The sequence below is a fragment of the Archocentrus centrarchus genome, chromosome 6, assembly GCF_007364275.1.
Source record: "Archocentrus centrarchus isolate MPI-CPG fArcCen1 chromosome 6, fArcCen1, whole genome shotgun sequence".
Classification (NCBI taxonomy): domain Eukaryota; kingdom Metazoa; phylum Chordata; class Actinopteri; order Cichliformes; family Cichlidae; genus Archocentrus; species Archocentrus centrarchus.
In genome coordinates, this window is record NC_044351.1 from 34,371,108 (window position 1) to 34,492,602 (window position 121,495).

The window sequence follows — 121,495 nt, forward strand, 5'->3', positions numbered from 1 at the left end:
CCAGTGGAAATGACCAGAGCCAACAGGTAATGGGGTCCTTGATGAGCGGTATTGTGTTTGTAGGTGTCTCAGGTTTAGTCCTGCTGTGGGAAAAAAAAACGTGTTAAAAATTTCCATTCAAACAAAAACAGCACGTGTCACCGACCCTTTCTGATCCTCTGCAGCTGTCTGACCAGCGCCGGCTACTACCCCCGAGGACAGGTTGTTTATTTGTGGATCAGTGAAGTCCTCCGACCCCGCCGCCCCGTTTATGCCTCCAAGCTTCCCGGACCTCTTCACAACACAGCGAGGAGCGTGCCAAGCGGCCCTGTGGCCGGAGCCAGCACAAACACATCATCTTTCAGTGCCGCATTACTGATTTCCTCAAGCGATTTGAACATTTCAGCACAGGCGCTCTGCGGACTGAATAACAAACTAAAGTGAAACCAGCTCTGAGAAAGGCCGAGTGTGACTGATGAGGCTGAATGTGAGAGAGCTGCATCTCAAAATACTGAAAACAAACAATTAAAGTTAATTTTAGGCACATTTTCTAAAGTTTGTGAACTTCAGAAGCATTTGGACTAAACTAGAGCAGCTTTGCATAACTCACAGCTCAAAATAATCCTTACTTCACTCACACGGGCCTTCGTGCCCCCCCAGTTCTACCTGAAACATGCAGTTTTAGCCCCTCGCCCTTTTAAAGTGTAAGAAATAAATGTGTCCAAACTGTCCTGTCATTATGAAAAATAATGTCCCATTTTTTCTACTATGAACTCGTTCCATAAAACTGGAATTTCTATAGTAAATAGTGAAAGAACAGGAAGTTTTCTGTCATTTAATTGTTTAACTATTATTTAATAACTTTGGTGCAGTTTGAATATCAGTAGGAGAAACTGTGAAAATGATCAAAATACAGTTAAAAGTTCAAACTTTATGTCCTGAACATTTCCAAAGCAGTCCAATTCTGAGTCTTCTTTTCTGAGACGGCTGTATCGGAGACATCCGCTCTCTGTGACATCACACAGAGCTAAGAGTAGGGAAAGAAAATGAAATCTGAGCTTTTGGCTCACAGGGATGAAGCAGAACAAAAGCAACAGATTTACATTAAGAGCATCTTTTTCTGAGTTCCTCCTTCCCTGAAATAAAACTCCAGAGTGTGGATATCTGTCACCACCGGCTCATTTTTCAGATTTTAATAATATTCCATCAACACCACCTCCCCCCATCCAGGGTCCATGTGGGCGTAACGTTCTCCGTGATGGTTCGATGCAGATGCACATACCCAGAAAACAGGCTGGACTTCTTCTGATTCTCTGATGAGCTGTGAGACGACTGGTGGCTGATGTGTAATGTTTATGAGCTACAGCCAAAACCACTTTTTAATACTTCACAACCATGTCTGACAGCAGGAACATAAAGATATGTAAATGAGGACGACTGTACTGTGAACATGGATACTGTAGAGCAGTGGTCCCCAACCTTTTTTGAGCCGCGGACCGGTTTAGTGTTAGAAAATATTTCCACGGACCGGCTTTTAAGGTGTGGCGAATAAATACGTCAAAATAAATGATACGAGTGTGATATTTTCTACGTATAATAATAAAAAACGGGAATCCACTTTGTATTCGTATGCAACTCTATCAGCAGCGTTCTCGTAACATCCCGCCTCAACATGAATAACAGGCTCTCTGCCCACAGCGCTCCCTGGTCAGCTGTTAGAGCCATGGTAAAACATGCCTTCAAAATAAGATACACCGCAAAAACAAATACAGTAGAAATCACCTCAGTCGGATTCAAATGGCCCAGTTTGGGGTCTATTATCGAATTTCGCTGCAATGGCTTCTGCTTCATCTATGAATTTGCTTCTGCAAATTTTATAATCTGAAATTTTACTCGTAAGTGCAAGTTTGTAGCTTACACTTGCCACGATTGTCCCCGGTGAAATGAACTGATATAAACACTAAAACAATTTCCAGGCGTTGTTAGTGTGTGTGTAGTTGTGCATGAACGAGCCGATGCATGGAAGTGGGCGGACAGGAGCTGAGGAGGGTTTTAGCGCTAAACGATCACATTTAACTGGAAATTTATTACAATGGGACCAGATTTTTCATCCGAGGTAGGTGAATATCCGACGGATTTATGTGATGATTTTATTGGAATTAATGTTAGGAAAAATCAGGACCTGCAGATGCCATCCAACTAGAGCGAAAACCCGATTTGTGCGACTTCGACTTAGGTGATTTTTACTGTATAAAGCGCATGAAAAATACAACTCACCATAACACTGAATCAGTGTAAGCCCCCTGAGCTTGTTTCTCTGATACTCATTTTTGCTGGCTTCTGGTTTGACTGGGTTCGGCCGATTTCACATGGAGCGTGGCTGCAGAGCCGCGGTGTCAAGCGCTGGAGAGTCAGTTTGATGGCTGGGTCTACCTCACTGCTATCCCCGGTGTTGATAAATAAAAATGGTAAATGGACTAGTTCTTACATAGCGCTTTTCTACTCTTGTTGAGCACTCAAAAATTTAAAGAAGCGTTATGTAGGTCAACCAACCGATTTCGTTAGACAGGCCTGAAGCTTCTGGGTTTAATTTTAGCGGTGACGTATCATGTGAGCAGAAACGTCTTGACACGTCAAGAGGAAGTCATGGAGGGAAGTAACGGAGCGAATCCGCCCATTTTTCAAAATAAAATATAGTTTAGGCGCAGATAACAAGTAAAACGGAAATAATTTAAGTTATTTATTCTTTATGTGCGGCCCGGTACCAAATGTCCCACGGCCCGGTACCGGTCCACGGCCCGGGGGTTGGGGACCTCTGCTGTAGAGCACACATTAGCCTGTACATAAATGATGGAAAACACTTCCGGGCCTGAAACGTGAAATCAGCGTGAAAAAAAACTTTAAATCTGAATTATCTGTGATGCCCAGCAGAGGGCAGCAAATCTGGGTGCAAAAAAAGCTCTGAGAGCTTGTTTGCTTTTTAACCTCAAGTTTCAAGTCTTTTTTTTAATAAATATGATCTTCAATTAGTAAATGATGGTCAGTTAAAATCACAAAAGAGCAGGATATGTAGTACTAAGATGTCAGCTAGCTAGTTTGGTTACCAGGCTGCATCCACAAACTGCACAAGTGCAACACACAGACACTTTAATGCTAATTAGTACTAAAGAACGAAGAATACACAGACAATATAATTTTACTCACAATAACTGAAGTGAGGACAATATGTTCCTCACAGGAGGACATATCCTCGTCAGCCAGCTCCACTAAAAATCCTCCAAACACAGTGGAGCAGTCCGGATGAGTCCACCTACCTTTAAGCCTTCCCAGTATCCAAATGGATGATGTTATGAAATAAGTCACCAACTGTACAGTTAATATGAAGCAGTGAAAGTATCTGTAGGCTGTAAACATTTCAAATGCTGCAAACTTGGGTGTTTTAGCGCGGGTGTCTCTGAGGACTGATTAGCTTTTGGAGCCGGTCCAGGAAGTTGCAGCTTGTTTGTGCACCACCTGATCAGCTTATATTACTGCTTTATAAGCAACAAGCAACAAATAAGCTACAATAAACTGAAAGATGCTGAAGTATCTATAGAGGTGAAGGAAACTGCAAACTTAAATAATTTTGTTACAATTATTTGATCTGATATCATAAAACATAAAATGTAGCACCTTAAAAATAGTTAAATTATTGTTTTATGTAAGAAAGCACGTGGATAGAGTAAAAAAAGGAAGAATACTGATATCGGTATGAGCTTAATTTTGTGTCTTACTTCACCTACGCCGGTCAGACCAGCCTGGGCAGGATCACCTCCCGTATCTTTGCCACAGTTTCCTTCAGTCATGTAAGGAACAGAGGGTGACGCACCAGGATGTTGTGCAGAATGTATTCCTGTCAGGGTGGGACAACATTGATAAGGACAACAAGGCCGCTGACCTGACTTTCCCTGGTCCTGTCACACTGACAGCCAGGCTCACTGCAGTCCAGTGGTTCCTCCCTCTGCTGCACATCCAACAGTCTTATATGCACTCGCAGCGGCCCTGCAGGACGAAATCAGACATTACTACTGAAACCTTTGCACCTCGAGCTAGTCAGCCTACTGGAGGACAATATGTCACCATCTCCTGGCTGTACAGTGACATAGTGCTGCCCTGAACATGTTTCAGGTATACGGCTCCAGTTAAAGAATGCATGTGCTCCGATGGTGACAGAGTTGGACTTTTGTTCTGAATTAAATGCTTAACCAGCATGGCTACCTGGTTTAAGCAGAGGGACCACCATTACATTTTCAGCAGCATAATGAGTCTAACAGCACTTGCGGAGCTGCATCAGATCACTGAACCCAGCGGAGATGGTGTGGGAGTTTAAAGCACAGCTATATTTAACTTTATGTGCAACAAAATCCATGTTTTTCAGTAGCGACAAACAATTTAGAAAAGCTTCAAATGTAAAGAAAAAGTGTGACAGTACCCAAATCAAACTTTAGGCTGATACTGTAAATCTTGTTCATCCATCCTCTTCTTCTTCATCCATTGATCTGATCAACTTTAAACTTGCTGGGCTTGTTGCTGGGCAGATGAGTAAGCGTTGTGCAGTTTGAGGGGTTTGGAGGAGCAGTTTTCATTCTTTTGGTTAAACGTTGTTCTCAGTTTCTTCTCCAGTGACTGCTGCTTGCTCCACACTGAAGTTTAACCATCACAACTCGGTGCCAAACCTGATTCTAACTTTAATCCTGAAACCAAGGCTGAACCCTCAAACAGGCCTTTGAAGGGGTGTGAAATAATAAGCCAGGATAAACTAAATTTTAATCACTTTTCTAAAACACAAAGTGGTTCTCACAAAGAGAGCTGGACATGTTTTATTTCCTTATTTGTCTTTGGTTTCCTGCCATGAACGACTTCAATCATTTGTTGATGTTCAGATGAGATGTTCTTATAACTACAGAAAAGAGAAAAATCCCAGTTACACTCTAATTTTCCCAGTAAGTTCACATAACTGTATAGTGAACTGGCCTCCATGTGTTATGATCGAATAGGCTAATTCTGAATTTCTGCCCCACGATCCATCAAAGCTGCGGAAGGCGTAATGTCCCGCCGCCCAGCACCCAGAGTATAAGGCTGTGGACACAGCTGTATGGGTGTCCTGAAAGCAGAACCACGTGCTCCCCTCCCCTTGTCGTTGTCATCACCTTGAGCGCAGTAACACCCAGTGGCGCCTCCACCCAGAGCAGCCACGGAACGAACAGGAAGTCTAATTCTAGACCACTTCCTGCATGGCATTCCTGACCTGAGCCGCCTTCCTGCCAGACTCTTAAGCTCCACACATATATCAGGTTTATGTCTGCAGCAGCCACTTTTGCATGTTAATGAATACATACAGGATTTTTTGCATTAGGAGGAAAATGTAAATATTAACTTGTATTATTTAATGTAAATAATTAGAACTTCAGCATCCCCGGGCAGGTCTATGCCAGCGTGCTGAGTTTGTCCATTAGTTGAACCTCAGACTCAGAATCCTCTCGAGGATATTCGAGAGTGTGTGTGTGTGTAGGGGCCTATAGGAGTATGAGGTGTGTGGCCCGTTGTTAGGGGCCATTCAGTCCCTGTACAACCACAGTGAGGGCAATAAGTCACTAGTTTCCTGTGGGTGTTGGACTCCATCAGGGCCGCCCTTTGTCACCAATTCTGTTCATAAATTTTATGGACAGAATTTCTGGGTGTAGTCAGGTGGTGGGAGGCTTCCACCTTGGTGGTCTCAGAATCTCATCTCTGTTTTCTGTGGATGATGTCATTCTGTTGGCTTCATCAGGTGGTGGCCTCCAGGTTGCAGTGGAGCAGTTTGCAGCCCAGTGTGAAGGCTGGTATTAGCACCTCTCAGTCTGAGGCCACGGTCCTCAGCCGTCTGTCATGATGAAGAAAGAGCTGAGCATAAAAGTGAAGTGTTTGATTGACGTCCCCACCCTCACCTGTGATCACGATCTTTGGGTAAATACAGAAAGAACGAGACTGTTGTGGACACAAGCTGAGCTCCCTCTGAAGGGTGCTGGTCTCTCCCTTAGAAACACCCAGTCATTCAGGAGGGGCTCAAAGTAGAGCCGCTGCACCACCACATCAAAATGAGCCAGTTAAGGTGGTTCGGTGTTCTGGGCATGTCCTACTGAGACAAGTACCCAGGCCAGCTAAGAGGTTACATCTCTCAGCTGGCCTGGGAACACCTCGTGAATAAGCTGGAAGAGGGAGGTCTGGGTTTCTCCGGTTGGGCTGCTGCCCCTGCGACCTCGCCCCAGATAGCAGAAGAAAATGGATGGATGAAATAATTATAAGTTAGAGATCATTAGATTGAAAATCTCTGTCTAGTTTGGTTAAATCCATCAGTCGGAACACTTTTTGTAGCAGTTATACTTCATTTATTTTACTGGTTGGCTTCCATTAAGTGCATAGAATGAGAGTTCACATCATCAACATTCAGAACAAAGTGACAGACGGATACGAACAGAACATCAGGCAGACCACAGTCACTGTAAGCAGCACGACAGCTGAAATACGAGTTTATGTATTTGCACTAATAACGCAGACGGATGACACTGGCATTCAAATTTATGGCTGATAACTACATTCACTTTGCAAATACAATCCTGGTGATACTCTGCAGCAGTCCTCAAATAAATGGGAATACTTCCATTTATTATCCGAGGAGCCACCAAAAAGCTTATGTCAGCACAGGGGCCCGAGAGTCTGCCCAGAACAGATTTTGTATTTACTCCCATTCAACACGAGCCAAAACTCCTCCTACATCTTTAACATTAGTGTTTCAGGCCTTTTGCTCCCATCCTAGATTAGTACAGTTAAACATTTATATCTGATATCTGTATATTTATTAGTTTCTCTATATAATTTTAGCCTTCACGTTTAAATGATACAAAAATACAATCTGAATGCAAATATGTAAATTACAGCAGAATATATATATATATATATATATATATATATATATATATATATATATATATATATATATATATATATATATATATATATATATATATATATATATATATATGAGGCTATAAGAGAAGATTCACCTCAGCTGCTGAAAGTGACCCAATATTAATGCCAACAGAGGCAAAAGCAGCTGATTGCCACACAAAAAAGGTCAAATATAAGCAGATGTCTAAAAAAAAGTAAATATTCATTTGACATCTGTGACTCAGGAAAAAAAAAACAATAGAAACCAAATAAAAGTGTTTGGTTTCAGGTTAAAAAGAAACAGACACACAAACAGATCTCCCAAAGATAAATCAGGCTGAGATATGTTGAATCATTCTGACAGTAAAGCAGAGCCTCTGATGGAGAATCTAAACCCTGACATCACATCTCAGCAGGTGCGCTACAGTATACTCTCCCTCAGGTTCCCGCTGCTCGACGTGTTTGACTGCTGACTCTCTGTTTGGGTTCGACTCCACGTGTGAAAGTCCAGCAGAGCCTGGTTGAGCTTCTCCATCCAGTCCAGCCTCTCCTGCTTGCTGTCGGCTGAAAACAAACACCTGAAAACAGCAGCAGCGCTCGTCAGTTTGTGCGCAGCTACGAGCGTCCGGCCTCCACCCGGCGAGCGGTGTCACAAAAGGTGTTTCCCATCAGCTGTCAAAAGTACAACGCCCACTGTGACATCGCCAGCTGGGTGCAGCCAGAAGAGCAGCGTCGTGCGTCATGCTCACTGTAAACAAGTGTGGAATATATTGGCCTAAATGTGCAAACCAGTCAAACAAAATTTATCACAGTGAGAAATGTAGATGAGGTAAAATTCTGTGAGCAGCAGACCATGAAAATGAGCCAACATGCCCAGAAAAGAGATCCTGATAAATTAACCTGAGCTTGTCCTGCTGGAAGTGAAAAAGGTCTGTTTGCAGCTGAGATTCACACACTGAAAGTAGGCTGGCTCCAACACACAAACACATCTAACACTTTATTACAACATTTTTGTCAACTTGTGCAAACTTAAAGACCTCATTTTCAGGGAGTCAGAGTTTTTGTTTCCTATTTACCTGGCTACAGCCTCCTGGCTGAGGTCATCCTCCTGCTGCGATGTGCTGCTCACCAGCTCAAAGGTGAAAGGTCGAGCACACGACGCCCTTTCGACAGGCCTGACGTACTGACTCGGTGGGCCGGCGAGAGAAACGCTGCCTTCTGCCTCCTTGGAAGTTAAACACAAAAGATTTAAACCATGAGTGTCTGCAGCTGGTCAGCTACATGTTTAAATGCTGTTGTTAGCACCAGACACAGATGTCACTTAAGCTGCTTATTCATATTTTATTAATGTGCAACAACAGTTTCTTAGATCTGAGATGTCAGGATGTTACCCACTGCTAGTTGGACCCAATGACCTCCACAGACTGAAAGTAAATTAAACAGTTTTGACACAGCATCACTGTGAGACCCCACCCCCCCACCCAAAGAAGATGCTCAGACATGCACAAGAAGATGACACTGAAGGGGAGATGGCCAGATTTAAATCAAGTATGTTTTTATGTTCCTGGAACTTTAAACCTGCTTCTTGGTACATTCATACCTTGGTCTCTCGGTCATTCGGGTAGTTCCAGTACTGCAGGCTGCATCCCTCCAGGACAAAAAAGCGGCGATGCCAGACCCCATATCCACTGACCAACTCAAACATCGTCTGGAAGCACAAAAAACAACAATGCAATGAAAACAGGTGTTTATAGTTTAAGGAAAATACTATAAATTTTTACATTCCCACCAGAGTGTGGTCTGCTTTTATATACGTGACTTTCAGAAACCGAGACGCGTCTGTTAATGTTGTTTTTGTGTGTCTGGTTTGATGTCTTTGGCTTAACTGTTGGGTCCAAGTTGTCTGTAATGATGGCTTAAAGCTTCCACATCACACTTGTGATTAGTCAGAGGATCTGCCTTATAAACTAACTGTCTGTAGGAGATGCAGCTGCCATCAACAGCAGTGGTTCGAGACAGAAGGGTGTGTTAGCATTATTTTATACTGAGAACCATCACAACAGCAGCCTGGCCAGTAAGTCAGCACCAGAGGTAGCTGGCTGAACTTTCAAAATAAGAGTGAGGGAATTGTTCAGCAGTAAATCAGCTGCTGATGACATCGCTCCAGCAGATGGTTAAATAAATGAAAATCAAAGCTAATATGAGTCATCATATAGAGTCTGTATGGAGTGTCCCATCCCACTCAAGTAAAGCTAAGGGTGGGAAACACTGCATTTTACTGTGAATGTAGCACCCAGCTTTTTAAGCCTCACACTCCGCACTGAGACACTCAAACATTCAAAAGAATAAACATTTCAAGTGCAGCAAAAAACCCCAAAAACAAAAGAAACATCCTGCAAAGATAAACCCGACTGTAACATAAATAAATAAATTCCTGACCAGGAAGCCTTGGTGCTGGACGTCAGAGTGGCTCTTGCTCTCCAGTTGCAGGTAGATGTTGCCCTCTAGAGGAGAGAGAAAAGGCACCTAAAGCCGGGGGAAGAACGGAGGGGGGAGGGGGGCATGGACAGACTCATTTAGAACAGAAGAAATTTGTTCCAACATGGTTTCTACTCAACAGCTACCTGCCGTGGCCACTACATCATTTTTTAGATTAGCTCAAGCTCTCTCTCATCTAATGACGGGAAAGTTGTTTTCTGTGAGCAAATAAGCCTCAAAGGTTTTTAACGTGCATGCATGAAACCATCAGACGGGTTAGTTTTCAGAGGGGTGAAGGTGGTGAAACCTTTTCCTGAAATTCATCTCCCAGCAGCCTCTTGACTTTGCCATCCAGTTTCATCTGAGTGGAAGAAGCGAGAGAGAGGAGGAGGGAGAGACGTGTTACATCACCAGTGAGCCCGTGTGAACATGTGTGGTGTAACAACACAAATCACAGGGGGAAAGCATGCAGAGGGGTGTCTACAGCACTGTGCAAAACCCAGAGACAGTTCAGCTGCATCATTACACCAACAATAATTCATATTTACATCAACAAAAGAATCTTTTATCTGTATTCGTCTTATTTCCTACTTGTCAAACTTATAAAGACAAACGAGCTGCTGTTTCATTACCAAAACGCACCGATTTCCATCAGGCTCCAGTGGTAACAGAAATTAATCCTACTTTCATCAATCCTCAGCGTACATCTCAGCAGCAGACACAATCTCACCTTATCCAGAGGGAATTTGCTGTGTCCCAGCGAGGCCAGCGTGATCTTATGGGAGCCCACCAGACTGAAGTTACTGGAGCGCCGGGAGCTGAGAGGAGGAGCGGCAGCTGAAGGAGCAAAAACACCACAGAATGAAAACGTGACTTATGTGGAGCGGCTGAGGCTGGTGTTGTGCTGTGTGACAGCGTTACGACCATCTTTGTCCATCAGAGTTCAGTAAAACTGGACGAACCGAAGCCTCAGAGAGTCTACAGGTAAAAACCAAGTGGAAATACACATGCAAGGGGGAAACTACACTTCAACACACTGATGCCAATTTAAAACATTTTATGTTTTATAAACATGTAACCATCCAGCTCTTTGAGAATTAAAATAAATTACTGACCAAAATAAAAAGACTTACATGTTGAGCTGACGCTGGATCTCTGCAGGAAAATAAGAAACGGTAAGAAGTGGGTAAAAGACTCACACCAGAACTAATGAGAATAAAACTGAGCACTCACTGTGAGAGTACTCAGAAGCTTCCTCGGAGTGACCTGTACATGCAGAGACAACATTCATGTATTTAAACGTTTTTATCTAAGCGTGCAGAGAGCTCACCACCTGTGAGGAAAACGACCCGCTTACCCGAGGCTTGGTGGAGGTCCGCTCCACGCTGCAGGTACCAGCTGAAGTTTGGTTCTAGATAGCAGCAAAAAACCCAAAATCAAGATATTAAAAAAGTATGTTTTAGATACAATAATGCTCTTCATTTAAATAAACACAAATACTAAATAATGTGTTTTACAGGTTTGGTATAATGAGCAGTAAGGAGGAGACTCAGGTCTATCTCTGACTAAAGTACAAATGAGTCCAAAGAACAGCTTAGAAAACAGACAATAAAAGGTGCAAAAAGTTGCACGAGTGTTTGAATAAATGAATGAATGATTGACAGGTGTTCTTGTTAACTGACAGCAGTTCCATCATTAGGCCTGATACAGCAATCCTTAAACCCGCCCAAGCAAAGAGCAGAAACTGAGCCGCCCAACCGGAGCCATACATGCTAACCATTCACCTCTGTTCAGCTCCACTGATATTACCAATGGCCATTAAATAACAGTTATAGAAAGTGTGACTGCATTTAGGAAACACTGATTATGATCTGTCACTGACGCGTCTGGAATCTGCGTTTCTATATTCAGGAACAGCTGCAAATGTAAACGTCTTCTCTCACCAGGCTGTAGACTTCCACATCAATTTCAAAGGATGGGCGAATATCCTCCCTGAAACATTAAGACAGATCAGCTTTAAGCTATTCAGCATATTCCCTGTTTCAGAGCCTCAACATGAAACGTCACAAAGTCAAGAGTGGCTGATGAAAACGCAGCTTACAGCGTGACGGACGTGGGGAAGGAGATGGTGTCTCCGTTCTGAGCGTCTGCAGCCGTGGCCAGAGGGGTGGCGACGATGTTGTAGGGCCCGTAGCGGATAAGAACAAAGAAGTAGTGACTCGGCCGACCTGAACGGCAAACAAAACATTTCTGTGGAGTTAAACTTGAGTTTTACATCATGAACGTTAAAAGCGAGGCCATTAAAATCTGCATAACTGCAGAAATGTCTCCCTGCTGTGGTACCTGCACGGTTGTGTGAGGAGCACACATATTCCACCTTGAGAGGCAGCTGGATGTTCGTGATGCTGACAGTCCCTCTGCAGGGCTGCTGGGAAACACATCCGCTGTTCCCTCCTGCTGCCTCTCCAGACTCGGAGCTCCTCTCCTCCTTCAGCCTGGTCACCTCAGCCAGCAGCGCAGAGCGCTTCTCACCTGAAACACAAACAGAAAAGTCCCTTAGAACGGGCTGAACGTGATTATTACAGCACTGGAAGTTGCAGATATCACAATCTCAAACTGTCATTCCTAATCCCAACAAAATGTTCGTTCCAGATCGCTCATCCAGAGACGAGCATCTGCGGTCATCCAGAGACCGGCGCTACCGTTAGGCAATGTGGTTTAAGTGTCTTTCCCAAGGACACAACACAGCGCAGGGACAGGTGCTCGAACCTGCAACCTTCCGGCTGCAAGGCGAGCACCTACCCACTGCGCCACTGCCACCCAGAGTACTTTGAGTACAGGAATAACAGTGACCATTTAGGAAACATTGGCAGTTAAAAGTCATGTGGTCTACATACAGGAGACCAGCAGCAGCTTCTCAGCTTCAGCCTCCTCCAGTGAGCCTCTTCCGTGCTCCTCATCCGTGCAGCAGCTCAGAGCTTGCAGCGTCTGGTTAATCACAGTCTGCAGTTTCCCTGCTTCTTCATTAAGAGCCTGGGCAAAGTCAGCCAAACACAGAGCATCACGGATAAAGGAACAGTTCTCTGACATGTAATACATTCATGTAGTTTAATTCCAGGTATAATTAAAGCTACATAAGGGTGGTACAACAGGAGACTCTGTTAGTCCCTGCGTGCATAACAGGATGTGCAAGTTGCTGAATATCAGCACAGTTTAGCTTTCAGTAACGCTGCTGTTTCTGAATAATAACTGATCTGCTGCTCAACTAAACAAACAGTAACACACACACACACACACACACACACACACACACACACCGTTATTTTCTCCTTGATGCTGACAGACGGTTGGGGCTTGGACGTCTGCTGAGCCTGCCTCTGAACTCCTGGAGTGACGCTCTGGATGGCGGGAGGCTTGTTCTGCCTTTGTGTGCGGTAGGCATCGATGCTGAAAACCAGAGAACAAAAAAAAAAACATTAACAATGTTTGAGAAACAAATGTGTGAATGTTAGCACAATGCAAATTATCACAGAATAATATGTAAAGTGTGACGAACAAACAAACCCTGTAGATTCAGTTTCCCGTCAGGTGAATTTAATAATAATTAGTAATAATCCCGTCAGACTGCAGAGAACAACCATCACCTGCTGATGCTGAAGCCTTTGGTGGGGAACCCTGTTTATGTATAGGAAGGTTTTCACTAACAGACCTCAGCGCGTGAGAGTGATTACAACGTGAGGTTTGTAGACGATATTATTGTACACTGACGTCCAGGATCCTGAAGAGGAACTTTTCCATAGTTTTATTAACTTATGGAGGAAATCCCATTTTATGTGTGTGCACTGCAGAAACTGTGGATGATCAAAGTTCCCACAAAAACAAACAAGAAACGAGAGCTTGTACTTCAGGACAAATGTTCTCCAGGAGAACCTGAGTGCATCACCTGCTGCTTGGTTAGAAATCACTCTATGAGCATCCTTTAAAATAACTCAAAGCTCTGTGCAGGTCGTTTGGATTTTACATCGTTTTAACACAAAGCTAAAGCTTCGCTACAGTTTAGACTGAATTCAGCCGGGCTTTATTATGAGCCGCTGAGACGGCTGTGATTACCTGTACAGGGGAGCAGAGTCAGCAGGGGGGGTGCTGGTTTCGTCTGGGGTCAGGACCAAAGGAGGGTTGGGCTTCTGGCTCGCTGCCAGTCGCTGTTGTTGGAACATTAGCACATAACATACACTCATTAATGCGGTCCACACATTAGTGTAACCCGAAGGCACATTTTTAGTGTGGCTCCCCGACATGACTCAGTGTATCAGTGACTACAATGAATAAATCTTACCAGAGGGGTAACCACAGCCTCTACTGACTTGCTGAGAGGAGAGAGGATGCCACTGGGAGGAAAGGTGAGCAGCTCATCTCCGATGCTTTCAAGCTTATCGCTCTCATCACGCTCTCCCTCTTTGGCCTGCCCTTCTTCACTTTTCTCCTTCTCTGTCTCTGTCTCCATCTTGTTCTTTTCTATGGAGCAAGCGGCAATACCACTGTCATGGTCCTCAGGGTCTTCCATCCTTTCAGCATATTCAAGTACCTCCTCAAACATCTGCTCAATCATTTCCCCAGAGTTGGTCTCATCATGAAAACTCACTTCAGCATCTGAAAATATCACAAATGTATGAAATCAGTGTGAAGCAGTTTATCCTCAACTGATACGTCTGATATTTGAAGTGCTTCTGTGTAATCCAAGCGTGTGCTTCAGACACCAACACAACAGTTCTGCAGAGGCAGAAATCTATACAAACACCACCTGTGCATTTGTGCAGCATGTATTAACAACTTTACTTATCAAAGCATGCATCCTCTGTCTGACCAACTCCTTCACCTGTGTCCCCCTCCCTCCTAACGTGTCCTCAGGCAGCCCAGGTGCTCACACCGCCCTCACCTGACAGGGCGGTCTCTGTAGAGGTATTGTTATCAGACACCCCTGAGCTGTAGATGAACTCAGGCTCCAGAATAAAGGTGACTTTCTTTGAGCTTTCTCCTCGCTCTGCCTTACGAGCTTCTTCTGTCATACTGGTGTCTAAATTCAGCCTTTCACCTTCTGCATCCTGCCCCGTCTCTGGCTGATCGGACGCCTGCATCTCTGCTGAGGCCTGAGCTGCATCAGTGTCCATTAATGCAGTCTCAGAGTTTACTACAGGTCGTGCTTCATCTTCTGTTTTTCTGTCGAGGCCTTCGTGCTCGTTTTGTTCATCTCTCAGAGCCTGAGTGACATCTTGAAAAGCAGCAGCCTTTGTTTGTCTGACTCCATGTGTTTCTCTGCTGTGGTCTCCTTTTAAACACACCATGTGGCTCCCCTCTGACTGCTCAGCTGCATCATCACTGCGAGTGCATACTTCCTCATCTTTCTGCTCTTGTTTTATTGTAAGATCATCACCATCTGTGGTCAGCAGTTCCTCATAATTTCCATCACACGACTCCATGCTCTCTCTGTCTCTGTCCAAAGTAGAGCGGTCTCTCTCAGAGATATCTGAACAGCTTCCTGGTTTGGTTTTGAGATCTTCTGCTTTGGATTTCTCGTCTTCCTGCGTTTCAGAACAGCCAGCAATCTGAGTAGAGACATCAGAGGGTGGATCACCATCCTGATTTATATCAGGTTTATTCATTTGTGATGATTCTCCTTCCACTTCTTTAACACACACCTCCTGTACTTCATCTACGACTGATTCTTCCTCCACACTCATCACGCTTCGAGGATATCGCCACATCCTTAACTCCTCATCTGTCGATGGTTCGATCTCCCCCTCACTAAAGCAGGAACTATCCATCTTTTCATCTTCCTCAAAGGTTAACATGTCAGAGCTACCCTGTTCGCTTACTGTGGAGTCCTCCACCGTCTCTTTAACGTTCGACTCACGAGTTGATTCGAAGAAGCTTTGCTCATTAGGTGCAGTTAACTCGGATAAATCTTGATCCTCGCCGAAAGGGACTTTGGAGAAACTGTGATCCTCGTTAAAAGACAACTTTAACACAGTCTGGGCCTCTGGTTGTTGGGAGCCTGGCTGCTCTTCTTCATTCCCAGCAGAAGCCTCCACCTCTTCTTCCTGTCTAGGTTCTTCACTGAGAACGTGTCGCTCCTGCTTTCCACCCGTCTCTAAAAAAGCTCCCGGAGCTTCAGAGAGGCCGGACGCCCTCTCACCTGCTGAAACAGGAGTCTCGCATCTCATCACTAGATACCCTTTACAGGTTTACACTAACTGCTCTGAGCTTTGTGAGCATGCAAGTCATTATTTAAAGAGTAACAAAAACCATTTAAAATCTGTACTGATACAAACTACCAGTTTAGAAGTGTGTGCTAACTCTATGTCGCCATTTCTGACACACATTTAAAAGACAGATGCATCAACCATACAGAGTCTGTATCTGTGGCACTGATGGGCATTATTACTCTGAAATAAGTAAAACCAGGCTCTAAAAGTAGTTCCTAATTAGACATGTACATGTACTTAATGTGGAACAATCACAAATCAGTCACAGTGTCAGGATTGGTGTGTGTGTGTGTGTGTGTGTGTGTCTGGGCTGCAGGGATCTTAAAATCCTGGTGGACTGAACTTGTAGATACACCTGAGCTTTCTATTCATTAATTAAATCAAACAGATGTAATTAAATGGGCTCTATTAGCCTTGTTATTATTAACAGACACGAGTTTGCAGCATATCGAATCGTTTCCAGCCTGCTGTTGGTTTATTCTGAAATGATGTCGATGAGAACAGCTGAAGCCTTACCCGTCATACTCAGAGAGCGATTCTGCGCACTTATCGTTGGAGATTCAGCGAAGCTGCCGTCTTTCACATCACCGACACCCTGATCCTGCCAGAAGATCGAGAACATCAGCAGCAGGATTTAAGAATAAGTTAAGCTGACTAGATTAAAATAAAAATAAACTGCAGGCAAATAAAAATTACTTAATTTAATCAAGGGACACTAAAAACTGAAAATCATTATGAAATTAATTATTGTAGGGTCTTTACCTTACACTATAAAGCACCTTGAGGTGACTGTTTGTTGTGATTTGGTGCTATATAAATAAAACTGAATTGAAAATATAAAAAACAAAAAACAAAAATCAAACATTTAAAATTTATGGAAAAACCAACAACCACCAAACAGCCTCTAAAAGAAGTGAACCAAAACGTTAGTGACATGTGGAATAATAATAAAAAAGGCCTCCAAGGTGATGCCACTCATGTGTTATACTGTAAGGACAGTGTCCAAACCTTTAACTGGTACCTGTACGTATGATCTTAAAAACATACAAGAACTGCACGAATCCACCAAGAAGCTGAACGACCCCTCAGTGAACGTCCAACCTCCCCAAACCCAGAGCAGACTAAAGGTGCACAGTAATGAGTGAACTTCGGTTGTCTAAAGTTCTCACTGCCCAAGTCAATGTGGCCCATTAAATCGTGTGACTGAGTCATGTGACCGTGCAGGGTTTCCATCACTGACTCACATCCCAGGGGCACGTGGGAGGCCACTGCACTCTCCTGTTTGCTCTAGGAACGCTGAAGGAGGCACACGAGGGGCCGGGAGTCCTCTCCTGTTTATATAAACTGACATGTTAAAAAAAAAAAATCTACAAAAACGAAAACAGAAAAAAAATAAATAAAAAATCTCACTGCGGCTCAAAAACTGTAATCCACAAAAACAAGTTAAACGTGAACAGTTTTGATTAAAGTAGGACAGGCTGACGACACATATATATATCACCTCCTATTTATAGTATCATAGCTGTGATACTAATCTACACTACATCACTTAATGGCAATCCAAGCATGAAACTATCCAAGACAACTGTAGCACCAGACCAACGCTGCAAACAGCTTCACCTGAAATCATTTAGATTTGAATTTACCACAGAGCGCCGCCAATAAGCTTTGATTATCTGAGTGTTGGACAGGTAGAAGTCAGGATCACAAACTCACCTCTGCTAAAGACGAATCTGAGCTGCTCCTCTTCAGCCAGGCGTTCTCAGTGATTGGCTGAAAGGGCAGCTGGCTCAGTTCATGCTCCCGCTCCTGACCCGGGAAACCACATCACACACAGTTTCCACAAAAATAATCAAATTAATTCATTCTTTGAATATAAAGATCTGCTCATTCTTTTTTTAATGACAGATTTAAATAATAAACATAAATAATCTCTCTTTTTTTTAACCCCTAAGAACAAGCAGGACCGTCTCTAAGGTGCATTTCAGTGATTAAAGCTGCTAAACCAACCTGGCGAATACGAGAAACCTGCTTGGAGCTGGGTGTTGTGGAGCCCTGCAGTTTTTGTTGAATGACAGATACGAAGTTGGAGCGCGTCCGGGGGCACGGGTTGGCGGGGGTCAGGGTCTGGGTGGGGCTACTCTGGAAAGAGGGCTCTCTGAATCGCTCCATCCGCTGATTAAATTCTGCCTCACCTGGAGAAATTTTCAGACACTGTTTAAGTGGAGGTGGGCGACAGACAGGTGATACTGTGTTTATCATTAATGCCTGAAATAACCAACTAAGATTTTGTTGGTCCAGGTTTAGCTTCTCCTGCACAGCCTCCCATAACACTGCATATAAATCATGGCAGGAGGAGTAATGCTCCCAACCTCAAACAAAATCCTGACAATAGAACAAAGAGTCAAAAACTGAAATCTGAGCAGATGATTTGAAATCAGCCACAGACTTCACATTAACACATTAGTTAATGTGAAGATATGGAGATAAGATGATAAGCTATGGAGCTCCAGACAAGTTAGATAACTGTAATAAAAGTACAGCAGACATATGTGACTAAAATAACACCGTTTCAGTGTTTTCAGATGGAAATATTTTGGGAAGTCGGTGATGTGAGGAAAAAAATAATTTAGACAAATAAAAAAATCTGCTGCGTTCTGCTGGTCTCAGATTATTTCTGTTGGTTCGTTTGCATCCAGAAAACTACAACCCTACTAAAAATGAACAAAGAAAGAAATCTTGGGGTGTGTTTTGAAAAAGCTGGCAGTGATTTGAGACAGACGACAACTGAGATCAAATGTTACACACTGATAACTGAAAAGCTCGACACCGGTTTTACCACGCAGTCTGTCAGTTGTAGCTTTTGACTCTTTTTGACAATGTGGACTGCCATGCTTCAATCTGGTTCTTCTTTTAGCTTCCTTGTTTTTTTTTTTGGGTAGGGGTGGGTGTTTGTTTTGTTTTATCTTTAAATTTTTATCTTGTTTCTTTTTTAGTTATTAAAGTTTATAAAAAATAAATATATTGTTTCTTTACATAAAATATAAAAAACGAATTTGGAAAATGATTCAGTTTGAGGGAGTTTTGTAACGAGGTGTCCACAGTCTTACTAGAAATCTACAAGTGGGCATAAATTCCATCCTCCTCTTCTTTGCTCCCTTCTGGGGTCACCACAGTGGATCATCTGCCTCCATCTCCCCCTATCCCGGCATCCTCCTCTGTCACACCAGCCCTCTGCATGACCTCCTTCAGTACATCCGTGAACCTCCTTTTCCTCCTGCCTGGCAGCTCCATATTCAGTATATCCACTCTCCCTCTGCACATGTCTAATCCATCTCAGCCTTTTCTCTCTAACTTTGTCACCAAACTGCTAAACCTGAGCTGTCCCTCTGATGGACTCATTTCTAATCTTGTCCATCCTGGTAGCTCCCAATGAAGATCTCAACATCTTCAGCGCCACCTCCTGTCTTTTCATTAGTGCCACTGTCTACAAACCATCCATCACAGCAGGTCTCACTATCATATTGCTGCTCTGTAAAGTGGCCATAAATTACATAATGTGTTTTATTTATGACATCTATCTGACAGATCAATTAAATATCACACAGCACTTGTAAAAGTGGACATACAGATTCATGTTAGCCTGATGCAACATATCGCCATGATCACGTTTAGATCCCCCTGCTTTTAGAAAACAACCAAAAACTATTTTCTGCCTCTTCACCAGACTGATAACAACTCACATTCAAACGAGCCTCTCTGTACAAGTTGTGTTACTTTAAATGAGGACTTAGCAGCTGGTGCTGCACAGTGTGGGATGGGCAGTAAGGTCAGTGTCAGGTCTGAACTTTAGTCTGTGTAACACAGTCTACTGAACAGAGTCATTACAGTTAGGAAGCTATTTATTTTTCATGGTCTCTAAAAGACTAATGCTGCTTGTAGGTTTTTAGTAACACATGATGCCGATACAGATGTTTTTGAAGGTGTGTGTGTTTATAAGTAATCTCACCGAGGAGAGGCTCTCTGAAGCCCCTGCTGTCACCACCAGGATCCGAGAGGCACCGCTGGGCCAGAGGAGCGCCTCCTAAAATACAACACACATGTTAGAGACTACAGGAATGATCCAACTCCCACACTGTCACTCTGGCTCCACACAGATTGCTCAACACTTGACAGCAGCTCTTATCTTGCATATGAATAATCTAGTTGACTTTTGATCAACCATCTTAAGCAGGACCAGAAATGCTGCCAAAATACAGAGAAGTCTGTTAGCTAAAGGCAGTGGTGCAATAAATTCCACCTTCCTGAAGGTCCTGTCACGACTGTACTGTATAGCTCAAAGTGTTCAGTGTGTATGAACAGAAAGGATCCGTTACCATCTCTTCTCTGGGTGAGCTGCTGAACTCGTGACCGGACTGAGGGAACTATCGGCGTGTCAGGTTTGGTTTCCAGCTCTGCTTGGCGTCCAGAGGAGGACGGTTCAGGACAGCGGTTCTCCTGACCAGCTGCTTCCAGACGCCGCCTCTTCTGACTGTCGTTTGTCTCTGAGACACACAGAGGACACCCGTAAGGGACTTTTTATAAATGTGCACATTTTTTAATTATAAAGAATGAAGCTTCACATCTGTTTAAATGCAGCCACAACCAAACCTGGTGCTGAGCAGCTATTGTCCTCTGAATCAGACAGCGGTGCTCTCGGTCTCTTCAAGCTCACGTCACTGCAATTTTCCTCGCCGGCTTCCATATCGAGCTGAAAAGACATTTCACACTGAATGAGTATTTCAGGAGACAGTTTTCACTGTTTTGAAGAGAAAACTCAAAGTACAAGAGCAGAGTTACTGACGAGTAGGCTGAGAGCACAACAAACCCCAGCAGAAGGTCTGCTGAGCAAAACCATGTGGAATAACTATAACTCCCAAATATCCATCATCTGTTCTCTGTTTGTCCTGACCTAAAGCTCCCCTTCTGGCGAGGTCACTTTGAAAATCAGGTCGCTAAACTCAGTGACAGTTACCTGCTTAAAACAAAGTTAAATAAATATTTAAAATGATCAATTTTCTCCCGGCCATGACTTAAATACAATACTTACAAATCTCAGAGCAGCCTTCCTAACACACTGAGGGTGTGTCATACAGACGGGGCAGGTTTATAAAACTGTGCCACTAAAAAAAAAAAAAACCACTGAGCTAAAATTACCAATACTAGTTTGCAGACACTTTATGTAGACACATAAAAGCACTGATGTTACGCACATTTTAATCTCAGATAAGATTAAACGTGACAACGTCCAGATTAAGTTTAGTTTAGGCTCAGCTCGTTTCAAATAAGTTAGCTTGTCAGCTAAATACAAAGCATTTACTTAACATAGCGGCAAACGTCTGCCTATCTCCCACCAACCTGTCACCTGACAACTCATATATGTCCTACATTAGTATTCTGGTAGCATCCATACTCTGGGTCCGCTCTGGCTAGCTCTTTGCAAGCTAACGTATCTAAAATTAACGCTAGTTTAGCTTCGAGTTTGCGCTACCAGCTAACCTGAGCAACAAAAAACTAGCCTGTTAGCTCGAATTCGTCTCCATATGTTTCTAAGTGGCTCTTGTTTTACCTGAGAAGGTGTCCGTAGGAAACTACAGGTGCTGCACGGATGAACGCTAACTGACAGAAACCACGAACAGCCTCCTTGTTGTTTCTTCTTCTAACTTTGAATTTCAGCGGGTCTTCGACGTCAGAGGACCACGTGACTACTGTGCCGTAAATATTCATAAAGAGCGCCAATCTGATCTTTGCTCTGCTGCTCGTGCAGGACGTTAAAATCTGATCCGACGTCTGTTCACAGTATTTATTCACATTAAATAGTAGATAGCCTTTTTAATTTAAGTACACAGCAATTATTAGGAACATCTTTGTTTTTCTACCAGCAATGTAAAAATGGCTTTTGTTTATATTAATGTTTTTTTGTTTTGTTTTTACCGTAGAAACAGAGTAAACGCGCAGGTGAAATTTCCTCCAGCTGCGTCATCAGCAAAGTCTGTCTCAAAGCAATTCGCCACTAGTCAACCGGGCACTTATTTGGGAAGTTAGTTTGAAGTATTTAAATATAAATTGGCTGTAATTGTAATTGTTTCAGGATATAAAAAGATGTACAGAATCACCTGTCAAAACTGAAAAAAAATAATCACTTAAAAAGTTGTTGACTATAATAAGCTTTATCCCGCTTTATTTAACCCTTTTACACCTATTCATCAAATTGTCCGCCTGGACTTTTTTTAAACTTATTGTACTATAAAAAGGCCTTAAAATCCAACCTCAGGAAAGAAGTGATATTTTTCACTGGCTGTTCTTTTTTATATGATCTCCATGAAACAACATGATACACATCATGTTTAGTAGTCCATCTTCTGGGTATTGTAGTTTCAACACAGCAGAACTCTCCACCATCACATTATTGAACAGTCTGGTGTAAGCAGCTGGAGTTTTCTGGACCTCATCAATTTTTCATTGACAGCCATGGTTCAGCGATAAGAGAGGTAGCCTGAATTACCTGATGATGTTCGCCACAGGGCGGAGCCTTCAGCAATAAAAGCTGTCAGTAATAAACACCGTGAAGAAACTCCACACAGACATATTCAGTCTGCTGGCCTGTGGCACAGAGGGGAGCTTCACTCAAGCTGCTAGACTGGGTTAATTAAGGTGGTGGCTCTAAGTGAAAATATAGCAATGGCTGAATATCTTTTTTACAGTCTATTTTAGGGATACTTTAGTACTTTAGGGGCAATCTAAACTGATTTTTCCAGCAAGCTCACTTGTGAAAGGGCCTATTTTAAATCACACCCAAACCGTTCCTTGACCTAACTGAGCTGTTTGAGTGTAACACAATTAAACAGTGAATGTAAACAAAATGTAAGAAATAAAATTAAAAATGAAAGAAATAATGGTGAGATCTGAACCCCAGTTTCTGTGCTAAAAATCTTGTGAGTCAGAATCAGAATCAGAATCAGAATCAGAAGGTTTTTATTGCCATATGGGTGAACAGGTTCACAGCATTAGGAAATTGCTGCGGTACTTCGTGCTTACAGAAAGAAACAAATAAGTATAAAAACTATAAGACAATATACAAGTATACAAATTGCAAATATATATATAGTCACTCAAATAGTCACTCATTAAATCACAAGATAACCATCCATTCAGCAGCTGTTCATTTAAATTTGTGACTGTTACACAAAAACAGACCATTTTGGGTGATCAGGTGTGTTCATACAAACTGTGCACCTATCAGTGACCTCAATCTGCACGTGCAGAGTAGTGAAAATCACTACTTTCTGCTGATCCACTGTCAACTGTCAGTGCGGAGGTCTGTTGTAATAATCATATATTATAAAACAAATATAATAACATTCAGCAGAAACAACCTAACTTATGGTCATGCCATCATCTGCCAGGACACATCACTCTTAAAAGAGGTTTTTAGTTTTTGGCCACACCAACGTAATCTTTGCTCATCACCTGCCTCGCTCAGTGGACGAGCCTCCATTCAGAGCTGAAGGGATGTCATTCTGTACACTTTAGAAGAAGAAGAAGAAGAAGAAACAGCCTTTATTGTCCCACAGAGGGGAAATTTGGGTGTAACAGCAGCCGCAGTTATTATAAATATAAATAAAGATATAATAATTCACACTATTAAGAAAAGAATATATATAAAATCAACAAACAATATTAACCTTAATACTACTAATAATAACACTATATACAATGTACATGATGTGCCTGTGTGTTGAACCTTAACAGGCCGGACTATTTACAGTATATTATATATTATCCTACATTGTGTAGGTTATTGTGGTTTTTGTTGGGAGCAGTGATGATTATAAAGTCTTACAGCTGCTGGGAGGAAGGATCTGCGGTAACGCTCCTTTGTGCATTTAGGATGCAGCAGTCTGTCACTGAAGGAGCTCTCCAGCTCAGCAACAGTTTCATGCATGGGATGGGAGACCTTGTCCATCAGTGATGTTATTTTGGTCAGAGTCCTTCTGTCTCCCACCACCTGCACTGAGTCGAGAGGACATCCTAGGACAGAGCTGGCTTTCTTTTTATCTGTCTCTATTGAATCAGGTTACAAAAGTGAACAGCGTTTAATGATTGTGTAACTTCTCTGTTTGATGTCCTGCAGATGACGAAAATCTTAATCTTAATACAAAGCTGTGACACAGAAACACGCCATGAGTAGTTACAAAGAATGACCAGCAGGTGTCATCGTTCAGATTACTTTCAAAGGTGAGGACCGCTCACCCAGAGAAATGCAATAAACTGGAAGTTTAAAGCTTACATCTCCAGATTCATGTCAGATTTTAATTGCACCGTGGCTCTGCACATGTGCTGCTGAAGGTATCTGCTTATTTCATATAGAGACATTTCTTTTAAAACGAACTCAAAGGTAACACTTCCATGTTGTTCAAAGGTTATACTGGACAGTAGGTGCAGGTTAACATGAACAGGAACCCGGCACTGAAAGAGCTCTCATCTGCTTATTTACTGCAGAATTTATTTGGCCACAAAGAGCAGTAAACCTCAGAGCAGCTGACCGCAGCCTGTCCACAGAGAAAATCCACTGGAGCTCTCAGTAGAGATGATGTGACTTATTTCTAATGGAGCCTTTTCCCCACACTGCCCTGCTACACCAGAACTCGGGGTTCCTCCACCTGCCAAATTCCACTTGACCCCGTAGGTTTAAGCAGCAAATGCTGAAGATGGATCTTGTTAAGATGATAATAATCTAATCTGGTTGCAGTTGCTAAACAAATTTTCTATTTCTGTTCAGTTTTTTTTTTGTTTTTTAAAATCAGTGGATTTAAAAAAAAATTTTTTTTCCCCAGTCTCCTTCCTGTACGTGGGTGCAGTCACTTTGATGACCCCGCATAACGTCCATCCATTTTCTACCGCTTATCCGGGACTGGGTTCCAGGGGCAGTGGCCCAGACCTCACCTCACACCTGGCCCAGGAGGCGTCCTAATCAGATGTCTGAACCACCTCAGCTGACTCCTTTTGATGTGGAGGAGTGGCGGCTCTGAGTCCCCACTAATCTCTAAAGGAGAGGTCGGCCATCCTTCAGAGGAAGCTCGTTTCTGCAGTGTAACAGTGAAGTGAATATTTTCCCTGATTTTATCTCAAATAACGCTGTAATAACCAACAGGAGGATGTGTGAAGTGATTTTGGTGACACTGCCTTAACTGTGTGTTTGTACTGTCATTTTTTCCATTGTTGCACTTTGTAGACAGTCCACGCACACTCATCTCAGCGCACGATTCCAACCATACACAGCGAGTTGCAGCCATTCCCCTGACGTCACCGTAGATACACTTTTAAGCAATTTATGTTTTTGTAAATTAAATTTCTGAACGTAGTGTGTTGGACTGTTACAAATGTCCTCCTCTGTCCCCGATGTCCGCAGCATAAACTCAGGGGTCTGACACCGAGCGTGAAGACAGGAGGAACAGAAATAGTTTGAAGCTGCATTAAGGTTTTTTTTTTAACTTCTCCTTCTATCAAAGATTTTGTTTTTTCGTTTTAATCTAATGGATGATGCAATAGTAGAAAAGCTTCAAAGGTGAGCTGGACAGGAAGTCCAAAATAACAATAAACACTAATCCAAAAACAGAGGGAAGAACAGGAAGCTGAACTGATGCTGTGACAAGAGGAGCATTTATCCACAGAGGGCTGATGAGGGACTGGACAACAGGACAGCACAGACACAACCACACAGCAAAACTAACAGGACAAAAAAGAAGGTAAAAAGATGAAGTAACCAAAGCAGATGCACACGGCACAAATCTAACGAGTCGAGGAAACAACAATGATGCCGGTGTTGCAACTTTTTGGCACAACACCTATTGTGGCACGCACTCGCTAAACGTGAGGGCAGACACGAGAGCGCGGCGGAGGACTCTGACACAGAAAGATGAGACCAAAAGAAAAAGATAACCCAGAATCAGCTCCTCAGACACATGGAGGAAAACCTCAGCTGAAGCTCGAACTCAAATATGTTCACCAAGCATTCAGCAACCTGCAGGATGAAGATATTAATGCTGAAATTCTGCATATCAGTCATTAGATGTGACAAACGTAATTATTATTGGTCATAGGATGAAATTAAAGTAAAATAAAATTATTCAACTAAACACCAAATTGTATCAAAGTTCTGTCAAACGTTTGTCTTTCTTTGCATATTTGTTACATTTTGTTCTTTTTGTGCTGACACTGTGTTAAGGTCAAAAGGTGAAGGTAGAAGCGCACCGAGCAAAAGTGACTCAGTGAGAACGAAAAAGAAGAAATCAGCTGAAAATCTGTTTTTTTTTTTTTTTGCTTTTTTGTTTTTTTGTTGTTTTTGCACCAAAAAATTAATAAATGGGAAATTTGCGGTTTCTGTGTGTTTTGTGTGCATAAACCTTCACTATCTTAAACCTGCTGTCGGTTTAACCAGGCCGTCTGGTTAAAGTGGGATGTGGACCCTGAGACTGAAGCAGTGCAGCGTGGGAAAAAGAATAACCAAGAAATAAGTCACATTTTATGAACTTATCTTTGTGTGCAGGCTGTGATCAGCTGAGTAGAAACAGCTGCTGGACTCAGCTGAATTCATCAAGACATGAGCAACAACTATTCACCGGCTCACATCCAATCAGCATCATCGCCTTCAATGTAAAACGATGTCTGTGACCCAGCAGTGACCGTGAACGCCAAAGCAGTGCAGCAAAAACTGCACAGCAGTCCCACAAACCAACTGCAGACTGCAGCGTTTTCATGCAACCTTTCAATTATACAAAATTAGTGTCCTTCACTTTGTTTTGCAAGACTTTTCACAAAAACATAATTCAGGAACACATCATGTATTAATATCTGCTTAAAACAAACCCTTTAAAATAATTCAGCTCATAACCTGTAAGATCTCCTCTCCTCTCCTCATGATTTTCCTCCCCGGGAAACACAACAATTACACATTCAGCTCACAGACACATTTTGTGAGTTTGCTGATATTTGCTGAGCTGTTTAAAAAGCTTCATTTGAAATGACCTGCCACTTAAAAAATGTTACATGTGTGCTCGCTCTCCTTCTGTCCAGCTACCAACATGTTGAAGTCATTTTATTTACATCTGCTCCTCGAGCTCATCACAGGGATGAGAGGAAAAAGGGGGGGTGTGTTGAGGGTCTGTATCGGCTCATTCAACAGTAATGATCATGTAATTACTCATTCACTGACGGTGCCTCTGCTGCAGCGATGTTAAAGACAGTACAGGGTCACCATCTCTGTCACAGGCTGTCACAGTGCGTGTTTAATATGCAAAACTCTTGTTGAACTTGTTGTACTTTCCACATTTAGATATAAATCTTTTAGCAGAATTACCCTTTATTACCCTATCTTTAGAAGCTTGTTTTCCAGGGGAAGAAAACACACACCCAGACTTTCAGAATGGGGAACACCCACTACATTTACACTTTCAGATGTATTTTTGGATGTGTGTGTCACTGCATTGGAGTAACTTTACTCAGCCATGCTCCACTTTTCAGCAGCTGGAGTCACTCTGAGAATCCTTTTTCTTTTTTCCAGTTAGCACAAGTGATGCAGCGATCTGTGATCTCAAAGAACAAACCAAAGACGACCCTCTGCTGCAAACAGGGGACACAGTAATTTAAACCTGCTGATGGAGATGATTAAAATGATTATGATTTAATTAAAAGTCATTTTTCTTTTTCAGACTTCAGTGTCACATGCATGTGTTTAAGCGTAACACGTGTTTCTTAGGCCTTGCTGTGAAAGTGCAAACATGCATAAAAGGCACGTAAATAGGTTACTGGTGCATTTGTAAACCTGGGTTTTTGCACACATCTAAAAGCAGCCGTGATAAGATCTCGTGAACATCATTGTGACATCTCCATCGGTTCGGGCTGCACCACAGTGATTTGCATGAAGATGAGAACTGAGTCATGCTGTTCTTGTAACGTAGTTCACGCTGGAGGAAACTTTTGATTCTTTCTTTATAAAGCTCGTGGAATAAAGACGTTTTTTTTTTTAGAAACGAAACCAAAAACTTTGGCTTTCTATGCATGAACCAAAAAATTTTTAAAAAGCAGTCAGACTGGTTAGAGTGACTCTTTTAAAAAGGCTAGTATACCAAAGCACTCAGTGATTAAACCTTTAAACTTCTCTGTCTATGAATTTCTGCAGGCAGCAGAGGAACTGACACTACAATGGTGCTTTTGCCAGATCTGCTATAAAAGTTGAAACTAAAATGAAACTAAATATTTCGTTACTTTCTTACTAAATATTTTTGTTAGTTAAAAAAGGACCTGGACAGTTTAATGCACATTTACAGTATATTCAGCTTCCAGGAGACAGAGATCAGGCCTCTGAAGCCTCGTTCATGGCTCGCTGTTCTGCAGGGAGACTACTCAACATGAAGCCAGTGCTGCAGACTGCAGTGCCTTTAATAACCACATAAGGCTGGCCTTGTGAGTCAGACCCCACAGACTTCCATATGAAAATAAATAACATTACAGCAGAAATGATAACGTTTAAAGTACAGCAAACATTTTGGCTTCTCTTCTTTCTTCATAACAACTGTACATAAAGTGAATGCTTACATAACTATCCCATTTAGCATTCAGAAGGGCATAAAGATATTTTTATTATGGGCTTTGACTGACAGCTGAATGTGGACTCAGGCTGTTATCCAGGCTTCTCCTCAGCAAATTCAAGTAACTGAAAAACACCTTTTGACATCTGAACCATAAAAGCATGGTTGCTCAGCCTGTTTTACATGGTTATTTCATAAAATCTCCTCACCCTTGAGCTTCCTCCCCAGGCCTGGCTCCAGGGTGGGGCCCTGGTAACCCTGTCCCGGGCAGGGTAAACAGTTCCCTTGATGACTCTTCCATCAGGGTCTATGGAATCGTTCTTTGTCTGGCCCTCACCCAGGACCAGGGAGACAAGCCCCTGGAAAACACAGCTCCTGGGATCACTGGGACACACAAACCCTTCAAGGTGGCGATTCATGGAGGCCATGGTCCTCAGCTGGAAAAAGAGTAGAGTGCCCACTCCGGCTCAGGCACGAGTTACTGCCCCAGGTGGAGGAGTTTAAGTATCTCTGACTCTTGTTCACAAGTGGTGGGAGAAGGGAGCGGGAGATCGACAGACTGATCGGGGCTGAGTCTGCAGTGATGTGGATGCTGCACTGGTCTGTCATGGTGAAGAGGAAGCTGAGTGTGAAAGCGAAGCTGTCGATTTACCGGTCAATCCACGTCCCTATCCTCACCTATGGTCACGAGCTTTGACCGAAAGAGTGAGATCGCAAATAAAAGCGGCAAAAATGAGCTTCCTCTGAAGGGTGGCTGGCCTCTCCCTTAGAGACAGGGTGAGGAGCACAGCTATTTGGAAGGGGCTCAGAGTAGAGCCGCTGCTCCTCCACATCGATAGGAGCCAGTTGAGGTGGCTCGGGCATCTGATTAGGATGCCTCCTGGCCACCTCTTGGGTGAGGTGTTCCAGGCATGTCCCACCGTGAAGAGGCCCTGTGGTAGACCCAGGACATGCTGGGGAGATTATATCTCTTGGCTGGCCTGGAAATGCCTTGGGGTCCCTCTCCCCCAGATAAGCTGAAGGGGGTAGCTGGGGAGAAGGAGGCCTGGGCTTCTCTGTTTAGGCTGCTGCAACCCAGCCCCGGATAAGCAGAAGAAAAAGGATGGATGGATGGATGGATGGATGGATGGATGGATGGATGGATGGATGGATGGATGGATGGATGACTTGTTTGTTGTATAAATCCTGTAACTTGTCATCACTACAAGTGCCCAGATTGGTTTGTGTCAAGGTTTGCTGTGTAGGTGATGGGGGTAGGACCCAAAATGAAGGACTACAGATGGAACTTAGTTCAGCTGAGCTGGATAGGGCTGGCCGACTGACTGACTGACTGACTGACTGACTGAGAGCAGACTGCTGGAGGAAAACCAACGATGCAACGAAGGCCAAGGGAAACACAGACAATACGTAAACATGAAGTAACGAGGAGAGAGTGGAAACATCCGGGTAGACCAGGTGAACAGACTTAGACTAATGAGACAAAGGGAAGCAATACTAAACACAACACACACAGAAGAGGGCAAAATAAAACAGGAAGAAACCTCGTGAAATATAAACAAGACCACGCAGAGGACTTGACAAAGGAGGCCGACATACGGAGGGAATCCAGAACTAAATACCAATAACTAATAGACACAAGCAAAGATATAACAAAAACAGAACTACTGGGCCACCAGCCGAGGACCAGGACAGTTTGTTCTTCTGTCTTCACACACAAAAACCTACAAAACATGTTGCACTAATTGGGCGTAGGTGATAACTTAGCACCCCGCCTTCATATCCTAATACAATCGCTTCTGTGTAGGAGAAAACTGACACGTTGATATGGAGGTGTCGAATATGTTAAAATCAAGAAAGGGAGGCTTCACAAGTGGTGTCTATTTTCCTCTTTGTACAGTCTGTGGTCTGTGCCTGCACACGACACGAGTGTTAATTTCACTTGTGATTTCACTGTAAGTTGACTTTGGTTGGTTTCTGGCTGCCACACTGCTGAATGCACCCACCTACCCACAGTGGGGAAATAATCACTGGATCCCCTGCAGAGTTTCTAAGTTTGCTGACTAACAAAGAAATGAACAGACTCTGATTTTCATGGTAGTTTCATTTTAAAGGAGAGAGACAGAATATCAGAGCCAGAAATCCAGAAAAATAAAACCGACCGACCGACCGATCAATCAATCAATCAATCAATTGATCGATCAATCAATCAATTACTCTGAGATATGTATAAAGCACACCTGTCCACAGAATCAGCTTCTTCACTTCCAGCCTCTCCTCCATCACTGTGCTGTGGTCAGATGAAACCAAAATCAAGCTCGTTGGCTTCAACATAGACCTGCTGTTGAGACCCCAAAGAACAGCATCCCCACAGTCCAACACTGGGGCTGTTTTTCTGCTAAAGGTGCAGTTCAGTGCAGTTCAGTACAGTTCAGTGCAGTTCAGTACAGTTCAGTACAGTTCAGTACAGTTCAGCACAGTTCAGTACAGTTCAGCACAGTTCAGTACAGTTCAGTGCAGTTCAGCACAGTTCAGCACAGTTCAGCACGGTTTAGTACAAAGCTGCTGTAAAGTCTCGGAGGAGAACCTCCTTCCCTCAGCCAGAACATTGAAGATGGATGGTCGGTTCTCCCTGCATGACAATGACCTAAAACATATAAGGCAACAAAGGAGCGGCTAACGAAGAAGCACATTAAGGTTGTGGAGTGGCCTCAGTCTCCAGACCTCAGTCCTACTGAAAATCTGTGGTGGGGAGCTGAAGCTTCGAGTTTCCAAGCAGCAGCCAAGAAACCTGAAGGATTTGGAGAGTTTCTGTAAAGATGAATGATCCAAAATTCCTCCTGAGATGTCTGCAAACAGGTCTCACTGCTGTGCTCACCAACAAGGGTTTCTCCAGCAAGTACTCCGCCATGTTTTGCTCGGGGATCAAATACTTACTTCCCTCAATGACAGGCAAATCAATTCATAACGTTTATGTCTGTGTGTGTTTTTTCTGGCTCTCTGGCTGATTTTCTCTCTCCTTTAAAATAAAACTACCATAACAATTAGAGACTGTTCACTTCTGTGTGAGTAAATTCAGCAGAGGCTCAAATAATCATTTCCTGCTGCTTGTTTGTTTCTTCTCGTGATTTCTGTGGAATAATCTGTTTGAAGCAGGTCCAAAAATCAGATGCTGTCCATTCTCGGGATTCGGACATATTGAATGAAGAGTCCTAGCTCTGGTCCCGCTGTGATTTAAATGGATGAAGGGCTTCATTTGCTTACAGAGTTTCAGTTTTTAGCATGTTCAGTGCCTGCTGACTGAGTGTGATGAGGATAGCATAACTCATAGCTTTCATTTGTTTGGAGCCACAGAAACAGAAACAGCTTATTTATTTTTTCCCCATCTGCTCAGGAAAATGTTAAAACAAGTAATTTAGTGAAAACCCCAGAGAAAATGTCAGATGTGATTGTGATCAGTTTCCCACTGCTAATAAAAAAGTCTAAATGAACCTGAAAACTGGAGATAACCATTTCACAGCAGAGATAACCTCTCAGATTAGACTCTTCCCTTTTCTGCTGATTGTAATCTGTCAAATGTCCCATCGCTGTGACTTCCTTCCCCAGTCACACGAGCAGTGTGTTTCGCAGGGGAAAGACGAGGAGGTGTCGGGGATTTCTGAATTAATTTTGGATGGAAAGGCTGACATCACCGACATTTAAGTTCCATAAAGGACAGAATTTATATTGGATGCAGAGCTGGTCCAAATCACAGACAAGCGAGGCGAAGAACATCATCATCATCATCATCATCATCTCTGCACTGACAGCATCATGAAGACTCTCTGCTTCTCTCTGGGACTGCTGCTCCTCACACTCTGCTGCTGTGACGCCATCCGTGAGTGTTTGTTTCTCAGTGCATTTGTTCAAAGACTCATAACTGACGTATTGACACTAACTTCAGTCTTTTTCCTTCCTCACAGCTAAAGGTGTGAAGTTCAGCACAGCTCCTCAAACCTGCTGCTTCAGCTTTAAAACGAGCGCCACACCGTTGAAGTTTGTGTCCTCCGTCGCCCAGACGCACAGCTCCTGCCCGAAGAAGGCATTCATGTAAGTTTGCACTTTAGAGATTTTTAAATGGAACGGATCATGAAAGATGGATGAATCAGGATATGTGACCTCTAGGCAGGCCTGAGGAAATCCAATCAAAGCAGAGTGAATAAAATGCTGTTTGTGTGCTTTGCAGAGTCCACACTGTCAAAGGAAGACAGATCTGCTACAGTCAGACCTTCAAGTGGGCTCAGGACCTCTATCGGCTCCACAACACTGAAGGCAGCAGCTAGCTGCCACGAAGAGCTTTTATTGTATTATTTTATAATACTTCAATTTATTATTGCCTGTTTTTTTCAGGCCTGAAGGCTCAGCTTCATCTTTGTATCTTAATAAAACTGGCTTAAAAATAACTACATGTGAGTTCTCTGAGATGTGTAGGTGAATGATCAGATGGTGGTTAGATGCAGTTTTTAGTGCAGGAAAAAAACTGTGATTGAAAGTGTGATGAAAGGAAATTAATACAATAGTGCGTTTTATTTTGCTGCTTTTATGTGGAAACTTTGAAAAAGCTCTATAAAAGTTTTAAAAGGTTAAGCCAGCGGTTTTCAGTCTCCTGTTTTCATTTGAAGAAGTTTGAATCTGTGAAAATATAAATTATTCAGAGATAATAATCTGAGAAACAACAAAACGTGAAACATCCGCTCAGCCAGCGCGACCATCTCTGATTGGTGCGTTCAGGAAACAAACCCACGTTTCATCAGGTTTGAGTGAGCAGCAGGAACTGGACTCATCCACGGAGGAGAGGATCTGAGGGGTCATCTGTCAATCATTAGCGAATTTGATGCCATAGCTCCTCCCACAGCCGGTGATGTCAGTGAGACGAAACTCCTCGGCTGCATCAAAGGATGATCAAAACTGGCGCCCCCTGGAGGAGCAAAGTAAAATGGTACTTCTGAATCAATGAACACAGAATTTTCTCAGGATATTTCAGCAGTATTTTAGATTAAAAAACATTAAGTTTTACACACTGAAGTGTTTTTAGTTTCGTTATCAAATAAAAGATGTAAAACTGCTGAGTTAAAAACAGCTGGGAAAGATTAAAAGATCCCAGCAGAGACTTCTGCAGTGCTGCCGCAGACCTCATGACCTCTTATTGAAGTGTAATATTCCATTTTTACTGTCTGCCGTGACGCATGCATAATTCTCAGTTATTCTGTTCTGAAATTTATAAATACATAAGAAAGTATGTCGGGGCATTTAAAGTGAACAGACCTGCACCGGTTCCCTCGGCGTTTATCGGAACATCGTTACACCACAAGCTGATCTGTCACCGTGATAACATCTGTGAGGTTTTAGCTCTCGTACTTGTTTCCGTATTAAAGTCTACTGATCTGAAGTCATCAGTTGTTTCTGTTTGTGTGCCCACCACCCCGACGTCAGCCAGACCTCGATCTGCGCTGATAGCATCGAGAAAGGCTGCAGCGCTGTGGTGCAGCATGCAGCTCACCAGTTACCAGATTTACGGCAAGCAGCTGGGCAACAACAACACCCACCACCCCAATCTAGGTCACTTACAAAAGAAAATGTTACTGTTATGTAAATTAAAAATTCCATATATCACAGACAGAGGGTTCAGGGTCACCTGATCCAGCCCTAACTATAAGCTTGATCATAAAGGAAGGTTTTAAGCCTAATCTTAAAAATAGAGAGGGTGTCTGTCTCCTGAATCCAAGCTGGGAGCTGGTTCCACAGAAGAGGGGCCTAACCTCACTGACTGTATGTCTATGGACTGTGGGAGGAAACTGGAGAACCTGAGGAGAACCCATGCAGTCATGGGGAGAACATGCAAACTCCACACAGAAAGGCCAGATGGTGGATCTGAATCCAGGACCTGCTTGTTGCCCTTCAGAAAAGCAGTCCTACATATTTGTTTAATATGAGCACTGAAGGACATATCCCAGTCAAAAATGACTCCAAGCTTCCTCTCAGAGGACGTATCTGCTTAGACACCATGTCTGTAAAATTCAAAATAAGACACTAATACCTGACATGAAACACTGTGCTGCGTACCAGTAATCTAAAGATTAAAATTAAAACTTCATTACACATAATTTGAACCCCCTTTGCCTTCAGAACTTCCTCAGTTATTTGTGTCACAGATTCAAGAAGGGGCTGAAAACTCCTCAGAGTTTGGTCCATGTTGGCAGGACAGCATCACACAGCTGCTGCAGATTTGTTGCCTGCATGTTGATGAGAATCTCTCGTTCCACCACACACCAAAGGTGCTCCGCAGGACTGAGACGCGGTGACTGTTTGAGATGATTAGAGCTTTGTGACGTGTGGTCTTATCCTGCTATAAGCAGCCATCAGGATGGACATGGTCAGCACCAATACTGAGGTAGGCTGTGGTGTTTAAATGCACTAAGTGTTCCAAGAAAATATCCACCAGCAGCAACCTGAGCCCAAACATGACCCCAGTGACCCAGAAAATGGAGAAGCCTCAAACACGGTAACATAGTGGAAGGGTCTATTTGAATCCAAACTATGATCTTTTCACAATGAACCACAGAGGAAGAACCTGAATGCAGGCCAAGGTCATCTGCAGTCAATCCAGGCTAAAGGGTCAAAGGGCAGGGGAAACTTGTGAATTGTGAACACAATGAAACCCTCAAAGCCAACGGGGGGGCTGACATTTTGGTTAAATATCAGCACATTTAATACTGTGTCATTTTTGTATTAAAGACACCACAATCATGCCTAACCTTAACGAGAGAGCTTTTGTTGCTTTGAAATAACAGGTGACATTGTGGTCCAACTATAACTCAGTGCAGCTCAGAAAGTTTTTATATTTTGTGTGCAGCAAACGGTCTGAAGTCAGATAAACACATTAGCATGTGATTTAAATGCTTCACTCAAACCTGAATAAAGGGAAGGTGTGCAGAAAGCGATGAGTCAGGATGACTGGTAGCAAGTATGAAATGACAGGAGCAGTTTAATGGGGGAAAGAGCATGAGTCTGTGATGTAAAGACAATGCATGTGTACATCGTAATAACTGTAGAACATCGAGCGGTTTGTCTGACCTTGTTTATCAGATAATCAGAGCAGCGGTGATCCCCTCAAACTTCCTGTTGCCTCATGTTGCAGCTAAACCCACTCTATTAACCATGGGTGGTGGTGTTGATCATTTTTCCAGCTTTCTTAGAACTGCTTTAAATATGCAAATGAGAACCTGTGAACAGTCTTAAGCTGAGCTAATTAAGGACAGAGCACTTCAGATTTAATCTGTAGCATCAGCATCATCAGGTCTGCAGCCAAGGCACCATGAAGACTCTGAGCATCACGGTGGGACTGCTGCTCGTGCTGCTCGCTGTTCACTGCTGCGACGCCTCACGTAAGTCTGTGCGCCTGCTTTCTGCTCCAGACTGGAGGGAGATTCTACTGTGAGCATTAAATTCTGCATTTTTCTCTATTTTACTGATTTAAACAAAAACAAACTGTAAGATTAGAAAAAAAAAAACCTGCCTCATGACCTCAGCCACAGATTAGCTGCAGGAAATGCCTGGATGATGGATGGATGGATGATGGATGGATGATGGATGGATGGATGATGGATGGATGGATGGATGATGATGGATGGATGGATGGATGGATGAGGATTATGAAAGACTGCTTGAGCTGAACTACCTTCAGAAGAATATTTTAAAAAGTGATGATTTCATAAGTTACAGTTTAATCTTTCAGATTCATGATGCAGCAATAATGAGAATTAACATTTATTAAAATAATACAAATCTTTATCTTAAGTTCTCCTCTTACTTGTTTGAAGAGTTTTCCCGGGTGTGCCGGTTTTCACACATTCAAAATATGAATTATTTTAAACATTTAAACTTGTCATAAGAAATATTTTGGGGTTTTTTTTGTGATGTATCAGTGATTTTGAGAGGTGCAAAGATGCAATCACCTTTCTTTAACTTTAAAAAACCCAAAGAAAGGTGTGCAGCTTTTTTCTCTGCCCTAAAATATTTGCATATTTTTTCACGTGTGTACAGGCAGTGTAAAATAAATATAATCAGTTTGTACCATCATGCCAAATGCAAATTGTTCTTCCACATAAATAAAAACATCTAAATCTTAAATCCTAAACTGCCGCTAAAGGCCCGGTGTGGTATGTACTGCTATCCTAGGGTAGCAGTTCCTCTTCAGCCTTATTCCAAGTACTTAAATGTACATAATTTTTTTTCATGACTCAGTTAATTAGTTCAGTTGGACTAAAAGGATGAAGGAAGCTGTCAGCAGCAGCTGTTCAGTTTTTCGCTGCGTTTTTTCCAGAGCGACGCTCAAACTCTCGTTTCTGACCGACGCTGAGCGATACGATAACACCTCTGAATGTATCAAAGCAGGTGATTCAGGAAGATATTTGCACTTTCAGCAACTACATCTGCTGTCAGCACACGTGCATCTTATATTTATCCATCTCAGCGGACCCACAAAACTACAGTATTTTAGTGTCTCATGAAATACTTTAAGTTCTGTATATTTTCCTGTGCTGGCTTCAGCAGGAAAATCAGTGTCTCACTGCAGTTTTCACACTGTGCACATCCAGAATTTTACTTTCCTGTGATCCAAACAGCTGGAGATCTGGAAAAACTTTAAATTCTTTATATGTTTTCACTCCTGTGTAGTTTCTGCACAGGAGTGAAAACCAGCAAATCCTGTCTTATGTGCGCTGTTTTTAGTGCACGTTTGAGCCAGTTTTTCCTCCTTAAATGAGGTTTTACCTCTCAGATCTTTCTTTAATTATCTGACATGAAGACATAACTGTATGTTTTATTTAGCTATAACTGTATTTGTTGCCTGCTGTCTGAGCCTAAATGATTTAAACATGGGGAAGCATTTGTTGGATGTAGATGTCAGTACGACAGCACTGATCCCTGTGTGTCCTCTCACAGCCTCGGGGATGGGTTTAGTGCCGCCGGATCATTGCTGTTTCAAATTCTTTGACAAAAGGATCCCGAAGCCGCACGTCCTCTCCATCAAAAAAACTCACAGCAAATGTTTGTCAGAGGCATTTGTGTAAGTTTGTCTCTTTTTATATGATCACTCATATTTACCAACGTAATGCATTTTCCTGCACACTGAAAATCTGTGAACATGAGACCAAAATAATGATGCCGACTTTTCTGCAGGATCAAGACACCCAGAGGGGATTACTGTGTGCGACAGTCTGAGGAGTGGGCAATGGAAGAATTTGTCAAACGCCACAATTAACACCCGAGGAATCCACCGTGACCTCTGACCCAACGCATCCGTCGCTCTCTGTAAACCAGAAGTGTCGCTGAAGTTTTTACCTCTTCATACTTCAGTTTACCTGTTTAGTCCTGTCACTGATGTAAGAGCACAAATTTAGATCGCTTTGCTTTTTTTTTTTTTTAATTTAATATTTTTTTGCTCATCAGAAAAAAAAAATCACTATATCGGCTTCATAATTTCCTGCTACAGTTCAATAAGTCCTCCTGATGCAGTCTCATGTTTCTGTGTTCGAGTCCTCACCATCATAAAAAATGGCGGGCACAGAAATGTCACCATCTGATCCAGGCCGGTCTGAGCGCACTCTCATAATTTAATACCCCCTAAAACCAGGTGATCCCAACATGATGTGAAAATGTCCTAAAGAACCTGATGATGATGATGACTGTGGAGGAAAGTCCACAACAGTCAGCACCTCCAGGCGTTCTTTGTGCTTCGAGCAGTTCCTCAAAGCTTCGAGGTTTGTTTTCAGCCTCGTTATCCTGCTGCAGTCTGAATTCAGTATGTTGGAGAACATCTCTGAAGAACGGAGAGCTGCTTCCTCTCAGTCAGGGTGCAGCTCAGTCAGCTCAGGTGTTCATCTCCAGATCAGGAAAACACGTCTCTGAGGGTTGATCCACTGTGGTCTCACTCGCTGCTATTCATCTGATTACAGCCTTATTTCCCAGCATTAATCTCCAACTGTGACCATTAAAATTAATTTAAGTTTTTTTGATTCGTCAGACTTTCAGATTATTTCCAGGTTTGGATGAAATTAGTGCCCATAGTAGACGTGTTTTCAGACTTCTGGATCCAGCTGTATATATAACATGTATCAAATAATTTTATCATTTGCTTTCACTGTGCTGTGTAGCTACAATGTATCCAAAGCATTTATATATCACTCTGTATGGCTTCGCTTCATTCTTCATTAAAGTTTGATTTCACAAAACTCAGCGACTCTGACAGTGGATGTAAAAGTGTGTTTTCATGCTGTGATCGGCTTTTTGGAGTGCTGGTTATAACAGTGTAACAACAGGTGAACGTGCACGATGAGACCTAAGACGACTTTTTACAAATCGATTATCTTAAAGTGGAAACTTTCACTTTTGTTTATCTGCACAAAAAGTTTCTGATACAAACACAGTGTGAAAACTGAAAGTGTGCGTGGCAGAAACACACAACAGACTTTGGTTTTTAACCACAAGTTACATTTTTAAGGAATTATTTTCATATTCATGGAGTCTGGATTTTCCATGTGGGAGGAGGAGGAGTGGATAACACATCGAGGTTTTTAAAGAGAAAACCATGTTAGATGCTGCTATTGTAGCCACCCCACAGGGGTGAATGCTCTATTGTTTTTGGTATGTTTGATTTGTAACAATATTACAGCAAGACTACCATTCATACCAAATTTACATGAACCAGTGACACCTAGCCCACAGGTCAAGGGTCAAGTTTTTTTGAAAATCTTTTGAATGCGATAACTCGAGAATGACGTGAGGTAGGATTCACTTCACTTCAATTTTATTTATAGTGCTTAATCATAACAGCCATCACCTCAAGGCACTTTACACCGTAAGATAACGGCCGTTCAATAATTAGAGAGAAACCCAACAATCAAAACGGGGTTGTTTTGATTGTTGGGTTTCTCTCTATGAGCAAACACGGTGACGGTCACGCTACGGCAGCGTGGCAGGCAGGATGTGGACCACAGTAAAACACAGCTTTATTGTTTACTTTCTCATAACCTGGAGAGGAATTACAAGGAGAATACTCCGAGAATTAGGAGACTCGGGGAAACACGAAACTGGGGGACACACTGCTGGGTCGAGGGACGATGTGACAAAAAACAGAGGAAACCTGAGACAATATATACATACAAGGTAACGAGAGGAGAGTGGAACAGGTAAACTGAGCACACTAACGAGACCAGGGGAAGCAAAACTGAACACAAGCACACGATACAAAGGACTGCCAAAATAAAACAGGAAATAACTGACATGGAAACAGAGCACAGACTAACACAGGGAGGCAGGAAGACGGAGGGAAGGAAGTTTATACTGGAAAGACTCACAGAGGGAGAACTAAACTTGAAGGCCACTGGGAACTAAGTTTACTTGAAGAAAAAACACATGAAACAATATCAACAATGAATGAAAAAATAAAATCAATAACCAACAACTAAGAAGAACAAATCCACCAAAGAAGACACGAAGAGGAATAAACACTAAACAAACCAGGGATCACAAATGGAAACAACTACACAAATATCCTGTTAAAGGGAGTTTTTCCTTCCCACTGTTGCTTGTCATGGTCCTGGGTCTATGACAAGCAACAGTGTGAAGGAAAAACTCCCTTTAACATGAAGAAACCTCCAGCAGAACCAGGCTCAGGGAGGGGCAGTCATTTAACCCAACACTCAAACTCAACAGTAATAAAACAGGTCTGGGCTGTGGGCTCCAGAGTTGGACTCCAGAAGGTTGGAGATCTGCTCACTGACAGAGAGGATTCCTCCATCTCACCATCACCAGAAGTTCACAGCAAGTTCAAATCTGCCACCAAAGCAGCCTTTTTCCACCTGATGAACGTCTCTTCCCCATCACTCTCCGACTGCAGCAGAGACCCTTAGCGGAGATCCAGGTCAGGCTTCAGTATGTCCAGAACTCAGCTGCCAAGCTTCTAACAGACACTAAGCTCAACATACAGTATCACCCCCGCCCTTATAAACCTCCACTGGCTCCCATTAAGTCACACATCACTTACAAGATTCTTACTAATAAATCCATCAATGGCTCCTTATTATTTGGACACTTCGGTCCTCAGCCGCAGGTCTGCTCTCTGTCCCTCACACCCACCCACCCACCCACCCACCCACCTCCACACCTTTGGGGGCAGGGCCTTCAGTGTGGCAGCCCCCACCCTCTGACACTCTCTCCCTTCTGAGCTTCGCAGCATCCATCACTGGACTCTTTTCATAAGAAACTCACATGTTCAACAAGGACTTTAATCTGTAGCCTTTTTGTTTATTTCTGTTCTTTGTAAAGCATCACTGGGTTTCTTGAAAGGAGCATAGATCACGTTATTATTATTAATAATTTTTATGCTTTAATTGTTTTCTGCTGGTCTTTGGCTTGTTTTGTTATGTCTGGGAGCACACACAGTCTCTGTGGGAATGACAGGATGAGACAAGCTGCAGAGCTGCAACCCTGCTTTCTGGTCTCAACCCTGGGTGGTCACGTTTTGGGGGGTAAGTGTATAAAATAGTTTGCATCCATTCCTGAAACATTTAGACCCAACATAAGATAAGTTGGGACAAATGTCTCGTGACTCATTGTTTGTAATAAGATGTTTGTTCTTCTGCTTTTAATATTCAGTATAATATATCTGTGCTCTCTAACTGAGAGAACACTAACAGCCCCATTACTGGCTTCAATACTTGAAATGGCTTTGAGTCCTCAGCTTTAACAGCAGGCCTTTCTTCATATAAGCAGAGCCAATTTTAAATTCATCTCCATAGTGTTCCTGTAACAGAGACTTTGCTTTCTCATAACCTCAATCTGGACTCATGAGAAGACAACAAGTTCACTTTGGAGGCCACTCGATCAAGTACAATCTGTCTGCACTCAGTTCTTTTACATGCTCAGAGGCTCTGATGAATACTCTGAACAACCAGACGTCACCACATCAACACATTTATCTTTGTGGAGGATCACAGTCATTGATGCTTTACAAAAATGGACGTTATATCACATTGGAGGACACTGTTCACTTCATCCTGACTCTGAGCAGATTGACCAGAAGTCCTTTTAGTCGGACCTTTCTTTTTTTTAGGGTTGAAGGGCTGGTTGTCTGCACTGAATACATTAGACTGTGTAAGAACAGGCTGAAAATGGGTGAACAGTAAAGGTCTGCATGATGGAAAAGGCTTTCAAGGCTTTGTGTATGAAAAACGAATTTTCTATCACACCGCTTTTGTCATCTCTGCTAAGTAAGCATTCGTTACATCCTTCCCTTCACTTGGCTGAATTGTAGCAGGTTTTTACATATTGAACCTGCAGGCAGTGTAATTTAATTTAATTTAATTTGAGTTAAGAACATTTTTTTTTTAACTTCTTGCACACAATTCATCTTCCATAAGTTATGGAAGTTTTTCCGTTTAATTATTTGTTTAAGTTTTCCTTTTCTGACAGATTTCAGCTCCTGTGTTTGAGATGGAAGGTCTGACTTCCTCCTCCTCACTGTTTTCCTGTCAGCCATCTTTGCTAGCTTATCCATCCTCAGTTTCAGGTCAGTTTGCTTATGAGACGAGGTCTTCACCATGAGTCCTTTTCCAGCTCAAACCCGGTCTTTGTTGCTGGGGCTCTTCCTGTGTTTCTGTCCTTGTCTTGGTCGAAGAACACTTTGTTGTAATGGTTTAGTGTCCTTCTGAGTCTGCAGTGTCTGAGTGAGTGTCTGTCTCTTCACATCCAAAATAATCCACGGCCCGCTGAGCAGATCTGTTGCTGAGACAAAGCAGTATCTGTTTTATATAACAAGCACACACAGTTCCAGCAATTCAAACTAAAATCAAAATAAGGATTGAAAAGAGTAACTAAGGATTGCCTGAAATCAAGAGCAGTGCCTGTGGAGGTCTAGGATATGAGGATCTGAATTCAAACCCCTTCATATCAGGACCTCTCAGCTTTAAAACCCGTTTTTATTCTTTGGCTTTTAAATCAGAATGAGTCCTGGATACTTTATTGATATTGTTTTCTTTTAATTATGTTTTATCATTTTCTGTTTCCTGTCTTAAGTGTCTTCTTATCTTATGTTTGATGTTATTTTATTTATTTTAAATGTACAGCACTTTGGTCAGCTGCTGTTGTTTTTAAATGTGCTTTATGAATAAACATAACTAAGCCTGGGATGTTTCTCGGGTTCATGTGTGAAGGCAGATGAGTGAATACTTTTGGCACTATAATGTATCTTATATTGTGCGTAGTGATGTTTGGATCTTACAGAGCATTCTGTTGTTATTTATGAATGAAAGTGAAAGGTCTGTCCTATAGCAGATATTTTTGGGACACGATCAATCACACTGTGTTTTGTGTCCTGTTGAGGTCTCACACTTCAGACAGAGCTGAAAGTTGATGATTCATCTGGTGACTTTTACTGGGAGAGATTTTCACACAGTGCTGAAATTTAAATTTAAATTGCAGTTGTGTTGTTTGTTTACTTCACTGATGTCTGCACCAGGTTTATTTTTGCCACATCTGTGCTACACTGTGGATGTCATGGATGCTCAGATCAATTCAACATGTTATAAAAATGAGACGTGGCCGAGGAGAAGAAGCTTTGAAAGTACTTTTTTGGTTATGAAGTCTTAAACTTGAAGGTATCTTAAAAAGTGATGTTTAGGGAAATCATATTTCTTCTGTATTTGTTCAAAGGAATGCAAATCATATATTTTCTTTATCTTCTTAGAGAAAAAGCTGCTCTTTTTTTAACACGAAGAAACCCCAGACCCAGTCTCAGGGTGGGCGTCCAGAGCCTCAGCATTTCAAATCTTTTGTTGTGGCTCCTCGGTGAAGGTCAGGGACAGACTGTGGCTTTGGTTAAATGTCAGCACATTTAATGATGTGTCATTTTTGTATTTAACAGAACACAATCATGCCTAATCTTAACTAGAGGGCTTTTGTTGCTTCAACCCAGCGGTTCTCAAACCTTTTCCGTCCTTCCCCACAGCAAACAATGGCAGAACAGCCTGTGTGTAACTTTACTCACACGTCAGTAACTTTCACTTCAAACAACTATTAGTTGCATTTGTTGCTGGCCTGCTGCAGCCTCCTCTCTGCCTCACTGATCAACAGGTGCTGAGCCTAAAAGAGATGATTGGCTGTATTTAATGTGTTGGTAATACAAATGTACTTTTTCAAACACACCAGTGTACACACATCAGCAGATGATGCATGTGCTGCTGGTGGTTCTTCCTCAGGCCTTCAGAGCGTTCATGGAGGAAACATGATGACTGAATAAACCATAAACCACCAAAAAAAAATCCTTGTTAACTGAATTCCCCATCAAATAATACCTTGATATTTACAACCTGACCTACTAATATGAGTGTGTGTGATGTAAAGAAAATGCATGCATGCATTAGAACACCGAATGGTTTGTTTGGTGTTTATCAGATAATCAGACAATCATACCGAGTCCCTGAAACTTCCTGTTGCCTGATGCTGCAGCAAAAACCACTCTATTAACCACATTCTGACTGTTGTTGATCATTTTTCCAGTTTTCTTAGAATTGCTTTCAATATGCAGATGAGAACGAGCGAGCAGACTTTAAATTGGGGGGCTCGGACAGATCACTTCAGACATCATCTGTAGCATCAGCATCATCAGGTCTGCAGCAAAGTCACTATGAAGAGCATCACGGCGGGACTGCTGCTCGTGCTGCTGGCTGTTTACTGCTGCGACGCCTCACGTAAGTCTGCTTTCTGCTCCAGACTGGAGGGAGATTCTACTGGGAGCATTAAATTCATCATTTTTCTCTGTTTTACTGTTTAAATCAAAAACAAAAAAAACTTGTAAAGATGTAAAAAAAAAAATTTATTGCAAGTGATTGAATAAAATAGGTTTAAAAAAAAAAAAAAATATATATATATATATATATATATATATATATATATATATATATATATATATATATATATATATATACCTGTATAGAGAAAGAAATTAAATAATGCACAAAAATGTCAAATGTAACTAAAAAAAAACAGAAATATCATATATAAAAACTGATATATGAGATTTCTATTTTTTTGTTACATTTGGCATTTTTGTGCAATTTATTCATATTTTTCAGGAAAAAAAGTCTCAAAAAATCAAATATGTATCAAATATAATACAGTTGGTGTTACAGGGTTAAAGAAGCCTTTGCTAAAACTGACTTTTAAAATATTAAAAGTTCACAAATATATAGTTTAACCTCTCAGATTAATAACATAGAGATAATATGGTAATAACAATAATTAAAACGTAATGCAATACATTAATACAGACTGTTAATATATGAAAGGAGTCTAAATGCTCTGCTTATTCGGGGTGTATTATAATGCACAGGTGTCAAACTCAATATTCGCCCGAGATATAATTTAATATGCCTGTTATTAATGGCACGCCGGTAAATAGCACTCCCACCACTTATACTACAAATCCCACTATGCACTGCAGCACCTGCAGCAGGACCTGTGCACTAACCCATTTTCCCGCGTTGCCAATTCAATTCAGTTTAATTCAGAGATCTTTATTTTCCCCTAAGAGGAATTATTCCCACATCAATGACACATTGATCAGTTCACTATAAGTGAACTTTGAAAACAGGTGGAGGCAGAGCACCTGTTCGGTAAACTCGTGTGTCTCTGTTCCCTGACTGCCACATGCAGGGAAAAAAAGTGGTTCATAAAGGAAAGAAATGGAATAAGAGAGAAAACAAAATAACTTGTTTCTGGTTTCTGGACTTCTTGCTGATGTCACATCACAGTTTTTACCTGAAAAATGTGCAGCTTTTCATCAGCTGGAAGTCGGCTCATTTCCCCTGATGTTATTTTTGAAGAAAAATATAATTTTATATTTTTTAATGTGCTGAGGAGAAAGTTCCTTTATTCTCACCATTCAAATTCATATTGCTGATTAAAGTATTTTCAGTTTTACTAAAGGTTAATGCTGTTTGGCCCGTTCTGTGACTGAGTTTGACACCTCTGCCATAATGACTGACATGTTGGTTATTTGTGCAGTGAATCTGATTTTGAGAGGCACAAAAACTCAAACTTACTTTTAAGTTTAAAAATCTGATTTGATTTTGCTTCATTTTTCTTTGCCCTAAAAAAACCGTACATGCTAACTTAAAAGTAGCGCTAGCTAAAATACCGTAATTCAACCAGTTTGTACCAGCTCCCTGAATCTACAATGTTTTTTCAAATAAATAAAAAAACATCAAAATCTTAAATCATTAAAAAAAAAAAAAAAACATGTAACACAAAACTGCCTAAAAGCCAGCTAAGTTAGCTACCTTACTGTAGCGGTGCCTCTTTAGCCTCTGAGTAATTCAAAGGCCTGTGATTTGTTCAAATAAAAATACTAATGTATATAAAAATGTTTTCATGAGCCAGTTTATTAGTTCAACTGGACTGAAAGGATGAAGATGTGCTGTTAGCAGCAGCAGTTCAGTTTTTCTGTGTTTTTCCAGAGCGAGGCTCAAACTCATTTATGTTCAGACTGATGCTGGACTGTTACCAACTCCACAGTAAGGAAAGTAGCTATTGGCTGTCCTAAATGTCTAGAAGTCGCTATATGATGTCATCACCTAATTTGTATAATTGGTCATTTGCATGTAGTTGTAATCGAGGCTGTAAGAGAGAATAAATTCTTTGCAGAGACAAAAAGTTAAAACAGCTGAAATATGTTTAGAACTACAAATGATCTTTATTAAATAACTTCATGACTTTAATGTTTTGCCTAGACCCACATTAATCAGTTTTGTAAGAAAACTCAGCTGTGTCAAAAGTCACTTAAGGCCAAAGTGTACGAAGGGATGCAGTACGCAGGCTGTATGTACACAAAACACGGCCACAGTTTAAGGAAGAGACGGGTTTCTTCCTTAAACTGGGTTTCACCTTCGTTTAGTAATTTTGCTCTGAGGCTTAAACTACGACCCTTCAAACTGTAAGTTTTGTTTAGATATAACAAACGGTGTTCTTGTTGCCTGATGGGCCTTAAACATTTAAAACATGGGAAATAATTTGTGTGGTTGGACAAAGAAGACGTGACACTGAAAAGCCTGTTTTCCTTCCACAGCTCATGCAGTGAAATCAGGACCTGACCAATGCTGCTTCAGATTCTTTGACAAAAGGATCCCGAAGGCACAAATCTTCTCCATCGAGAAAACTCACATCAAATGCTCCACACCTGCATTTGTGTAAGTTTGCATTTCACTGTGTCTTTGATACAATAACTAATATTTATCACAGCAATGTTTTATCCTGCACACTGAAGCTGGGACTCTTCTGGTAACAGTAAAATCTGTGAACATGAGACCAAAATAATGATTCAGATTTTTCTGCAGGGTCAAGACACCCAAAGGGGATTTCTGTGTGAGACAGACTGAGCAGTGGGCAATGGGAGAATTTGTCAAACGCCACAATTAACACATCAGCAATCTGCTGTGACCCTGACGAACGCCACAAGCTGAATGCATCAGTCGCTCCATAACTTTGCTTTATAAACTTGAAGCGATGCACGTTAGACGTGTTCTCAGACTTTTGGATCAGCTGCATTTATAACATGTATCAAATCATTTTATCAGTTGCTTTTACTATGCCGTGTAGCTACAGTGTATCCAAAGCATTTATATATCACTCTGTATGGCTTCGCTTCATTCTTCATTAAAGTTTTATTTCACAAAACTCAACGACTCTGACAGTGGATGTGAAAGTGTTTTCATGCTGTGGTCGACTTTAAACGTGTGTTAACATTTAAATCCACCCGATTCATTTTAGAGGATTCTGACTCATCCTCACAGGTTAGATGCAAATATGTGAATATTGTCTCAATCTCACAATCATAAAGAATCCTTTTGCTAAATCGTGATCCGAATCAACACCAACATGTAATCAGTTATTCCCGGGACCACTCCCAACAACTCCAAGATTTTCATCAACATCTGTTCACAAATTTCTGAGTTATCCAGATAATAAACAGACCAACACAAACAAAAGCATCAGAGCGATGTCGAGTCCCTGAAACTTCCTGTTGCCTGATGTTGCAGCAAAACCCACTCAATTAACCACCTTGTGAGTGACTTTGATTATTTTTAGTTTTCTTAGAGTTGCTTTGTGTGACAAAGGCCTTTTAATTGGAGGCGGATCCATTATTTACTATGTCTGTCAGATTTGTCGTAAAGTAAGGGGCACGTTGAGGACAGGTGAGTATTTTTAGCACACTTCAGATAAACAGCTGGCAGTGTGTGACTGGGTTTCAGGTGGAAAATTAAAATTATGACCCAACACTGGCTGGACTTTCTCCCCAGGTTGTTTACAGCCCACCTGCCATGACCCCGAAACACTGCTTTGACCTATCAGGCGGGATTCTGGTGTAACCACGACTCCAGTGCAGCTCAGAGATGTGGCCCAGGTATTCAGCAAAACATGAAACATGTAAATATAATGCAGTCAACATGTTATTGTATGAAAAACTGCTTAGTAAATACAAATGTACTTCTTCAAACACACCAGTGTGCACATATCAGCAGATGATGTATGTGCTGCTGGTGGTTCTCCCTCAGGCAGCCTGGATAAAGGGAGGCTGTGCAGAGCGTTAATGGAGGAAACATGATGACTGCATGAACCTTAAACCACCAAAAAATCCTTGTTAACTGAATTCCCCATCAAATAATACCTTGATAGTTGACCTACTAATATGAGTGTGTGTGATGTCAGGACAATGCATGCATGCAGTAGAACACTGAGTGGTTTGTTTGAGCTAATTTTATCAGATAATCAGAGCGATGTTGAGTCCCTGAAACTTCCTGTTGTCTGATGCTGCAGCAAAACCCACTCTGTTAACCACCTTCTGAGTGGTTTTAATCATTTTTCCAGTTTTATTAGAATTGCTTCCAATATGCAGATGAGAACGAGCGAGCAGACTTTAAATTGGGGGGCTCGGACTGATCACTTCAGACATCATCTGTAACATCAGCATCATCAGGTCTGCAGCAAAGGCACCATGAAGACTCATCACTGCAGGACTGCTGCTCGTGCTGCTGGCTGTTCACTGCTGCGACGCCTCAGGTGAGTCTGTCAGCCTGCTTTCTGCTCCAGACTGGAGGTGTCACGGTCCTGGGTCTGCAACCCCTTCTTTATTAGTTTATGGTCTTTTGTAGTTTTTGGTACCTTTATTGTCACTGTTTTGCTTTGTTTTGGTTATATTGCATTTTTCCCGCTTCTAACATCAACTTTGAGGACAAAATGTTCACCTGCTCCCTGATAGATCCCACCCACTAACAGGTAATCAGTGTTATGCTTTTCACCTGTCAGTGAGCAAAAGCTTATATATATATATATATATATATATATATATATATATATATATATATATATATATATATATATATATATATATATATATATATATATATATATATAAACTCCTATATAAACTCCTATAACTCAGGGTCTTTTTTAAAGTGCTGATTTCATTCATAAATCAGTTTAACCATTCATATTGATAATATAGTAATAACAAAACAATTAACACAATACTTCATTAATGCAGACATTACATACATTAATATCACAGAGACTATAAATTTATTTTATTGTCTTTTCAAAACTGTAAAATATGATTTGATATTTTTATTTAAAACTGAGATCCACATGAACAGCTGATGGCATATACATGATTATATTATATTCAGTTTATGTATCCTAATAACATCCTCTACAAACTACACACAAAAATCACATTTACAGTTCATATCTCAGCAAATGTTTGTTTTTCTTTTTTCATTTACTTTTTGTTGTCACCTTTGTTTTATTATTTTTTAATTAAAAATAGAAAAACACAGTAAAGTTTCAACATTAATATTTTAGACTTTAGTTCCAAACTTCATGGATGAAAATTTCACTTAAATATGAATTATAAAATGTTGCCAGTGATGATTTTTCCAAAAATTGTGGTGACTTTGACCTTTGACCTTGAAAATGAAATCATGTGTTCTTTGGCCCAGAAGGAATATTTCCACAAAGTTTCATCAATTTTGTATCCAAATGTTTCGAGTTATACTGCTAACAAACAAACAAACAAACAAACAAACAAACAAACAAACAAACAAACAAACAAACAAGAAGGGCGCTCAGAGGAGCGCGTACCTCCCCCACCCCAAATCTTCTATATGTTGAACCTCCACTGCAGCCGACACCACCCAGTGCTGTCATCAGGTTCAGCTATACTTTGGTCACTGGTTTATCATTACTGGAATTCTGCTTCAATCATAAATAGCAGAACATATGGTCATATTGCACCCTAATTCATTTGACTGGATTCTGACACGTCCTCACAAGGTCAGATGCAAATATGTGAATATTGTTCCTGGTACCACTCCCAGCAACTCCAGAGATTTTCATATACTGTAAATCATAATTTTCTGAGTTATCCTGCTGACAGACAGACAGACAGACCAACACAAACAAAAACATCACCCCCATCACCTTTAATTGCTTTGCTGGGAATCTGGTGCAGCCATGACTAATGTGGCGCTCCATGCCATCACAAAAATATGAATCATGTAAACATATTATAAACATTTGTTAAAGTGTAACTAAATCGTTAATTAATGACAGAAAAACCACAAAAACTGAATTTAGCACCAAACTGTACCTTCATATTTGGAGCTGATTTTGAGAACGTGAGTGTGAGATGTGAACGATGCCTGAAGTAGGACAGATTTTTAGATCACTGAGTGGTTTGTTTGAGCTCGTTTATCAGATAATCACAAAGATATCGAGTCCCTGAAACTTCCTGTTGTCTGATGTTGCAACAAAACCCACTCTGTGATCAACACCACCTTCTGACTGTTGTTGATCATTTTCCCAGTTTTCTTGCTTTCAATATGCAGATGAGAACGAGCGAGCAGACTTAAATTGGGGGGGCTCAGACAGACCACTTCAGACATCATCTGTAGCATCAGCATCATCAGGTCTGCAGCCGAGGCACCATGAAGACTCTGAGCATCACGGCGGGACTGCTGCTCGTGCTGCTTGCTGTTCACTGCTGTGACGCCTCACGTAAGTCTGCTTTCTGCTCCAGACTGGAGGGAGATTCTACTGTGAGCATTAAATTCATCATTTTTCTCTGTTTTACTGATTAAAATAAAAGGAAACATGAGAATGGAAAATTGCAAATGACTGATTGATTATAAGGATTTAAAGATAAACCTGTATGTGGGAGTCTGAGCTTCTCTGCTGAGGTGAGCAGCAGTCTGTGTATACACAGTACACATCCATGCATCTACATTACAGCAAGAAAAAATTATGATTTATGAATTTCATAGATGAAATTTTAATCTTTCAGAGTCATATTATAGTGATAATAAAAACAATCAACACTTCATTAATTTGTTTAACTTTTATTTTACCAGGTAAAATGTTTGAGAACAAACATGACCAGGCTACACATACAAAATATAAATAATTTCCAACATCTTATCCTGCCATCAGAAATGATCTGCTGGTTGTTTTTGTAAAGTATTTGTGATTTTGAGTTATTTTTCTTACTTCGCCCTAAAAATGTGCCCATTTTCTTTGTTTCATTGTGTGTTTTAAAGGCAGCGTTGGCCTTGGCTAAAATAAATGTAACGAGTTTCTGTCATCTCCATCAATGCAAAATGTTTTTCCACATTAATAAAACAAAAATCTAAATCTTAAATCATGGAAAAAAGAAACAACACTGCTGCTAAACTCAGAGCGGCACAGTGAGCCGAGCAGGCTCCGCCTCTTCAGCCGCTTTAATTCAATTCAAATGAAAAGTCATTTGTTTTGATTCAGTGCCTTTAAATACAACATTAATGCACATATTTAAAGAATATTAATTTAATAAGCAGTTAATTAGCTCAGTGCAGAGGGATGAATCCTGCAGCAGCAGTTTTTCTCTGAGTGAAACATTCAGATTGAAGCTGTCAGACTCATTTCTGTTCATGCTGGAAAAACTTCTCACTGAAAAATCAACTGAATCCTTTTTAGCACGTTCTCCCTGTGAGGAGACGGTTTTCCTCCTTTAATTAAGTTTTACCTGTAACAGTTTTCTTTAATAATCTTCCTCAAGGACAAAAACATAGGAACTTTCCAACTTTCTGTTTTATTTAGACGTGTTTTTGTTTAGAACCTTAATATTTCAAACGTGGGGCAGCATTCATTTGTTGGATATCGAAGCATGCACACAGCTCTGTGTTTTCCTCTTCCAGCTCATGCAGTGAGGGCAGTCAGACCTGATCTGTGCTGCTTTAAATTCTTTGAGAAAAGGATCCCGCAGCCACACGTCCTCTCCATCATAAGAACTCACAGCAAATGCTCAATCCCAGCATTTGTGTAAGTTTCTCTTTTTATACTATCACTAATATTTGCCAGAGTAATGCATTATCCTCCACACCGAGGCTTTAATGCATCTATTAACAGTAATTATGAGGACAAAGTAATGATCCAGATGTTCCTGCAGGATCAAGACGCCCAGAGGGCCTTACTGTGTGAGACAGACTGCGGTGTGGGCAATGAGAGAATTTGTCAACCGAGAGACCGACACAATGTATCCAAAGAAACAAATAACCCATCAGGCCTCTGCTGTGACCCTGAAGCCACGAGCCGGCACACCTCAGTCACGTCCTGAAGCTGCTCCATAAACTAAAAGTTTTAATCTCTTCATACTTTAACTGATTAATTACTGTTACGTGTTCTCAGACTTTTGGATCCAGCTGTATATAAAACATGTATCAAATCATTTTATCATTTACTGTCACTGTGCCATGTAGTTACACTGTATCCATTTTTATATCACTCTGTATGGCTTTGCTTCACTCTTCATTAAAGTTTAATTTCACTAAACTCAACCACGTGACTGTGAAAGTGTGTTTTCATGCTGTGGTCGACTTCATGGACTTTGTGCTGGTTATAAACATGCAGGACGGTGTGAAACTGTTAAACCTCTGACCAGCTAAAAATACTGGAACCATCCTGGAATCAGGGTCACCTGATGCAGCCCAACCAGCCTGTACGAGGGTCTGCATGTGGCAGGGTCAGAGTGCATTTAATAAAAAACTGAAGAATAGCATCGTTGTTACCAAAACAGCTTTCTATGATTGGAATAAGTTCTCTGTGTGAAACGGCCAATAGATGGCGCTATAACACCAGCGGTGCAGTGCAGTAAAGTAGCAGAGCACAGTTAATGGTTCTTTCTCACAGCTGTTAGATAATAAAAGGTTAATTATAGCAATGACCTTAACAGACTGCTGTTTCCAGCTGTTTATTACTCTTTGAATTGATTTCTCCAGAAACAGAAGCCACAGCTTCCCTGTCATTGGTTAACATTTTTATATATCCTGCATTTAATTTTCAAGCACATAAGTGCTTCAGTAAACACATGAAGCGGCTGAGAAGGCCGCAACTGAAGACAGGTGATTTTAATGCTTCCCAACTACACTGAGGCTGCAGCTAGGGCGCCCTCTCGTGGCTGTGTGGGACATGTACATCCCAGCAGAACATTTACGGTGTTCTAACAGCGTTCATTACTTTAGTTAACCGTTACAGTCTGAGCTGCTCCTTTTATTTGTGCTCGTTAACGTGTGAACCGGCGCCTCTCTTTGCCTGAACCGTCAGCAGCACTCCTTCCAGAGGTTCCTTACAGCAATAGATTTGACCCTTATGGTCTCCTCAGTCACTTCCTCCACCTCCTTCCCTGGGTTGACCCTCAGGAGGTGATCCTGGGTCAAGCCCTTCTCTGAGCACTATTATTCTGAGTCCTTTACATTTCTTTGGGTTCTGGAGCAGGTGAGGAGTCATCTTCTCGGATCTTATCTTCTTGGCTGTCTATCTGAGGTGAGCTTATCACCCCAGAGGCCATTCCTCCAGGTGCTGCTCCTCATGCTTAAGTCTTTGCAGACTTTGGCCTCTCACAGTGCTTTGAATCAGGAATGAATGGTCAACTAGCTGGACCACCCAAACCCTGGACTACAGGAAGCAGTTCTTGCAGGTCAGACGGCTCCGCCTCCCTGAACATTAAATTATGTCTAATCCTGGACTAAATACTTTTTCCTATTGTGGTCTTCATTGACTTTTTCCTTTTAGTCTAGGACCATGCTTAATCCATGACTGGGAAACCGGCTGTAAATGTCTACATTTAATCAAAGCCACAGTCTAACCTTATCTAGAGTCCTTTTGTTGCTTTAACCTATCAGGTGGGGTTTTGGTGTAACCGTGACTACATGCAGCTTGGAAATGTGGCGCTCCGGGCATTCAGAAAAACATGAAACAGATATGTGTGTGCAGCAAATATAGGATGTGCATAACTACCTGAAGTCTGATACACAGACATGAGATGATGGTGCTTCTCCCTCAGACCCTCAGGACAGCCTGGATGGAGGGACGTGTGCAGAAAGTGATGGTTCAGGCCTACTGGTAACAAATATGAAATGACAGAAGTTTAATGGAGGAATAAACCACACAAAGATCGCTGTTCATGTAATTTACCATCAAAATGTATCTTGACATTTGCGTCTTGACCTACTTTGAGTGTGTGATGTACAGAGGGTGCATGCGTGCAGCAGGACAGACTTGTACTGAGTGGTTTGTTTGAACTCGTTTCATCAGATAATCAGAGCGATGCAGAGCCCCTCAAACTTCCTGTTGCCTGATGCTGCAGCAAAACCCACTCAGTGAACCTCCTTCTGACTGTTGATCATTTTCCAGTTTGCTTAGAATTGCTTTGAATTTGCAGATGAGAACGAGCGAGCAGAATTAAAGCGGGGGGCTCGGACAGATCATCCAGAGACAGAGACGCCATCTGAAGCATCAGCATCATCAGGTCTGCAGCGAAGTCAACATGAAGACTCTGAGCATCACTGCAGGACTGCTGCTCGTGCTGCTGGCTGTTCACTGCTGCGACGCCTCAGGTAAGTCTGTCAGCCTGCTTTCTGCTGTGAGCAAGAAATCCTGCATTATTCTCTATTTTAGTTCACAAAGACAAACAAATAAATGAAATAAATATATTAATTACAAATGGAAAACTGCAAATAACTGAACGACTGTCTCACATCACTGACTTCTCTTCTCCTCGCATCCTTCTTTGTTTTTTAAATCTATAGCAGCAGTTAGAGCGAGGCTCAAACAGCACGTCCTAATGCATCGTCTGAAAGTTTAATTAATGATTTCCATTTAAAGCAGGTGATTAACAGCCTGACATGTCTTCAGAAAAATATTTGCACTTTCAGCTGCACGTCCGTTTTTCCACATTTGGTCCATCTGCTGCCAACATGAGTGCATTTTAAATTCATCCATCACTGCAGAAATACAGTCATTTACTTTCTCACAATCCAAACAAAACAAATTAGATTTTTGGTGCATGTTTTATTTTTTTAGCTGATGAGTCTTAATTATTTGAAGCAAAGTATTTGTGATGTGTTGGATACAGAAGTTTTTAAGGTCTTTAGTTTCCCAGACTGAACCCTCCCAAAGCGATCGATAAATTTGAATCTAATCTGAGCCACTGCATGAAGGTCGAGCGCTGAAGAATCGCTGCTTTTCTTTTACAGCTCGTTTCGTTTGCTGTTTTAAGTTCTTTGAAAAAAGGATCCCAAAGATGCACGTCCTCTCCATCAGCAAGACCAACAGCAGATGCTCTACAGAGGCTTTCGTGTGAGAATCACTAATATTTACAAAAATTAATGCATTACCCTGCACACTGACCCTGTGACTCTTTTATTAACACTAAAATCTTTGAACATGAGACCAAATTAATGACTCAGATTTTTCTGCAGGATCAGGACACCCAGAGGGGATTACTGTGTGAGACAGACAGTGGAGTGGGCACAACGAGAATTTATCAAACAGCGCAGCACGTCATGAATCCACTGTGACGGACGCCACGAGCAGAAACGCATCAGTCACTCCATAAAGTTGTTTTATAAATTCGAAGCATTGCAGAAGTTTTAACCTCTCCGTACTTTACCTGCTCAATTACTGTTACTGTTACTGTACTGAGGATACTTTTATTTTGCTGTCATTTAAATCTTTGCAATAAAAATTATGTTACAGTTTTTTGGAGTCAGTTTCCCTCTAATCCAAGAAGCTTCTTCAGGCTTCTCCACCAACAGATGAAGAATCCCAGGGATTTAAACCCTAATGGGAATGGTCCCCTTCAGAGGTGGTCACTGACCCATTAAAAAAGGTGTGGGTCATTACCACCAGGGTTTCAGGTGGAACCACTGTGCCAGCTGCCTCAAACCCCAGGTCTCCCTTTGTGGTTATGACCTACATGTTTTTTTCACACCTTGGCTCATGTGATGATGAATAACAATTGGTAAACAACCACCTCCAAAGGGGACAACTCCCACTAGGGTTTAAATTAAAGTCCACTCACCTGTTTTCAGCAGGTGGCAGCTGTCAGGGATCAAAAATTTAACCAAATTACGCTCTATATGTATGTGGTCAATATGACAGCTATGACCATGGCCACAACCATCTTTAGTTGATTGGTAACATTACAGATACATGTATTCTTTGATCTTTTATTGATTACAAGTTATATTTATACATATCATATTTATTTATTATAAATTTATGTAAATAATGTGTTGTGGTCAAAATGACCACCTATGGGAGTTCTAGAAACACTCATAACTCTTTGGTGTCTTGTCATTTTAATAAAATGACAATGTTAGAATAAATTATATTACATATACATATTTAGGAAAAGTCAGGGTCCCATGGCTGCTATAAACCCATGGGGTTTAACAAAAATATCACAAAATGACCACCTATGGGAGTTCTAGTGTTAAAGTTGTTCCATGGGGGGGTGGGTGGGGGGTGTACGATGGTATCTGATGGGAACAAAAACTTATGAGTTTGATTTTTTTTTTCATTTTCAAATGGTGCACTGTTTTAAACTGGTGATGCATTTCAATATTTTCCATGGATGTTGAAATATACACTCTGTTAGGTACACACTGCTAATGCCAGGTTTGACCCGCTTTTGCCTTCAGAACTGCATTAATTCTTTGTGGCACTGATTCAACAAGATGCTGGAAACTTTCCTCACAGATTTCAGTCCATATTAATATGACAGCATCATAGCTGCTGCTGAGGTGAGTCTCCTGTTCCACCCCGTCCCAAAGGTGCTCGTTGGACTGAGATGACTGTGGAGAACGTTGGAGTGCAGTGAGAGCTTCCTGACACGGTGTGTTATCCTGCTGGAAGCAGAAATCGAGGCTTACTAGTAACAAGCTGAACAGTTAAATAAACAGAACTATGAAAATGAGCAAAGTGAAGCACATGTCAGTTAAGTCTCACTATGATGACTCCTCAGCCACATGTTAGAATGAAACTAGTTCCCACACATTACTGCATTTTTCACACAAAAGCAGATAAAATAATTCAAAGATGGTGACATCAGCAGATGTTTTAAACCTTTCTTGGTGGGCAGGCGTGCAGAAAGTGGTGATTATGGAGGACGGTTGGTGGTAAGAATGTCACCATAGGAGTGATTCAACAGGGGAAACACGAAGACTTAAATGTCTATAATAACCCTAATAAACCTGGATATTTGCAGCTTGACTGAGCCTGAATGTCTGCGGTGCAGAGACGGTGAAGAACATTCAGTGGTTTTCTGAGCTTGATTTATCAGGAGATCAGAGCTGTGGTGAGTACTTTAACCTTCCTGTTAGCTAAGCGTATGTTTGGTCAGTTTTGGAGTTTTCTCATAATTAAATATGCAGATAAGAACAGATACAGAGCTTTAAGCTGAGGGGGAGCAGTCTGAAACATCAGCATCGTCAGAGCTGCAGGGACGTGAACATGAAGACTCTGAGCTTCACAGCAGGACTGCTGCGACGCCTCAGGTGAGTCTGTCGGCCTGATTTACACCACCGTAAACATTCATTTTTATTTACTGCATTTTTAGGATGTTTTGTTGAATAATTTCATTGATGCATCAAGTGCTCACAGACACGAGCCCTAAAGGAAAATTGCAAAGTGTAACAGATATGTAGATGTCCACTCTGTGGACCCTTCACTGTCACACCATCCAAAAAAGGCCATCAATCAAAAACATCTTCATTATTATTCAACATAAATAAACTTTATTAATAAAGCTCAAAGTAAATCTAACTGTAATTCCATAAAAATAAATAGGAAAAAAGATGAGCTCATAATCTTAAACAGATAAATGTAAGGATATTCATATTCAATTATTATACTGTTATATAATTGAAAAAAGTGAAATAACAGATGTGAATGAACTGATGTAAAAGCAGGAAGTAAAAAAGCAAAAGAATAGAAATAATTTTTATCGTTAAATAAATGCACCAGCGTCAGCTTTGACTCACTTTAATGAGGCATCGATCGCAAACAGCAGAAAATCAGAAATTCTGAAGAAGCAGCACAAAAAGAGAGAAAAATATTTAAAAAATGAATCTTAACTTCAGATAAAACCAAACATCAGCGATGTGACACTTCAGCCTTTTTAGGTTTGGATAAAATGGATGAAATGATCCTTTAATAATATCAGGGAAGAGTTTGACTTCAACTTACACGCTCATCCAAGACTGTGGAGGATTTCTGCACTGGCTTCATTTTTCCAACCCGGAAGTTTTGTTCATGTTTCATTTCCTGCTTTTTGAATTTTTTTCTGCTAATTGACAAACATTCAATGTTCCCATTTTCGTCGTTCCCAAATTCCAAAACTTTCAGCTGATGTCTGATCAGTGGTTTTAAGGAGTGAGCCATTAAACTATTGATAACTCATTTCTCCTGTTCGTTATTGAGTCACATACACATACAGGACAGATTTCTATCATTTCTCATCTCTGAGCTCAGACAGAAATCTGTGTTTTTGTTGCCTTAAATATTTAAAACATGGGAAATAATTTGTGTGGCTGGACATAAACGCTGTGACATGAAGACATGACACTGAAAAACCTGGTTTTCTTCCACAGCTCATGCAGTGAAATCAGGACGTGACCAATGCTGTTTCAGATTCTTTGACAAAAGGATCCCGAAGGCATAAATCCTCTCCATCGAGAAAACTCACAGCAAATGCTCCACACCTGCATTTGTGTAAGTTTGCACTTCACTGTGTCTTTGATGCAATCACTGATATTTATCACAGTAATGTTTTATCCTGCGACTGAATATGAGACCAAACTAATGATTCAGATTTTTTATGCAGGGTCAAGACTCCCAAAGGGGATTTCTGTGTGAGACAGACTGATCTGTGGGAGAATTCGTCAAACGCCACGGGTATGAGAGGCCCATCCAGAAGACCACGGCTTCGCCTCAGCAGAAACCGAACGCTGTGGTCTACATAAAGCAGCTCTCCTCAACTGGCCTTCCCAGCTGTGTGAATCCTGAGGGGAGCCGTCCGGAATCAAAGCGGAATAACTTTAATGGATCGGCAGTGAATCCAGAACAGGAAGAGAGAGTCCTGATAGTTTGTTGTGTCTTTTAGAACTGAGAGGACGTCTGAATGAAGAGAGGTCGCTGGGGGCAGGGCGAAGCACACGGTGGATACACACACACACACACACACACACACACACACACACACACACACACACACAAAGCAATAAATGATTGTCAAGATAAACAAGAGTAAGATCCAAAATGGGTTTACTGCCCACCCACTGAAACAAGCGCTCCTGTTACTCCATTCCCTCTCTCTCTCTCTCAGTAGGTAACTCCATTCACCTGTGCAGCTCACTGTTTCAGTCACACCAAGGAGAAAGACCTGCAGCTCACAGCTCCCACAAAAAAGACACCACTGATATGGTAAAAAGTTCATTTAAATTGACACTATTCTTTGGATGAACGTAGGACAAAGTTAAAGTTTATTTAAAGAGTATTTGGTAATGTGTGTCACTACTTGCACTAAATATAATTCATATTTATGAGATATTTTAAGATCAGCTCATTAATTGATTGAACATTAATTCATGAATGACCCAGATAAATTTTAATCTGCAGAATATTTTATCAATCATGTAGTTTAAACAAATCTTTTTCAGGGTGCAGTGAATTTGTTATAATTTGATGTTTAATGTATATGTCTGTTATCTGTTTAAAGGTTATCAACCTACTCAACCATTAATTCACCTGCTCATTTGCCACTGCACCTAAAGCTTTCAACAAAAAGACAATAAAACACTTTAACTGAGTTGAGTTGTCCCAGCATCCTTTTGTGTGGAGCCAGCCTTTTTCAAGTTTGGGCAGGAGCCGAAGGAAGTTTTAAAAAAACTTGACAATGATCCACTTAAAATATTTATCACTGATACATGATGGCAACTCTGTGTCTTTATTCTCTTTCTATAAACGTATTAAATATTTGACTCTATTAAAACGTGTTTTCTGAGTATTGAAAATAACTCCATGCACACACTGGGCGCTGTAGCATAACCTTTTCAACTTTATTAACCATGTACAGTTAGAGACAGAACACATGAGAAAACAAAGAGAAGCAGAAAAGTGTGTATATGTAGATATAAAAAGAAAATATTACCAAAAAAACCTAAACGTGATGTTATTGGGGGGGCGTGGTCCCCAAACATTTCAAAATAAAATTCACTCACTTTCTGAGCTCGTAGGACCACAGAATTAAACGAAGCATGAGGGAGGGTCCTGAGAAGGCGTTGGCTTAGATGCACACAGATTATATGTTCATACAGATGAAATGTTTCTCAGATGAAGTTTTACATGGTTAGTTCTGTCCTAAGTACAAACTGTGGTTCATTCCAGACAAATATATAAAAAAGAATAAACAAATAAAACAAACAGAATAAAGGGCCACTGAGCAGCCTCCAGTATGTACACAATATATATGCATCACCATCATAAACAAATCCATACGGCTAATATTTTATATGCTGAAGGTGTAAGCTTCGTCCCTTTTGCTCTAAATGCAGCCTGAAAAACTAAGAACACATTTAAGAAAACTACAATTAAAGAGTCTTTCTTCAACCGTACATAGAGTATTATTAATATAATCATCATCATATGAAAATAAAACATGACAACTCTGGGAAAAGCCTATTAAAGATTATATTTTCAGTTTGACAGATTAACGGGGGGGGGGGGGGGGTTGCTGTGTGCAGAAGCATTTTTAATATAGAATATATATAATCCTCTAAAATAAAGCCAAACACAAAGTTTTGGCAGTTTTTGGCAAACGTCTTCTTAAAGGAAGGTTCGAGGAAGATTTCTGAGTCGTCCCCAAAAGGAAAAAGTCATAAAAATGTGGACATCAGGGTTTCAGGTCTATGACGACACCCATCACTCACGTCACGATATAAAACATCTGTGTTAGCACTGTAACCTGTTTTCAGACACCAAAGAGGCTTTTGCATAATGTCGTCTATTGAAAAAAGTTCACACACACTGACAATAGTTTGGCTGCGCGACACACACGACGCACCTCCCTTCACTCTGCAGGCCTCAGATCCGAGCACGTCCTCAGACACATTTAGAAACACCTACGACTGCTGCCCGAACCCGCCCACATCCACTAACCTGGCACGCTTTTAATTTTTAGATGCGAGTTTGTAGAGATGACCGACAGAAACTCGTCCGAACACTAAAACTTTGAAGGTGCAGAAAGTCCAAAATGGAAAATGCAGTTTTTTTTATGAGCAGCTGTTAACAGAGCTTTAAGTCTAATGCCACAAATGAGCGCAGGCGTCATGTTTGCAGGTCGCCGTAAAGAGCAGGAAACACAACACCTGCGAACTTCTGAATGATGAATATGTGTTTATAACGAGTGTTGGGTGGAGCGCCTACAAGAAAACGAGCTAGTCAAAGATTCAGAACGGGAGGAACTTGTTTTATCCACCAGACGTTCGCTAATAAAGCTAGTTCTGTTAGCAAGCTAACGTTTAATTCAAAGTATGTAACAGGACACAAAGAAAATTTACTGTTATCACCATTTGTAATTTCTATTTTTAAGATGAATTTTATGAGCTTAGTTCTTGTTTTCTGTCTCTAATGGAAAGTTATTTTATTCAACACCTGTACATGCTAACAAACGAACTCTCCAAAAATATTCAAACACAGCGGTTCTGTTAGCTAATGTGTTTTCTTTTTCAAACACTAATTTACCAATAACAGAAACTTGGCCAGGCAAAAAAAAATAAAAAATTAATAAGAATACTGTTTTATTTAAAGTTAAAAGTGTTTAAGAATAAAAGAAAAATAGTTTTGTTAGCAAAGCAGTTTCATATAAAATGTATTTTTATCCGGACAAAGTTTTATTGCTAATCTGCTAATGAGAAAACAAGTTCCATTGTAAACAACAGTGACAGCAATATTTCTACTAAAATTTTATTTAAAAGATGTATTTATTAACAGGAGCGTCCTTCAGGAGACAAAGAAGTTCTGATAGCAAGTGTTGCAGTTACGCTACATTTCAAACAAGCTAACGACTCTGCTAGCAGGCACCTAGCAGCTGCTAACAGTCTCCCATTTATTTCCATCTCCAGAAACTCTTCACTGAATGCTAAACAAAGGCTCCCGGGAACGATCCAGGAATTTGGTAAAATCGTGCCAGGAAGTTTCGGACTGCCAAGCATGTTAGCTCGAAAGCATGTTAGCTTTTGACCTTTTGCCATTTTGTGGGGTGACCGGGCTCGGGACCACCTGACCTCGCCTTCACTCACCTACACTCTCCTTTCTGCTGACACTCTCGCGGAGGTCCGACTGTGTTAGCGCGTCCACGCCTGTTAAAGTTTCGAACATTAAAAGAAAGAGTTGGTATATCTGCAGATCTATGAATACCTAGCGAACGTACGACTACTACATGTGTACAAATGGTTATGCATGGTCCCTGCCATGTGTTAACTCCGCACTGAAAGCTCAGAGGAACTCGGGCTTCTCCTCTTTGTCAGGAAATATAGGAAAATAGAATTTCACAAACACATGCATTCCCCATGAAAACAAACAGGCTTAAGAGATACAGTAAAACCCTGCAGAGAGACGAGCGTGTGGGCTGTTTTGTGTGTGTGTGTGTAAATGGCTTCCACAGAGAGTTGTTATGCCATGTGTTTAATGTTCTGTTGTGTGTGTTCTGAGGACCACGTTACGATGTGAACGTCAGAGGGGATTCAGGGAGAGGAGTCTGTAAAACTGAAGCAAGCGGCCGCGTCTCTCCTCAAAAGATCTTTCCTTTCTTCTTGTTCTTCTCCATCGTCCTGCGAGGGCAGAACGAGATCATCATTTCACGACTTTCACAGGGAAGAAGAAAAATTCATGCCTCACAGATTTCCTTTTACTATAGTTCACAAATCAAAATGTGGCTGGCATGGATACAGGCAGTTTCCCATCATATCTTTGATTCATATTAATTAGTTATTCCCCCGTAGTTACACTTTATGATTAATTTTTAAATTTGGATTGTTTCTGTAAATGATGGAGGGGTAAAACCAGCCGCACTTATGAAAACACCCGACCATCAAACATGAGTGTGAGCCACGACATCCAATCAAAAGGAAACATTTAAAGAAAAAAACAAACACATTGTTTCCAATTATTGTGACAATGATGAGCTGCACTTAAAAATTTAAATATACAACACTGAATAAAATCACACTAAACTACTGGAGGTGTGTAAATTAATAAAACCACTCTGCAACTTTTCCTTCATAAAATACACAAACTTTAAAAACTTCAATAAAAACAGAACCACATCATCTATAATCCCTGATGTAAGGATCTGCTTTAACACAGGTATCAGTGTGAGCGTTACTGACTTGGAGGCGTCGAGCTTCTGCTGCTCGAGGATTCGCTGCTGAGCCTCCCAGTTGGCCTTCTCCTCCTCGAACACTCGCCGCTTCTCCTCCAGCTCCTTGTACTGCGCCTCCAGGTTACGCTTCATCTGCTCGTGGCGTCGCTCCAGCTGACGGTCAAAGCAGGAAACGAAAATGAGCCACTGCAGTTTCTTAAACTCCAGGGTGGAAAAACGAGAGTTACAGAAAGCTGAAAACGGTTAATTAAAGCCATCAGAGGAGCAGCCATATCACCGTCCTCATCAGCAGGTGCAGTCTGCAGCAGCTCCTAACCGAAGACACAGATTTAAGCTCGAGACAAAGATTTCAGTGGGCTGCAGCGCACTGAGCTCCCACTGCCACTGTAATAAACACACAGGTCACTGAATATACAAGCAGCTATTACATCCATCAGCCAATCAGGATCAAGAATGCCCAGAGGATAAGTAATAAATAATTTAGTAACAAAAATACATAAAATACATGAACATCACGGCACTGTGTGGTGTTTATGCAGAGCTGCAGGTGCGACTGAGTAATCAAAGGTGATGAAACATGATGCAAACATCCTGAATATCAGAAACACTGTGGGCTGGAGAAGGTCCGAGCTGTTCTCTTATTTAGTGATCTGTACGTTATGTCTGTGTCATAGTCGCATACATACAGGGAACCTGCGGCGTTATGGTCAGGGGGCTGAAGTGTGCCCCTCTGCAGACCTCACTTTACTGTGGGGTAAAAGAAACATGCTGCTTTCATCCTCAAACTCACCTCAGCCTCTGAATCCTTCAGTTTCTGCTTCTTCTCCTTCACCTTCATCTCAAAGACCTGCTCCATTTCTGCCTCCATCTTCTTCATTTTCATCACATGCTCCCTGCGCTCCTCCTCCATCTGAGCCAGGGGACTCCTGCAGATCACGGAGGGAGGTTAGAAGCCAGAGTTTGTGCTGTGCACCAACTGCAAATCGCTAAACTCCAGACTGGAAATCCAGAGCTGGAGGATTCTGAAAGGTATCATTATCATGCAATTATTATACGGCTGCACAACATCGACAGCACAGCTACAATCAGTGTGTTTGCAGCTGTACAAAAATCCAATTAAAATCCTGCTTATGCAGAGAAATGTGACTGAACTGAGGGAAGTAATAATTTCCACACACATCATTTATTTTTGTGTGTGTTTCCACTCTGGATATACTGTACTAAGCACTTTATTACATCATCAGCTTTGACTGTGCCTCACATGTGAAGCATACACCAGGGGGCGCTGCAGAAAGGGTTTAAACTGATGGACGCTGTTAAGAAGTAAAAGCAGCGAAGCAACCAAACAAGCAAATTACTTGGTGAGCTGTCCCTTGGTCTTCGAGGTGTCCACTCCGTTACATGTGACAGCAGCAAGTTTCTTACTGCGGTAGTTCTCATAGTGGACGTTGTTGGTGACGTCCTTCAGATCCTGCATATGGGTCCTATGAAGGGGGGGTGGGGGGGTGGGAAGATGAAATATAGGCAGTGATGTCTTAAATATGTGATCACACTAAAGGCACACGCACGCAATTATGTCAAACAGACTCGATGCAGTGCCTTTCAGCATGCTGAGGTCTGGACTCTGACCCGTCATTTTGCAGATTTGCTGCTGTGTTTGGGATCAACGTCCGGCTGCAGCACCCAATTTAGGCCCAACTGTTGGACTTCTGAACATCGCACAACCGGATTTTGGGGTGAATTTGCTGCGACGTCCACTCTGAGATGACTGTGGCATTGTGTTAACACACAGCTGAATGGACCAGAGCAGCAAACTGCCAAAAATCTTGATGATGATAATCAGTTAATCAGGTGCATTGATCATGAGCACCTGGCTGCTACTTACCATCTCAGTTCCTATGGAAACAGTAAGGATGGAGTTTTTCACAGGACCGGACAAAGTCTTGTAAAAACCTTTTTTTTTTCAGATGACTAAGTTTGGCACGTAGTGATGTGGTTAAAGTGTAGAAATACATTTCACTGTGCATTGTACTGTGTATAACTGCGCATGTGACGAATAAACACTATCTTATCACTATCTAATCTTAAAATCTATCACAGATGAAGACACTCAGACCATTTAAAAGCCAATAAATGAACTTATTTAAAAATGACACCATAGAAAACTGCAGATCTCTGCCTCCACACAGCAGGAGGAGCTGCAGCATCAGTCTGATGACTCAACTGTAAACTAACAGTGTCATCAGGTTAATTCTGGCCTCTTGGTGCCACTGTGAGTTTAACAGGAACTGCATAAAACTGGTTTAATAGTGGGTCACAAATCACTCTGTATTTATGAAACTGAATCTGTGCCCGGGGGGTGGCGTGGGGGGGTGGCGGCATGTCTCACCTGATCAGCATGTTGCGCAGCACAGTGAAGTCGCAGTGCTCTCCGTTCTCCACTGAAACACAGGAAGTGAGAGGAAAACACAGAGGGGGGGGACAGAGGAATCACAATTACTACACATGAAAAGCTCTCACACTAACAAAGACATTATCACAAACATCATCATATTTTTGCTAAATAACTGATAAACAGCAGCCATCTTTAAATGATACCGAAGCAGTCCCAGCAGAATATCATCGACATAACTGTAGTGTGTTATTTATATCAGACAGTCAGTAGTGATACAGTGAAAACAGATTAAAATTATTAATACATATACACTCCAACAGATACGACATTTTGTAAAGTTCATTCACTCAGCAGTTACAAAGGGAGGGGCACACTCAGAGCAGGTATTTTCAGGTGTAGTTGGTTAAAAAAAAAAAAAAAGTGGTACAGTATCAGTAAGAGCAGCACGCTGATTAAAAACGAAGGGTGGGGAGACATCAGGCCGTGATCACATAGGATGTTTCTGTAATGAAGTTGAAGCTTTGCAGAAGGCTTCAGGTACTTCCTGTATTAAACCTAAACTTCACAGACTACGGACTTATTTGCAAATTCAATGCCTGAAAAATCTGCCACACTTAGCTAATTAGCTAGCTCTGGCACCACCATCAGCACTAATGACATCATCTTCCTGCCGGGTGGTTTCTCCTTTTCTGCTCTGTAGTAAAGACGGTGACCACTGACCATCCTGGAACTCATATCTGAGCCACACTGTTATACCCCTAAAGTGTTCTGTCTGCAGGGTTATTAGCACAGTCGCTGCAGCTGGAAATGAAATAAACTGAGCGTGAACTGCAAGAGTAATCTTGGAAACCAAACCAACAATCTGAAAGATGCTAATAGTGCTGATTTTAGAGATTACTGTGGATACATCACTACAGCCCGCAGAGCCACGCTTTGGAAAATATAATGAACACCATTCCAATAACACACCAAAAAACTAAGACAGAAGATCAGCAGCTGAGCAGCAGACATTACCTCACTGTAGTACACTCAGTCTGTCGAAGCTAGCAGGGCTCGCGGCTTCAAGCATTACTGCATGGGCTAAGATATTACGCCCTTAACCCCAGAGCGAGCCCTGACCTCCTGCTGCGTTTAAATGAAGACGCTCACAGCTCAGGTTTGTTTCAGCCTCCTATCTGATCACAGCCTTACACAGTCGGACCCAGGGACGTCACACAGTTAGAAAAAAAACAGACCAAAAACCAGCAAACACAACTGGTCTCATTTCATCACGGTACAGTTAGACTGTGAGTTTCATCTGGACAACAAAAGACAAGGTTATGAGGTCAGATGGGATTCTGGAAAAGGACTGCAGATAAACTGCTGTTGAAGATGTATGTGGAAGACCTCCAAGCCTCCTCTTCGTCAAATATGTTGCTCCTTTATTGGCTAGCCTTCCCCACTTGGCAGTCAATCATCATCATCATCAGGGGAGTGAACAAGGAGGACACCTTACCATTGATGAAACTTAAGCAGTCCCGCCCCTTGGCCTCCCAAGCCAGCCATTGACCTCCTGTCTCTTCTAGAGGAGGGAGCTCTGACGGAGGGGAGGGGTATGGTTTTTCAGTTACTGTCTGCGCCCAGCAGGGGGCTAAATCTGGGTCTGGAGCGGCTGGGTTTGTTACAGCTCACGCGTGGCCCATAATCGGGCAGCGCTTTGGCCCAGATTCAGCCCAGATTCAACACCAAAACCGGCACGTGTCCAAGCTGCCTGGCTAAAGAGCGCAGGGCTTGTAGAGGGAGTGTGGTGGTTGGAAGGAGTAGGGTGTTATATGAGGATCTCTGCATGACCAGTTGGGGCGCAAGTCTCAAATAGGGGGCAAGTAGAGGAGCTAAGTGGGATCAAAGGTCATAGGAGAAAAAAAAACAGGTTGTAACTGATTCATTTTATTATTGATGAACGGCAGAAAACACCTGATGCATACTCCAGGGCTTTACACTAATTCATGTGACTTTAGCTTTTTATTAGCCAATCAGAATCTCGTGGACATTAACGGTGCATCAGGTGATTTGAGCCCGAGTGCTCTGTCTACTAGCAGTGTTTATTTAGGCCATGATGATGAACTGCATTGGCTTAATGAAACAAGAGCAAACAACCTTTAATTTCCAACATGCATTAAGTGTTTGTGCAAACATGTCCACAGCCTTAGTTTAAAATTCCAAATATGCTGATGAGTGAGAACTCATGATACCAAGCCACGTGTTACCTTAATGACTTAAATGAGCTGCTACATGCCCTTGTGGAAGATCCTAGCTCGCTATTATCTGCTCATGATCCTATAAGCAATGTGTTAGGATGTGGCTCCCAGTCCTTGTTCCAGTGATACAAAAGGCCTGCACACAAACCCGCACCAATCAGCTCCTCTCAGTGAAGGAACCTCATGGTGAGGCAGGGCTGACACTCAGCGGTTTGTTTGATATCACGGGAGCAAAGAAGGGATCCACGGCGTTAGAGTGATGTTTCTATTGCACCAAACAGCCTCTAGTTTTCTCCATGACTATTCACAGCATCAGACCTGGGACAAAGCTTTACATCTGCTGGTAGATTTGGAGGAAAATTTGAGTGTAAATATCTTCAGATGCATCACAGTGAGGGATTCCTGTTTGGTATAACTTTGACCATCATTCTTGTCAGTATTAAAAGTAGGATGGGACCTTGGAAAGTAGGAATATCTCTAGAAAAGGAACTTGGTGGAGCAAGAAACACAAGCAATCAGACAATCATAAAAGCTTTAAATCCACACTAACATTTATTCCTTTCCAACAGTTACCACAGGTGGGTTTATTGGGAGCTCTGCTTTAGAGCTCCTCAGGGACCTTAATCAGATTTTCACCTGAGTTTAAGGCTGTGAGATTTCAGCAATCTGCAAGTTTACTGCAAGCCACACTGTGTGGTATAGGTCCAATTAACTTGAGTGTGGCATCAAGCATGTAGCCTATACAATTATAATACCCACTGAATCATAGGCTACGATGCCATTTTCTTCCACTTTTTTGAATTCAGGGTTGAGCTGCGGCTGGAGTCTATCCCAGCTTTCACAGCGTGGAGGTGGGTACACCCTGGACAGGCCGCCGGTCTGTCGCAGGCTAACACACAGAGACAGACAAGCATTCACACTTACAGATGATCTGGAACGTCTTTGAACTGCGGGAGGAAACCGGAGTACTCAAAGAACCCACACGGGAACAGGGAGAACCTGCAAACTCTACACAGAAAGGCCTCAGACAGCCGGTGGATTTGAACCCAGGGCCTTTTCGCTGTGAGGCGACTTGTCTATGCACTGCACTTCCATGCTGCCACGCTACGATGCAAGGCAGCAGTTCCTCTACCACTGGTTTCCATACTACATCCTTCTTGGCACAGTCATGCTGAAGGACTGGAGGACGCAGCATACAAACAAGCTTCTGCTGCCTGAACTTTCTCCTTTGTTGGAATCCCAGACATGCATTAATCACCACCTCATTTTACGCTTCATTGTTAATGGATGGTAAGCAGACATAGGCCATAGCAGCATTCAAATTGTGAGATGGCAATCCTAAATTTTAGATTTGTCCCAGGCTAGGCCGAGTCTGCAAGGCCAACGCACTCCACAGTGTAGGACCACCACTTCTGAGCCACGACCAAACACACTGTTATGGCCTCTTTAAGCAGGTCGTCTTTCATCTGGGACAGCCCCAAATCACAGTGTATATCCAGCCTTAGTTCAGCATATAAGGTAAGGCACTTATTTTCAGCCTGACTGCAACTAAAGTGGTGCAGGTATCCTGGGTAAACAACCTTTTCAAAAAAGTTCGATCATCTCACGGTTTGTGTTTCTTGTCTCTCTGAACGTCACCTTGTTCCCAGATTTTAGTAATTACTGTTGTGAGTGCAACAGTATCTTAAGAGATATAAACGATAATTAAAAATATCAAAAAGACTCGAGTAGCAAATCAATTACATGATGTTCTGAAAGTTTCAAATTCTGAGACCAGATAACAAAAATAACCAGTCATGTGACTCCCTGGTAGATCACTAGAACTCCTGCCCAATGCTAACACTTAGCACACAATGATTACTGACAACAAAAGGAAGTGATTTAAGAAGGTTTATGTAGCCTTGCTCATCTCTACCTTTAGTGGGTCTATTTTGTGTAAAGTACTGCAGGTTTTGTCTTAAGCCTCTTCCACATAGTGGACATTTTAGGTTACAGCTGCTTGGATAACCCTCTAATAGATAACCCTCAAAATAGAATAGAATAGAATGTCTTTATTGTAATTATATGGAATGTACAACAGTGTTCAATGAGATTAGAAGCCCAAAATGTCTGAGTGAAACAAACAGTGTTGGTGGTGTCATTGTTATTTTTCATTCTGACTGGCATTCGCTTTGCCGTGCCTCTTCAACGTTAACATGACAAACATTTCTGAGCTGTTGACTCGGATCTGCAGAGTGAGACATTTTTACCATTCAAAAATGTTTAATATTCTCCTCAAAAATGTCTAAGACTTCTAAATCAACCAAAAACAAAAACCCTATTTAGTATTACACACTGGCTAAACATGACATCATTGCTAACGTCGACAAGTGAAAAACCCATCAGTAACATTAACTGTAGCAGACAGGCTGCAACTTAGAGCTTAGACCTTAGAACTTACAGATGTTAGGAGAACAAACATTTTGGTACCAAACTGATGACAAAATTCTTAACATGAAACTGCATTCATTTTTCTTCGGCACTGCAGTGATGGTTTTACAGTCATGTGAAAAAGAAAGTTTTCATAGGACTCTATACGAAGAACTAAGTACACCCCACGTTCCCCAGCAGCTCGTAGAACCACCTTTAGCAGCAATAATTTGAAGTAATTATTTTCTGTATGACTTCTAGTCTCTCACATCATTGTGGAGGAATTTTGGCCCAATCTTCTGTGCAGTGTTTCAGCTGATTGAAGTTTGTGAGCACCCCCCCACAGTGTTTTAATCAGGTTGAGGTCTGGACTCTGATTGGACCACTGCAACACCTTTGTATTTCAGTTGGAGAATTGTTGCTGTGCTTGGGATCATTGTCCTGTTGCAGGTCCCTGTGTGGGCCAAGCTTTTGTCTGACAGATGGCCTCACCTTCCACTAGGTGTTCATGGTCAATGACTGCAAGGCAAAACCATCAAATCATCACCAATCCACCATCATGCCGACAGTTGGTATGAGGTGTTTGTGCTGATATGCTGTGTTTGGGTTTCTCCAAACATTACTGAGTATTATGGCCAAACACCTCCACTTTGGTCTCGTCTGTCCAAAGGACATTGTTCCAGAGGTCTTGTGGTTTGTTCAGTAGCAACTTTGGAAACCTAAACCATGCTGCCATGTTCTTTTTAGATAGATGCGGCTTTCTCCTGACAACCCTTCCAAACAAGACATAATTGCTCCGTCTCTTTCCAATTGTACTGTCATGAACTTTAACATTTAACATGCTAACTGAGGCCTGCGATTGGAGATGTAGCTCTCAGTTTTTTACAGTTTCTCAGAGTACTGCAGTTTGACCGTGTGGTGAATTTGCCAGGACTTCCACTAATGGTAGAATTGCAGCATTGTGTTAACACACACCTGAAGGCTCCAGACCTGTAAACAGCGATATACTGTGCTGTTATAGAGGCGGTCACACTTGCTGATGATTAATCAAGTGTATTTGATTAGCAGCACCTGGCTGCTGCTTATTCTCTTAATTCCTATGGAAGCACTTTTCTTCCTGTCAAAATACAATGCTGTGAATGCATGTGTTAATGTGCTTTGTGCATGTGTTCTTTAAATAACGGTATTCACTGAATACTTTGATTTATATAGTTTTGACATCAGTAATCATGTTATTTAAATTCACACTGGCAGTCACATTTCTGGTAATATGACGTTCATGCTTAGAAATATCAAGAAACAGGCGGATTCTTTCTAGAAGCTAACTCCGACTAAGTGTTAGCAAGGAGCACGGGGCAAAGAGTCTACCAGGAACACCTGAATGACTTCGGTGGGCATTTATAAAGTATTGTCAACATTCGTCTTTGTGCTTTCAAAATAAGTTGAGCGTTTGGGAGAGTTTTAGAAAGCCCAAGTCTGATTAGAGCATTGGTTTGACCATCAGCCTAATGATGAGAGAGCACAGCAACAGAAAAGTGGAAGGAAAGGAGGGATGGGCAGATACTGGCAGGAGGGGGCCTGGGATATACTTTAGGGTAGGAGGAGTGGGTTGAAAAATGAGGCTGAAACAAAGTGAAAGATGGTTTTGTTTACCAAAAATGCCCTCTGTCAGTCATGGAAAAGAATAGACAAAGAAAAAAAAGAAAAAAAAAAGAGAGAAAAGAAAGAATGAAATAGTGAAAGACTGATAAACGGTCAACCACAGAGCAAATAAATGTTATATTACTTTATATAGAAATAGATATATACAGTGTATTACCTTACCAGAAGACAAATGAAAGTGAACATACCAGTTAGAGCAAGAAAAGTTCATTGTGGCTACTGGTGACATCCTAGTGTACATATGTCTATTCTCCTTTTCCAGAATCCCTATCGGGGTCAAGACCAACACTACCAAAAGGAGTTGTGGTGTTGTGTGCGTACTGAAGGGAGGAAAGGCGGGTGTACAAGGTAAAAATGTAGAAACTGCCAGATAACCTTGCACTTGTCAAAATGTAACCGACATCCCAACAGATTACAGTACATTCACACAGTGTTGGCAGTGTCCGTCCCCTCATGTATCTGCAGTTCTGGGGGGTAGTGTACACACTCTTTTAAACTTTTTTAACTGCAGTGTAAAGCCCAACAAAAATAAGTTATTCTTGATGTATAAAAAGCCCAAATTTACACTGATGTCTTCTTCTGCATAACAGGGCCTGGACTTCATTGGTGATCAACCTACTGGCGCTCCATGTTCTATGCCAGTGATTCCAGTTTTACCCCGAAGGCTTTGGAAAGCACAACTCCCAGAACAAGATGACTGGAACTAAATGGTTCCTCTGGTGGAAGCATGAGTAGAAAAAAATCGAGTTCTTTGAAATGTTCTCGGACTCCAGGGGATAGAGTGGTCAGAATGTGCAGCTATGTAGGCTTCTTATTGTGTTTGATGGGGCATAATTTTGGTGTGAGCAAAAGTCCATGGGGTTGGCAGTGAGCACTTTTTGCCCATCTCTCAGGCACTTTCCACTGGTGGGTTAATTGAAGACAATGTATTCTATGAATGGTGAAAGATACTAAATGCTGAAGGATCTTTACTAGAGCTAGATGACACTTCTGTGGACAAACGGGCCTCAGGATATTAATGGTATGGAGATAATTTGGCTACTCAATCCCCCACACTTGGCGTGCATGAAGACAGTTGGGATAGAGGTCTTGGTGGTTCCAATTGGTTCTGAGGAGCAAAGATGCAAATCTGAACAGGTAGTCTGCTCTGACTAACTGGGCCAGCACACACAGGGTATTCTTCTTTCATTTCAGGAGCTTTCAGGAGGTGGAAATAAAAACTTCAATGATCAGCAAGGTTCTTATAAAAGCACCTCTCCAGAAATGTTCACATTAATGTGACATTTTATCTTTTACGAGTTGCATCTGACCATTTATGAACTGTTCTCCTTTCTTACATTTTGACAAGTCACTGTATTAGCCGGTAGTTAACACATTGAGTGGGTGCAGGGGGTTGTTGTGGAGAACATGCACTGTGTTCCACACTCAGGAATATCATGCTCCATCCATTCCATATAGAGAACACGGTTACTGCTGGACACTCTCAAACACATCAACTTTCAAACAGCATCATGCTCGAGCCTTCTTTCTCACATCAGTCACTGTCTGACCAAAGTGGAGTAACATACAGCAACTCTTAAAACCAGACAGGAGATGAAAATAATCTTCACTGCTGAAAATCATAAAAGCTTTGAAGGGTCAACATTTGTTTTCTAGTTCATTTTCTAGACTTCCGGGTTGGCCACAGAATGCAAACTTGCTTTCCAGCACAGGATCCGAGTGAACCTACCTTCTGCCACGCCCCATGGGTACTGGCGACCTCTGACCTTCTTGCCGTTCACCTCGATCACCACATTGCTGCCAACCACCGCCAGCGGCATCTTCTCCTGGAGAAGAAACAAGTCGAGCATCATGTTAGTTCAGGCAGGCCGCAAAGTCAAGCTCAGCCACAACCCTGACAGATCAGATCACATGAAATCATGAAGAACCAGTTTCTAATTTTTACATATTAACCTGCATTTTCTGTTGCCAAATTTTGTCAAAATCAGTTAAAACTGGCACAAAAACTCGGTGAAAACCTGGATGCCAGTGCAGGAACCCACTGGCTGTCATCTGCTGAGCTGTCCTCTACATACATTGGCCAATATTTCGTGGCTTCTACCAATCTGGGCCAATACAACCTGTCTGCTGGGTGTTGCTCATAAAGCAAACAGGCTAAAGTGTTTTCAGAGGATAGTTGATAGTTGGGATTTTGCATTTTAATTCTTTCACTGCTTTGGATGACTCATCAGGATGGAACCAAAGGCTGCTTAAACCGAATCAGTCAACAGGTTTTGGACTACAAACCAGACCAGAAAGTGTGCCTGCTTACTCTGCATATTCATATATGTATAGATTATATGAGAGATGAGCCAGCTGGAAGAAAACCCTGAGAGCACGTGTAGCAGACGCCATGTTTGGTTTCGCCTGAGGCAGCAGCGACTGTAGTAATTACCACCAGTCAAAGTTCATCAGTAAGCCTGTCTATAAATCTGATGATCAGTTATGTAATCAGCCTGTTAAGCGTGGGAAAATGAGACTGCAGTAGCTGCGGGGGGGTGGGGCCTTCCTGCTGAGATCAATCAGAAGATCTTAAGTCAAGCTTTAACAGCACTGCGTTCTCCATCACCTTGATCTTTCGGATGAGCTTGTTGTCCTCGTCGTCTTCTGTGTCCGGGAATTCATAGATTTTGATTTTGTGCTCCTGAATCTCTTTCATTATCTGAAGAGAGAAAGTAATCAGTTATCAAAACATCTGCACACACAGATGTTTAACATTAAAGACGGAAGGAGGTCCGAAGATCTAAAATGTGCCTTCTAGCATTTGTAAAGTTCACTAACGAACACGACTTGTTTAATCTGCACAGCTAGAAGTTGTAGTTGAAAGTGGAACGACTCGTTATCCACGTGTTCATATCCCTGTGCAGAGTCTTTCATGGCTTCCAGCTAAGCTCCCTGTCACGAAGACACTTCAGGCTCTCGTCTTTCCGAAGTTTGGACATCAGAAGGATCTCATTCGTTTTCATCCTCCTTCAGTCTTTATGCTAAGCTAGGCTAACAGCCGCTCCTAAGCTTCCAGCTTTATACCCCACATACAAGAGTTGATTTAATCTTCTCATCTCTAAGAATTAAAGGTAATAAAAATATTTACCTAAATGTACTTCAAGCAAAACATAGAACCCCAGTTCCAATTTAAGACTGAATAATCTGATAAATACATGAAGTTCATTCTCAATAATTTAAATAAGGTTAGTAAAATTTTTTTTTATAATTTTAAAAGCGATAAAGGAAATGAGCACCATGGAAAAGTTTGGGCACTCCAAGAAATTTAACCTCATAAATAACTTTTAACCAAGGCCTCACACCTTTATCAGCTTATTCAAAGGATTTGTTGGGAAAGGAAAACTGATGTGACTTTCAAATCTTTGTAAGAACTCCTGAAATCTGCTCCCAACAACAACCAGCTGTGGATGTCTGAGCCGCTGCCTAAATGTTAAAATAACCTGTATCCATAAAGCAGGAGAAGGCTGTAAGAACACAGCAGAGCTTTTTCCCAATTTCATTAAGAAATGACAATAAACAAGAACGATGGAGGACATGTTTAGGACCTTTTCAAAAGAACTGTGTAGGGGATAACCAGAAAGGCACCTCAAAAGACAGTTCGACCCGATTCATTTGGGTAATATGTGCTGTGGACCAATGATGTTAATGTATATAAAAAAGCTGAAGATGTAAAGTGGACGATGGATAACGGACCACCTCAGGAGGCACAGCTTAAGGTTCTGCTCCTCACAGTCCTCTAACCTACAACAATGACCCATCATCTCCCAGAACAAGAACTCAGAGCCTCTCAGCTGCTGTGTTCATAAGCTGTGATATTTCTGTGAAACAAAACTTAATGAAGCCTAAAATATCAAAACAAGTCAGGATTAAACTTAAACTTTCAGGAAATTAGGTCATTTACTTTTTTACTAACAAAAATATGGACCGGGGGTGCCCCAACATTTTCATGCTGTATGTGCTGCTTGTAGAAAGTGAGGGTTTACCTGTACGCCTTAGTGAGCACCTGTTTCAGGTAAGGTGACACAAAGGTGCACAAATACCTGTTTTTTAAAAAGCTGGCACTCCTCAGGGGTCAGAGTGTCGGCCTTCGCAATGAGAGGGATGACGTTGACTTTGTCGTGGAGTCTCTTCATGAACTCGATGTCCAGCGGCTTCAGGCTGAAGAAGAGACAGAAGGAAAACTGTGAGGAGGACAGAGGGCTGCTCGACACGCGCTCTGAGATAATTCCTGAACTGCTGTTAATGGTTTGAAGACTTTCAGTTGAGATACTTGGTTCTTCCCTTTGCACACTGGATACGCCTTTACTCTAATATCGACAAAAAATGAGAAGATGGAAAATGCTGAACTGCAGCAGCCGTTAAACTCTGAAGTAAATGCGACTCATTGGGGCTGTGGTGGCAGAGCTCTGCCCTCTGCATGCATGCATGAAGCTGCGGCTGAATATGATTACATTATTTTAAGTGGGTCAGTGGCCGTATCTGGTGACTCACCACATGAACGAGGAATTAACTCACAAGAATGAATCTAAAGAAAATGCCACCGCGTGCCTCCTCAGTTCACAGCAGTTCAGTGGGTCACCAGCAGAGGGCCACACAAAACTGTATAATACCTGCAGCCCGGCAAGCGACTGCCAGGGACCCGCAGCGCCTTCATCTCTGAATGTCACGCTGCGTGGGCACACACAGAGCTCCGGTCAGCCATGAGGTCGGTGGGCTGAATGCATGTGTAGACACTGTGAGACTGTGTGTGTGTGTGCTGCACACTGAGAGGCAGCTGTGCCAAAATTTAACTGTACATGGTTCAATTCACAGCTGCGTCTGAAGGACTGGCTGAGTGGTGGGGGAAGCAGGAATGAGTTATAACTTATAAAATTGATCAAAGGGAACCTTAGCAATCAATCAAAAAGAAAACAGAGGCTAGCTAGCTAGCACCACACTGAACACACTCGAGCATCTACCACAGGCCTGAAGGCGCTGCTACAGGAACAAACCACATGTGTCTGTTATGCAACAGTTTTAAATGCTCCTCACAGTTTTCTTTATGATTGTAACATAACTTTAAAATGTGACGGTGCCCGACTCCTTCAGGCGCCTCCAGCAGCCCGTGGAGCGACTCAGTACCAGTCAAAAGTTTGGAGATGCAAAAGATGCACCACGTGCTCCACGATGCTGCCTCAAACCCTCTCCTCCTGCCCCGACATCAACAGTGAGTGACACGAGCTAACGCCGGCTTAGAAAGGGAGTCTCTAATCAGCCCGGCTCCTACCACTCCTACTACTGATACTCAGGTATGCAGTATAAACACTGGTGTCCTAGTTGTACTACAACATACGGGACATACGATACAGACACAAGTGAGTCTAAAACAGAAGCCAAAACCACTCTGCTCCTCGTGCTACAGAGACCCTGGGCTTGACCCTTTGGTGACCTTTCCAATAGAAAAGGAGATACAAACATTACTGCAGGACACTCGTGTGTGTGTGTGTGTGTGTGTGTGTGTGTGTGTCGCTTTCTGAGACACTGTTTGTTCAGTGTTTATCCATATGTTGAAAATAGTGCAAATCTGTGCTGTTTTCTATAGTCTGCACCTTCAGCATGGTGGTGACACAGAGCCCACAGTTAGCTGTAACCACATTCTTCACCAACTTAACTCATAACCTAACATCATTTGACCTGTTCATTGATTAGTGAATAGGTATATTTAACTAATTACGGATCAGATCCATCGACCAGCTTTAACTGTGATTCGATGCCCTCTCGATGGCAGAGGTTTCTAACCGCCCACTGTGTGTGCAGAGCTGCAGCTAAGCTAACAACTCTTCACTAAATCAGTAATTTAGTGGCTTGATAGCAGCAAACTATATAATGTGCTGGTTTAAGGCAAATTATGGAAATTAACCTTTCTGGGGAAACGACTGAATGTAATAAAGAATTATGCAGAATAAATAAGATCAGATTACATTCACTACAACAGCAAAGCGATTCTACTGGCTCAAAGCGGCTCGTATGAATGCACTTTATATATAAATGCTTTTTGCTGTGTGTTGTGTTGAGTAAGTCATCCCACGAATGCAGAAAGAGGCCAGACAGCTGTTTGGTGGCTCACAGAGGAGTGAGGTCAGGTTAGGGTATAACGCTGCTGCACCAGATCATACTGGAGTCAGAGAGTCTGCTTCGACCCGGAGGAGATGCTGACTGTCTGTGAAGTCAAAATCCTGACAGTGATTTATCAAACGTTGTCTGCAGAAAGCTGGACTGGCTGTCAGAACTCTTCTAGTTACTGCGGCACCCCGGGGGGACGATAACATCAGAGAAATCTGGAAACGAGCTTCTAGCACAGGATTTATAGGATTTCAGATTTTACAGCCACACTGACTTTTTTGGAGGCAGCAGTTTGAAAACTGGCCTTCTGGAACTTGTTGCATATTTTTAAAAGCAGTAAACAGTCCTACAGGCAAATCCCTGAGGGGTGACAGTAAAAACACAATTAAGCGTTCCCATAGAAGTGGCCAACGCGTCTGCAGCTTTAAACTTATATCAACAGTCCAGGAATAGAAGAAGGAGGACCCAGCAGAGCCCTTTCTGATGATTTAATGGTGGTACAGCGTTTATTTACTAAAGCTTCACGTTGAAATCAGGCCTGATTTATTTATGCTAACCATCATACGCAGGGCACACTGCAGCAGTTTAACAAGGAGAACAAAACACACATTTACAGGATGATCGTCTGTTCTAAAAAATTAAAACAACTAAATCTTGAACTGAACTATGAAATGCTGCAAATGAGATGGTTTGTTTCTCAGTGGTCACACAGTCACCAGTGTACACCCACAGCCTTCTTTGTGGCGGATGCAGAAGGAACAGACTACCCGAGCAGACTATTTGGAGCATGATTGCAGTAAAGGCAGGGCCAGGACCGATTTATTTAACATTTAATGAACATTTGCTTGGAGACTGTTCCCAAGCAGCTGCCAGTGCGCTTCATTCATAGTTCAAGAAGACTGCCATTTCTACTGGTATCACTTATGGGGTCTTCATAACCTTCCTACCATGTAGCTGGAAAGCCAAAAGCATGTACCGCAGCAGCAAGGCCGCAGCACTGAATGGAGCTGGCATCAACGGCAATAATATAAACAGCAAGAAATGGGATCCAGGGGTGAAGGTGGGTTGCAAAGCAGCTTGCAGATGTAGAGCTGCTAAAGCAGCCTCCCATTTTAGATTTGCCAGTTTGATGTCTAGATTGGCATCATCTGATGCAGGCGGGCACTGATTTCAGCGAGCCTGCCGGGACTGTGACTGAGCTCGACTGAACACAGTTTACGTTCCTGTCTTCGAAGCGTTCCTGTTCTCGTCACTGCCTTAATGGGGATCAGGCTCAGCGTGGAGGCATTTTAAGCTGAGCTAAAATGATCAGCAGAAGCCAGATTTTGTTTCCACATTCACAGACAGCAGCACGTTTCACACACTTCATGCTTTGGGCTGCTGAAATAGTCACACATCAGTGCCATTATAAGCATACTGCGCGCCACTCATCTCTGCAGGCTTTGTCAAAAATCCAGGGAAAATTTGAATCCATCATTGAAGCCTGAGAGGCACACACACACACACACACACACACACACACACACACACACACACACACACACACACACACACACAAAGGTAACAGTGTATGACGTGTCTGAGATGAAAGGTCTGTTCCTGGGAGCTGCCTCCATTCTGATTGGGTGATTCAGTGATGGAGATCAGGACTCTACTGAGCATGAGCAGAACTGGATTGTATGTGGGTCACAAATACTGGCTGGCAGCCTCCTCTTTCATGAGACAGATATTCTGAAGATAACTGGATATAACGTCTATTCAGTCATATCCAGCCATATCCAGCCAGCCAAATTTAGAAGACTTCATCTAATTACTGTCTCTCTTTAGTTTCATCTACTGTATCTTATATCATCTCACGTAGCACCCACCCGTGTCCAGAGGGCGCGATGAAGTATAGGCAGCAGTGCACTCTGTTGTCTGGCATGGATCTGCGGTTCACCCTCGACTCTGCATTCAGGAAGTCCTCGCACTTACTGTCAATGTAGTTTATGACTGGCTGCCAGCTAAGAGCATGGAAAGAAAATGTCAGAGGGGGTGGACTGAATAATAAAGAGCATATGATTGCTTGGTATGATCCAATTGTGCATTACTTAGTGGGCACTCCTTACCAGTTGCTGTTGTCCACTGCATCTCCAAACCCTGGTGTATCCACGATGGTGAGGGTCAGCTGCACCCCCCCCTCCTTGATCAACACTTTGGACTGCTCCACCTGGAACACACAAACATTCACAGCCTTCAGGATCTCAGTCTTACAGTCCTTCTGAAGTGTTCCCATGATCATTTTACACTTTCAGAATACAATTTGGCAGCATGTACGCGCCCACACATGCTGGACTACATGCTTAATGATGTGACACTATTCTCTCCCACTCAGGGCACCGACTGCACTGCACGTGCTCCCACACAGCCTGCTGGGAGATGCAGGGAAACCGATCTGCTGGTTGAATGCGAGCACAATCTTTTCCTTCCTCTCAGCAGTGATTGTGTGGGTCAGAAACAGACAAACAGCACTTTGGTCAAAACCAGTGTCTTCAAAAGGAGAGTGTGATTTCCATTCTCAGACATTTACATTCAGCTGCATGAACATAAATGGAAAAGCACAAGTGAGGACAGCAACTGCAAGCCCCCAGCACCGAAGAAAGCAGACATCAGTGACAACAGATGCTGGTTCAGTCGGATACAGCATGAAAGGAGCTTGGTGATGGCGGGTTGTAAAGTGGCTTGCATATTTATAGCAACTGTGGGTGTTTCTTTTCATTCACCTCTTTTTACTCTGTTTATACCCCACTCTGCATCTAATCATTAGTTATTATTAATCTCTGGCTCTCTTCCACAGTGTGTCTTTTGTCCTGTCTCCCCCCCCCTCAGCAGATGACCCCCCCCCCCCTGTTAAAGGGAGTTTTTCCTTCTCACTGTCACCAAGTGCTGCTCATAGGGGGTCGTTTAGTCTGTTGGGTTTTCTCTGTAATTATTGGAGGGTCTTTACAATACAAAGCGCCTTGAGGTGACTGTTGTGATTTGGTGCTATATAAATAAAATTTAATTGACTTGAAAATTGAATTGAATGCTAAAATAATAAATGTGCCCAATATGACACAAGGACTCGTGTCAATTGGATGTGTAAAAATGTACAAGCTGAGGCAGCTGAGATCAGCTGATTGAGGCTAAACTGATCTTCGAGTTGTGCCTGAACCAACAGTAGCTGCATTTCCTCCCTGTGCACAGTATCAGTTCCATTCAAAACTGCAACTCTTTAATGAAGCTGCTCAGAAACCTTAAGAAACACTGCAGACTAAAGTTAGTTTGGCATGATCATACAGGACTGGAGGGGGGGGGGGGCCTGAAAAGTGGCCTGTAACTGCACAGCAAATGCGGGGATGCTAAAGCAGCTTAAGCAGAGCACCCAATATGTGATTGGCCAATTGGAAGTGTAGAAAACATCAGCTGAGCAATCAGCTGGCATTTCTGTCAGCTGATCTGCCAGGCTTGACTTATTACGCTTTACATTTATAGACACATTTCATATAGTGTTCCTGTTTGTGTTAAACATGGATAAAAAGGAGCAAATAGGTATTTTTAAACTGAGCTAATAAGTCATTTTTAATATTACATATACTGCAGACTCCAGCCGACATATCTAGAGCTCCCTTCCTCCCATCTTATATGCCTTGTATGTCTTTGACTTGCAGGTTTTCACTGTTTAAAAGCCTTTTTACACAAAGATCATGTATTTACAGTGAGGTTGTTGGGCGTTAAGTAACTGCAGTCAATTTTCTTAATTGTCTAAACTTCATAAAAAGAAATGTTTGCTTTGGAAGATCATTGAGATATCATCCGAAGTGCAGCCATCACTGTACACCGTTCATCTCTCTCTGCAGTCACATTCAGCCCCAGAGGGCCATCGTTTCCTGAAGCTCGCCTGCTCTTCCCTCACTTCACAGCATACTTTCACAGGCCCATCTAGTTATTTTAGGATCACCCTTTAACTCGAACCGCAGCCTTTCACTCTAACACAAACATTCTTCAGCTTCCACAGACCTTCAGATAATCTGTCTGACTTTACAGCTGAACATATATATCACGCACCGCAGTCATTTTTACATATCTGAGCTTAATTGTGCAGCCAGGCATGTGTGTTAAAATGTGTGTTTGCATTGTAAGTGTTTGTGCATGACATGTCAGCCCTTCTCAAAACCAGATCTGCTATTTCCACTGTTTCCGCGAAGAAAAACAGATTGGGAGAAAACCTCAAAAATGCCGTCAGGCTCAACACCATCATTTAAAAGAAATCTGATCTGTGGGGAATGCGAGCGAGCGACAAAACATGGGAGATTGTTCTGCAATATAAATACTGTGACCCGGTCTCTCCCGCTCAGCCTCAGACCGCAGCAACTCCTTTCCAGCTTGTGCACACTAACTGCTGCTTGGAGGAGCGCCTGGTTGCCCACGTTGCGCTCGTGGGGTTCGCATGAGGTATGATGAGCGCAATGGAGCGCGACAGAGTCGAAGCAAAGAGTTCTTAATGTTTTCAGTCCCGTCAAAACAGAGTAAATTTAGCACTGCGTTGGTACATCGTCTGGATCCCAACAGAGCTGCAAAAAGATGCAGAATCACCGCCTGACTCGCTCCTCTTATTTCTAATTTAGGACAAGTATGCAGGAAGATCAAAACTAACTGAACAGGACTTTTAAATTGATGCAGTGAGACAATTTGAACCTAATGAGGAAATAAAAAGCATTTGCAAAAAAAAAGCTGCTAATAAACTGCACTTTGATTGGAAGTATATAGGACAGACTCAGAAGTGTCCATACTTTAAACTTGATCCAACAAAAATCTGTTTCATTCAGCAATATATTACAAACCAGAAGGGCTGAGCACCACAGATCTGGAACTAAAGCAAAGGCAGTTCTTCACATTGAAAACAGAAATCTGAGAAAGTTTGATTGAACTTTAAGTTTTGATTCCCGTGATGAAAGGAAGCGGGATTGGACCGGACGCTCACAGAGCTGGCTCAGTCTCCCACATCATAGCACGTATTAGAGACACATTACAATAAAAAACAAGATGGTGTTGCGTTTGAGTTCATAGGCATATTTCAGACATCTGCAGTCAGTTTATGTATGAAGCCAAAGGCTGATTCGCAGGATGAGGTTTACAGGGTTCGCCCGAACCACAGGAGCTGAGACCTGAACCAAGACTCGCACAGGTGTTATACGATCAATGATGTCCAGGCCAGGTGAGGTTCCATTACCACAGGTCTCAGGTCTGTTTTCTAATAAGTGGAAGAACTGAATGGATCACCCTGCCGTGATCGGACAGTGTCGTTCATGGAACGAGTTCTGAGTGACACCGAATCTAAATCAAAAAGTATTTCCTACAAAAAAAGCTTCATTAGTCTCTAAAGCATGAGATTAGGGTTGGAGCAGGATGGACTGTTGGATGCATCTGGTTGTGTTTATCTCAAAGAACGACAACCTAACAGAGCCGGTGCTGTTCGAGCTCAGCTGGTGAATAATCACAGGCCAGGTTTGGTCTGAGGTAGGAGGTCTGACAGAACGACTGTCACAACAGTCCACATACTTATATAGGACTCCATTAAAATCCAATATTTACATATTTAGTGTTAGGCTCACATCAACCACAGTATATGGAACATGTGCTCAAGGTCAAACCTCATTCAAGGTGGCGTATCTATGAACTTCCAGCTGCATTTCCTCTCTAACCAAACTAAGTGAAGCCCTTTTGGCTGGCTCAGAATAAGGCAGCTATGTGCGCTGTGTGTTGATGTGTGGGTGATGCTCGTTTGTGATCACGTGAAAAGACGACAGCACGGTGCTGGTGGGAGTCGAAGTGTGGTGCAAAGCGACGTGTGGAGATGAATTCTGAGGGTGGGGTCAGAGGGTGTTGCATTTCATGGGAACATTCCTGCCCTGCTGCCGACCCTCTCAGACCCAAGGGGGAAATTCAGCCCCAATCCCTGTTTTTCTTTGTCTCTCCCCTCTGTCACATTTACCCCATCACTCCCCCCAGGCTGCAGACACTATTTAGTTTTACAAAGCTCCATCTTTTTCCTATCCTTCCTCGTGTTGTATCTGTCCATCACCTCCTGCCACCTGGCCTTCCTCTTTCCTTCTCGCTTCCTCTCACATTTCTCCATCTTCTATTTACCTTCTTTCCCAAACTGCTTCTCCTTTGTCCCTTTTACTCCAGATGCAGTCTCCCTCCTCCTCTTCAATTTGGCATTACCATAAAAGGACAAAACTCGGCCCTGTGGCCTCGCTGTTCGCCTCGTAGTTCCTGCTTTCTCACTCTCCTTTGCCACTATCCTCTTTTCCCCCCCAACAGAATCTCGCTCCACCCTTCTTTCCTATTTGGGACGATTTAGCCTTTTATCCCTGGATACAACGTGTCAATTCAGACTGGTTCAACAAATGTGGCTGATAACGCGGGGGGCGAGAACAAAGCTTTTGGAAACACCATGGTCAAAAAACGTGACCTGACCATCTCCCCGAGTAGGTCTGCTTAAGGGTAGTTCTCATTTCTTTACTTGAAACACCAATTAAAACAGTGATGGTGGAAAAACGTGAGTCCGCCCTCTGATTTAATAACTGGTTTTAACTCTTCTGGAAGCAAACAACATGCATATTTGGTATCTTTGCCTCTGATTAGAGTTTTGAATATTTCAGACATTCTCAGGATGTCTGCTGGGAATATCTCTCGAGGTCATTTGAGGGCATCTCTTCGGGGTTAAAGACCGCCTGATCTTCCTCTTCCGAAGTTCTTCCCCAGCAGGTTTGCTTCAGTGCTACATTTTTCTGTAAGAGACTACGACTGGGAGACTGAATGGAGAGATCTGCAAACACTCACTAAGCGTGACTGAAACCGTGAAACTGGAAATGTTCACTTTTTTTCCCCCCACATTTTATAGCATTTTGATGGAGCAGGCTTTTAAACACTGCAACCTCAACCACAAGCTCTACCAGGGTCTCTGCACTGCTCACCAAGATGACCACTGCATTCAAACCGGCTGAAGCAAACATTTTACCCCAAATAATAAAAATTCCTTTCAGGGGGTCCCTGACCTTGTGGTCACAGTGACCCTGCCTTTTAACACACAAAATCTGATCAGTTCATCCTTTTTCCAAGTGAATGTGGGAGAAAATTTGAAGACTTTCGAGAGATATCAGTGACTCTGGAATGCAACTGACAAATGGATGGAAAAAAAAATGCCTCGAGCAATGAGGAGGACTAAAAATATCTCTAACAAAAGATTTTTTCCAAACCGGCTTGAGAAACCGCAGTTTCTTAGAAGACATTTTATGGTTTCCTGAAGCTCACGGCAGCTTTTGCTGCTGTTGCTGGAATTTAGAACATGAGAGAGTCGACATTAATCACAAAACCCTTACAAAAAGGTGAACGGTGGTTTCAAAGTCCTAGCACATATGATGCCTGTGGCATTTTCTTGTTCAAACTGTAAGACAACACAGGGCTGGACAGACTCTGGGAGAAAAGTCATGTGGAACAAATGCTGAACATCGGCGGTCCAATGAAATGTTAGCAGGTACATTAGCACAGCTGTAACTCTCCAACACCCCCACCCTGGACCACGTGATGGAGAAACTGTGAGAACCCCAACACTTTATGTTTAGGAGAAAAGTAGATTTGGAAAAAAGTATTTATTTATTTTATGTTTTAGTTAGAAAACATTTTCTAAAAGCCAGAAATCACATATTGTGATATTATAGAGGAAGAGAATGGAGGTTATTGTTACAGTTCTCGTCATCAGTGATGACTAAAAGCTGAATGTCCTCACCTGCACAGTCTTCTTGATGCGCTGGGAGGGCCCGGGGTAGTCCTTGGAGTACAGGTCAGTCAGGAACAGAGAGTTGATGAGGGTCGACTTCCCCAGACCAGACTCACCTGAGGACAGAAGCACAAGTTACACATTAGAAATCAGTAAGATTAAATCAGTACAACCAGCTGACCGCATGACAACCACAAGTTTACACAGCACATAAAAGCATGTGAATACACTGAGCACAATATCTTCTACTGAGATGGCCCAGAGGGCTGCAGTGAAGATAATAAAGCAGATTCACTCTCTGTGAGGGCAAAGGTCAGGAGCTCATCTGCCAGCGAGAAAAGCTTTCAGAATGAAGCAATAAAACATTTCCTCTCCACCTCCGCCTCGCTTCCTCCCTCAGCCCCCACATTCATCCACTCTTTTCTGTCCCTCTCCCTCAGTGTGTCCTTCAAGTATAAATCTTCCCAATTCTGTCCTCACGGTGCCAACTTTCCATTCCCTTTCCCATACTGACGGCACAGAAGCTGCACAAACATTTGCTTGACAAAGAGCACAGTCAGTCCAAATATACACATTGCATATGCTCGCGCTCTCCATCACACAGGGCTGTGATTAATGGCCGAGCATCTGGCTCGTGTCTCATGAAAAGGCACTGGAGGAGTGTTTGGTTGGAGGGAAGGAGGGCCGCCTGTCCCAGCAAGACCTCTGACCGACTCCCACGGCACTATTTCAGCCTTTGAAAACCGAAGGCCACCACAACCCCGAGTAATTTGTGACCAAACATCAGTCTGGGCTGGGTACACAGTAGCCTGAGGGGCTAAAGCGTGTTTTCTAAAAATTCCAGAAGTACACACCAGAAACAGACGGAGACAAAGATGCTGGATGAAACAAAGTTATCAAAAACTAAAGCTGCGACTCGGATCTATAAAGGTAAGACAAGTATGTGTCGCCTTTCTCCTGTTTGGACGTGGTTTGGTTTTCTGGTGTCACAGGATACGAAGAATGGCAAAAATGTGCCGACTGGAGTCACAACTCGTGTTATTATCGCCATCTGTGGATCATTTTCCAGATGTTTTGTTCATAGAGTGTTCAGAGAATGCCTGTTTCAATAAAACATCTATAAAATGTCTTCTTTCATTTTTCCAACAGCCTGAAAACCCAAAGTTTCAGAAACCAATCGCACGTGTCGAAGAAATTCAAGTTTCCTGATCACCTAATCAATTCATTAACCAACTGAGCTCTAGCTGCATTAAACCCAACAATACTGATGAACAGATTTCACTCAGACGTCTTTTACAAGGTCAGACTTACTCATACACACCATTCAGGCATATTAACAACCATCCAAGTATTTTATCACTCATTTTATCATTTTTTTTATCCTCTTTGCAAAAATCCTTGAAGAGTCTGAACTATGGTGGTGTTCCTCCACTATGGGGGGTTTGTGGGTGCAGGTGGGGATGAAGAAAGGCCAATACTCATGTTGACGCACCTTTTACTTGATAAATCACAGTAATAGTTACGTATCCTTACTGTATACAGGTTATCCAGTATGTGCTGTATGAACAGACAGAAAAAGATGCTTTGGGTAATTAAGAGCTGTTCCAAATCCATGCCAAGGATTTTTATCATTACATGGACTAACTGACCAGACCAGGCTTTTCAACTGCATTTAAGCCAGTCAGTCAGTCAGTAAAGGCTCCCAAATGGAGTATCAACGGTGCCATAACTGACTCATCAACTCCACTGTGAATAAAGCTGAATCGCTGCCTCTGACTTGGAGTCTGTGCTGCAAACAGCAGCTGTGGCAGGCTGCGCGGTGCTGGCAGGCCGTCGAGCTCACAGACAGCATCTGTGTGCAGCCTGAAAGCAGAAAGCTGGAGTTTGTCCATCTTAATCAAAGTCAGATGGCGCTCCACTAATTCTAGTTTGATAAGCAATTTTCCAGTAACGTTATCTGCTCTACCACATCTGAGCTTCCTGTGCTGAAGACAAACATGTCGCAGGAGCTCAAATTGTGCAAACCTTTAAAAAGCAAACCAGGAGTTCATCAGGTGTCAGAAACTAGGGAAAAAAACTCAACTGTTTCATTTTATCGTGCACGACTCCTTTCATGCTCTAACCGAACCCCCGGCTGAGGCTTAAATCTGCACAGCTTCATTCTCACAGGACATCTGTGCACTTCATCAGGCCGCTGTGACGCTTCATTCGCCGGATTCCAGCCTTTCCCCCTCCTAACCCCGCGGTCGGCCTCGAGTGTGTTCGCTCAGCTGTCGTTCATATTCTGGCAACGACGCGAGTTGGGAACCCATTTTGTCTCCGGAAACTTCTTCTGCCGGACCCCGCCCTACTCACGCCTTCGATTAACATCATTTATTTATTAGCTAGCAGGTCTGCCATCACCAGCTGCAGAGCTGGAGTCGGTCCACTCACTGGGATTACTGTGTTATCGTTATCACAGTGGGTATAGTGTTATATAATTCATTAAAGAAAGAGTGGGTGATCCTCTTTGTGTGCATCCCACTACCACCACAGACACAACCTGACTGTGTGGAAAAGAATGAAGGTCCTCTGCTAACATGTCAGTCAGATGTCCAACAACACGACCTTTTAATTTCATCCAAGCAGTTCTGAGTTCAGTTCATCTGTTTGAACAAACCAGCGTATCCAGAGCCCACTGTGTGATGGATGGACTTCATACAAGGACACAGAACAACCACTTCTATGCACAAAGCTCCCAATATAACTAACCTGTAACAGCAGACATGGATCCAGCAGTACTGCCGTGTGTTAGTTACGCAGTGGTAGAGTATACTGCTGAGGTACTTTAGAAATGGTTGGGATCATCTGAATTCAAGTTTAGGTACAACTTCCTGTCTACTGTTCAGCGAGTGAGCACCAAACAAATGACTTCTAATTCATCACTTTACATGTAAATACAGCTGCAGGCGGCACAGAGAGGAACGGCTGCACGACTTCATTCAGCTCATCCTGCCAGACGCTGTTAAATCCTTCTAACACCAACATCCATCAACTAGAATCTGGAGGGCAGTTAACAAGATACAACAAAAAACCAAAATACACATCTTCAAAGCCTCTCCTAATAAATACAAAAGCAAAAGACAAATACACAAAAAAATATCATGCTGGATATAATGTGTCAGGAATGAAAGGATGCCACATCGTTTGATGGAAATTAATTTTATCAACCTACAGAGGCTGAATTTAAAGACACCCCAAAAATCAAAGTGAAAAAATGATGCAGGCTAGTTGTATGCCTGACAATGTCAACAATGAGATGATATGACGGATGGTGTCCTGGAAGAACTACTCCCAGACCAGGACCAGGGCATCACTGAGCTCCTGGACAGTCTGAGGTGCAACCTGGAGGCATCGAATGGACCAAAACATAAAGTCTCAGAGGTGTTCTACTGGATTTAGGTCAGGTGAGCGTGGGGGCCAGTCAGTGGTATTAGTTCCTTCATCCTGCCTGCATACTCTCACCACATGAGACCAAGCACTGCCCAGACCTTTTCAGGTCTGTCACATGTGCTCAGAGTGAACCTGCTCTCATCTGTGTAAGGCACAGGGCTCCAGTGGTGGACCTGCCAGTTCTGGTATTTTATGGCAAATGCCGAACGGGCTTCACGGTGCTGGGCAGTGAGCACAGCGCCCACTAGAGGATGTCGGGCCCTCAGGCCACCCTCATGAAGCCTGTTTCTGATTGTTTGCTCAGAGACATTCACACCAGCGGCTGCTGGAGGTCATGTTGTAGCTCTGCAGCGCTCATCCTGTTCCTCCTGCACAAAGGAGCAGATCCTGGTCCTGCTGATGGGTTAAGGACCTTCTCCTGTCCAGCTCTCCTAGAGTTCCTGCCTGTCTCCTGGAGTCTCCTCCATGCTCTGAGACTGTGCTGGGAGACACAGCAAACCTTCTGCCAATGGCACGTATTGATGTGCCATCCTGGAGGAGCTGGACTACCTGTGCAGCCTCTGTAGGGTCCAGGTATGACCTCATACTACCAGCAGTGACCCTGACCCTAGCCAAATGCAGAACTGGTGAAAACCAGTCAGAAAAGATGAGGAGGGAAAACTGTGAGTGTCCTCCACCTGTGAAACCATTCCTGCTTTTGGGGGGTCTCATTGTTGCCCCTCTAGTGCACCTGTTGGTAATTTCATGAACACCAAAGCAGCTGAAACTGATTAACCCCCCCTAATACTTACTGACCACATCAGTATCACAGATGTTTAATGACTTGATTCTCTGATTAAAAAGTGTTCCTTTAAATTTTTGGACAGTATATTTGAACCTCAACACCACAAACCACCACCAAAAATAGTTAAAATTGTTAAAATCTGATTTTTCACACATTTTTCAGGCTGCTCAGCCTGTGTGAAAACTGCGTCCTTTTGCCATTTGTGGGCAGAAAGTCACAGGCCAAAGGTTTCGGTTTCTCTTCCTGGCAGCCTCAGTCTGTGGTCTGTCCACTGTGAGGGCCACAAGTAATGATGAAACCCTTCACAGAGCTCACTAAATGCCCCGCTGAGCTAACATCTCAGTGGGTCCTCAGCAAACATCACGCTGGCCTCACAAAACCAAACAGGCTTCACAGGCATGAACACACCGAGGCAAACACTGCAGAGGGAGCTGCAGGTCAGCTGACCTCGGCTCACACTCAATTTAAAGGCAGCACCCATGTGTGGATCAAAGCTGCAGAGAATCAATATTTAGAGTAAATTTGCAAAATTTGTTTTCTTTTAATTGGAAGAAACTAAAGCTAAGAGCCTCCTACAGTACATGCATGAACCTCAGTTATTACTGATACACAGCAGGACTGAAAGGCTTTAAGCTGAAAATGACATCATTGTTCTGCAAGAGGCTCTCAGTGTGATGGATGCTTCAGGCAGTCTAACCCTCCCCCAAGGCCGGTCTGTCCCAATTAGCTTTCCTCGTGCAGCTTTAATTAAATATTGGTTCCACATGACAAGTGGAAGTGAAGCGCAGCTCTCTGGAAATAGATTAATGACCTGAACGTCAGTGATGGATGGCTGACCCCTGCAGCTCTGCCCTGCTGTTTCTCTTCCTCTTCTCTCTCTCCGGTCCAGCCTGTCTGCTGTCACGTTCATCGTTTAAAGGTCGCTTATTTTCCAACAATATCAGTCTTTTAACTCCAGCACACGCAGTCACATGTTTGTACTACTTTTCCTTTCCAGTATTATTGACTGTATTTTTACAAAGCTCTGCTGTGATTGGTTAAACAGACACCTTCTGAACAGCCCTGAGCAGCCCTGTGGGAGACTGATGGGTTTCCTGTTTTACATTTACACTGATGAAGTATAATTAAACCATGTTAACCGCTGCAGGCCAAACTGGCTCTAAGGACCAACTAAAGGCGATGAACTGTGTGCTGAGAGGAGACCGACGAGTGATCGAAGCTTTGTCCCGAGTAGGGATAGTTGTGATTTTCAATTATTTGAATCATCACTATATTATAAAAAAGATCCAACTATTTCTCGTCTTCAAATATGACTGTTTCCCTTGTTTTTATTGGCAATGGATGCATTTAACACATCTCCACCACCAAGGTGCCAAAAATGCACCTACAACTGCTAGACACCATTAAACAACAAAAATAAGAGGACGCGCTGCCACATACCATTAGTCAGACCAGTAAAGACTCAAAGCCATAGCAATAACTGTTCTTCCTAAAAAGCATGAATATCAAACATATATGTTGATGGAGTTACGCCAGGCTGGAAAAACAAACACACAAATGGTCAGAGTGGCTTTCCCATGAGATTCCTCACATTCCTCCCTCTCTTTCGCTCACTGGATCTCCTCTTCTCTCATTCTGCCCTGAGGCAGCAGCTGGCCTCCTAACATCCTGACAGGCCTGCTAAGTAGCACGCGCACACACACACACACACACACACACACACACACACACACACACACACACACACACCTCCAACAAACGTGTGTGAGGCCTGAACCAGAAAGTGTGAAAATGGGGAATCTGGGAAACATACCGGCATAAAGGGAACAGACAGACAGGGATATGAGGGAAGTGGGGAAAGACCGGTCTCCATCGTGAGGCTCAGTGGGACTAGCTGAAATGGGGGAGGGGCAAACAGGGGGCAAAGGTCAGTGTTTTGGCAAACGATAAGGATCTGCGAGTTTAGCAGACTGAAAGATCCAGAACCCAAACCAAACTGTGTCAGCACCCAGCCCGCCTGCAGCGAGGGCACGCAGCACACTTTCCTCTGATTTCATCATTTTAAATTTAGAGAAGGGCGTCGCGATCCGCCGAGCCCTCAGACTAAATCTGACAGAATCGGCACGTGCTGGGTCACAGCCGACATGTGCGTCTCAAAATAGAGACGGCGGGAACGGGAGCACAGCGGAGAGGAAGAATGAGCAAAGCCAGGCCTGCCTGCAGTGGTTTGACTGAGCGTGCACGCACACGCGCGCACGGCCCCGTCCGATCGCACCGACACGCACGCGTACGCAGAGAGTAGTGAATGTGCCGGGCGCTGCACCCGGAGGCGGCGAGGCGGGTTTGTAAACAGACCGACTAACGTGGTTGGCTCCATGTAAACTACACTAACCACAGACCTGCTGAACCTGAGAGAGTGACATCATTCTGCAACCTTCACCTGGCCTGCTCAGAGAAAGGACAGCAGGGGTTCAGCAGGGGTAAAGATCCAAGAGGAAAAACAAACGGCTCCATGATATCCCAAAAAGCATGATGCTGTGACTTTAAAAAAGAGGCTGGGAAGTCAAACAGGAAGTCGTGAAGTTTGAGGAATTTGCTGTCGAAGCTGTGGGACGCTCCTCGAGTCTTTGCTGAGAAACCATGGGAGCGCCCACCAGCCCACGGTGCCCCCTTTACAACCGTGAAGCGCAGCTGTGTGCAGCCCATAACGCCTTTTACATGGTGTGTGGGCACAATAAAAGCAGCACCTGTACAATTTAATCATCCATTTTTAACTGCCTCTCTGGATCTGAGGAGCTGTGACTAAAAAAAAGGATCATATTCGCTGTAGCCTCCAACAACACCAACTCCAAGAAGGGACTTTTAGAGCAGATGGAGGTTAGAGAAGTGGGTCTAAGTGCCTGAGAGCTTTACACACTTGGTGTATATAGTATCATTACATAGGTATCTCTAATGGTAGGCATCTCTATGGCCAAAATGCAAACATCTGCATCCATCTATATACAGTCTGTGGCCCCAAATGTTTTCCACAGCAGGACCTTGAACATTATACATCATATTTTGACTCTGAGATATTTCAGGATGAATCTTTAGGTCAACATTACGTCATCGTTTACTGCTGGTAACAACGTTACAGTTCAGTCTGGTTTCTTGGTGCAGCGCTTTTTTTTGTCTCTCCCAGCAGACGCGCTGACTTGTCAGAGCAGGAAAAGCACAGGTGTTACCACCAACGGCTGCTCGCTTCCACTCTGCTGAGCCGGTAAACCTGCACGCACAACAGTAACGTGTAATACGAGTGTCTCTATAGTGACTGTAGCACTTGTAGTAGCACATCAAAGGGGACAATAGCTGAACTGTATTTTCACATGAAAACAAACCCTAATTGTGTCTCCTGTAATACTTCAGCTTTTACTACTTCAAATGTAAGTGTATTAAAAAAGAAGACAACTTTTTAAAAAGTATTATTCCAAAAGTACTTTACCATAACATCCTGAGCGCTCACAACGGTGCTTAAATGCACTTTAAATAGAATTTCTTTAACTGAAACTTTTCCACTGAAAGATTTAATTTCAACTGTTTCCATGTGATACTAGGCTCTGCTGAATTATCAAGAGAGAGTGGAGGAAACGAGCCGTTAATTTCAATCAGCAATCATCTCTTTAACCATCTGATTGTGCCTTAAGATGCTTTACACTGCAGAGTAAAGACCCCCGCTTTCTAAGATGCTTTCCCTTTGACGTGCAGTCACATCATTGATTCTGAAGTCAATAACATCCTAAAAGTGTTCAGATCAGGTGACAGGGAGGTCTGTTAAATTCACTGAACTGTCACTGCCAGTCTGAGTTAGCACTGCAGCTACGGTACGTCATCATACTGGCACTATTTACACCATGACCGATCAGTACTGAGGGGGTAAACTGGAGACTGGTGAGAATATCACAGATCAGAGGCCTGCACTACAAAGCAGGACCTGGAGCCTAAATGAAGTACTGCAGACGTATAATAGATGGACCTTTGTGACTCTTAGAATGACCAAAATTTAAAAATGGATTTTATATTTTACTCAGTTTGATCTGGAACCAACAACTGAGCCCATGAAACTATCAGTAAAGAGTTTACAGAGGTCCCTACAGTATGCAGGAAAAAACCCCAACAGTCAAATGCTCCAAACTTTGCAGCAGTGGGAAGAAAAACCAAAAAAACCCCAAAATCTCCATTTATACAGGAAGAAACCTCCAGCAGAACCAGGCTCAGGGAGGGGCGGCCATCTGCTGCAGCTGGTTGGGGCTGAGGGGGAAGAGAAATAAAAAAAAAAGAGATACAGTGGCTTTCCTATCAAACACATTCATACTGCACTGCTTTGGGCCACAAGAACCTCTAAGATTAGAGATTTGTTTCAAAAATATACCGCGCTTCTCCCAGCAGACCTGTCCATGTTTGTTATATATTTACTCTCACATGAACGTGCTCAGAGCTACACTGGAAAACCCAGGGTTAACTTATCAAGTTGATAACCACCTTTGCATGACTGCCAGTTAATACGTTGGAGTGCATATACTGAACTACCCCAGCTGGGAGCAACAAACACCAAATTTTGGATTTTACTGAGGGACCATCAGCAGAAGCTTGTGACCTGAATCTGCAGGACAGTGCATCGCTCCCATGTGACTGCCTGATTGGTAAACAGGATGAATGAGTGGGTTCTTAATAAGGGTTAATGTCATTCTTGTGTGAATGAATGTGCATGTTTAGCATCTATGAGTGCATCTGGTTAAGCCAGCAGATTAACTACACCAAAGCCTTCTTTCACTCACTCCCTTTTGCAAGGTCAGTAGGCAAGGCGGTCAATCGTAAGCCTGCAGACGGTCTTATCTGGACACACGTACTGCTCAGTGTTACACCACACACAGCTCACAGGCTTAGAGGAACACAACGGCACAGACAGCAGGACAGACAGACCAACAGTTGTACGATGAGCTGCGGATCAGTGAGGCCGATAAACAGATACTGTTTTTGATCTGTTAAGAGATTCAGGCTCGTCCATCTGCTTCAGTCACTGCCGCTGACTGGCACCAAGTGACTCGATACCCTTCATGCACTACCAACATAAACAGCTCCGCCATGTGAGAAGCTGCAACCTGAGAATGGGGAGAACTTTGGTGAGGGAAACTTTTAAACCTCTCTGAGTTGTTCATCTCTAACGTCTCGAATCCTGAGGTCAGACTCTTAAAAGGCTTTTGATGTGCTCTCCTCCTGAGCAGCTCTGGGAAAGCTGAGGCGGCGGGGCTGCTGAGTAGCGGCCTTGTTAGACATCAGAAGCAGCATGAAGCGGGCATCGCTTCCCCTCTCCTCAGTTCGGAACTGACTCCCAGCTCTGTTCAGCTCTCTGCACTGGCGCTAGATCTCGCTAATCTTTCCAGGAGTTCCTATTCAGCCTGCCAGTTGGACAAAAAAGGCAGGAAGCCCCCCCACCCCCAGTGAGAGGCAGGACTGAGAGGGGAAAGACAGAGTTTGACAGAGAGGAGAAAGAAAAGAGGACAGAAGAATAAAAAAATCCACCGGAAGACCAGTTTCTGGTGGCGTTCCTTCTCAGGGAGGGACTGCCAGCAGAACCAGGGCTGCTTCCTGGCCTGACACGCACAAGGGGTGTAACACACAAAACCCAGTTTTTCTTTGTTTTTGGGTCAGCATACAGTCATACTTTTCTGCTTCTCCTGGAAAAACATTCAGCAGATGCTTGAAAAAACACGCTGAGCTATACACTGTCATATACTGCCTCCAGTCCTCCAGAGCCCGAGCTAAACTAACACTTTACACACATTTTTCTCAAAATATTTGATCAAGGGACTGTTTTTTCCTGGGTGGATACTCCTAACCTTCCCAACACTGGTCCAGGAGGAGCTACTAATATCCTCCTCACTGTTCCCAGATTCAGGTTTGGGAATATTTTGGCCTCACTTTTGCATATTTAGGGGTTGACATCCATCCTCGTCTGATTTTAGACAGCTCAACGCCAAATTTGCAAGCAACAGATAGTCATCAACCTAAACACGTTTATCTTCACCCATCTCTCCTCTGCAGTGAACAAGACACAGGGTGAAACAGAGAGCTGAGGAGAGAGTTTACCCTACACAGATCAAACACATGGAGTAACAGCTCTTAAGCCTCTGCCTGCTCTGCTGGAATTTGAGAGAGTAACCTGCAGGTATCAGCCCAGTTGTCTAATACTCCACCATCTGTCTTTTCCAGAAGTACAGCAGAATAATACTGGGCCTCTGAGGCCAGCCAGGCTTTCACACTTCACCGTAATGCCAAGTACAGCAGAGCTGAAGCCAGCCTTTAGTCTCAGACTGTGGCTGCAGTTGGCTGCTTGTCAAGTCAAAACATAATCAGCTCTTCTGTCTCTGTAACACCGGTATTTCCTTTTTCCCCCTCTGTAACTTCTCCATTAAAATACATTATTCTGTGATTGTGACCTTTATGAGCCTCATGCTTCTTACATTTGGCTGAGTCTACATTTTATGCTGCAGAAACTTTTAGTTATTATTGCTCTGGAAACCCATTCAGGATAAAAGTTAGAGGTGAATGCCTAACACGACCAAAAGAAACTACACAGGTTTGATTTCTGAGCAGGATGTGGCACACAGTGTTGAAGCTGCATGAGCCAGCTTCACAATTATAAGTGGCCCTCCATATTTAATTTAATTGGACCTTTTAACCTGTTAAGCTCCTTATCTGGCTGGACAGACACACACTAGCTGCTGTTTCAGCAACACTGTGGATTACTCCAGAGTCTCAGCTGCTCATTTCCTATCCAACTTTCCCCCCAGTGTGTGTGTGTGTGTGTGTGTGTGTGTGTGTGTGTGTGTGTGTGTGTGTGTGTGTGTGTGCCCAGACAATACCCTTTCCATAGCTCTGTCTGCTGAAACAAGCACGGTCATCATTCTCATCATAATTCTGGTCGTCTAAGGCCTCAGCTAAACAGGCCTACAGACCGGTCAGTGGGCCGCAGTCATACAGGCCTACAGACCGGTCAGTGGGCCGCAGTCATACAGGCCCACAGACCGGTCAGTGGGCCGCAGTCATACAGGCCCACAGACCGGTCGGTGCCGCCATGGCAACCTCTGTCTACAGCCAGGTGAAATCGGTGCTGCACCAAAGCCGTCCCTGTGATTACTCTGGGTGCTGGCAGATTACTGCGATCACCTGTAGTTTGCACTGAAGACGCCAACTCGTCAGCAAACATTTGCCATTTCCTCTCTGAGCTGTTGGAAAAAATGGAAAAAGCGTGATGGAAACAGCGGATGTTCGTCCTCAGAGTCCAAGCTGTGCCGTACCAGTGAAACTAGCTCATTTCAATGGGCAAACTTTTACTCTGAAGGCGAACGTTCCCAGTGTCCGGTTTGTGCTGCACTTACAGCTTCATCACTGCTTAGACAGTATTTCACTTGCAGACAAGGTTCTCCCATGCAGACTACTGGTGACGAGGAGATTTTAGGTGCAGCAGTGTAAACATCACCTGCTGACTGCCAGCAAACACTGGAAACCAGTCAGGGAATTCACATTTTCCCACACGTTGTGACCGGTGGTTCCCAGATGGTCGCCAACAAGTCTCTGAGCCCCGTGAGTCCAAACTCAGGTAGACTATTTTACTCAGGTAATTTATCCAGAAGTACCCCTGATAACAAGCCAGGTAAAACATGATAAAGTGGAAATCATGATCAGTGTGTTTACACACTTTTGTTTGACCAAACCCGCTTCAGAACAACGATTTCTCATCTTGGGATAAGGGAATAATTATTCCTTACATGAATTTCTATAAACTGACTTTTAGCATGCAGATATACTCTACTCAAAGACAATCATATGCATTTTAATCTAAATTCAATGAAAGCTATTAAAAATAAATTCCATTTCAAGAAATCAGTTAAATAGCAATAACTCATCTTTTTTATTATAATTAGTTTTAAATAATACATTTTCCTCCTATTCTGTTTTTATTCAACAGCAAAACCAACATCTCTCAGTGGATTTCTTTAACGTTTCCATGAACTGAACCCAGTTTTATTGGGAGCATCCACACGCAGAGCTCTCAGAGACCAGTGGGATGAACACAGGAACGATCAGCAGCTGAGAAGCCTTCCACCGAAGCTCCTCTTTAAAATGCACACGTTTGTTATGTGTGAAATTTCTTTGGTGCTGCGAGCCAAGAAATCTGAGGAGAGACAGAGGGGCCAGTGAGAAACCCTGAAACAGGATCACGCTGATTGTGGATCTTTCTGGTTCTCTCCCAAGCCATCGCTCGACTGCTCCTCCACAGCGGCTGTTTACTAAACAGGAAACTAAAACCCCGGGCTGAGCCAACAACGAGTGGACGCCTCTTCACCATGATGTCTGTCTCCTTTCACCGAGCAGCTCGGGGTCACCACAGGCGACACACAGTTAGATTTATGACATTTTCCAGGTGGCTGAGTTTAAGACCAACACTAAAAATAATATTTCTAAAGCACAATGAGATTTTTTTTTAAAAAAAAGGTTAAAACAGTAGCAACATGGAGCAAACAGGAGCAGTGCTGGGCTACCCTGCTGCCCTTGCTTGTGGTCTTTATGATGACTTCGTTCTTTAGTCTTCTAAAGATGCTCTTAAAAAGGAAGCTTTTCCCAAATGTTTGAAATTTTCCTTTAAGATCATATTGGAAGTTTCATTTCCCTGCAGTGGCCAAATAAGGAAGTGGAACTACACAGAGCTAAACACTAATGTCAGCTGGTATTATTTACTTTGAGGGCTAGACACGGGGTAATAAAGCCAGAGTGCAGACACACATACTAACACACTGCTGACAAAGTACACAAAACCAAGAGAATCTGAATTAAAACACAATGTTTTATTTATGCAGTCTGAGCCATACATGACTGTCCTGCACTGTGATGTTGTACTACCGTATGTCATGATACAGCAACAGGAAACCAGCATATATACTGTATACCTGAGTATTAGTATGACAACAAAGACACCAGGCAGAACAACCAGTGCCAGATAGATGTTGTGTAGCTAAGTTACAGCTAGCTGGCTAACTGACCCCGTGACTAGAAACAAGTGTGAAAGCATCTTTGTGTCGGGCCATCACGTGATCACTCATGGCCGAAATTAATCATGTTTCCACATAATTCTGGATCACACCAAAGCGCTTTATACAACAGGCCTCATTCACCCACATTCATACTCCAATGGATACACTGGAGAGCAACTTGGGGTTCAGTACTTTGCTCAAGGATATTTTGGCATGCAGACTGGAGCAGCCAGGGATTGAACCACCAACCTTATGATTAGTAGATGCCCTGCTCTGTGTCCTGAGCTACAGTCACTGGCTAGCAATCTACACAGTTAGCAAAGCCAGTTAGCCTGATAACTATAACTACACTGCAGAAATCAGGTGATAATTAGTTCATAATATTAGCAGATAAAGTAATTTGAAAATGGCCCATCATCAAGTCACCAGACCTGCCCTGGGAGTAGAAGGAAGTGAACCTTTTCCAACTCAACATGATATTTTGCTACGATAGCTTACAATTCTTCTGTTAGCAGGCAAGCTACTGCTAGCTATCATGAGCCAGAGGTAAGACAGCTGAGGGCTGGATTTGATCCCAAAAACCAAATGATCCATTTTAAATGATGGCACCAAATGAGTCAAGTACAATTCCAGCATAAATGAGCTTGTGTGGCTCACGTTCATGCCGGAATTGGAATTCTTTAAATTTTCATGGAAACTTCATCAAGAATTGTTCCCATAAAAATCACTTCAGGAGCAGAGACAATGAGACAGGCAGAGAAGGTCTCTGAGTCTATCACACATTTACATCTACAGTAAAAGTCAGTGGAGTATCTGCTGCTTCAGGTCTATATGGACAATCCAAGCCATTGTTCCACCACTCCCCTCTCCACTTCCCTTCCTCTGTAATGCAGTTAGCCACATTTTGCAACCTACATCCTGCAGCTCACTTTCCAAATTAAGTCACCCAAAACACACTGATGTGTCATTGTGTGCTCTGGCCGGGGAACTAGAGAACACCCTTGTGGGAAACTGTGGGAATCCAGTTTTTTTTATGTGATAAACAAGCTTTCTTCATCACTGAGCCTTTAACTACCTTTCAAACTGTCAGCTCTTCATCCTGAGCAGCTGAGCGGATGCTACACACGCTTCACCTTCTTTGAACCTGTGCCGATGACTCATGCACGAAGCAACGGAAAAGCCACAGCAGAGACAGATGTACACACAGTGGAAGCAAACACACATCAGCGTCCTCACTCGCACTCAAGGTGCTGATGGCTCCAACTTACCTACAACCATTAATGTAAACTCGAACCCCCTTTTGACAGACTTCCGATACACCTGGTTGGGGAGGTTGGCAAAGCCCACGTAGCCCTCTAGGTTCCGCTGCTGAAAGAAGACAAAAACACCATCAATGTGGTTAACAGCAGGAATCAATAACACACACACACACACACACACACACACACACACACACACACACACACACACACACACCCTTCTGTTAGCTTAAATATAGGTTTGGATTAGCTCTAATCAGCACACAAAAGCAGGCAAACAGAAACAAAACTTCAGTTGCTGTTAAGACAAACACAGCTGGATTTGGATGCACAAGGTGATAAAAATGTTGTTTTTGTGAGCCCATAATTAGAATTTGTGCAGAGCCCCTCTGCAGAGAAGTGCAGCTGGGTTAAACACGATAAGATCGCTGTAAGGGGAACAGAGGTGAAGGGAGAAAAAAAAAGAGAAATAACAGGTTTTCACTTCAATGGAAAGAGGAAGCGGAGTCAACTCTGCCAAAGTCCACGAAAAATGAAAGAGAAAAATCCAACAAATCAGGTCAATCAGTTCCTGAAAGAACAAAATACAGAAACAAAGAATGAAGACAAGCAAAGAGAGAAGATCCTACGTGAATCGTGTCCATCATGGCCCACATGAAGGACCGGTCGTACTGAAGGCAGCTCGATCACAGCTGATCTCCGTCTACCCCCCTCTGTCTCCCAGCCTGCTGTCATAATAAAACCCCACCCTCCAATCATTGTGCTCTGGCCTGCACGCTACGTGAGGCAAACACATTGATTGCTGAGGCTGCCAGGCGTGGCACTGATGGAAAAGTGCAGCACTGAGAGGTCCGCTGAGGGTTAGAAACCAGCCGCAGCTGAAGCTAGCCGTCCTTTTCCCATTACAGAAACCTGAGGTAGGCACGAGGTCACGGACATCAGTGCAGAAGATAACTGTAACTGCATCTCAAAAGTGGATACAAGTGCCAGAATGAGTGTTTGTCCCTCTGGAAACCATAATTTAAAAAAAAAAAAAAATCATATTAGTCACTGTTTAATAAATGGACTTTTCCAGTGTAGGAGAGCGATTTTATCTGAAGCACCAGATCAGTTTCAGATGTTTTGCTCGTGACTGGGGAAATCCATTTTACAGCCTGTCTGTCTCATTTTTAACTAAGAGAATTGTTACAAAGTAAACTTAGAACTGAATAAATTAACTAAATTAATAATTTATGACAACAGATGACTACTGAAGGGACTTCAAAGGCATTAGTAATGATATAACCAGTGTCCCAGCTGAGTCTTGGCAAAGAATCCCCAGACAGGCAAACACAGAGACAGAGATTCACACTTTTCCACAGTCAGATGATCAATGCCATCTTAAATTGGGTTTTATCGAAACCGTATTCATAAAACAGTTCATGTGCAAAATTTTAGTACTTGTATCCACTTATGAAAGACTCGTCTGGAATATTAAGTTACCTGCTGCACTGTAGGAACAGTCCCCTAATCATTTCAGCCTTTACTATTGTTGTGCTAACATATGTAGCAACTTCTATACTGTCTATGGTGATGATCGAGTGAAGACTGACACTGGGAAGGGCATTTCAACTTGTCACAGGTCACTGGTTGGTTCTGAGTAGAACCAATAAGGGCCAAGCTCAGTGATATTTCAGAGCAACAAGTTCCTGCAGTGGAAACCGAAACATCACTTGAAGATTAATTAACTATGCAGTGCCAATAATACATCTTTTGTGTGCCATCTGTGTTAAATGGTGCAAAACTGAAATGTGGCCCGGTGTAACTTCCAGGTACTTTACGATTACAAGGACCAGGAATTTCCTAAGGTGTAAATGTGCAAATCCTGGAAATTTTTAGAAAATTAATTTGCTGATGTCTCAGAAGTGCAGCCATCTTATATTAACTCTAAAGTCATCCTCTGCGAAGGCTAAATAACACTGTCCATTGGCTGTAATGAAATTGTTTTTGTAGACCCTCGTGCTGTTCCTAAAAAGGTTCCTGCTGAGGACACAGTAACTAACTAACCAAAACTGATACATGGTAGAAGTCCAGCATCTGCTTTACTGCTTGGTGGTTACACACCACCATCACCAGTGGATGTAAACAGCTCACACACTGCAGCAAAAAAGGAGGAAACAATCTATTGGAGTAATCAATACTAGAGATGGATGCAGTTTGACAGCAGGCCTAACTGCTCTGAACTTGCCTGAAGCACTTTCCAGTGTTTCCATGTCTGAGTCACCTACATGGTAGTAGAGTGTGTGTTACAGACCCAGCAACAACGAAAAGGAGAAAAAAAAAGAAACACAAAAATCTCTGAGGCCTGAATACGGCTGTATGAAGACAGCTGATCTCATGCTCTGTAATCATGAACAAGTGATATAAAGAAGTGAGAAAAGGGCAGATGGAAGATAACAGCAAATGAATCAGTCATCCACTCGTTTGATTCTCTGTCCCATTAACTAAATATACAGTGGATCTCACTTTAATTCTAATTATTGTAGGGTTTTTACCTTACAATAGTCAAAAGGGCTGCTCTAACAAACACTATGAAGAATATGACCCTTCCACAAAGTACAAATGAATCTGACACGATGTATAAACAGCATTTGTGACCTTACACTGTTTATAAAAGCTGCCCAATCCTACCTGTTGGTTCTGGACTAACATTCAGAAGCCTTAAAGTTAGCGTTTTGGTCACCATGTTGGTTTTTGGAGTCAGAGGAGGCCACACTTGGACCAGAAGATGATGTGCTATCAGCTAATGTTAGCGAGCTGCACCCACACACTGTGTTTCATTGCTGAAGTTGGGTCCATCTGGATTGACTACAGACAGTATAAAAGATGGACCTAGTTTCTGGATCTGAAACATGAACCCAACATAGAGCTACTTTAAACCTGCATTCTTTTTTTTGACCACCGGGGGGTGTTTGTACCTGTGGTTGCAAAAAGGCTTCTGGTCCCATAGAAGTCTACAGAAAAACGAGCCTCGGCCCTGACCTCAGTAAACAGGTTCAGTCTCTACTTTTTCAGTCTCACTCGTCACACCTGGTTTCAAAACACCAGGAAGGCATTGATGAAAATGCTCAGCCCAAAGCTTCATAAGGGGACTTTCATCCACCTTTTACACCCTCTGTGGGACTGACTCACCATTGGAGACAGCCTCTAGTGGCACCTTAGTGAAACTGCAGTTTTTTGGCACAGCCTGAAGAGCTGAATGAATGAAGAGCAGCAAAGGATTCTATCTGTCAGCAGTACACAAAAATCCATTTGACCTTTCAGTGTTGGAAACATTTCCCACTGGAGCGTCACATTGTTTCCTTCTATTCTATTCCAAGACACAGATGAGCCGGCAGCAGCTGTGTCTCCATCCAACCATCCAGTCAAGCAAGCATCCACGAGAGCCCGACATGCCAACACAGGAGTGAAAACATCTTAATGACCTCATCTCAAACTCCAAAGTAAAACAGCAAAGTCTAAGACTTACAAGCGCAAGTGACCGTTTAATTCATCTGTGAAGGGTCTCAGTGTTATTGTCTGCTATTACATATGCTGCTGTGTAAGAGATTTCTTACCATAAGCCTTTGTGAATGAAGCATAGCTGCTAAATGCCCCAATCTGATATTTGGATTGATATTGGCAGGATCCTGACTCAAAAAGCTGGATCAGGTTTTGTGGTAATGAGCTGATCTATTAATTTCAGTCTTATGTTCATCTCTGCTGACTTTACCACGCTGCAGTGCACTTCCTGCTTGCAGAAGAGCCAACATAGCAGGAAAGGGTCAGCAGTTTGGAGACACTTCGCACCCGCTACGCCAACAGCTTTGCTCGTCAACACACTTGAGCAGCAAAGTGTGATCAAGTGTGTCGACCGAAAAGCTCAGATCATGCCTTCATCGTCAGTTTCTCTCTCTCTCCCACTTCCTCACTCTGGTTATGTTTGCTGTAAATCTTGTTGGGAAGCTTTTAATCACACTTTAAGAGATGTTTTCAACTTGATTAATATTATTTCACTTCACGTGTCTCTCAGAGCTCCACTCCAAACCCGGGGGTGCCCTCAGAGAGCACCAGCCGTACACAGTAAAGACTCTCACACTGAGCTGAAATTAAACAAGTGCAAATAATTTAGGTGGTTTTGTTTTCCTTGTTGTGTTTATATTAGTTTTGTTGTAATTGATTTTTTCAACCAATAAATCCCAATTCAGTACATTTCTCTTCCTGGATGTGTTTGGTGCATTTTATTCTTACAAAGTCAGGAAAGCAATGTTTAAGTGGGACCTGATGAATCACAGCCTTTCCCTCAGTGAGGTTTGCAGCTTATTAATTGAACACTAGCACTATATCAGTACTCAGTATAAACTCATGCTCGAAGCCAAGATATCTGTACTGTATCACAACTGGAACAAAGCGGGATAGGTGCATCTCTGCTATAACCCCGCTTGAATGAAGCGTAGTACTGCTGCTGCCAAAGTGTGTGTCTGCCTGCCACATGAGAGTAGGCTATAGCAGCTGCCCACACCTAAATCTGCCACTGGTTACATAAGATCCCACCTCTGACGGTTAGTCTGTTTCCTTGTAGCCATATATATTGTGCAGCACATTGGAGAGGTTCTTCAGCTACAGGGAAGAAAGTATTAGTGCAAGCTGTCAGTGTTTAGCTCACAAAGCAGTGCGAGTGGGTGGTTAGTGGAGTGTCTGTGGATCAGATGGTGCATTGCATGAATAAAATAGTATGCATGTACAAGAATGCACCATCATACATCACGTTTCCAGCTTTATAATTACTGGAACCACTGCATAATATTGAGAGTGCTGTAGCTGCAGCAGTGTGGTTATTTTTGACGAGAAAGTGACGACTATGAGAGAGCAGCAGGCAGGGGACTTTAAAAAAGGGAAGTAATGGGGGAAGAGAAAGGAAGGTTAGTCACTCCATACCATTCATACTACCCCACCCCACCCCCACCCAGCACAGTGGTGATAGTAGCTGCCTGGTTCACTGACATCATCTGTGTTCCACCCCCTCATGCAGGCAGCAGCTGATGCTCTGGCTTCTCACTGCCTCTATCAGCTGTTCTCAACTTCAATATTAATGCGTTATGTATTAAATAATGCATCACTTAACACTGATTCATATGAACACAGTGACTGTGTAAGTTTTCTTTTGCTATTTTTAGCACTGTGCACAATTGGTGTTACATCTGGGAGAGTCAGTGCCAATCACCTCGGACTGGATCACAAACAGATGCAGCAGGAGCACAATGTGTGCAGTGTTACATGGTGAGCAGGCACTCACTGCTAAATGTAAGCACCAGTTTAAAACGCCCTGAACAAAGCAAGCTAGATGCAGGGGGGGCTGAAAGGGCCACAGCCCCAGTGACCCAAGGGTCAGGGGGCCCCTGTGCCAAAGCTGCTCTTAGCAATATTAAACGCTGATATTTCTTAATGACCTTTGGCATGAAAACACAAACCTCATCCGATCATTTCAATCAGATCTAAGAAACACAGTGTAAATACTCCAAATACGAATCTACCAGGGCCCAGCTCTTTCTCCACGCAGCTGTAATTGACACCAGACCACGTCCCCCCCCCCCCCCCCCCCCGGTTAGTGCCGCTCCGTCTATAACGCTGCGGGACCCTTCAAACCAGACTCTGTTTAAAAAGTGACGTTTATAAGAGACTCCATAATTACGCTGTCCAAAAGGTAAATTCGCACAGTGTCCATATTAAAGTCATCGTTCGTCATTCAAACGTCGCCTGATCGAAACGAGGCTACACAGGAGGAGGGAGGCGTGATTCATTTTTAACGGTGCCTTTTAGTGAGCCACATGTTACTTGGTCAATCAAATTTAATGCCGAAGTTATCAACAGACTATATGAATATCCCAAGAGGGTAAAATTATGTTTGCGTCAGAGGCTGATCTTTGGGAAACTCCAAATCACGCTAAAAGGCACCGATTGTTAACGGAGCCTGGCGTGCAATCCTCCAAGTCGGTACCAGCAGAGACAGAGCCCCACGGACACGGTTAGGGGGGGTATTGTAGTACGTTTATGTGGATTTAAGCCTGCCAGGAAGAGCAGGGGACTTACAGCGATGCTGGGAACCGCAGTCTCTGGTCGCTCGATCATCGTGCTGCCGTGCTGTCACCACCCAGCCTGCGACGGACACTCACCGAGGCATACACCGATAAACGTCCGAGAGGATAACGGAGTGGAGAGAACCCCGCGGCTTTCCCACTAAATAACCGCCGCTTGGTGCAAGGAAAGAAAAAGAATAAGAGTGCGTCTAAAAATGAATGAATGAGCTTATATTACATATGGCCGCTGACTGATACCACCAGCGGATGGGAGCACAGCGAAGAACAACGCTCCAACCGCCGCTTTTCCACAGGAGGAACAACCACAGGATCTACACAAGGCTGCATCCGGCGGGGAATTTCAGAATAAGACGAGAGCCTTACTATTGTTATTGATAAACGCTTCAAACATGCGCAAAACTCCAATGTCATGTTTCAGCTGTTCAGGAAAATAACCAAAACTACCTTAAGACATAATGTTAAGTACAGTGATAGCTGTCTGAGCACATAATTTGGGCTTTTATTTTCAAATTTAAAGCAGGCTATATTTTATTGTCTCCCTATTTGTTTGAACTAACTGCCAGATACCCTACAGCAGCATCCTTATGACAATGAATGCATTAAAGTAAAGGTTCACAAAGTGCAAAAGCAGCCAAAAACACTCATTAACAAGGAAATTTTAATAAAATTGTAAATGGAACTGCAACTTTCTCAAAAATAATAAAACATGTTTGGCTGCTTAAAATTTTGATGAAGCTTGAACACACACATAGCTTCCGGTGTGCTGCTGGCTGTGTCTTCCCAGCTTGACGTCCGTGTAAGAAACCCAGATCCGCCTTCCTATTGGTCAAAAACGATGGGCCTCTAATTGTGTTTGTGGGGCTTTGTGAGGCAAAAGTCTGCCTCCTTCAAAGACCTAAACAAACACGAGAAACCAACAAAAAGAAGTGAGACAAACTGTAAAAAACAAACAAAAAGTGTATTTGGAATCACCACCACAGGCCCCTGAGTTAATTTAATCACATACAACAATCAATAAATCTTATTAAATTATATTTAATAGCCTCATTCTTGTGGATAACCCTTGGCTTGATTATGTGGTTTGGTCACGAATGTTGTAACAGACAAGAATTTCTCCATGTGTTCATGCCTTTGTCATTTTTCAGCTGTAATCATGAATGGATTGCTAAATGGGTCAATGGTACACAAGCAAAGGGGCCTATGGGTCAGGGTCAGTGGGGCCCCTGCACAGCACAGTGACTGTTACATTTAAGGCTGTAAAGTCAGCAACTACATTTGCATGAAACAATCACTTTAAAGAAACACAAAACAACTACAAAGAGAACGAGAACAAGTACAAATGGCCACAAAGACACCAGCAGAGAGAAACACAAAGCTGCAAAGAGACATGAACCCGTCACACTAGCTGACAGATCCCAGTTTGTTTGTGGTGCTCTGCAGGGTTCTGTGCTAGGACCCATACCTTTCACATTATGCGTGCTCCCCTTGGCAACACGATTACAAAACAGTGCATACACACCCAGTATGGTGTCACTCCCAGAGTGCAGGATTACTTGTGGTTTCTTAATTAAAATGAGAGGTGGAGCCTTCAGCTATCAGGGCCCTGTATCACGGAACAAGCTTGGGTTTGGGTTCAGGAGACAGACACCCTCTCTACCTTTAAGATCACGCTTCATAAAAAGCCCTACTGCATTTGTCCACTCTCTCCTGAACTTTGTATTTTGTCCTTTTTCTCGTTTGTGGACTCTATCCCACAACCTCCAAGTACAGTCTGCCCTCCTCCATAGACTGTGATGTTGCTGTTGTTGTTTGTGGTCTCTCTGCTCCTCTCTGTCTGAGCCTGCTCTCCTCCTGTTAAGGAGGCATTAAACACATATTACTGAATTAAAGTGAAATAAAATGTGACATGAAGCTGTGTACAGATGTAAAGTCACCAACCAACCAACAAAAGATTATAATAAGTCACAAATGCTACCCAGCTTCACTGACTGGCTGCTGCTCTCAGTCTGGGTGTCTCACCCCCACACAGAATGGGTTGGGGGGGCTTTTACATGCCTGCACTCAAGAGACCAATTGTCTCTTAGTGCATCCAGTAAATCAATGTGATTAGATGGGTGGAATAAAAAGCAGCTGTCTTTGAAACGAGTAAGAGTATGCTGACAAATCATGACTGGAAGCAGCATAAAAGGTGCTGCGTGTCTCATCAGTGAAGCTTTTCTGACTCTTTAACCAACTAAAATCAGAAGAGTGTGAGATCACATGTTTGTACTGGGTTGCTTGGATAGTTGCGCACTCTAGTGGAAAAGAAACTGAACTACATCCAGTAGTTCAGCTAATGTTTCCGGTTCCTTAGAAACTAAAGGAGGGCACAGCTCTTTCTAACACAGTTCATTTAGATGTGCATCGCTCATGTGTTCCACATGTGACCTGAATAATGAAGAAACACTGCATTAATCATTTTGCTATGACCAACAACCTAAACATTAAAACCACCACGTGGTACTCCAGGTCCTGCTTCAGCAGCATTTACCACAAATCCATCAAAATGACGACAATCCAGGTGACTGAGAACGACCCCCCCCCTTGGTAAGAATATTTAACATGGAGGGAGTGTTTAAGAAAAAATATGAACACTGCCCAAATGTTTAAAGTAGCAGAAAGGATGTGAAGCCTCACACCTGCATACAAACCGCTAACCCATAAAATCACACGAACTCCCTTTTAGATCAATAGAGACAGAATTATTATCATTTTAGAGCAAGTCAGCACCTGACCAGAAAAAACACATACAAATATCAAACGATAATAAATAGAATCAAATATATTTTTACACATGTAGAAAACGTGTTTTCTGAGGTAAAACACACACTTAGAGGATGGAAATGTGTGCAGTGGGGGGATAAAGTGCATGGATATTCCATGTTATTGCACCAACATGGATGACGAGCTGCACTGCACAAACACAAAGCAGCATTTGTGAGTGAATGCTGAGACCGGTCGAGTCCTGTGTCTGTCAGCAGGGAGTGAATGCTGTGATGGCTGTGGGGTAAAAGCTGTTCCTCAGAGCATACAGAGCTCAACACGGGGATAAAGTCCAGGGTGGGTTGGATCGCAGATGTTCTTGGCTTCATGTCTACACCAGCTTTGATAGCTTTCATTCACTGCTGGCAGCTGGGTGCCGGTGATCCTCTGGACTGTTTTTATGAAGAGCCCGCACGTCCCAGAGGTCCAACTAGAGATCCAATATGTGATGACAGGATCTGTGGTGCATCTGACCAGCACACAGGCCTGTGGTGCTGTGCAGTTATATTTAGCTTTTGCCCTGCGTGGTCTAACAAACTCAGCAAGAAGTTAGAACTTTAAAATTGAGTTTCAAATCCTCAGAAAAACAAACAAACGTGCTTTAACCTCACTGATTCACAGCCCGCCTGGCTGCACGCCTCCTTTGGACCATCAGCAGCTGCTCTGCTCTTTATTTTAGTGACACTTGCAGCATGCAAGAAAACACAAAGACAAACTTTCACAGATCCTTCATCCTTTATTATAAGAGGGAACTTAGTAGCATAATCATGCAAATCATTAAACATTTACTCATTTACTGCAGCCCATAGCTTATACTGCTGTTTACTGATGACACCATGTGGAGGTGGGAGGCACTGCTCTGTCACAGTTGCTCAAGTCATTACAGATTACACGATAAAAGTATCACAGTGCTTACGGTCAGACTTTAAGTGTCCTATTAAGCAAAAACATATTCATCCAGTATAATATAAATATTCAGAGTCAGAAAAGTAAAAATATTAAATATCAGTATCTAAAGAATGGCAGTGTAAACAAACAAAAACTCTTTGATTGCAGAAAATCATTCCTATTTGTTTTCTCCCAGCAAATGAATCCTATAATTATGTCTTTAACTCTGAGAATATCTGGTAAAGATTTAGCATTTAGATAGAAGAGCTGCTGTTTGCTTACAGCTTAAAAACTTCCAGCATTCAAACATAAACTGGCTGATTTTGTCCATGACGGCTCTTCCGGGGTAGGCTCCATGGTTACAGGTTGGATACCTGTCCTGGGATGGCCTTGGCATCCAGGTAGGCGATGAGCTCCTTCACCCAGGGGGCTGAAGGTTTGACACACAGCTGTCGGCCTGCCGCCGTGTTCAGCCTGAAGGTCACAGACAGAGGAGAGAGTCAGAGGACTGAGGAGCAGATGTGGTGATGGTGGCGATGTGCGTTTCTGAGATTGAGTACTTACAGGATGGCGGCCTGGGAGCAGCGCTGGCTGGTCTTGCTGTAGCTGACCACTTTTGCTTTAGGCACTTCCTTTTCATTGAAGCGAAAGCAGCATTTCTTTGGGCCGGGCCCGCGCATGCCTGCAAACACACAGGAGCAAATGAAGAACTCAGCGAACGACACAGCACGACATCATTTTTTTTCCTATTTCATTTCCTCTCAGCTGCTGTGAGGCTGCGTCTGATACTCCATTTCTCCTCTGCTGAGCTGATTTATGAAATGAGGTGTTTAACGTTTTATTTAAAGCTGCATTCACTGATTTTTAATCTCTGCATCTTTGTTGTTTTCATTAGAAAACATTAGATAAAGTGGGTCCACTCATTTGAGAGACACAGCTGTCTGCTTTGTGTCCTTTTAGCTCCATTCTGGTCTCTGCTAAACTGAAATGAAGCTAAATGCTTCACTGTGTTCACAGCTTCACCACCAAGTTTCACTGATGAGGAGTTCTTCATCTTCTAAACCAAACCAATGAATTTAAAGTATATATGTACCGAACCTGATATCCATCGTACAGTATAACAGTCAGATGATTAGAGTGAGTCTTACCCTCAGTCAGAGCGATGACAGCCAGCATGAGAACAACCACAGACAGAGTGAGACGAGCAGCGGCCATCCTGAAGTTTGTGTTTGTTGCAGCGGTGATTAAAGTCTCAGCTGAGCTCTCCTGGTTTGTTCCCTCTGCTGTGTGAACTGCTGCCGAGCCGCTCCACATTTATACTGTTGGAAGAAGAACTTTGGAAGATCCCATTCTGCATCTTGGGACTATCCATGACGTTTCAGTGACCTTTACAATAGAGTTTCACAGTTTTGAGGAACCATTTTTTTCAGATTAGTTTCCCCCTTTATTACGTCTCTTTCACATGTGACCAAAACTGTGCCGCTCTGGCCTCTCGTCTCCTGTGTGGTTATTATTCTGACACTGCAAGCCTTTCATCAGAATCAGAATCAGAATCTTTATTGTCATTGTACACAGAAGTTGCACAACGAAATTTAAAATGCATTCCTTTTAGGTGCCTCAGACAATAAATAATAAAATAATAAAAATATGAGTGATAAAAATGATTACTAAAATACAGTGCACAATAGTAAATTAAGATGAATCTAGCCCCAATACACACATTGCTGGTGAAGTGAAACTGTTCAGTGTGTTTATGTGTCCATGCAGGACACATGAGTATCATAAGGAGGTCATTGTGCAGTTTGATAATTAGGTGGACACTATTTATCACAGATACATGTACTAGTGTCAATTGGTTTAATAGTCCTGATGTCCAGTTAAAAAAGTGCCAAAATACTCAAAATGCTTGCACAGGGTTGACGCCTAAGTGGTTATGTCCGACTTTTATATACAGTCTATGGATAAACTGCTCATAACTTGCCATGTGGATTCATTTGAACCCAAAAATATTTATCTGGGCTGTAGAAAAGTACCATGGACACTATTTATCACCTTCATAATACAATGTAACCAATGAGACTTGTCATTTGTCATGATCTCTTCCTTGTCTTATTTTGGCTGCTCCCTTTTGGGGACATTAGACATTAGACACCAGCGACCATAGTCAAATGTCTTCCAGGGGCCAGAGCAGGCGACATTCATGGAAATTTGAAACTGCTGGCTAAGGCTAATCGTAGATTTGGTAAGATCGTTATTCACGTCGGCAGTAATGACACCCGGTTACGCCAATCGGAGGTCACTAAAATTAATATTGACTCGGTGTGTAACTTTGCAAAAACGATGTCGGACTCTGTAGTTTTCTCTGGGCCCCTCCCCAATCAGACCAGGAGCGACATGTTTAGCCGCATGTTCTCCTTGAATCGCTGGCTGTCTGAGTGGTGTCCAAAAAACGACGTGGGCTTCATAGATAACTGGCAAAGTTTCTGGGGAAAACCTGGTCTTGTTAGGAGAGACGGCATCCATCCCACTTTGGATGGAGCAGCTCTCATTTCTAGAAATCTGGCCAAATTTATTAACCCTCCTAAAAACTGACTACCCAGGGTTGAGACCAGGAAGCAGAGTTGCAGTCTTACACGCCTCTCTGCAGCTTCTCTCCTCCTGCCACCCCCCCAAAACCCCATCCCCACAGAGTCGGTGCCGCTCCCAGACCACCAAAAACCAAAGCTAAAATCAGCAAAAAGCTATTTAAGCATAGAAATTCAAAAACAATAAATAATACAGCTTCATCAACTGCACCAAAAAATAAAACAATTAAATGTGGATTGTTAAACATTAGGTCTCTCTCTTCCAAGTCCCTATTAGTAAATGATTTAATAATTGATCAACGTATTGATTTATTCTGCCTTACAGAAACCTGGTTACAGCAGGATGAATATGTTAGTTTAAATGAATCAACACCCCCGAGTCACAGTAACTGTCAGAATGCTCGAAGCACAGGTCGAGGAGGAGGATTAGCTGCAATCTTCAATTCCAGCTTATTAATTAATCAAAGACCCAGACAAAGTTTTCATTCTTTTGAAAGCCTGACTCTTAGTCTTGTCCATCCTAATTGGGAAAATCAAAAACCTGTTTTATTTATTATCTATCGTCCACCTGGTCCTTACTCAGAGTTTCTGTCTGATTTCTCAGACTTTTTATCTGATTTAGTGCTCAGTTCAGATAAAATAATTATAGTGGGTGATTTTAACATCCATGTAGATGCTGAGAATGACAGCCTCAACACTGCATTTAATCTATTGTTAGATTCAATTGGCTTCTCTCAAAATGTAAAGGAGCCCACCCACCACTTTAATCATACTCTGGATCTTGTCCTAACATATGGCATAGAAACTGAAGACTTAACAGTATTCCCTGAAAGCCCCCTCCTGTCTGATCATTTCTTAGTAACATTTACATTTACTTTAATGGATTACACAGCAGTGGGGAATAAGTTTTATTACAGTAGAAGTCTTTCTGAAAGTGCTGTAACTAAGTTTAAGGATCTAATTCCTTCATTGTTATGCTCTTCAGTGCCAACACAGTGCAGAGCAGCTACCTAAACTCTGCTCCCAGTGAGGTCGATTATCTCGTCAATAGTTTTACATCCTCACTGCGTATAACTTTGGATACTGTGGCTCCTCTGAAAAGGAAAGCTTCAAATCAGAAGTGCCTGACTCCGTGGTATAATTCACAAACGCACAGCTTAAAGCAGATAACCCGAAAGCTGGAGAGGGAATGGCGTCTCACTAAATTAGAAGATGCTCATTTAGCCTGGAAAAAGAGTTTGTTGCTCTATAAAAAAGCCCTCCGTAAAGCTAGGACATCTTACTACTCATCATTAATTGAAGAAAATAAGAACAACCCCAGGTTTGTTTTCAGCACTGTAGCCAGGCTGACAAAGAGTCAGAGCTCTGTAGAGCCGAGTATTCCTTTCACGTTAACTAGTAGTGACTTCATGGATTTCATGGAAAAGCTTGTTGTTTTAACAGGGAGCCAATGAAGAGAAGCCAATATGGGAGAAATATGCTCTCTCTTTCTAGTCCCTGTCAGTACTCTAGCTGCAGCATTTTGGATCAGCTGAAGGCTTTTCAGGGAGCTTTTAGGACAGCCTGATAATAATGAATTACAATAATCCAGCCTAGAAGTAATAAATGCGTGAATTAGCTTTTCAGCATCACTCTGAGAAAGGATGTTTCTAATTTTAGAAATATTGCGCAAATGCAAAAAAGCGGTCCTACATATTTGTTTAATATGTGCATTGAAGGACATATCCTGGTCAAAAATGACTCCAAGATTTCTCACAGTGTTACTGGAGGCCAAAGTAATGCCATCCAGAGTAAGTATCTGGTTAGACACCATGTTTGTGAGATTTGTGGGGCCGAGAACAAGAATTTCAGTTTGATCTGAATTTAGAAGCAGGAAATTAGAGGTCATCCAGGCCTTAATGTCTTTAAGACATTCCTGCAGTTTAACTAATTGATGTGTGTCATCTGGCTTCATTGATAGGTAAAGCTGAGTATCATCTGCATAACAATGAAAATTGATGCAGTGCTTTCTAATAATACTGCCTAAGGGAAGCATGTATAATGTAAATAAAATTGGTCCTAGCACAGAACCCTGTGGAACTCCATAATTAACCTTAGTGTGTGAAGAAGACTCCCCATTTACATGAACAAATTGGAGTCTATGAGATAAATATGATTCAAACCACTGCAGTGCAGTACCTTTAATACCTATAGCAAGCTCTAATCTCTGTAATAAAATGTTATGGTCAACAGTATCAAAAGCTGCACTGAGGTCCAACAGGACAAGAACAGAGATGAGTCCACTGTCAGAGGCTCTAAGAAGATCATTTCAGGCCCCTCTTCTGTGGAACCAGCTCCCAGCTTGGATTCAGGAGACAGACACCCTCTCTATTTTTAAGATTAGGCTTAAAACTTTCCTTTATGATCAAGCTTATAGTTAGGGCTGGATCAGGTGACCCTGAACCCTCTCTTAGTTATGCTGCTATAGGCCTAGTCTCCTGGGGGGTTCCCATAATGCACTGTTTCTTCTCATTCACCTTATTTACTTTGTTTATACTCCACTCTGCATTTAATCATTAATTGATATTAATCTCTGGCTCTCTTCCACAGCATGTCTTTCTCTCCCCTCAGCCCAACCGGTCGCAGCAGATGACCCCCCCTCCCTGAGCCTGGTTCTGCTGGAGGTTTCTTCCTGTTAAAAGGGAGTTTTTCCTTCCCACTGTCGCCAAGTGCTGCTCATAGGGGGTCGTTTTGACTGTTGGGTTTTCTCTGTATTATTGTAGGGTCTTTACCCACAATACAAAGCGCCTTGAGGCGACAGTTTGTTGTGATTTGGCGCTATATAAATAAAATTGAATTGAATTGAATTGAATTTTGGGGTCACCACAGTGGACCATCTGCCTCCATATCACTCTATCCTTAGTATCCTCTGTCACACCAGCTCTCTGTATCTCTTTCTCTCCACCCATGAATCTTCTCTGGGGTCTTCCTCTTTCCTCCTGCCTGGCAGCTGTTCAACATCCTTTGTCCAGTATATCGACCCTCTCTCCTCTTCACACATCCAAACCATCTCAGCCTTGCCTCTCCAACCTTGTCTCCAAACCGCTCAGCCGGAGCTGTCCCTCTGATGTACTAATTCCTGGTCGCTCCCAGTGTACATCTCAACATCTTCACCTCTGCCAGCTCTGCCTCCTGTCTTTTTGTGTGCCTTCTGACCTTCTCTGTGGTTCTCCATGATCACCCTCAAAGCAAACTTCACATCTGTAACGTTTTGGCCACATAGCATTTGCATACACTGCTCCAAATGACTGGAACTTGTTACAGAGAACACTGAAACTGACTACCCTCATCTCAGTATTCACCTTTACCTTGTGGCTAGATTCATTTTATGATTGTTATTGTTGTACACTGTCTCGTAATTTTACTGTTACTATTTTCTTTTATCGTTTTTAATTCTTTTATTCCTTTCCCTTCAAAAGGCTTCCCCTTTTGCCAGGCTACAGTTGCAAATAAGAATTTGTTCTTAATCTGTTCGCCTGGTTAAATAACGGTTTAAATTAAAAAATAAAATAATGTTCTTTGTTGGGATGAAGCCACACTGTTGCTCACTGATCATCACCCTTATTCATAAGCTAACTTAAAATAAATAAATAAATAAATAATTTAAGGATAAAAATTCACAAAGAAAAACAATATAGCATCTTCAACTGCACCAACAAATAAAACAGTTAAATGTGGATTATTAAACATTAGGTCTCTCTCTTCCAAGTCCCTGTTGGTAAATAATTTAATAATTGATCAACATATTGATTTATTGTGCCTTACAGAAACCTGGTTACAGCAGGATGAATATGTTAGTTTAAATGAATCAACACCCCCGAGTCACAGTAACTGTCAGAATGCTCGAAGCACAGGTCGAGGAGGAGGAGTAGCAGCAATCTTCAATTCCAGCTTATTAATTAATCAAAGACCCAGACAAAGTTTTAATTCTTTTTGAGCCTGACTATGTGCACCCTAATTGTAAAACTAAAAAAAAAAAAAAAACTTTTAGGCATCTATCGTCCTCTTACTCAGAGTTTCTGATTTCTCAGACTTTTTATCTGATTTAGTGCTCAGTTCAGATAAAATAATTATAGTGGGTGATTTTAACATCCATGTAGATGCTGAAACACTTTAATCTTTTAGCCTCAGTTGTTTTCTCTCAAAATGTATGTGAACCCACCTACCAATTTAATCACTACTTTCTAAAGTTTAATTTTACAATAATGGCTTATACGGAACTGAACAATAAATGTTGTGACAGTAGATGTTTCTCTGAAAGTGCTGTAACTGAGTTTAAGGAAGTGCTTCCCCCACTGTTATCTTCTTCATTGTATAACAGGCCCTTACTGCTAACATATTATCTTTGGTCCTGAAAAAAAACCCCACACCAAAGAACAGGGAGGTGATGAGATGGACAACCGGTAGTTTTTTTTTCTCTCTTACTTCAGCCAAGTCTGAAAATGAGAGCTGATACCACACTAAGCCATCTCACTAAGGAGGAGGCACCTCCTTGTGGTGTAACTCAGGATTGGCCTACATTTAGGCTCTTCAACAAATATGAGAAAATGAAGGCCCTTATTTAGCAAAATTACACATGAAAAACTTACAAACTATAAAAAATTAGATCATATGCTCTGACCACACATTACGGTGTGTCACAAATGCCACGTGCCAACACAGTGCAGAGCAGTTACCTAAACTCTACTCCCACACAGGTCGATTATCTGGTTAATAGTATTACACTGCGTACGACCCCGGAGACTGTGGCTCCTCTGAAAAAGAAGGCAACAAATCAGAGATGCTTGATTCCCTGGAATAACTCACAAACATGTACTGGAAAGTAAATCATGTGTAAGCTGGAGAGGAAATGGCATCGCACTCATTTAGAAGAGCTAGCGTAAAGCTAGGACATCTTACTATTTGTAATCTAGGAAAACAGGAATGACCCAAGGTTTCTTTTCAGACTGTACTTGTCTCAACAGCGCTCTGATTCTTTGTCAGCATTCATTCAATACAATTTTATTTATATGGCACAACAAAGAGTTGCCTCAAGGTGCTTTATATTGTACAGACCCTACAATAATTAGAGATGGTTTTATGAATGTCTTCACAAATAAAATTTGTGACTATTATCTGGTCACTCTCAATCTGCCATTAAAAGCCTTCAGCTGATCCAAAATGCTGCAGCTAGAGTACTGACAGGGACTAGAAAGAGAGAGCAGATTTCTCCCATGTTGGCTTCTCTTCATTGGCTCCCTGTTAAATCTAGAATAGAATTTAAAATCCTTCTCCTCACATACAAGGTCTTGAATAATCAGGCCCATCTGATCTCAAAGACCTCATAGTCCCGTATCACCCCAACAGAGCACTTCACTCTCAGACTGCTGGCTTACTTGTGGTTCCTCGGATACTTAAGAGTAGAATGGGAGGCAGAGCCTTCAGCTTTCAGGCCCCTCTTCTGTGGAACCAGCTTCCAGCTTGGATTCAGGAGACAGACACCCTCTTTATTTTTAAGATTAGGCTTAAAACTTTCCTTTATGATCAAGCTTATAGTTAGGGCTGGATCAGGTGACCCTGAACCCTCCCTTAGTTATGCTGCTATAGGTCTAGGCTGCTGGGGGGGTTCCCATGATGCACTGTTTCTTTTCATTCACCTCTTTTTACTCTGTTTATACTCCACTCTGCATTTAATCATTAGTTATTATTAATCTCTGGCTCTCTTCCACAGCATGTCTTTTGTCCTGTGTCTCTCCCCTCAGCCCCCCCTCAGCAGATGACCCCACCTCCCTGAGCCTGGTTCTGCTGGAGGTTTCTTCCTGTTTAAAGGGAGTTTTTCCTTCCCACTGTCACCAAGTGCTGCTCATAGGGGGTTTTCTGATTTTTGGGGTTTCTTTTTATTCTATATATATTTAAAAGTGAGGTGCTGTTTTTTTATGTGCTGTTTCACACACACTTGATTTGAGCACAAAGGCTTTTGTGCGAAGACCTCTAAATAATTTTCAGGAATATTTTGACATGATGACGGATTTATTTATTTATTGACTGTCACAGACATATTCTTAAAACAGGCTTATGTGAGGCTTCTGTTAGACACGAGAGAAAAGAAACAAGCACAGAGGTTGTTCAGCCCTTTGACTCCATTTTACATGAACCAAAATCTCAACAGTTACAAAAGCACAATGGAACATTTTTTAACAGTTATGATACTGAAGAAAAGCTGCACAAATCATTTTGCTATGACCAACAACCTAAAAGCATTTTGTGGACCTACATGAGAGCTGCAACAACAGTTACCACCAATCCATCAAAATGACCAGTGAACAGATGATGTCTGAGAGCACTCCTCTGGTGTCCTCCTTTGTCAGCTGTTGCTCTACTTTCTATTCAAGTGACACAAGCTGTTGCAGCATGCAAGAAAACACAATGACAAAGACAAACATTTGCAGATCCTTTAACTTTAATTTAAGAGTGAACTTAGTAGCATAAGCATGGAAACTTTTACATGAAAACCAAGCTAATTGTCCTCCGTGCAGAAACAGTGCTGCAGCCCATAGCTTATACTGCTGTTTACTGATGACACCATGTGGAGGTGGGAGGCACTGCTCTGTCACTGTTGCTCAAGTCATTACAGATTACACTTTAAAAGTATCACAGTGCTTACGGTCAGACTTTAAGTGTCCTATTAAGCAAAAACATATTCATCCAGTATAATATAAATATTCAGAGTCAGAAAAGTAAAAATATTAAATATCAGTATCTAAAGAATGGCAGTGTAAACAAACAAAAACTCTTTGATTGCAGAAAATCATTCCTATTTGTTTTCTCCCAGCAAATGAATCCTATAATTATGTCTTTAACTCTGAGAATATCTGGTAAAGATTTAGCATTTAGATAGAAGAGCTGCTGTTTGCTTACAGCTTAAAAACTTCCAGCATTCAAACATAAACTGGCTGATTTTGTCCATGACGGCTCTTCCGGGGTAGGCTCCATGGTTACAGGTTGGATACCTGTCCTGGGACGGCCTTGGCATCCAGGTAGGCGATGAGCTCCTTCACCCAGGGGGCTGAAGGTTTGACACACAGCTGTCGGCCTGCCGCCGTGTTCAGCCTGAAGGTCACAGACAGAGGAGAGAGTCAGAGGACTGAGGAGCAGATGTGGTGATGGTGGCGATGTGCGTTTCTGAGATTGAGTACTTACAGGATGGCGGCCTGGGAGCAGCGCTGGCTGGTCTTGCTGTAGCTGACCACTTTTGCTTTAGGCACTTCCTTTTCATTGAAGCGAAAGCAGCATTTCTTTGGGCCGGGCCCGCGCATGCCTGCAAACACACAGGAGCAAATGAAGAACTCAGCGAACGACACAGCACGACATCATTTTTTTTCCTATTTCATTTCCTCTCAGCTGCTGTGAGGCTGCGTCTGATACTCCATTTCTCCTCTGCTGAGCTGATTTATGAAGTGAGGTGTTTAACGTTTTATTTAAAGCTGCATTCACTGATTTTTAATCTCTGCATCTTTGTTGTTTTCATTAGAAAACATTAGATAAAGTGGGTCCACTCATTTGAGAGACACAGCTGTCTGCTTTGTGTCCTTTTAGCTCCATTCTGGTCTCTGCTAAACTGAAATGAAGCTAAATGCTTCACTGTGTTCACAGCTTCACCACCAAGTTTCACTGATGAGGAGTTCTTCATCTTCTAAACCAAACCAATGAATTTAAAGTATATATGTACCGAACCTGATATCCATCGTACAGTATAACAGTCAGATGATTAGAGTGAGTCTTACCCTCAGTCAGAGCGATGACAGCCAGCATGAGAACAACCACAGACAGAGTGAGACGAGCAGCGGCCATCCTGAAGTTTGTGTTTGTTGCAGCGGTGATTAAAGTCTCAGCTGAGCTCTCCTGGTTTGTTCCCTCTGCTGTGTGAACTGCTGCCGAGCCGCTCCACATTTATACTGTTGGAAGAGCAGCCCGGGGAGACCCCATCCTGCATCTTGGGACTATCCATGACGTGGCAGTGACTTTTACCATTTTGTTACTTAGGGTATTTTTTCATGTGTGGGCTTTTCTCTGACTTCTTGGGTGTTTTCAGTTCTCTAAATAAACAGTTTCACTCATAAACTGAAATGAGGAAGTTTTGTATTTAACTAAATGTAGTTTCCGTCTCACTTGAATGAGCATGTGAGACTGCATCTCCCACATCTACTGCAACATAATGAGCCCTTCATTCTGACACTTTTAGGGTTGGTGAGTGTTCACAGACAACAGAAGGAGGCTAATGAGTATCTGAGTATCAATACAGAAGGAATCCCCAACTAACCAAAAAATTCCAGCCAGTAATCATGTAAACAAACAGGGGGACGGATTCAGTGATCAGAGCCATGAAGGAATGACGTGACTGAGAGGAATGTTGCTGTAAAACCAGTTTGGAGATCAGGAATCTCTGTAGGTTTGTTTTGCTCAACAATAATAATCATACAACTGCTGGGATGAAAATGTTGTTATGGGTTTGGAGTAAATCAAAGGTTCCCACAGAGCCGTGAGTGCCGCAGTGCTGGGCGTCTCAGCGTTAGTTCCCTTTCTTGTGAGAACCTGTGGAATCACAAGGAGTCTTCACTCAGTCATGAGCCTTGAAAGTCCAAGAGCAGAAGGGAAAGAGAAGGCCGGGGTTAGAGTTATGTGTCCATGTGGTGTCAGGATGATTGGAAATTTCCAGCTGGGGAATTAA

At 42.5% G+C, this 121,495-nt stretch overlaps 9 protein-coding genes across 17 annotated transcripts; 5 read left to right on the forward strand and 4 right to left on the reverse strand.

Moving 5' to 3' along the window:
• Positions 1 to 7,044: 7,044 nt before the first annotated feature.
• anln2 (anillin, actin binding protein 2) lies at positions 7,045 to 21,430 on the reverse strand. Of its 3 annotated transcripts, XM_030731901.1 has the most exons (25): positions 21,295 to 21,430; positions 20,337 to 20,436; positions 20,063 to 20,230; positions 19,696 to 19,770; positions 17,697 to 17,881; positions 17,403 to 17,495; positions 16,931 to 17,017; positions 16,203 to 16,287; positions 14,360 to 15,616; positions 13,760 to 14,073; positions 13,534 to 13,625; positions 12,741 to 12,870; positions 12,321 to 12,456; positions 11,767 to 11,955; positions 11,525 to 11,651; positions 11,367 to 11,415; positions 10,781 to 10,834; positions 10,657 to 10,689; positions 10,557 to 10,578; positions 10,154 to 10,260; positions 9,731 to 9,784; positions 9,385 to 9,471; positions 8,546 to 8,653; positions 8,022 to 8,170; positions 7,045 to 7,523 (listed from the first exon to the last, which is right to left on the reverse strand). In XM_030731901.1, the coding sequence occupies exons 2-25, from the start codon at positions 20,428 to 20,430 to the stop codon at positions 7,367 to 7,369; spliced, it is 3,852 nt and encodes a 1,283-aa protein (XP_030587761.1). In that variant the 5' UTR covers positions 20,431 to 20,436; positions 21,295 to 21,430; the 3' UTR covers positions 7,045 to 7,366. The 3 variants fall into 3 exon arrangements, with proteins under 3 accessions (XP_030587761.1, XP_030587762.1, XP_030587763.1); XM_030731902.1 differs by lacking the exon at positions 14,360 to 15,616; XM_030731903.1 differs by lacking the exons at positions 14,360 to 15,616; positions 16,931 to 17,017.
• A 10,695-nt stretch (positions 21,431 to 32,125) lies between these two features.
• On the forward strand, positions 32,126 to 32,648 carry LOC115781185 (C-C motif chemokine 3-like 1). The gene is made up of 3 exons (XM_030730685.1): positions 32,126 to 32,189; positions 32,275 to 32,401; positions 32,538 to 32,648. Exons 1-3 carry the CDS (start codon positions 32,126 to 32,128, stop codon positions 32,632 to 32,634), a joined length of 288 nt encoding a protein of 95 aa, XP_030586545.1. The 3' UTR covers positions 32,635 to 32,648.
• Positions 32,649 to 35,596: 2,948 nt separating this feature from the next.
• LOC115782273 (C-C motif chemokine 4-like) lies at positions 35,597 to 38,540 on the forward strand. Its single transcript, XM_030732366.1, has 3 exons — positions 35,597 to 35,736; positions 37,295 to 37,418; positions 37,532 to 38,540. Exons 1-3 carry the CDS (start codon positions 35,667 to 35,669, stop codon positions 37,611 to 37,613), a joined length of 276 nt encoding a protein of 91 aa, XP_030588226.1. The 5' UTR covers positions 35,597 to 35,666; the 3' UTR covers positions 37,614 to 38,540.
• Positions 38,541 to 43,972: 5,432 nt separating this feature from the next.
• LOC115782209 (C-C motif chemokine 5-like) lies at positions 43,973 to 47,083 on the forward strand. Its single transcript, XM_030732278.1, has 3 exons — positions 43,973 to 44,100; positions 46,476 to 46,596; positions 46,744 to 47,083. The coding sequence occupies exons 1-3, from the start codon at positions 44,037 to 44,039 to the stop codon at positions 46,823 to 46,825; spliced, it is 267 nt and encodes an 88-aa protein (XP_030588138.1). The 5' UTR covers positions 43,973 to 44,036; the 3' UTR covers positions 46,826 to 47,083.
• Positions 47,084 to 50,179: 3,096 nt separating this feature from the next.
• Positions 50,180 to 52,260, forward strand: LOC115782207 (C-C motif chemokine 4-like). Its single transcript, XM_030732277.1, has 3 exons — positions 50,180 to 50,461; positions 51,637 to 51,760; positions 51,888 to 52,260. The coding sequence occupies exons 1-3, from the start codon at positions 50,392 to 50,394 to the stop codon at positions 52,066 to 52,068; spliced, it is 375 nt and encodes a 124-aa protein (XP_030588137.1). The 5' UTR covers positions 50,180 to 50,391; the 3' UTR covers positions 52,069 to 52,260.
• Positions 52,261 to 54,054: 1,794 nt separating this feature from the next.
• Positions 54,055 to 55,433, forward strand: LOC115782210 (C-C motif chemokine 3-like). The gene is made up of 3 exons (XM_030732279.1): positions 54,055 to 54,333; positions 54,973 to 55,075; positions 55,198 to 55,433. The coding sequence occupies exons 1-3, from the start codon at positions 54,264 to 54,266 to the stop codon at positions 55,283 to 55,285; spliced, it is 261 nt and encodes an 86-aa protein (XP_030588139.1). The 5' UTR covers positions 54,055 to 54,263; the 3' UTR covers positions 55,286 to 55,433.
• Positions 55,434 to 59,814: 4,381 nt separating this feature from the next.
• LOC115782363 (septin-7-like) lies at positions 59,815 to 106,776 on the reverse strand. Of its 7 annotated transcripts, none has more exons than XM_030732510.1 (14): positions 106,467 to 106,776; positions 100,368 to 100,464; positions 85,822 to 85,928; positions 80,117 to 80,217; positions 79,877 to 80,011; positions 75,947 to 76,064; positions 74,473 to 74,565; positions 73,594 to 73,690; positions 71,856 to 71,867; positions 65,551 to 65,602; positions 64,520 to 64,645; positions 63,952 to 64,087; positions 63,169 to 63,314; positions 59,815 to 62,610 (listed from the first exon to the last, which is right to left on the reverse strand). In XM_030732510.1, exons 1-14 carry the CDS (start codon positions 106,503 to 106,505, stop codon positions 62,571 to 62,573), a joined length of 1,299 nt encoding a protein of 432 aa, XP_030588370.1. In that variant the 5' UTR covers positions 106,506 to 106,776; the 3' UTR covers positions 59,815 to 62,570. The 7 variants fall into 7 exon arrangements, with proteins under 7 accessions (XP_030588370.1, XP_030588369.1, XP_030588374.1 ...); XM_030732509.1 differs by having other exon boundaries at positions 100,368 to 100,467; XM_030732514.1 differs by lacking the exon at positions 106,467 to 106,776 and adding an exon at positions 100,988 to 101,043.
• Positions 106,777 to 109,992: 3,216 nt separating this feature from the next.
• On the reverse strand, positions 109,993 to 120,743 carry LOC115781651 (C-C motif chemokine 4-like). The gene is made up of 4 exons (XM_030731428.1): positions 120,718 to 120,743; positions 111,313 to 111,478; positions 110,729 to 110,846; positions 109,993 to 110,638 (listed from the first exon to the last, which is right to left on the reverse strand). Exons 2-4 carry the CDS (start codon positions 111,476 to 111,478, stop codon positions 110,524 to 110,526), a joined length of 399 nt encoding a protein of 132 aa, XP_030587288.1. The 5' UTR covers positions 120,718 to 120,743; the 3' UTR covers positions 109,993 to 110,523.
• Positions 118,779 to 120,779, reverse strand: LOC115781650 (C-C motif chemokine 4-like). The gene is made up of 3 exons (XM_030731427.1): positions 120,552 to 120,779; positions 119,968 to 120,085; positions 118,779 to 119,877 (listed from the first exon to the last, which is right to left on the reverse strand). Exons 1-3 carry the CDS (start codon positions 120,715 to 120,717, stop codon positions 119,763 to 119,765), a joined length of 399 nt encoding a protein of 132 aa, XP_030587287.1. The 5' UTR covers positions 120,718 to 120,779; the 3' UTR covers positions 118,779 to 119,762.
• Between the last annotated feature and the right edge of the window lie 716 nt (positions 120,780 to 121,495).

Excerpts from the sequence above, each read along its gene's own strand:
- LOC115782209 (XM_030732278.1), top strand. The coding sequence starts at position 44,037 with ATGAAGAGCATCACGGCGGGACTGCTGCTCGTGCTGCTGGCTGTTTAC. Across the intron at positions 44,101-46,475 it reads TTACTGCTGCGACGCCTCAC|CTCATGCAGTGAAATCAGGA; the intron begins GTAAGTCTGCTT and ends TTCCTTCCACAG. Across the intron at positions 46,597-46,743 it reads TGCTCCACACCTGCATTTGT|GGTCAAGACACCCAAAGGGG; the intron begins GTAAGTTTGCAT and ends ATTTTTCTGCAG.
- LOC115781651 (XM_030731428.1), bottom strand. The coding sequence starts at position 111,478 with ATGTGGAGCGGCTCGGCAGCAGTTCACACAGCAGAGGGAACAAACCAG. Across the intron at positions 110,847-111,312 it reads TGTCATCGCTCTGACTGAGG|GCATGCGCGGGCCCGGCCCA; the intron begins GTAAGACTCACT and ends GTGTGTTTGCAG. Across the intron at positions 110,639-110,728 it reads TGCTCCCAGGCCGCCATCCT|GCTGAACACGGCGGCAGGCC; the intron begins GTAAGTACTCAA and ends TGTGACCTTCAG.
- LOC115782273 (XM_030732366.1), top strand. The coding sequence starts at position 35,667 with ATGAAGACTCTGAGCATCACGGTGGGACTGCTGCTCGTGCTGCTCGCT. Across the intron at positions 35,737-37,294 it reads TCACTGCTGCGACGCCTCAC|CCTCGGGGATGGGTTTAGTG; the intron begins GTAAGTCTGTGC and ends GTCCTCTCACAG. Across the intron at positions 37,419-37,531 it reads TGTTTGTCAGAGGCATTTGT|GATCAAGACACCCAGAGGGG; the intron begins GTAAGTTTGTCT and ends ACTTTTCTGCAG.
- LOC115781185 (XM_030730685.1), top strand. The coding sequence starts at position 32,126 with ATGAAGACTCTCTGCTTCTCTCTGGGACTGCTGCTCCTCACACTCTGC. Across the intron at positions 32,190-32,274 it reads CTGCTGCTGTGACGCCATCC|CTAAAGGTGTGAAGTTCAGC; the intron begins GTGAGTGTTTGT and ends CCTTCCTCACAG. Across the intron at positions 32,402-32,537 it reads TGCCCGAAGAAGGCATTCAT|AGTCCACACTGTCAAAGGAA; the intron begins GTAAGTTTGCAC and ends TGTGCTTTGCAG.
- anln2 (XM_030731901.1), bottom strand. The coding sequence starts at position 20,430 with ATGGAAGCCGGCGAGGAAAATTGCAGTGACGTGAGCTTGAAGAGACCG. Across the intron at positions 17,496-17,696 it reads AGGTTTCTCGTATTCGCCAG|GAGCGGGAGCATGAACTGAG; the intron begins GTTGGTTTAGCA and ends TTCCCGGGTCAG. Across the intron at positions 17,018-17,402 it reads CAGATTCGTCTTTAGCAGAG|GAGAGGACTCCCGGCCCCTC; the intron begins GTGAGTTTGTGA and ends TTATATAAACAG.
- LOC115781650 (XM_030731427.1), bottom strand. The coding sequence starts at position 120,717 with ATGTGGAGCGGCTCGGCAGCAGTTCACACAGCAGAGGGAACAAACCAG. Across the intron at positions 120,086-120,551 it reads TGTCATCGCTCTGACTGAGG|GCATGCGCGGGCCCGGCCCA; the intron begins GTAAGACTCACT and ends GTGTGTTTGCAG. Across the intron at positions 119,878-119,967 it reads TGCTCCCAGGCCGCCATCCT|GCTGAACACGGCGGCAGGCC; the intron begins GTAAGTACTCAA and ends TGTGACCTTCAG.
- LOC115782363 (XM_030732509.1), bottom strand. The coding sequence starts at position 106,505 with ATGATCGAGCGACCAGAGACTGCGGTTCCCAGCATCGCT. Across the intron at positions 80,218-85,821 it reads GCATCAAGAAGACTGTGCAG|GTGGAGCAGTCCAAAGTGTT; the intron begins GTGAGGACATTC and ends TGTGTGTTCCAG. Across the intron at positions 64,646-65,550 it reads CTGCGCAACATGCTGATCAG|GACCCATATGCAGGATCTGA; the intron begins GTGAGACATGCC and ends CCCCCTTCATAG.
- LOC115782207 (XM_030732277.1), top strand. The coding sequence starts at position 50,392 with ATGAAGACTCTGAGCATCACGGCGGGACTGCTGCTCGTGCTGCTTGCT. Across the intron at positions 50,462-51,636 it reads TCACTGCTGTGACGCCTCAC|CTCATGCAGTGAGGGCAGTC; the intron begins GTAAGTCTGCTT and ends TTCCTCTTCCAG. Across the intron at positions 51,761-51,887 it reads TGCTCAATCCCAGCATTTGT|GATCAAGACGCCCAGAGGGC; the intron begins GTAAGTTTCTCT and ends ATGTTCCTGCAG.
- LOC115782210 (XM_030732279.1), top strand. The coding sequence starts at position 54,264 with ATGAAGACTCTGAGCATCACTGCAGGACTGCTGCTCGTGCTGCTGGCT. Across the intron at positions 54,334-54,972 it reads TCACTGCTGCGACGCCTCAG|CTCGTTTCGTTTGCTGTTTT; the intron begins GTAAGTCTGTCA and ends TTTCTTTTACAG. Across the intron at positions 55,076-55,197 it reads TGCTCTACAGAGGCTTTCGT|GATCAGGACACCCAGAGGGG; the intron begins GTGAGAATCACT and ends ATTTTTCTGCAG.